The sequence below is a fragment of the Apteryx mantelli genome, chromosome 2 (assembly GCF_036417845.1).
Source record: "Apteryx mantelli isolate bAptMan1 chromosome 2, bAptMan1.hap1, whole genome shotgun sequence".
Classification (NCBI taxonomy): domain Eukaryota; kingdom Metazoa; phylum Chordata; class Aves; order Apterygiformes; family Apterygidae; genus Apteryx; species Apteryx mantelli.
In genome coordinates this window covers 130,460,850-130,587,578 of record NC_089979.1, presented here as the reverse complement: position 1 = coordinate 130,587,578, position 126,729 = coordinate 130,460,850, and the positions used below count along the sequence as shown (strand labels likewise).

The 126,729-nt window shown below is 40.6% G+C and overlaps 4 protein-coding genes across 11 annotated transcripts; 2 read left to right on the top strand and 2 right to left on the bottom strand.

The window, feature by feature from the left end:
* The first annotated feature begins 10,703 nt into the window (after positions 1-10,703).
* Positions 10,704-31,334, top strand: WIPF3 (WAS/WASL interacting protein family member 3). 2 transcript variants are annotated; one of them, XM_013941403.2, is made up of 7 exons: positions 10,704-10,783; positions 24,241-24,373; positions 25,621-25,752; positions 27,314-28,045; positions 29,321-29,467; positions 30,150-30,251; positions 31,250-31,334. In XM_013941403.2, the coding sequence occupies exons 1-7, from the start codon at positions 10,706-10,708 to the stop codon at positions 31,288-31,290; spliced, it is 1,365 nt and encodes a 454-aa protein (XP_013796857.2). In that variant the 5' UTR covers positions 10,704-10,705; the 3' UTR covers positions 31,291-31,334. The 2 variants fall into 2 exon arrangements, with proteins under 2 accessions (XP_013796857.2, XP_013796858.2); XM_013941404.2 differs by lacking the exons at positions 29,321-29,467; positions 30,150-30,251; positions 31,250-31,334 and adding an exon at positions 28,528-28,724.
* Positions 31,335-35,735: 4,401 nt separating this feature from the next.
* On the bottom strand, positions 35,736-73,390 carry SCRN1 (secernin 1). 2 transcript variants are annotated; one of them, XM_067291559.1, is made up of 9 exons: positions 73,317-73,390; positions 67,326-67,485; positions 55,489-55,670; positions 48,235-48,437; positions 44,926-45,120; positions 43,142-43,307; positions 38,818-38,998; positions 36,083-36,242; positions 35,736-35,807 (listed from the first exon to the last, which is right to left on the bottom strand). In XM_067291559.1, the coding sequence occupies exons 2-8, from the start codon at positions 67,482-67,484 to the stop codon at positions 36,084-36,086; spliced, it is 1,245 nt and encodes a 414-aa protein (XP_067147660.1). In that variant the 5' UTR covers position 67,485; positions 73,317-73,390; the 3' UTR covers positions 35,736-35,807; position 36,083. The 2 variants fall into 2 exon arrangements, with proteins under 2 accessions (XP_067147660.1, XP_067147661.1); XM_067291560.1 differs by lacking the exon at positions 67,326-67,485 and having other exon boundaries at positions 73,317-73,368.
* A 10,652-nt stretch (positions 73,391-84,042) lies between these two features.
* FKBP14 (FKBP prolyl isomerase 14) lies at positions 84,043-90,170 on the bottom strand. Its single transcript, XM_013941406.2, has 4 exons — positions 89,794-90,170; positions 87,816-87,967; positions 85,109-85,236; positions 84,043-84,406 (listed from the first exon to the last, which is right to left on the bottom strand). The coding sequence occupies exons 1-4, from the start codon at positions 89,985-89,987 to the stop codon at positions 84,248-84,250; spliced, it is 633 nt and encodes a 210-aa protein (XP_013796860.2). The 5' UTR covers positions 89,988-90,170; the 3' UTR covers positions 84,043-84,247.
* A 631-nt stretch (positions 90,171-90,801) lies between these two features.
* On the top strand, positions 90,802-120,717 carry PLEKHA8 (pleckstrin homology domain containing A8). 6 transcript variants are annotated; one of them, XM_067291553.1, is made up of 16 exons: positions 99,683-99,969; positions 101,070-101,179; positions 101,548-101,664; positions 102,385-102,540; positions 104,653-104,777; positions 106,313-106,471; positions 107,363-107,403; positions 108,108-108,271; positions 109,409-109,571; positions 110,165-110,250; positions 110,886-110,944; positions 111,980-112,110; positions 112,666-112,736; positions 112,834-112,900; positions 113,594-113,655; positions 114,609-120,717. In XM_067291553.1, exons 3-16 carry the CDS (start codon positions 101,643-101,645, stop codon positions 114,800-114,802), a joined length of 1,500 nt encoding a protein of 499 aa, XP_067147654.1. In that variant the 5' UTR covers positions 99,683-99,969; positions 101,070-101,179; positions 101,548-101,642; the 3' UTR covers positions 114,803-120,717. The 6 variants fall into 6 exon arrangements, with proteins under 6 accessions (XP_067147652.1, XP_067147655.1, XP_067147653.1 ...); XM_067291551.1 differs by lacking the exons at positions 99,683-99,969; positions 101,070-101,179 and adding an exon at positions 90,802-90,842; XM_067291554.1 differs by lacking the exons at positions 99,683-99,969; positions 101,070-101,179 and adding an exon at positions 90,802-90,842 and having other exon boundaries at positions 114,605-114,686.
* The last annotated feature ends 6,012 nt before the right edge of the window (positions 120,718-126,729 follow it).

The window sequence follows — 126,729 nt, the reverse complement described above, 5'->3', positions numbered from 1 at the left end:
ATTGTGTAGTTACTTTGCTGCTTTCCTCTGCCCAGACTGATTTACCTGTTATTTTTTAATATTGCAGTCTTGGACCCAGTCTGTCAGATGCGGCATTGCACATGGCACTAATACTTACCTCCCCTAGTGAGGATATGTTTCCTGGTACCTCCTAGAATCACATTTTCTTTTTTTCGCAGACGTATCAGCCTGGTTCTGCATTTCTTCTGTTTTTCTCAGTCTAGCCACTTGTGCTAGCAATCTCTTGGTATTGTCATGCGGAGTCATATACTTTGGCCCCATGTGCAGTGTGTTTTTCCACCGCAGATGACCCTAGCTTTTTTAATGAGTTGTCTCTGTTTGTCTTGCCTTGCATCATCAACAGGCACCCGGTGAGGTGAATGATGAAAAGAACAGAGGGAAAAACATAGGAAGAAAATGGGGAGGGAGAATGAAGAAGCTGGTAAATCAGCAGAAAAGGGGAGACATTTTACAGAGGGAAATGAAGAAAGAGGGGGCCAAATCCAGACTGAGGAAAAGTGAAAGCTTGAGACCAAAACAAACATAAAACTTGACACCAGAGTTAATCTTAGTATGAATGAGTTCTCTCCTTTCCCCCTGCTTGATCTGACAGTAGGAAATACTGCCTGCATTGGGAATATGCTTGGGAGTTTGTTCTGGCATTGTGATAGTGCTATGTAAACTAACCTACTTGTTCAAAAAATGAAAACTGAAGAGAAACACTTTGCTCCTTTGTGTCTCCAATGATGAAAGTTCAAATGATCTTCTATTGCCGGTTAATCCCTAGAATTATTTTCTTCTCCAGCAAGCAGCAAAATAAGTTGAATATTTTTGGTTTCCTAGTGTTTATTGGTTATAGAGGTTACCTGCTCCCTGTTTTTTATAACATTTCCATGTGTATGTGTAGATATCAGTCACATTAACCACTCTGAGTATAGTGACTTTCATGAAGAATTACGACTGGTGTCTAACTTAAAGGGCTGAATCTTCAATTTAATAAAACTCACATTGTTTCCTCTGAGCTCTTTGTTTTACTAGGAAGTCAGAACTGGGCCTACAACTCAAAACATTCTTTGTCTGGGTGTTTTTAGGGAATTAATAGTTGCGAGTGTCTTTGCAATTTGTTGTTCTTTGTACAAACTGAAATCATTGTCCTGAGTAAATGGGTGAAAGCTGTGAGATAGATATTTTGCCCGTTGTCTTTAAAATAGCCAATAATTTTCTGTTCAGGAGAGAATATTTATGCTTTTATGCACATAGGGAGTTTTATGAATTTCTCAGCCATGGCACTTTAGGAGCAATGAAAACATAACTTAGCATTTTATTTATTTCAGAACACTGAATTAGGTAAAATAAAAATGCAACATTATGGTAGTATATCTAGTCTTCTTTAATAATATAGGTTATGTAGCTGTCTTTTACCTATAAGAACGGAAGCCTTACCCTGCTGTAAAGAGCAACTAAGATGAAATGATGAATTATGCCATTGAAATGGAGCAACAGTTTCAACAAGACTGATGGATCAGAGCAGGAAAGTAAGCATGTATGAGGATGCTGACAAGTTCCATTTTAATTTGTCAGAACATTAGGGCTAGCATTCTTACTTCTGGAAGTAGGTTTGGGAGGGAAATGAAGTAGCCCCAGCTTCACTGAAAACCAGGATAAAAACTTCCTGTTATTTTTTGGGGGTGAGGATTTCCCTGGCGCTTTATTCCTAGAGGTGACCAGACCATTACATTTTACATCCCTTATGAAAGATAATTATCTTTACAGCATAAAGTGACCACAGCCCCATGCTGGGGCATAATACTGATACTGTGGTAGGGAAGGGTGACTCGTATTGAATTGCCAAGATTATTTTCCATTGCATTGAGAGTTTCAGACTGTTCTTTAGACTGGTAGATCTCAGCCTGATGTGGCATGGATGGAGGTTTCTATAAACTTATATTTCCAAGATGGAAAGTTGAGAATGTTTAAAATAGGAACTTCAATGAAACATTGTATGGTTGAAAGTGAAAACTGTGGAATGGCTTGAGACAAGGATGTTGTGAGTCCTGTAGGTATCTGATGTCCACGTTTGCAAATTCTTTCCTCTTGATTGGCATTTGAACTCAGACGTTTGTTGAGCTGTGTATAGTAAGTACAAAAAAAGAAATATTTTGAATACTACCTTGTTTGGTATTTTTTGTTTTGTTACTGTTTAATGCTAGCTACTTAATTGGAAAGCAAAGTTTTCGTCTGTTAGGGGAACTGATCAAGCAACTTGTTAGGAACTTTTTCTGGGGAAACCATTCTATGTACAAGTATACTTTTCAAATACCACTTTTTATATTATAGGAATTTTTGAAAACATGCAATTTGCTTCTCTGCAGAGACTGCAAAACTTTAAAGTGTAACTTGAAACATCAGATTGCCTCTACTAAGAGAGCTCAAGTGCTGTCCACACTGCAACACTTGAAGAGTTAGAAAATAAACTGTCATCTTCAGAAAGTGGCAGTGACCTTGAACTTCAGCTGCGTTACCCTTTCTTCATTTAGCTCAGGCCAATGATTAACTTTGCTAATGACTATATATCACATTCACTGTTGTTTATATGTCTGGCGGTGAAATAAGCCATGTCTGAGTGTGTGTGCACAATGTAGTGTGTTTAAAGGAAACGCTTTGTATAAATTGTTACCTTTTGCAAAGTTACATCTTTGTTCAAACAGCAGTTGCTTCTAATATACCTCAGTTCTCTTCAGACTCTTCAACTTCAGGTTAATACTATAGTGGACATAAGGCATTTCTTCTTTTTACGTGCAGTTATTTTCTTTTACTCGTTATTTAAAAGAGGCTGACAAATTCTTTTATTCTTTTGCCTTACAGCAATTAATCTTCTACAGTAGCTCCTCACAGAACACAGGAAGCTACACCCTGAAATAATCCTGTGCAGGGAATATGAAGTCATCTGTGCAGCTTTGTCTTTGAAGGAAGCTTTGTCAGGAGATAACACTTTAATTTTGTAGCCTCAGCACTATGGGGAGCCCAGTCAAGAAGTCTGTCCATGCACACATGGAAGCAAGACATCTTCAGATTCCCATACTGTACACCAGCTTAGCCCTGGCCCATTGGCTACAGTGTTATCGGGCTCCTGATAACAGGAACAGGAGTTGTAGTGGTTCTTGAGGCAGAAAGGGATGCAGCCCTCAGCTGGATCAAGCCTAGTGGAAATATTTCAAGTTGAGGAGAATTTACGTTCCTTGGCTTAAATGCAGAAAGCAGTTATGTACTGTGAGGCAATGCTACAAACCCTGTGTAGACAAAGGCTTCATAAGAGTGCTTCATATACAGTCTTAAGTGTATTAAATGCAAGAAGAGCTTCTGAGTTTTGCACATTTCAGTGGAAATGAAAAGGCCAGGTTTTGCTTTTAGTTGCACCAATGTAAATTGGGACTGAAACCATAATTTCTCTCATGTTCTGTACAATCCAAGGTGTTAGGAAATGGTATTATCTAGTGAAAGGCTAGACTTTGTTAGTCAGCTATAGGAATATACCTGTGGATATCTTAAAATATATATGGTAAGAGCTATATGCTAGTGTTTTAAATTTGCATTTCTGGTGAGCTATAAAAGAAGGTTTCATGCTTTTACACTGCTCTTAAATCTGGATGAGCTCAAACACAGCAGAAATCATCATTACTTTGTGGTCTGGGCCATTTTCACAAAGGAGAGAGGACGCTGTGAGGACACTCAGAGGCTCTGCTTTGTTTCTTTCTTCTTTTGTTCTCTAAACAGAAAAAGCCATCCATGCTGAAAGTACTAATTCTCAGTTTGTGTAAAAAGAAATCTAGTATTTAAAATTTACATGGTTTGATTTCTGTTAGAATTAAAATGGTTTGTTCCTAATGGAAGCTTTTTCAAAGTCATTTTCAGTTGTGTGATAGTGATAGAGAAATTAATCTGTGTAACATATGTATACTTTTCTCTGAGTTTTTCTCTTTTCTGTCTCCACAGCTGTGATAGTGTCTTTAAAACATTTGCAGGGTGTTTGTACCGGTGATTTCAGCTGTTCTTCAGCGATGTTTGACAGGAACAAGTGTGGGCACAATTAATCTTATTGTCTACTTTTCAGATCATGAAAGTTGAGCAGATGTTTATTAATGCTGTTTCTCCTATGTACGTTAAAAATTCTTCTAGTTTTCTGTTAAAATGCAAAGACTTAAAAAGTAGAACTCAGAACAGTATATTTAAAGGAGAAGTTATATTTGATCATCTAAAAGCTGTTGAAAAGTTAGAAATGGATTTAATGGTCTGCTTTTTTTCTTCAAATTTTAATCAACAAAATAAGCTCAATATTTTAGGTAAGCCTTCCTGCATGCCTGCAAAATAACTGATTATGAAGCAAAAATCTGCAAATTTCCTCAAAACTGAATTACCTAGCTCAGAGTGAAGGGGTTGTGATGATTGTTAAGCTGGTAATAACAAATAAGTTATTTTGCAGTCTTTTCTCCAAATTGATTAAAGCAGTTGAATTTTCAATTCCAACTGTGTTGTTATATTTTAGTGACATGCAACCTAAAGACCTAATGGCTGTAGCCATTTAAAAAAAAAAGAAATGCTATTTGTTAAGAAATAATTTTGTACTACATACTATGTGCATTTAAATAATTGTGACTTTTTCCTTCTGTCCTTCCCCCTTCTAGACATTATTCCAACCTGAAGGTACAGCTGTTACTTGCCTTTTCATGATGGGTGAAGGTATTTTAGCCTAGCCTTTGCAGACAGACCTGTGGTGGTTCTGCTGGGCTTCAGGGTACCAGGAGACAGGCCAGCTGCTATTGTTGCTTAGGGTGGCTCTGTGCTCCCGATAGGACTTTGTCTTAGCCCAGCACTGTGACAGTGACCCTTCAGAAGCAGAGCTTTTGGAAGATTTTGGATCAGAGCTTGTGTACATCTGGGTGGTTGGGTGAGAGCAAGGTGAGCCCAAATCTAGATAAAAGCCTAGGCAGACATTCCCAGTTTACCACAGGTGAATGAATATACCAGAGGACTGAGGGAGCAGTCAGCAAAGAAGAAATATCTGCATCTAATCTGCATTGTCTGGCATTTCAAAATGTAAATTGGGATGAAGACTTTATTTGAGTATTCAGATATTTGATGCCTGATTTCTATACTCAGAACTGCACTGCAGCTCCTGTCTAAGCTCAGCTGTTATTCAGGCAAACACAGTCAGCAGAAGGAAGGAAGGAACAGTCTGTATGGTGACACCTCAAATTACCATTCAGTTTTAGAATTGCCATTATCAGGAGGACAAAGTAAGACAAGTTGTATTGATAGGACAATAACAATGTTCAGTGAGTGGTGGGATGACTTGTGAGAAATTAAAACAGCTCAAAAAGTGTAATTGGTGCTTTAGAATTGTAATTCTACAGATATCTCACAAAGCTTATAGTGAGGGGTGGGAGGAGGAACTATTTTGCTTGGCACAAGGCAGTCATCTGCACTGGAGCGCAAGTGGGATCAAATTAAGAAAAGGAGAAATTAGGCTGAATGTCAGGCAATTTGAACAATGGGAGCTATTTGACTGTGAAAGAGCTTCCCAAGGGAAATAATACAAGCCACATTATTTGGGACACCTAAAATTAGATGTTAGAAAGCACTAAAAAAATGTACAACCTTGCTTTGGTAGGGTAGTGGACTAGAAAAGGCAGGCTTTGGGATTTTCCCTTTTTTTTCAATAAATTTTGCAGTTGCTGGGTCTGATTCTGTTCTGTGGCATGGAAATCAATGGAAATTTAACATTAGTTTTTGCCTGAGAAATCCTAGCTGAACACACGTGGCTTCTCCCCTCCACTTATTGCCAACTTTTCTATGTCAAATACCTTTATCTTTTTGTTTTTGTGGCCCAAGGATTGTTCAGACCTCTCCCTTCCAATTACAAATATGTATATTTAAGACAAGCTTTCCTGACACTCCAAATTGGAGTGGCAATGTGGTAGTAAAGAAGGGGGTGCACTCATGCAGCATATTTACCTTAATCTGTTAATTTTTATTACTTTGAATAAATTTTTTAGTAGGGAGAGGAGGGTTTTACAAGTGCAAAGTAATGCTACTAAAACAGAAATAGAAGCTGCTTGGAGTTGAGGGGAGAAAGGGCACATATGCCTTAAGGATACTTTGTGGAGTTCCTCTCTTGTTTGGCTCTTAGCAGACTTTAGAACTAATCAACATTGTTTTTCTTCAGAATTCATTCAGTAATAAATTCAGAATTTATCTGTCTCATAATATGCAAGTCCATAACCCAAGCATGTTCTGAAACTATTGTCTGAAAATATCATCCATATTTTAACTAGAAACCTGGGCAGGGGGAAGAGGTAAATGAAATACAGCCTTTAACCAAGGAATAGAGCCCTCCAAGTATATATCTCAATATATGGAAGTGTTGAAGTCTTCTGAGTAATTTTCTTTAAATACAAACAAGTACAAGTAAGATAAGTACAGTAATACAAGTTGTAATACACAACAATCCTACCTGTTAACATGTGTAGATCATACAGTTTTGACTAAATTTTAAGAGCCTGGTTTTTATTGTAGGTTTTTATTGTTTATTTTGCTGTTTGAAGCTGCCTGCCTTTATCTGCATATGATCTTTCTTTACCACCAGTATCTTCTTGCATGAATAAGTAGGCTTCTTCTTCCAAAGCCCACTTGAACAGACAGAACTGTTCTGTGCAAAAAGCTTCTTCACTATGTAGATACGAGATATTATCACCTTCAGAGTGTAGTAGTACCAGTACCAAAAAAGTGTGAATCTGTCTGTGCGCACAAAAGCTTGCAAAGGTCAGGATGTCAAGGTGCATAGGCAGAATTTTCTGAAAGGGTGGATGCTTCATTTGAAAAGGATTTGGAACAGCATGGGAGGACAGCTATAGGAGATCTCCAATATTTCATCCAAGGGTGGGGGGCTATAGCCCCCCAAATGCATCCTGTGTCTCTGGACAAGAGCATTCAGGTCGGGTGAATGGGATACATCATGAAGTGAATAATAACACATTCTATGCGCTGTTAGGTTGTAGATGGCCGTACAATTTCTGCTCCTGGGATTTAGGCTGCTTTTGCTTGGAGGAGTTGGTACTGGGGTTTGGACTGATGAGACAGACAGCTAGAAAAGTCATCTGATTGCATTTCAAGTTATGACTTCTAAATACCAAGCTCTGATTCCCATTTCCTTTCTCCCACTGCTGCGCGCCTCCAATGTGCTTTACCTCCTGCTGCCATGCACATGGTCTGCCACCGAAGCGTGGGTTGTAATTTTTTTTAATTTGACGAAGAGAATATTTCCCAGTCTAAATCCTTAATGAAGACAAAAGGCTTGTATTGCAGGGTAGGAAGAAACTATCCCAAAAGATATTATTAGCAGGGAAGACTCACTCTCCTTATGTCCATGTTTTTGAATGACTTAATTGAGGAAAAGAGATGTCTTCTGATAATAGCTTTTTGCATAGGACAACAGTGGGGGTGGAATGGTGGAGACTTCCTTGGAAAGCTTCATTAAACCATTATTAAAGTGACTGTAACCAATTCTATTGCAGATCTGGAGTGCTTTGGTACACTAGTCTTTTGCATGGCATTCTCTCAAGGGTGAAAGCAAATGTTGCAGATGCTCTGCAGATTTAATTTTTGATTGGTCTCCAGTAAAGTATTGTACAAGATATAGCAGGAGGAAAATATTCAGATATTGCCTGGATGTTGTTCAGCTACACTTGCTGGGAAGTGGAAAAGGCTGCGCATACCTTGTAACTTCATTGCCTCTTCTCATCTATCCCTTTTCAACAAAACAGCTCATTGTTCGCCTAAAGTCTTGCTGCATTTCTGTCTTGTCCTCTCTCCCGAAGTTCTCCAGATTTAACCGTCTCATGCCTTCTGCTTATACAGATGATTCTTAAAGTACTTGACCAATAGGTTTTGGACAGTTGGAAAAGGGTAAATAGCACGTCTGCTTTTAAAAATGAAGGTGAACAGGGCCTGGGGATTTTAGTCCTTTCAACATAACATCAATTTCTAGAAAAATACAAAAATGATGAAAATATTTCTAATATTTGGAGGAATCAGGAGAACAAATGATGATCAACACAGACATATAAAGAACAGATGTGTCAAATCATTGTAATTTCCTGGTAAGATCAGTCAAAAAGCCTACAGACAGGGAAGAAACAGTAGATGTCATATTTTGCTGTGTTGTAGGGCTTTTCACAGCCTCACATGACATTGTGAAGAGTCTAAGGAGAGAGTCATGACACGATGGATGTAAAACTAGATGTAAAATCATGTTTGGAGCATTTGTCCAAGAGTCACTATCAAAATAAAAATAGTTATCAAGTATGGCTTGCAGAGGGCTGTCTTGGGCACTATCCAATATTTCATTTGCAGTTTTACTGATGAAATAGAGGGGTTGCTTGTTAACTTTGCAGATGACTTCAAGCTGCAAGGGGATGCAACATTTCAGGATTAGAGATGAAAATGAGTGAGTGCTGCACTGTCATTTTGTGGGAGATAAAAAGGCATGTAACTTAGGAGACACATGAAGTAACCCATCTGTTTTACTTGGCATTTTTAAGATGTTAGCTGGAGTTGTGTGTCTCATTTGGCTCTTTTATCTCAACAAAAGCAATTTGAAGGCATTCAGAGGAGGGCAACAGGAATGATCAGAGGTCTGGAAAATATCACCTGTAAATAAAGTTTAAAAAATTGGGGCTACTTAGCATAAAGAAGAGATGACTCAAGGGAGAGGTATAAGCCTTCAATATTACAGACCACTGCAAAGAAAAAGGAGATAACCTGTTCTATATATAAATTCTTGTTTCTGTCCAAAATGAATCAGAGATTCATGTTCAACTACGCAGAAAACTTTTCCAACAGTAGGGGTAGGTGGAATAGGCAGGCTGGGACGTGGCATCTCCTTCACTAGAGGATTTTAAGAACAGGATGGACAAGCGTAGGTGAAATGCCCTACATAGAGTTGAAAGGGCTGGACTGGTGGCTTTCTGAAGCTTATTCCACCATATTTTATGTGATTCTTTTGTGGCTGTTGCAGGCTGTTGCTACATGCAGCTTGCATCCTTGCTCAGACTTTTCTGTTTCTGGTCTTTCACCCTGACTTACTTACCACAACTTACAGAACTGCTGCCTAATGCATTTTATCAAAGTCCAGTCTGGTTGCTTTTTTTTCTCATTTCACTTCAGCACCCTTAGTGCTGAAATTAGTTTCCTTTCTTTTTTAATATATGGGCTGCTTGCTTTCCAACTCTTGCCAAAAGGAGATGGAACCAGCAATGTCATTAAGCTCTCGTGTATTAAAAAGAGATTGTGGAATATACCTTGTGCTTCTTAATGAAATAAAAAAAGAAGTGTGTGCGTGTTGGTGGGAGGGAGAGGGCAGGGACTAGATTCTTTGACCTGACATTTAGGATTTATCATAATGTGTGTGTTAGTCTGTCATCGATTCCTGCAGTTCCATTTTGAATTATTGTTAATGGTGCTTATTTTCTTTTAGTAATCGCATGGCTTCCAATGTGGGATGGAAAGAAAGAGTCTTGGATGACATCAGTGTTGCTTTACAGCTTGAATAGCTATGCATATTTAAATATGTCCAGTTTAGAGCTTCTATAATTATCCTAAGCCTAAATATAATGCTAAAACTGAGTAAAATTGAATCTTTCTTGAAACAATGCAGTTCGGCTAAATTCACTTAGAATCCAATCCTCTGAATAGATTGTAGGAAAAAAAGTCTGGCTGACCATCCTTAATGTTCCTGGAATACAGCTAGTAGGAGCCTCATATTCAAAAAGCGAACTGCAGTCAACCAAAATCTCTGTGGGTTTGGGTTCGTAATGCGATGTGATGTGATAATAATATGATTTAGTTGTTAATATTCTTTTAGATGCATTTCCACAAGTTCTGAATATTGATATCCACTGGTCCCTATTTGTAAACTATTAATTACCTTCACCTTTTGTTGGAAGACATGTCTCTTTTTAGTCAGTGTACTACTAAAGAATTGTGAAAAGTTAACATTTAAAAATGGCTGTAAAAATGGCACATCTGCCTCAAATACTTGAAATGTCTGGTCCTTACGTACTGTCTTTTGATAATAGTACTATACTTGATGAAACTTTAATCTGTAGAATTACTTCTTCATTTATTATTCAATAATGTCTTTTTTTTTCTACATTGGAGCAAGTCCAGTGATCCTTACAAAGTTCCCTGCTCTGTCCTTAGAGCAGCAAAGCTCTGGTTGAAAGTCGATGGAGTTTTTGTCCCAGCAGGAGCATCTATATTTGGTTTATTGTGATTTGTTCTCTGCAGAATAGCATTTCAGGGCTATGGGCTAGGTTAATGCAAGGCATAATAGTTAAAGCTGGACAGGTTGGCATCTATGCATTTGGTATTCATGGAACTTGTCCAGATATGTGAGTTTGCTCTTTAGATGAATGTTGTCATCAGATAACTATAATGAGGCTGTTCATACTGTAGTTTTAGAAGCAGTGTGCTACAAAAGTCTTCAGTCTGCCGAGAGCTAGCAATTTGGCTGGTCTTCAGCTTACACTGTATAAACACATTCTTCTTTTTTTTCCCCCCCCTTTTCTTTCTCCTCCCTTCCTTCCCCTCAAAGTCATAGAGTTTGGCTATATTTTTTCATAACTGCGTGGAGCTATAAATCTAACGAATGCCTGTGCCACCGCCACCACCTCCTCCTCCACCACCTCCACCACCTTCTGGAGGGCCCCCTCCACCACCACCTCTGGTAAGACTGACTTTTCATCTTCAGTAGCAAAAGCTTTGCTGTAGTAGCCAGCTCTGTGCCCCCAGAACTTCGGGGTGCATATTCACAGCAAATGTCTGGGTCTGATACTTGTTTTGCTGCCTTTTCTTCTTCTATTAATGAGAGTGCATGTGGGTGGGAATTCAGCATTTGTGAAAACCTCTTGAGTCACAGGGCACTTGTTTTTGTACTGGTAACGTGCAGGTGGTAAGTGTTAATTTCTCCATTCTCTTTCCTCCAGCTTTTATTGAGACTCACAGTTTTTCAGCTGTAGGTGTTTCTCTTTCTAGCACATGCCATCTTCCTGGGGTTACAGCACAATATGCTTTTATACATGTGCTGGAACAATTACTGCTGTAACAGGTCATTAATCTGTGTGTCATCAAGTAGAACATGTGACATTCCAGCACATTTGCAACAAGAGGAGGATGCTCAGAGTGGAATTTCGGGGTATTACATTTTCATACCTTCACAGTTAATTGTTGTATCCTTGATGAAAAGTTTAAGTCCTTCCTTCTATACAGCAATCATTTGTTCATAGCCTGTTTCTACATTGCAGTTCTTGGACCGTTTTTGAAATAGTGAAACTTGACATGGTTATATTCAAGACCCAGAATTTCTCCTGACTTTTTTTCATATATTTTTCTGGCGCTGCTCTAATTATTTGTGGTGTATGTTATACCTCTGGCAAAACAGTACCTGGTACTTCAGAAGTACTTCAAAAGTTGGGTTTTGGTTTTTTTTTTTTGAAAAATCTTTATTTCTCTATTGCATGCTCTGGCATCTGTGCCTGTTTTGTTCCCGTGAAGGTCTGTTGATTTTATTTGATAATGTCCTTACATTATCTTCTTCCAGAAAGAGATCTCCTTGCATGTGTCTCTCTGCTACTTTGCAGATTGAACCATTTTGTAAAATTCTCCATGCGCTGTGGAGATGAAGAGGAAGAAGGCAAGGACAATACATGAAATCAGCAGTGCTCAGTTCTTTTTATCATTTTGTTTCAACTTTGGGCACCATGAGCAGTATTTTCAAATAGCTGCTCTTCTGGGTTGGTATACAACTTTTAGTTAGATACTGAAATAAGTGGGCTGATTTCCGTGAGCAACTTAATGCCCACAACTGCAATTAAAGTCAACAGAAGCTGCAAGGGTTCTTATCCTAATAAATTCAGGTCAGTAAATATCTAGAGACATTTTTAGACTCCTCTAACATACACTGGTTGTAAATGACTTCAGAAAGCTAAGAAGACCCCTAAGGACCAGTACAAACAAGTTTGGGGTTTTGTCCCTCCCCCCCCCCCCCTTTTCTGATAACTAAAAACACTAGACTGACAGGGTTTTAATGCAAGTCTTATATTGTATTTCCGTATTTTAGTTAGGTCATTCATTTATTAATGTGATCTTCTGCAGGTAAGAATTTAGGGTCAGTTAGAATTTAGGGTCAGGGGTTAGAATACAAACCAAATGTGTTTCTAAATAATGTCTGGTATTAAGGCCTGCCTTTTAATGAAAGTGTTGACACTGGAAAGAGCAAATGAGACAACATAAAGACTTAGTAGAATAATGTGACAGAACATTGTTTTCCAGTAACAGTGAAAGGACTTTTCCCTGTCAAAATTGAATCAGAGAGGGACCTAACTTTAAGAGGATCTGTAATCTGCCTGATGAGTTCAGCAAAAGCACAGTGTAGCTTTGAGACAGATCTCCAGTTGGTGCTAAGTTGCAGCATAAAATCTTCTAATTGGGAATCCATGACGACTTGCTACAGACCCTAGATTCTTTTGCTAGGGAGCTATTTTCTAGAACTTGGCATCTGTCTTTTACAGCTGCTGAACTGTCCAGCTGTTGTTGCAGCTGCTAAATTTACAATTGGAGGATGGAAGAATAAAAATTAAAGCAGAGGTGTGGCTTTGAGCAAACCTTCAAAACAAACAAGTTTTACTTAATCAACACCCAAAGATGTTCCAATGTAAAGAGCACTGTGATTTTTATTCTTTTATACTGACATAATTAAACCAGAGAAACATTTAAATGTTAGCAAATAAAAGCTAGGTTATAATTGCTGTGTTGAAACGCAGTCAGTCCACTAGTTTAACTGATTTGGCTTATATTAAAAAAGAAATGTTTGTGTGTAGGGTGAAGTTTTAGAATCCTGTTGTTTTGTATGGCATCATTGATGGGTACCATAGACTTGTCTTGCTTTTCTAATTACGTGGATAATAGCTGTGCTGTCCTCTTGCTTTCATTATAGGAAGTTTGTTAGCAGACATAGTCACTACATTGCTTGTTTTTTTCTGCACATTTTTTCAGTGAATATTATGAGCCAAGGTCCCAAATGATTTTGCAATTCTTACTTCATTGAAATCCTAAGCACTGTTGGCACTTGACTTTTTTGCACTGTTAACTCCCTCTTAAGGCAGAAAAAAGTTAGATTCTTTCCTGTTATTTTCAAACATTTTGAACTTGAAGATATTCTGTAAGTATTTGTACTGAATTGTACTCACTTCTTGCAAAAGTTGTTGCAAGGCAATACTAAAACGATTTGTAGATGGTATTCAAGACACTCTAGGAGCCACCTGTGCCCAACAGCTGAAAAGCTACTGGTTGTTAGAGCATATTTAAAAGAAAATCGTATGGATTTTGCTGCAGGGAATGGTAGGGTATTTGCAATAGCAGATGTAGGTAGCTGAGTCAAAATGTAAATATAACTAATTGGATTAATTGAGCATGTCTTCAAACACCTGCCATTGGGTGGTCATAGACAGAGATGAGAGGGATGAGTAGACAGAATAAAACTATGCCCCAGCATATTTTCTGGCACTGGCTTTTAGAATTAACATGTTTTCGCTACCCCTCTTCCCCTCTGCCCCCAACAGAGGAAATTCAGAAAGGAGGTGTTCTGATTTTTGTCCTAAAGCTCTTTCAATATTATGGACATATGTGCATCACATAGGTGGGTTTTTTTGTTTTTTTTTTTTAAACTCTCTATTCCTGAGAAACTCCCTTTTATTCCACCTCTATTTCTTTTACCCCTTTTGCTTTTAGTCTGATGCATGAGACATTGCAGCTAGTTTTGGTTGTCATATTTCCAGAAGCAGATAGCACCACTGAGACTGATTGGAAAGTTTCTCTGGTAAAGTTCCCAAGAGAGGAGCAAGGGAGAATTTTGTGTTAGGTAAATCATGTTCACTTTTTAAGTGCAGTGAATGCTGCCCACTACTATGCTGCCTTTGTCTATAGGTATGAATTCCTAATGGTATTTTCGGTCATCATATATTTAAATGTTAATATTGAAGGCAGTGTGTACGTGTAGCAGGCCTGCTGGGCTGTGTCTGTTTCAAAGATGTTTGTTTAATGATTCATATGTTTGTGGAGTTTAAGAAAATATTTCTATTCTCCTTAGGGCTGTTATTGTTAATAAACTCTTAGGATAGAAATTAACCCCAAAGCATACAATGGATCAAATGATTAAAGCCAGTAGAGTAGCACCAGGAGTTGATTTGCCTTATTGGCATCCTGAAACCTGGGAGAGCTGGAGAAGAAAGGAATGTGTATACTTCAGTGAGAGAAATGTGAAACTTGAAATGATGCTGAACACTAAACTAGCACATAGATTAATCTTAATGGTTTATTGTGTTCTTACGTTAAAAAAAAAGGAAATTTCTGTTGTAGATGAACATATGTTAGTGTTTACTGAGTTTGTTACTCTTTTTTTTATACATACAATAAAAACTCAGAGGAACAATTCCTCACTGTATAACACTGATAAATGCATAATTTTAAAAGAGATAGGCTTTCCAGTGTTAAGGAAAACATCAACTGATGATTTTCCTTGAAGGAATTTTTTTTTTTCTCCTTCATGGAGTTTCAGAGTATAACCTTTGTTGAGCTGTTTCCCCCATCCTTTCCAAGACATTCAGAGAACTACCACACTTATCTGAAATTGTGGGGGAGCTGGTTTTGCTCCTATGATATTTAGTATTACTGTTGTTTGGAAAGAGAAATAATGATGTATGTAAAACAGCTTGGCTGAAAAGAATAATGATTTATGTTAATTTGATTTGGTCCTACCAAATATAATCAGAAAAAGAATGTGTGTATATATGTATGTGTATACATAAATGTGTGTGCATACTTGCTAATGATTTTTTGTAAAAACGAAGGTCTTCTCTCCCATTTTCATTCAGACCACTAGATGTACAATCATAACACTGAAAGCTTAACAGAACAGTGCATAGTGCCAATTCCAAAATATTTAGGAATGTGTTTATTAAAATTTTATACGAGCTGTGAGTAAGATGATATTTAATACTTTGTCGTGAAGTCTTTCGTTCAGGAGATATTAAATCATAATATTTATTGCTGCTTGGTGGAAACATACCAGAGCGAGAGGGAAGATGGGCTTGGTGATCTTGTTGGTGACGGGCCATCATACAGACTGCGAAGTGCTGGACAAGGTATATTTGAAATTCATGAGAATGCTTTGTTTCAGGCAAAATAAAGGAAATGGATTTGTAGAGTTTTAATAATGTATCACATTTCACATCAGTCTGTTTTCATGAAAAAGTGAGGAGCAATTAGGTAGAAAAAATGTGTCTTAATGTGGTTTATTGTCTTTATTTTCAAATAGTGGAAAATGTGGGCTTGCATAGTTATGGCATCTTGAGGCATTGCTGCTGCAGCCTTCTGCATTTGTAATCAACAAATACAAAAGGATATACATGAGCTGTGAAAGGTGGGGAAGAAATAGCATAAAGAAGACGTAAGTACTGGGGTGGCATTGCTGAGTGTATTTCAGTTGGACAGGTACAGGGACATGTACTGCATGTATTTGCATGTGCTAATTCTCCTAAATGCTTTACTTACCTGGCATCCCTTAAGTCACTACTTTTAATGTATTTAGGCAGTGAGTTCTGTTTCACAGGTTTTTTTCATAATTGCCTGATGTTGTATTTGATGTGAATGGAATAGAAAGCATTCAAATTTATTTTTCTTATTCTGTCTGTCTACTTGTTCATCTGCATGATTCATGTATCACTTTTCTATATCTAATGGATAAAAGTATGGAAATTGCAGTGTGTTCACAGAGGTACGATAGCTAGCTGTAAATGATCAAGGCCAGACACTAGAAGCAGTGTAGCTGCAGAGAGCTGGCTGACAGGTTGGGTTGCCGTTCTTCCCACAAGGCATCGTTGCCCTGAAATATCACTAGCCCTTCTGCAGTATATGCAGTGGCTACATGTTGAATGCCTTTTGTCAGTTAATATTACACTTGCAGCCTTTTAATTAAAAGAAAACTCAGAATTACAGCAATGCTTGAGTTAGTCCTGTCTTTACGTGGCTGGAATGTGACATTGTAAGAAATTTTAGTTTCTGTCTTAACCTGACCATAACTTTGCATTGATGCTAAAAGGCATTTCAGAACTATGCATAACTGCTACGCAGGTTACTAACTTACTGGGTAGGGTAGATGACATACTATTCTTAGAATAGAGTTAGCTTAAATTGTGATATACATAGGTGGTCCCAAGTTGTTGAATATTTTGTTATCACTACTTGTAATAGCTCTTGTAATGCCAGGGACTCTGCTATAGTAGAGAGACAATAAACAGAGGTAGTATCACCACTCTGTTAATAAGCCGGTTATTGTGTTTGTAGCAGAACTAATCTAACCTTTAAATATGCAAGATTTTACATTGATCGAGTAATGCTAACATAAAGCGAGGAGGGTTTTTATTGGGTGCAGTAATGCTCATTGCTGGTGGTGATTAAATGAATATTGGAATAAAGTTGTAGAAGAGAAAAATTCCTGCTATGGTATTTTTTATGTTTTGTTCTCTGCCATTGCCTCTCCTGATACTTTTCAAACAGGTAGAATTCTAGTGCAGAAAAGGCACTGATATCTACTACCATTAAGACACCTCATGATTTAGACCTGCTAATGCCAAGATTAGGCAGTGGCAGAAATGCTAGGAACAGATCTGTAACGACGTTCACCCAACAGTTCACTTGGTAGCATTTGAGGAATGAGTTGAGTGTCAACACAGCCTATCTAACTACACACATTGCTAGCTGACCTTTTAAACCCAGTAGATTCAGATTATGGAGCTTTGTGCGACAAATGCTGAGATCACACCTAATAATTTAGCTGAGTGTAGATGAAATCATAAAATGTTGGTGCTCTCATTATCCTGAAACAATGCACTAATTAGCTGCCAGGAAGCAATTTGGCAGGTCCCCTTATTTGGGTTCCCTCAGAAAAAATGTTGGCTGGGTGGTGGCCTCTTGCATGGGGAGTGTTTGAAGCTCAGCTTTTCTAGAAGGCTGTGAGATTGCGGTGTTTACCCAGGTCGACCAAGTGCCAGGAATTAATTAGTCTCCTCCTATGCTACAGAGCAGAAATACAAGAAGCCGCTCTGATCTTGTGATTGATGTGCAGGTGGAGTCTTGCACAGCGGTGAGGTTTCCCATCATTGAAAGCTTTAAATCAGAAGTCGGGGCTCTATCATGAATAGATGAACTGGAATTCACCCATACTAGATCTTACAAACTTCTTTATAAGCAAAGAGTTTAAAATATTTTTCTTCCTCAGGAAGTTGTAGGCTTTGGCTGTTGAGACTTGTTGGATTTTTCCTTAAGCTGGAAGTGGTTTTGCTTTGATTATTTTATTTTATTTTTGACAGTGCATGAGTGAAACCACACCTGATACATACTTAAAGCAAATACAAGAAGGATGACTTAATGTTTTTCTCTATTTTGCCTCTGTTTTTTGCTTGCTGGAAACTGGGTTTATTTTATTTTTTAAATAAACTCTTTTTTTGTTGCAATTGCATTTTTCAGCACATTCACAGGAGACACTCAAGCTGCAGTTTGAGAATTCTCTGTAAAAACAATGCTCTTGCCTGCTGGGCAAACTGCTTCTGCTGCAAATTTAAAATGATGAATTCCTAGCATAATTGTAATCTAGTAATAGTGGATTGATCTTGAAAACAAGTTCCTCCGGTGTTTCAGGTTTCATGTTGGACTACTAAACCCTAAGTGACTTCTGTAATCCTATGCTATATCATGGAGACATACTGGCTGGGCTTACACTGAGACTCCTGGTCATCTTTGATCTTCTACCTTGTTCCTAAACAACCTCATTCTTTGAATTAAAATTATGATATTGTAGTTTGTTTTAATGTTTTGGCATCTTGCCATCAATATTTTTTTTTCTGTCAGTTCTGTTTTTTAAAAAGGATACAGTCTTTTAAAAGTTGAATTCATTTAAATGCATCAGTGCTGATACTTACAGGGATCTCCTTATGGAACATTTAATTAAATATATATTTAGTGGCCAGCAGCTTGTGGTTCAGTGGAAGGAAGTTATGGAGTAAGTTGCTCATTTTCTCCCTTGTTCCTGGTCAACTGTCTTTCCTCATTAGTGTTCCCAGAAGGTTGTTTTAGCATGTTGTTGCACCTTTCCTGTAAGGTGATCCCTCAGTCGAATATCTCTGCCGTTTAAGACTGTTGTGAGCCCCTGTCCTGTGCCTGCCTTTCCTCCAAGGGAGCAGTAGTTGTATGGCTGGATGGGACCCAGTCATCGCCTCTCCCACACTACGGGAAGCTTGCTGTGCCATATGGGCAGTGACAACACTGATCATCCTTCCTCAGAATGATCTACCGACCCCCCAAAAGTTGTGTTTTCCTCTTGATACTCATTCTCTGACATGCTGCACATACAGTGTTACACAGCCAGCTTTACCTTTATTGTCATCTTCCCTGAACAGACCATATTTGTCTGCACCAGGATTCCAGTCGTTGTTAATACAGGAATAATATTTGGGTTTGTGTCCTATTGCAGTTGTTGAAGCTCTTCCTTTATGCTATGCAGGTTCCTGGAGTTTCAGTTGTTTCTCACTGTTCTTGCACCATTTTCTCAGCCAGACTTTTCACTCTCATGGCACTGACTGCATTGCCTACCCAGCTATTGCTCTTTTCATCGTGCCTGTTGTTTTATACACTGATATTAGTTATCCATTGCTGTTTGTAGACTTACTTTTTCTTTTAGGAGTAGGGATTTCACTGATTTCCCCCAAAGTTGTTGTTGCATTTCTTAGTTTAAGTTTGGTCTGTGAGTCAGGTCAGGTTGGGTGCCAGGGAAGACCACTGCTGGCCCAGGAAGTCCCTTTCCAGGAATGTCTGTCGCAGTGATCAAACACTCCCAATCCTCGGCCTTTCTGCTGGTCGTTCATTATCTTGCTCCAACTTCCTTCCCCTTTCTTACCTGCTAGAAAAAGGGTAAAAACTGAGGTGCTGTAGGCTGCATTGATGAAGATTCTCCCCCTCAGCCCATGTCTGTGCAGGTTTTGCTGAGAATGGCACCAAAAAAAAGGAGGGGGGGGAGCGGGGAGCAAGGGTTTTTTAGAGTGCCATTAAACTCTTCTTTTACTAAAATGTTCACTGGATATGCCAGTATCTGTGCTTGACCTCTGCATCAAATTCCTCTTTTGTCTACGGGAAAAAATTAGGGATGGGAGAGAGGAAGGAGGATTGACTCCAGATTCACAGAAATAAATGAAACTGCCAGCAGAAGACAACTCTCCCCAGCATATCTCAGTGTTTGGGGTTCAAATTCCCTCTTGTAAAGGAGGAAATTGAACTAGGGATGCACCTATCCTTGTGTTGACTTTTACATACCTTCTGGCAGGTACCATCTTCCTTAATTGTATGCAGTGAATCTTTTATTTCCACTGATTTTCGTACATGCCCATAATAAAATACCACTTGTCAAATTAAATGATTGATTTATTTTTAATTCTGTCATTATACATCTGACCAAATAGATATTGTTGGGCATGAGCCAAATATATTTTAACTATTTCAAATTAACTAACTAGTTCAAATAAATAAGTAAATTTTCTACACAGCTCTACTTACATTATTAACTATAAAATGTGACCAGGAAAAGGAATCCACAATGATGATATTTGTTACACATTAGGAGTATAAAGTGATCAAGTAAAAGAGAATATATAGAGTGTCTTTGGATGGAATCATGTCTTATTTAATGTTATTTATTGCTTCTACCTGTTATAGTGATAGAGTACCGGATCCTTTTTTCCCATCGGCTGATGAGTTTGTTCTGAAACAAAGGTCCATGACTGCCTAGATACTGGATTGTCCAGAAGGCTGGGGGTACATTTTTTGCTACAGCTGTCATGTTTATGAAAATCTACACTACCCTGAATTACCCAGCAGATTTAATAAAGAACTTATTTAAAAATCACAGTAGATCAGCAGTAGACATATCCGTCCCATTTATGGGACTATTTAGGCATCCATTGTGACCTGAACTACCTACATGGAATATGGAGAATTTCCCCTTTTGTGTGTACAGGACTGCTCTTTAAAATTGGAAAGATAATAATGTAGTTCTTCTCTGTAATTAGTATTGCCATGGACTTTTTCAAATACATGTTGCCTTTTGCACTTGCATCATTTTAGAATCTGAGCACGTGTACTTCTTAAATATTTTAAGTATCAGAGTAGTCCAGAGGGTAGATCAGTGCTCGTATCCATTCTGCAAGATGTAAAGTGACTTTCCCAAGGTTATGCAAATATCACAGCAGTAACGTCCCCAGAAATAGAGCTCTCTGTCATGGACCTTACTCCATTTTCTTTAACAAAGCCTCTCGGCTCTGAATTTCTGTCAGATATAGCCCAGTTTAGGGTACTAAGATTGAGATTAGTTGGGGCATAAGCCTAGCATAGTCTGTATACATCATGTAAACTGAGTTGTGTGCTTCACAGAAAGCATCTCTTTCAGAAGGGATCCAGCCTTCATCTGAAAACCAGGAAATAGGTAATCTGATGCTGTCCTCAGTGTTTGCTCCAAGGGATAATCACCTTTGCTGCTTACTTATTTACCTGCTTTCTGACTGGAACTTGCCTGGCTGCATTTTACATTAATTTACAAAATGTCTTTCTGCTCAGTTAACAGACTCTTAGTACTTACCATGCCCCTGTAAAGGTTTGTATGTTCTGTAGTCAGATCAGCCCTCAGTCTTCTTCAGGGCTAATTGATCAGATTGAGCATCTCAAATCTGAACTGTTGGCTCATTTCAGAGGTATGGCCTGAATTTTTCATCCAGTAATTTTTAGCTTAGTGTTTGACATGTGTATCATGTATGTATCTTTTTCTTTTTCCCTCCAGTGTTGAGGGAATGTGTTTTGGTTTGTTTGTTTTTGTTTTTTAAGCGGCCTCAAGTTGCAGTGCTTCCGATCTCTCATTATCCATTATTCTGCCAGTTTTCATTATCACGTGCACATTTTGAAATGTTTATTTCCAGGTCATTGATAGTTGAAACTCCAGAGTATCACTCTAAATTTTGTGATTGGATGGTATTTTCATATTGACAGGTGCTTTGGAGATCTGTCATGTAACCAAAACATTGAGCCTATACTTTACTGAATGGCATAGCTTAGTGTGTAATTTTAGGACACTGAAGACAAAAAGAGTGAATATGAAATAGGTGATATGGAAAAGCAAGTGTTTCTCATATGTTTGGGCTATTCACATGTGTGATTTGTTCCATTCTGTTTTAAAGTATGTATTAATTATGCCATTCTTTATGTATGAAATAGTAGCAGAATAATGTAATGGTTACTTAGGAAAAGCGAACCCACTGTTCCCTTTCCAGTTCATGTAATCGGTAGGCATGGAATAAAATATGGAATTTAATTTCACTGTGTTTTACCTTAGGCAGTTCTGGCATCTGATAAAACAAATGATCTTCACATTCTTCTCTGCTTCTCTTTTGACTTTCAGTGAAAGACTGAGGTGTTTCTTTTCCTGAAAATAAATGCCACTGACTTATTGGTGGGAGGGAGAGGGAAGTTCTGCAAGAATTACATTCTTGTCTTACAGCTGTTTTTCCTCTGTGACTCAAAATATATTTGTCTTCCTTCTTAAATGCATCTTTTTCATATGATTAGGATTGAAGACTTAACCCCCATAGGAGTTCCTCTTTTTAATTTTTTCTTGATACACAACTTGGTTATTATCTGTTCTTGTGCTGTGGATTGCAAGCATAATGTGAGTGTGAATCCTAGATTAATCAAAGGAAGGAGAGTTCCTTTCTGACTGTGTATCACAAAGCAGTACGGTAAAGATGTGAATTTGCAAAGGCAGGACACCAACAGATGAGCCAGTGGGATACTTACCTGGTGAAAGGATTCTTAGCGTGAATTGTCACAGGCCCGGAAAGCGCAGGCAGTAAACGAGAAATCCGTAGGAGCAACCAGGCAACATTACACCCCAGACCATCTTGACTTTGTAATGGAAAAAGAGAATCCGTATCGAGCTACTCAGCAGCTAATCAATCACCTGAGTCCACCTGGCTGGGCACAGCAGATTGTATCTCTTACATAGGAGGAAGAAGAAAGAGCTGGGGCAGGGGATGGGGTTGTACTTGAAGTAAGGGGATCCATCTTAAGATGATGACTTACTTATTTCACTGCATTCTGGGTTTGCAGAATAGAGTGTTTCCTCTTTTTTATGTTTAAATTCATGAACAAATTAATATCTTCTTCCTGTTAGACTGATATTGAGTCAAAGGTCACTTGCAAATATAAGCTGCCACAAGTGGTCTACTTTAGTCTAAAAGCTATTTGCATATTAAGAATTTTTGTATTCCAGTATCCTACCTGCTCAGATAAATAGACTGGAGAGATGAAGTGGACAGCTGGCATAATATACAGACACTTGAACCCGGAAACAAAAACACAGCTGCTGCATCTAATTTTAAACATAGGTCTTGATCAGATCCCTCTAGATCCTGATTGTCGTGCTACGGCAAACTCACGCATGGGAATAGAGAGACGTGAGGTTCTAGATACTGGTGAAAGGCTTTTATGAGAAGGGAAGTTACCCTTGCTCCCATTATGGTATTTCCATTTTTCACAGTAAGTATTGTGAACTTAAAGAAAATGTGAATAAAAATAGTTTCTGGCTTGTACTTAGTCTAAAGTTGCTTATACCATGCAGCATTTCAGAGCTGTCGTAACAGGAATTCATATTTGCTATCTGTAAAGTACAAAGGCAGGCAGCACTGTTTCAGAAATTAGGAAACTATACAACAGTGTATTTTTTCTAATATTTTCTTAAATAACATGGTTACAGTATCAGTCACAAGATTATAATTCAGTTTTTACATCAGGTGTCAGGAATGCTGCTGGCATTAGTACAATCTGGAGTGCCATCTAGTGGGTCTGTGCAAATCGACTTTGTTTTTTTTTGTTTTCGTGGTGTTTTTGTTTAACCTAGTACAAAAATAACCACAAGCAATATCATAACAGTATAGTTTTTCTTCTAAGATTATCAGGTTAGACATTTTATTAATTCAGCAGCTGGTAAGTATTTTCAAGCTTCTGCTTTGCTTTCAGAATGCTATTACCAACTTTTCTTTCTTGCTTTAAAGTATTATAGTATTGTTCTACTTATTGTTCTACTTTATTATGACTATGATGCTAAAATTAAGCTTTATAGAAACATTTCTGCCATTTGTTCTTTTTAGGACAATTAGATAGCCTATAAGAATTTGCCATAGATATGGAAACACGCAACATCTTGTACCTCTGATGTCAAGATTCTCTGGCTGTTGTTAGACCATTCTGTTAGCCACATGATAGGTTTGGAAATAACAGCTTTGCTGTTTTTTGTCTGCTTCAAGATAAGCAAAACCATTGAAAGCAGAATATACTTCTGTTTTTTTTATAATAAGAAACCTGATAAAATAAGAGAATACTAAAGAATAAACACATATTTTGGTTTATTACAGAGCTTTAAACCTGCCTTTCCATTTATGGACCTCAGCTAGGCTAGAAAAGCTATTACAATATAATTGTATTGCTCTAAAACAGTCTACTTAGAACGGCGTAAGTCCCGAAAACAGTGAGACAGTCTAAATTACGTAATGATAACATTCAAATATAAATGCAGAATGTAGTTAACAGTCTTTTTTCCATGAGGACAAATGGGTAAAATAGAAAGATTTTTGTTCTGAGGTGGCATATAAAATCTTTGTCATAAAGCACTATGAATAGAATGGAAGGAACTAAAGAGATAGACGAGCAGAGCTAGAGTTGTAGGGGAGAGACCTAGTTGTTCAAAAAGCATAGCTGGCCAAGCAATAGGTCAGATTTCATTTAAGCATGTCTCCTAATTTCATTTAAATAATGCTAACACAACTAGTAGTAGGTTGGTGTTATTTTTAAACTTTCAGGTTTCCTGCCTCTTACACAACTGAAGCTGTTCTTGTTGACTGGTTCTAAAGGTTTTAAAACGACAGCTGCCAGGGATGGTTTATTTCAAATTTTCTATCCCAAGTTCATTTATGTGTCCTTTCTCAGTATTTATTTTCATCTGTGTCTGCTGTCTAATTCTCTTATCTTCAACAGACAAGTTCAGAACTACCAAAATTGCGAAAGGAAGACCAAAAAGCACGAAGTGCACTGTTAGCTGATATCCAGCAAGGGACTCGCTTAAGAAAAGTGACTCAAATCAATGACCGAAGTGCACCACAGATTGAAAGTAAGTGTGTAGTTCTGGGAAGGGTCTCTGGGTGAGCTTTGCTGAAGTCTCAGTTGTGGAGGTCTGGTGGACTATTTTCAACGTGAAGGGCGGGCTTGAAGTTCATCAAAGGTTAGCATCTTCATATTACTTTAGGAGTACAGAAGGAGAGTTTAGTTTTCTAATCTTACATCCCACTCTGAGATAAAAAAGTTATTAACAATTCAGAATAAGTCTATAATGGGATATCGCCTTAACCAGCGTTCCTTGTTCAAAAAAGTCCATGGATGATGAAACCCATGAGAATTTCTCAATGAAATAAATGTTTAAACAGAGAATTGTCAGCTCAGGCAGAAGAGTTGTTCTTTACTAGATAGGAAGAGCAAAAGATGCCAAATTCTAGAAGCATGAGTTTAATTCCTTTAAAACAAGAGTATTTATCTTGACATAAGTCTCTCTCAGTTAGGAATACATGTTTTATGAAATTACCCATCATTTAAAATTAGGGAGAAAATTAACTTTTAACAAATTATAGAGGTTGCTAGAGTCTTTTTTTTTAGTGTTTGTTCTCACCCAAACCCTTTTCCAGGCACCTTGCTAATGGTAGATTGCTTCCCCCCCCCCCCCCCCCCCCCCGTGTGATAATGCTAAAAGAAGTATCTTGGAGGTTAGTGGGTAGAGGGGGAAGAACATATGTGGTAATATGCATCTGATCCACAAATGAACAGAGCTTAGGTGAGCTGACCTAATAACAGAAAGATAGGGTTAGAAAGGTCTTGACAAGTTTGATCAGCTAATCATCATTCTTGACAGATGTTTTATCTAGCCTCTTCCTATCAATCTCCATTGAGGATAATGCATTTCATTGCTTTGCAATCAGTGAGGGAGATTCTCTAACAAAAACAGTAGGGGTTTTTTTTTGTTTTTTTTTTTTTTACAATTTGTGTATTTTGTCACTGCCTGCTGCTTTTTGGAATTGCATAAACACCTGAGAGATGACCATTTTCAAATGCAGTCTAACACAACTTCTTGCTGGTATTATCATTGATGTGAGATTAGAAAGCACCAGAGGGTGCTGTGCTCCAAGATGTTGGTCAAAGTAATGGTAGTTTGTTGCAGCAACAATTAACTTCTTTGCTGAGTCAGTTTGAAGAGGAAAAAGTCTGGTCTTGGCTATGTTTGCTAGTGCTATGTTGTTATATGCTAAGTCGTAGTAGTCTGAGAGCAAGGATGAAATGGCTTTCTGATATATCCTCTTTTTGTAACAGAACCCAAAGGAACTAACAGAGATGATGGAGTTAATTCAGCCATTAACAAAGGTGGTTCTCAGCAGCCTCTGGGGGGCTTATTTGCTGGTGGCTTTCCTGTTCTCAGACCAGCAGGCCAGAGAGACATGCCAGGTAAGGGCTTCTTCTGTATGAAAAAAAAGAATAGCTGGGGGGGACTGGGATTTGGAATAAAAGTACTTTTGCAATAGCTTTAGTTTTGTTTTGGTTTCTGTTTGTTTTTAACCCTTGATGCATCTTGTGACCATAGAAGGCTGAATTAATAATGTAGCTGGAAATCATCTTTATAGATCTCAGGTGCCTTCTTTCTTAAAATGTAAATAATAAGCTATCTGTTACTCTAGATAAGAAAGAAATTCAGTAGACTTTACATAGTTTTAATGGAGACTTTTTACATTAGTTTAATGTAAACTTTTAATTGTACCTCAAATATAGAGTATGGAAATCTGAGTTTATCAGCTTCAACACAAATGGCAATAAGTCACATTTCCTTCCCGTCACTAGTGTGTATTTCTATGGTGTTGCACATTTGTGTGCTACTTTAAAGATTTATATTCAGGATTCCTCCCCTCTAGATTTTATAAAGTACAGCTGTGATCCAGCAAAGTAATTTATTGACCTGAAAAATAAGGCAGCTGTCACTTGACAAGGACAAAACTAAGGCACGTGTGGGAAACCTACTGCTCCTTTCACATCAGGGAGTGCCAGCACCCTGAGGGGTGGCCTTTTTGAGTCCCAGCAATGATCTGGGGTGCTGTTGGGCAGCTGGTACCAGTTCAGGCAGCACAGAGCATAGTAGGTGTTCGCAGGGAAAGGCAGAACTTGGTTCTACCTTGTGTTCCTTTTCCGGAAGACAAGCCCGAGATGCTCAGCACTGCGTGTGATTGGGCTTGCTCACATAGCTTCATCTGCAGTGGTTACTTAGGGTTGTTCTTAAACTAGGAGCACAGTAGGACTATATGTGAATATAGAATGAGTTGCTTTTTTGACATCTTGTTTTCTGGAAAATCCTTGACATTTATATAGGCAAGTACAATATGTAAAGTCAAGAGTCTGTGTGTTTGCTGTTTAAAAGGAAATATTTGAACCTATGCCTTCTTGAAAGCCTTTTAGGCACTATTTTAGTGCCTTAGTACTTTTAAAAACTGGGCTTTTATCCATGGGACTGAGGTAATTCAGGTAATGTTTATGTGATTTTTAACCTCAAGCAAGTGCTTAATTTTAAGGATGCAAGTATCTATGTTAATGTGTGTCAATCTACTTGTATTCTTAGAGGCCTTTTCACTGGGTTTCTTGTGTCCTCCAAGCAGACCATTTTTCCCTGTTCTGCTGGCTGTACTAGTGACAGATGGGCTGATACAAAGAAAAGTACCTTCTCCTTAAAATGTTTCATGTTGCTTTTACTCGAGGGTAACTGAGGAACTGTGATGGGAGCAAGGTCTCTCCGCAGGCTGTTGTATAGTTAAGCACAGAAGCGGCTCCACAGTCCCCAGTGCCCCATCGCCTCCCGAGCCCAGTGTGCCTGTTGGACACGTGCTGTTTTGAGAGCAGACTTAGTGTGGGGAGACACTGGGGAGACAAAGATGAAGAGTTTGCTTTTTGCGCTGTTTTGTCTGATGACTCGGGATGAAATCCTGATGCCATTTTGCAATGATGTGTAATGCCTGTTTTTCAGCTGGAAGGTTTGGACAGCTTCCTGGGGTCCGAGCAACACCTCCCAAGACTGCAGCCCCACTAAACAGCATGGCAAAGGCGGGCAGTAACCCTGCGCATCTGCCTGATGGTCCAAAGGCAGCTGCCCTGCCAGAGCTGCCCAGCACCTTGCGGCCCAGCCTGGCCCGGCCCAGCCTGCCTGCCCCTCCTCCACCGCCTCCTACTGCCAGCAAACCTTCCCTCACTTTCCCTCCTCCACCACCTCTTCCCCCTCCAGTGGAAAGGCCTTCCAAGGGGATAGCACCCAGCTCTGCTCCTGCACCACCACTCCCTCCTCCTCAGGCTGACAAACCTGCGAAATTTCAAGCAGCCGCTTCGCACCCACCTCCGCCACCTCCCCCCTTGCCCCCTGTGCCCCCCTGTGGATTTCCAGGCAGGACAACTGACTTTGCTGTTCCTCCCTCTCTACCTGAAACAAGGGATTATCCACTGCCCACACCGCCCCCGCTGCCGTCCCCTCTGCCCACTGCACATTCCCAGTCCACTAACAGGCTCTCCTTCCCGCCCTCCCCGGCCTTTAACAGTGCCATGAGCAGTGGTGATGCACCCCCTCCACTGCCCCCCAAGTCTCCGCACTTGCTGTCGCACTTGCATAAGCCTAATATTCAGTCGCTCCCTCTTCCTCCTACCCCCACCCTCCCTCAGCCAGCAGTGGTGGTGGAGACCAGGAAGAAGAGACCAGGCCGAGGCGCAGGTAAGAGCAGCATTCAAAGTGAGGCTTTAATCTACCTTTGGCTAGTGGGGGGAATTGCAGTGAGAGTGGGAGAGCCTGCAAGGGTGAGGGGTGAAGAGTACATGGAGCAGCAGGGTGAAGTCCATCACGTGGGAGGAATATCTGTAAAGTGGGAGCATGAACGCACTAGACTTCAAGCTGTTCTTACTGTTTAATCTGTGTTTCTTGGAAGCAACGTGCTTCATCAGCAAAAGCAACATTTTGGAACTGCCAGGCCACAGACAGGTAATGACAAACACGGATGCAATCCTCTGCCTTTCAGCAAAGAGCAGTGGCCAGTGCCTCCTGTGATCAAGTTGATAGGGCCAAAGGCTTCTCTCATTACCCGGGAAGTGGGGATATTAGCTGATCTTTCTTTGAGCAGATGGTAAGAGGAACTTTCTTGGACTTCTCTTGTATAATGAAGATGATAAAAAATGAGTCTAGATCTGTGTGGGTTTCAGAAATACAGACAGCTACTTAATAAGGAACATCTGAAGAGTATGTTCTGTACCCTGCATCTTAGCAGCCACACGTCAAGAGAAAAATTATTGGTTCCCTTTGACAGCAATGGGAAAGGCCATGTAAGTACAGGAGATCAGGTGCTTAGAGACAGTGATTAATGATGCTCAGGAATTGCCCAATGAACTATTATTTTGTCAAAACGCCTGTTCCTGATGGCTGTTTCCATCAGATGCCTGCCTTTCTCTTGGCTATCTAGGGGGGGGAGGCAGCTTTGGGAGGGAGCTAACTTGGAGGCCTTGGGCTCCCTTGCCCTTAGGCAGTTCATGTGGTAGGGCTGCACTGAAGATGTAAACTTTGAAGGCCTGTGCAACTGCTGAGTGAAATGCATAAGAATAACTGTAATTCCACTGAGTAGCTGCCAGAGTGCCATGAAATGACTTTGTTTTAGAGACATCACCTAGTGATTTTTCTGAAAAAAATATGTTCATGTGAAAGCCGAAAAATAGTCTTCCCCTCCAGAATGGAACAAAAACAAATTTCAAGCTGTCAGGCTTTCCCCAGAACTAGAAAGAGCACACTCGAGTCAGCTCAAATGGTGACTTAAGTTTAAAAGTTGATGCTATAAATCCACGGCCAGCCTTGGCAAACAGCAGTTACCCTGCAATAGGTATCATAGGTGAGCTTGCATGAAATACTGCGTTCCTTCTACACTGTCAGTTTTTGTGCAAAGCTTACTATCGGTTTTGTTAAGTCATGATGGTCTTATGTGCTGCCCTGCTTCTTCTTTGTAAGGAACTGGTGCTGGGAAGCTAATGACCCCTCCGCAGCCACCAGCAAGATCACCAACAACCGAACTTACAAGCAAGTCTGGAGTCTCAGCCTGGGCAACAGTTCATGACCCTTATCCACCTCTTAAAAATGGAAATATGCATATCATTGGTAATATTATCTAAATAAGATCTTTTAGTCGTAGTTTAATGATTTAAGTACAAAAGCTTGTGTCTCAGACCTACCAAAAACTTTCAACTCTTTCTCATGACAAGAACAGTATAGCATAACTAGACACACAAAAACATTTTGTGCAACCCTGTACAATGAGAGAATATTAAGGTTTTTGCACAAATGTCTTGAACCATCCAATAGACAAGAAGAGTATGTACTACCTGCAAACTTCTTTAAGAACGTGAAAAGTTTCTGTAGTGTGCTTACATTACTATTCTTAAAAACAGTTCATGGACGTTTAGTAGCTTCAATCCTATAGAATGGAGACTGTTAAGAACTGCTTTGGGGTCTGATGAATTGGCTATTCATTCATGTTTGTAACTAAATTGCTCTAAAACCACCTAAGAATACATCAATCAATCAACCACAATATCATCAGTGTAGAAAAATGTAACAGTAGCCAGAAGCTTTACTTCAGTTAGTACCAGGATGGTGTGTGCAATTCGAGCCAGAAAAGTAGGATGGCTCACAAAAATACCCTTCCAGATTGCTTACATGGAGTGAGCCATATAAAATGCAGGGGAAAATTCTTCAGCATTTTGAATTTAAATTACTTGTAGCAATTTTTTAAAATAACTATTTAATAATGACTAATGTTTATTTCTCTGAAACTTCCCAGATGACTTTGAATCTAAATTTACCTTCCATTCTGTGGAAGATTTTCCCCCACCTGATGAATTCAAGCCATTTCAGAAAATTTATCCCAGCAAGATAGCTAGAGGTAAGTATGTAAACATGAAGAGCTCTGATATTTATCCAATAGCATTAAAAACAGGGAGTGAAAATAAAGAACCCAGACAAGTATTAATATGAACAACTGGTTGCTACCAGTTGCTAACATGTATACAAAGAGGAATGGGATTTGTTACAGTGGTAATGACCAAAGATTCATAATTAAGTGTTTTTCATTTTAAAATGTTAGTACCAAAAGAATAAAATGAAGTGAGTTGACATGTAGTTTAATTGTATTCTTTGCATTAAGTTACAGAGTGCCTTGAAGTTGAAAACAATGATGTAATGTAAACAGCCCGCTAGTGAGTTGGTTTATCTATTCATAAACTTGTGGAATCACAAAAGAAAGGTTGTTATACCTTATACCTATAAGAAATTTTATACTTGATCCACATGTTCCATCACATTTTGATTTAAATCCTACGCATGGTGTTTTACATACCTGAATAACAAAGGCACTCAGTACCTGAACCTCTGCAGGAAAGCAGGGAATGACAGAACCTTGCTTTGTTTGTGCTTAGCTTAGAAACTTAGTATCAGGTCCCTGTGGGAAGAGCATAAGTTCACACTTTCAGCTTTGGCATTTGAAGATGCCTAAAGATCTCATGCCTGTATTCTGCTTTTTATAAAACCCTGTATTTTCTTTATTACTAGATCAACTATTTATCACCACCTCTTCATTTAGTTCTTCCCTGTCAATGTACTTTGCACTGCTTTTCATAGCAGCTCAAGTCAGTCTAAATTGGCTGCTGTGGTTCCACCCCCTGCCCCTCCACTTGCACCTTTATGAATGCATAGCAAGATGATCTGATCAAAGACTTTTTGCTAAAGGGCTACAGAGCATGAGCAATATATATCAGTTCAAGGGCAGGAGGAGATAAATGCAGTATTCCTTGATTGTTTTAGCTGCTGTGGAACTACATCTAAAGTATGTATCCAAAATATGTATTTTTTTCCTCTGATTAAACCTGTCCTATCTATTTACAGATCCCTCTAAAAACCCTCCATTAAGAACACATGTGAGATGAGAAGAATCTTCTGATGCTCTCTGGATTGGTATTAAAAATGGAGAACATCAAGATAATATATGAAACAGAAGGGGGTCCCCTTTACAATGATAGAGATTATATTTGAATTGCAGGTGCTGCAATGTTAGCATTTCTATAAACTGGAAGAGAAGTTTAAATGACACTTTTTGAACTAGCCTATGCACCACAGGAATGTTAGCACAGGCTTTTAAATTATTGTATATATGTGGATATTTTTTAAGCAAAACATCCTAAGCTTTAAATTCTTTGCAGTGTTCAAACAACTCTCATTTTAATCATGGCTGGCAGATGATACCTCAAGTATACTTTTTGCATTAAATCGCTGTAGTTCATTTTTTCCCCCTTCATCATCATTTTTTATTTTGGAAATCCTGCAGAGTTATTTCTCAGATATTTTTCAATGAACTATCAGAAACTAATGTGATACCTTTAGTCTCTTTGTATATTTCTTTGCTTCTTGTATTCTGTCTATCCTCAAATTGCAGCAGAATGGCACCTTCAGCAACAGATGGGCCCACAATCCTTTTCTCACTGAGCACAAAGAGGAAGGAGATGATACTGGGTTGCAGCTGTTTTTGACCCTACCTCCTATTGATCACACAGCCTTATAGGATGGTGAACATGTCTGAAGAAGTCCAACTAGGCAGAGTGGTTATGGAATTGACAAAGACGACAGAACTTTTCCAAACTGGATGAAGTTCTACTGAAAGCAAAAAAGGGGAAGGGGGGTATGTGAATACACATGTCCTGAAGTATGTATATAAGGGCATGTGTCTTTTGCTGCTGGCAAGGTGGATATTAACAATGAAAGTGACAAGTTGTCTTTACCCAACAAGGAGAAAAAGGCCTCTGGAGTCTGTCTAAGAAGCCCAACACCTATATTTTAGAAAAGCAAGTGAAGCTACTATTGTTCAATAAGGATTCATTGTCTGAAACAACACATGGAACAAGCAATCCACAAAGTGGTTGTTCCTTTGAATAGAGTTTGTTGAGAAAGTAACAGCCTAGCAGGAAACAAGATTCGAGCTTCCACTTTTAATGTGCATCTCATGGTGAGGTCTTTGGATCACCAGTGTTCAGATCTGGACATCAGGTGTCTGTTTCCAGCAAAACGTTCCTTTATAGTTTTCGTGGGTAGTTCAGAGTGTGACTGGTTCACCAGCTTGAATAATGGCACTGCTCTGTCAGGATGAGCCTGATACTAAGTCAGGCTATTTAAGGTTAAGATATTATTTACATAATTTAAATTTCTCTCGTCAGCAGCTGTAATAAACATAGGCAACAGGTAAAGATCCTTCCCCATGGCCATGTCTTTGAACAGCAACATTTGGAAGAGAAAGGTAACTGCATCCTTATATCTCTGCTTTTCTCTTAGTCCTTGCAACAGCTCAGCTATGCTGTGACTCCTGCACCCATACGCATGCTCATGGTGTGGCAATGATGTAAGGGTAAAAAAGCATTTGAAGCTCTTCCACTCACAGGACTCTAAAGTGTCATTAATCTTTTTCTAGCCTATCATGATACCTTGCTGTTCATGTGAAAAGAAAAAAAAAAGTAGTGATGCTTTCACCAGTACTTTCTTCCACCAGTATTATAGTTACTTGATCAATATGCATGAAATATGGTAATAAGCAGGGGTCAGCACATATACACTGCTTCTCTTAAACAACTGCAAAAGTTTAATATTGCATTGAAGAATATTTTGTTACAGTACTATTAAAAGTGAGTTATTGCTGGTTCTTATTTGTATTTTGGACTTGTATACAGCTGTGTACTAACTACCTTTATAAGGATTTTAAAGCTATTCAGTTATCTTCTGGCAGGTGATTTGAACATTAAAGGAGGAAAAATTTTACTCCTGTTTTTATTATGATTAGAGGTATTTTAGAAGCAAACAACATCTCTTAGAGATTAAACTGGAAAGCCTGTGCACACTTGCAAATGTTAAAAATGCTTATGTAATGTTAGTAAAGTGTTATTTAATACATAATGGATCTTCAACAATGGGGATCCAGTGAAACTTCAGAAGCTGCTAGTACCTGAGTATACAGGGACTCACACTGGCTGTAACCCAGTGGGAGTTAGTCCCACTGTGTACCCAATGCACTTGCACTGCTCTGAGCCAGAGCCATGCTCAAGTTAAGACCAGAGGAAGTTTCAGGCCATGGGGGTGGCTCTGGTTTTCTCAGACTTGTAGGACTAGTGATTGCACTCAAGCATGTTGCTGTAGCCCACTGTTCATTTTTTTATGCACTATACAACTGAAGCAAAAGCAACATACTACTAGAAACTCACTGCCTGGATCACTGTGCCAAAATCAATTTTAGTTTTGTCATATGAACAGTTCCTAATAAGGACAAATTCCCACAAGCTGACTGCAGATGTTTGTTTCATTTCTTCTCTTAAGAAGCAGGCAAATAAGATATATGATGTTGTTAGCTGGAACACCCTCCTACTGCATTTTGCCTCCCTCCAGCCCCCAGAGATTGGAAGGCTGAACTGTGCAGAAGAGCAGTATGAAATGATGTATCCTAATCTCTGTCCTCTGACTGGGCCAATCATTTTATCCCTGTTCTCTCCTGTTCACAAATACCCAGCTACTCCTATGAGGATGCTGAGCTCTCAGCAAGCAACAGCTATAGAAGCAACTTTGAATTTCAACTTGCCATGTGTTAAATAAACTCTGATTAAGACTATTTTTATTCAGAGCACCTTTTCATTCCACAAGTGGATTTCATGGGAAATCCATTTACTTAATTGTGGACAGTTAGCAAAAGCACACTGCTCTTTCAGCTAACTTCATCCAGAACAATACCCTCCTAAATGGAGTGTGCTCCTTGCAGTCACTATTCTTGCTAGGAAGAGAGAAGTTAAGTTTTAGGGTTTATTTGCCTATTTTCTCCTTCCTGTGTCTCTAGTTTCAGAATACCTAGGCATAAAAGCTGAAATTAATAAGAAAGATCTGGCCCACTATAGCTGTTCCTGCAGTAGAGAGCATGGGAGGGGTACCTTGTGTGAGAAGACAATTAGGCAGGCCATCAGAAAAAAAAATCATGTTTATTTTCTGCAAGTGAACAGGCTCAATACTTTCTTTTCCAATTGTCAGTATTGTCATATAAAGCAATACTGAAATAATGAGTCTGAACAGAACAACTTCATAAAAAAAAGTATGAGAATTCAGTGTGACAATACCACAGTGCCTGTATTTCCCTAATGCACAACTCCCTCAATTTCAAGCTGAGATGCTGTTGCCTTCTAGAGGAGCTTTTACCTCCTTAAAAATCTGTGGTTTGTCACCATCCCCATTCCTGAACAATGACGGATTTGAACTCCATGTACTAATTTCTACCTATTAAAAGCATTGTCTGTTCCTCCTCCCATTAAAAAAAAGAATATGTCACAAGGCCCAGTGTTTCTCAGCTTCATTCTTAAAGTACTTGCCCATCTCACTTCTGGAAGAAGAAAACACAAAAATCAAGTCCACCTGTCAGTCTGTCAAGGAAGGGAAGCATGCTGCAGAACTGCACTTGAGATAAGGAGCGAAGACAGCCAGCCAGTTCTAAGCTTAACCAGCTGGATTGCCACATCCATCATTAACTCGCTGGCACTTAATGTACTCCTCAGCCATGTACTCTCCCCACTGAGATCACAAGGAATTGCTGAGCAGTACAAAGACAGAAATAGGGACAGTAGTCAGGTGCTGACTGACGCCCAGCATCTATTCCCTCAAAAAAGTTCCAAAGTTGTAGTTCATATATAAACGGTACCTTATTAACTGTGCCTTAAAAGTCAATTGGTTATATGTAGTTGCCTTAGCTGCCCCGGCTGGCTCTGCCTACCATACCCAGCAGTAGCCAGCTATGTTACAAACACAAGCTGCTACTTCAAGTTGGGAGCAGCTAAAGGCAAAACCTCCCCCAGGGGACCTAATTCTGGTCATTTTTACAGGCGTAATGTCAAATGCTGAGTCACTACAATCAGATATGCCAGTACAGAAGTTCAAGAACCAGGACTCACCTCCCAGCCCCTTTAAAACAGGGATTTCAACTCTCCCTTCTTGGTAATTTGTACAGAGAATGGTAACAATACAATGCATGTTAGCTTTGCTGCAGGCCTAGTCCTGAGCAGTAGAGAAGAAAGTTTGCTTTCAAAGACGATATGGCAGTTATCCTGATGAAGTTAATCTTTGCTTTAATTGGTTGCCCAACATACACATTTAAACATTCTGTACTAAGTTAGCCAGCATGCACACAGTAATTGGACCAGTCAGTGACTTTCTCCTTTCACTATACACACACACACACACACACACACAAACAGAAACACCACATGATTGGACAAAGAAAAGCAATTTGTTAACCAGATATAGCTACTAAGGAACATTTTTTCCTCTAGCAACGTTTTTTTCCTGCAAATTCACAAGTGTGAAGACTTTCTTTCAAGGCTTGAAGAACTCTGCAGTCTTCCTGTGAAAAGGCTAACAGTATCCACTGTGGCTGAAACGAGATAACATTGGTTTAAAATCGATTCCAAGCAACAGTGAAATTGAAAACAAAAAACTGCCCACAATATAACATAGGGGAAAGGGACTTTTGGGACAATCCAGTGAGATGCACTGAGGGAGAAAGGTTGCTTTGGACATGATCCTACACACCCTTAGTTTGGTGTAAAAGAGGGAGAGGATGCTCAGAATTAGATCCAACATCTTGCATTCACTGATACCTGTTGGTACCAGAAACTCAGTGTCTAAAGAATTAAAATGTTTGCTTACTTCATTTGAAGAACTTAAGTTCTGTGTCAACACAGTCATAGAAAAGATCCACTACTTCAGCAGCATCCAGAATCTCTGTACAAGTAAGGATATCTTCCATTGCTTCCAAGCCTTGTTTTTCAAGGTCTAACATAATGCTCATCAGCTTCTGGCCTTTATCCTACAGGCAGGAGATGACCAACCTGAATTAAACATTAAACTAGCCCATTAAGCATTCTTACTATTCACTTTTATTATGGGGAACCTTTCAAGTCTTTTTAAAGATGAGAAGAAAAAAAAAGCCTTTTTGAATACAGACTATTTCTGCTAATAGTTTTTTGGACAGTCAGAGGCTAAGAGCAACAGTGCTTAATATTCTATATATTAAGAGCAATAACAAAGAAGCAGTTCCCAAGTTTAAAGCAGAGAAGGAAGAAGGAGGGAAAGATGGAGAGCAGAAAAGGGTATAAGGATTATACATGTGAGAAGGAAGTAAAGCAACTCCTTAAGCTAGCAAGCCAGCAAACAAAACTATTTGTGAAGACTAGAAGCCCTGAGGATTGTACAGCTCATAGGATATACACATGTATCCCTCAGATCATCACCGTCTTTACCTGAAAGATAATGATTAGATCTGAAATGATGTGTAATGTAACAGCAGCAAAACTCCAAATACTAGGGAAGGCTTTGTGCATCATTCTGGCTTACTTCTCTTCATGTTTCTGGGTAGGAAATCTATTCCTGAAGAAGGTATCATTTTGTTTTATACAGAATTTATTTAAAGCCTTCTTAATTTCCTTGGGGGGGGGGGGTAAATGGAGAAGTACTGTTTGTTTTGTTTGCAGCTTTCAAAATTGAATTCCAGAAACAAGAGGTTTAGAATAAATGATGGCTCTGAGCTTTCCAGGATTTCACACTGGCATTCTGCAGAGAGATCAGGGCACCTAAGCTAAGCTTTAGGCTCTCAGCTAGCAAGTTTTTATAGCAGAAAGCCTGACTAAAACTACAATTCCCTTTCTAACACAACTTTTGGTGCTACATTGCGATGCTTTTTGTTTTAATAGAAAAGAGCCTACCTGCTAAAATGCCCCTTGTAGAAATTCCCTACTAGGTTTCCCTGAATCAGCATCTCATACAAACTCAGAAACGCTATGGGAGACAGTTGCACACTGACTCAATGTTACTGCAGAGGTGACAGTTTTTAAATTGAGCTATTCTAGGCAATTAAAACCACATCTAGCCAAAACTGCATTTTAATGAAGGTCTTGCTAGCAGAGGTTACCATGGTTTCCTAGATCACTAATGGACAAGTCTGAATGGTGTTATGATCTCAGCAAGTCTCTGACCTGCGCAAATATGCAGAGTCAACCCTGCTCCACAGGAATACTGCAGGAAAGCAAGTGTGCTGTGAAAGCTCAACCTGCCTGAAATACTAATACTAGCATGACTGGCTTGTCCTGCATATTCTCTCCCTCTGTTTTACTTCCTCCTTCCCATATACCTAGGCATTGTTGTACAGTACAAAAAGTATTTAGTATTTCAAATAAAAAGCTGAATAGTTTAAAAAAAAAAAAAAAGGGAGCAGAGGGGAGCATAAAACTTCTGTGATGCCATTACCTCAAACTAAGCCATCCTCACAAAATGTTTTGGATTAAATGTACACAATTCCAAGAGCACTAAAGTTAGAGTGCATGGTTAGGACACCCAGGCCTTCATCCTGCCATAGTTAGAATTAGAACATTCTAGAGACTGATAACATATTCACTTCATTTTTTCTTCTTTTTTAAGGAAAGATACTCAATTTAATAACCAGCTATCCAGTTTACTGCTGCAGTTGTAATTGCAACTGTAAAAGAACGGTTAACTGGACTACTTATGCTATGACAGCTGAAGTTACACATCAGTTGGAAAAGCTGTGCAGACAGAATAATCCACTTCCTGCTTTTATTTATTCCCATGAGTGAAGTGAATCACAAAGTGATTTTGAATCACAAAGTGCCCATAAGTGTTCACCACTGAAGAATTTTATGCTAGAAGGTTTTCAGTTCTCAGGTACTTGTTGCATGGCATTGGAAAATGTCCCTTCTTCTGTATGGCATTTAAATTTGTTAAATTCTCACAAAGTAATACAAATGCACACACTAAACCGAGACTTATAAAAACTATAATGTACAAATTATTCTATATCCCACATTAGACTAGGATCCAGCATCCAATAACCAGCTAGAAAGACTCAGTGCACAATGGGCATTGAACAATGTGCTGAACTTAGTAGGGAAGTCCTGCAGCTTCCCCATCTCTCCTCCTGCTGCCACATGTATGAACAAGTTAATCAACTTATCAATTTATGACTTTTCACTTCTTGAAAGTGATGGAGCAGAGCAACATTCACAGGATAACTGAAAAAACTATGCAGAATCATTTCCCCCTCAGAAGGCATCATTATTAAGGACGAACCCGCAAGAATTCTAAGAATATTCAGAGAACTCTTTTTGGATTCCAACAGTACGGAAAAACATTTAGCAGGTTGTATCCTTGTTTTTCAGTGAGTGACCTTAAAGTAAATTATGAAGTTAATAATCTACATTTATTTCCTTAAATTAGATCTGTAAGTGTTTTTATGGAAAATGCTACTAGAAAGAATTGAGGTCATGAAACTATTTAAAACCTTTGCTTCTTTTTGATCAAATCTTATACAGATAGGTTTAAGAAAATCTCTATAAGATTATAAAAGGTTCCAGGTCCCACAGTCTTACCTGATCATTCTCAAAGACAGATCGGGCCCATTCATGTGCCTTGTACAATTCATGCCTGCGGTCAGGTTTCTCCTGGAATCGAGGAATTTTTTTAGCAGGATCATCATCACCAAAAGAAGGAGACTGCACTTTTGGTACTAATTTGACATCATCAACAAAAATAAAGGGTTTAAATATGGATCTGAAAGAAATGAGAATTACTGCTTACAGTAATCAGAGAGATTTTCTGTACATTATCCAACTCTTCACCTAGGCTATTTTAAAACACATACAGAACAGCATAGGAAATGCTAATAAGCACGAACAAGGTTAGCAAGTTGGTACTGGCCACAAGCAAAACAAACATAAAAAGAACTAGGTCTGCCAATTATTGTATTACACTTTTTAACTATAGGCTTCTTTACTCTCTTTCAGGCCACTTCTACCACTTCTTTAGCATTGTACTTTTCAAGCTTTTTTTGTTGTGCAAGTCTCAGTGTTCAGTTCCATATCATTTTTTCTCCTCTGTTCGCACTGCCATCTCCCCTTCTCCCAACCAGATATAATTCCCATGGACTACTTTGAAAATCTTAGGATGTTTGGAAGCTCATGTACCCCCAAGCTTCCTTGTGTCCCCACAGCTGAAGTCTCTATGTCAGTTCTTTGCCAATGTAAACAAATCATTCAAAGACAGAGGAATTTAAAAATCACATACACATACAAGTGCTTGTGTGGAGCAGAGAAGATTACATAGCCTGCTCAGTATCAGAAGATTTGGTGTATGACCAGCAGCATTAAAGAGGTTCAAGGAAAAGGAGTTCAAGTTCAAGGAAAGAATAAAGACATAGCTATCAACATTGTGATGCTTCCCAAGTAACTTCAACACTGACCTTGGGTCTGAACTTGGAAGCAGAATTCCAGACTGACACTTGGTCCTAAGCTATAGGGAAGATCACATCTTCTGAGGGGCAGTGGGAATCAAGGATCTTATTCTTGAGAATCTGAGAAAGGTCTTCCCAAATGCATGGAAGAAACTGCTTTTCTTTTAGATATACATTGAAACAGCACCCTACATTCTGCAGTAAAGAAGCTGCCAGAAGTGTGAGACTTCTGCAAAGCATGATTAATAACCACTGCCTGCACACAGTCAGCAGATTCATTGCTGCTACCCTATCTGTCACTGTCAGGAAGCCTTGCTGACTAACAGTTAGTGTGTGAGTCATTATCTGCAGTTAAAATAATGCTTTTTTAATGCATTAGAGCACAAAATAAAGCAAGAAAGGCCTCTAGTAAGTTGGGGGGGTTGTGTGGGGTTTTTTTTGTTTTGTTTTGTTCTGTTGGTTTTTTTTTTAAACAACCAGGTTGTCTGTCTTAGAAAAGTACAGAAATCCCACCAGAACAGTTTGAAGCCTCATTGCTTTATTATCCAAATGGATTTGCATCAAGTCAAAGAACAGTAAGCAAGCTCAAAATTCTTAGCCCTGAAGACTTGAGTTCCCTGTACAAGGTGGGAGGGAAGTCCTTTGGCATGACTGACTGCCACAGCGCTCAGCAGCTCCTGATGCATCAAACTACTACCAGTCCCAGGAATGACTGTCAGCTGTTCAAGATCACCATGTTCTTCTCCCCATAACCTCTTTACCTCAATGCAAGTGGCAGATCTCCTTAAACTAAACCACTTGCAGTTATTAATTTCTGCGAATGCCAAGTGGATTCTGGTTAAAACACATGATAATTAATTAGTTTTTGATGATCTGGCCCATGAGTTCCCTTATCTCCTCTGCTGCTTTCAGCTGCTTTCAGAAGAAGACATCATTAAAGCAATGGAAATTGTCCTTCCATTAAAAAACATACTTGGTATATCTGGGAGTAGCAAAGGTTTTCCTCCATTAACCTTCTGATGTCATACAAGGCTACCTAGAATACCCACTCCCTCTTTGCTAGTTAGGCACTTTACTTGTTCAGATTTTATACCCACTTGTCCAAAAAAGGTAACTGAAATGGTCCACAACCCTATTACTTCAACAAGAACCCAACCAGCAAGCAACCACAGACTCTAGTACAGTAGTTCCTGGGTCCTCCCTAAACTGCATTTACCCTAAAAGCTCTGACTTTAGGCAACAGTCCAAATTTGGCCTTCAACTCCAGTGGCATCCATTTAAAATTGCAGGTCAGTAACACGGGGCTTCTCAGGGCTGTCAGATTGCACACCACTGACCACTGATCACATTTCTGGTTAGAACATGCTCTTGAAGCACTAGCATATACTATAAATACATGAACATTAGGCAGTGTGTTTGTTAGGAAGCATATGTTAACTATTAGATTTATACTGCCTTTTTAAATTCTAATGTCCTAAATATTAATCAAACTATTATGTACTTACAGCCTAGTGAGCAAAAATAAGGTGTCTTGAAAAAAAGGCCAGTACAAAATGCTATCTTGTTTTCAAATTATTACTTTTCAGATTTTAATCTGATGGCAAAAATATATCCTTTCATCGAGGCTTGACTGACTGGCCTTTAGGTCAGGTGTAAATTAAAGAATTTCCACGGACCTCCCTCTCCTCCCCCAACAAGGATCTCATCGAAGGCACAAAAAAATTTTCCTGATAAAAATAAATGAAGTGTCACATTAATCCAGGAGCACCCTGTACATTGGATTCTTGTGCTTATGTGCTTATTTTTTTGCTAACGTCTCATAATTCCAGTGTTTTCATTCTGCATGTATTACATACTGACAGAGCAAGAACATCTGGATCTAGAAAACAAGAACTGCATACTATTATCTGGCAACTAAGTGAAAGGACTAATTCAGAATTTCTATGAGCTATCTTCATTTCACTTTAAAGAATGAACCACCTTGAAGCTTACAGAAGCTGATTGTTTCTTAAACGACTGTATAAGCACAATTCAAAGTAATTTAAATGTCCTTTAATTCCTTGAGCAAAACTTAAGTTCAACAGTTTTTATTCTGTTGGGCCTGTTTTTTTAATGGAGATGTTACACTAAAAGGGCTTGCTTCCATTGCAAATCCCTTTTTGATGACCAAAGTTAGCACACTGAACAAGTTGAAATGTCAAAGCAGATACAGACTTAACTACAGACCAACTGGACAGAATGCATACTTTTTCACCAAAAATCAGCCAAAGTAGCTTTTATTTTTTTCCATGTTTACTCAAAATTTCTACTTCGTCTATATTCAGGAGAGATCTATAAATACATCCCATAATTTGAAAAACAAAATGAGAGACTCAAAGGGTAGATAGAAGATGACAGGCAGGGTATTTGAGAGGGCTGAATTCCTGGTTAGTCTGCCTTGTCAGAAGACTCTGCTAATGATTCCTAATAGCCGCTATCCACAAATCCTTAGCTAAGTTCTTTCCTCCTCCTCTCCCCTACCGCCCCAAATCCTGTACTAGAAATCTTCCAGTGTGAAATAATCCATAGATCTGTTCACAAGTAATAAATAGCTCTGAAAAAGAAACAGTTTTTATTTCAATAGAGAAAACAGCCAGAGAAGTCCCAAGCTGCAGTCTCTGGTATAAAAACAGTAGACTCCTACACTTGGTCTCTTCTTAGGGGAGGCTTTAAAGCTCAAGAGTCCTCTCAATCATACAGCAGTATGGCCTCTGTGAGCTGCAAGTTACACAATCATACCACATTTTCAACACGAAAAACCAGACTGGTGACCCTAGAAAACATTTGCTGGCCGCAATTTTGTGTTGTCTGAGCTTAATGGGATGTAATAGTAAGTGATGTCTTTCTAATCCTGTCTGCCCGGCCTGGAAGTTACACTGTTAAGCCTCTTTGTTAGAGGCTGGTGTTTCAGCCATAGCCACATCCTCTCTTGACCTCGCACCCCCTAATACATCCCTTCCTCTCTCAAGCTAAGGTGACTGGTACAAGAGGCAGCAAAGACCCCCTTCAGCAGCAGAAAGTGGTTCTAGTCAATAAGAGCTCTTAAAACAGGAGAACAAGGCACACATCCTGCCTCCCCTGTAGATCAAGGGAAAGATCCTGCCTTGGGTTTCTCAGGAAAAGGACTGTCATGCAAACAGTAGCTTCCTAGTAGCTACTAGGAAGTGACTGTAACTGTTTTTCAAACTACCTTTGTGCCACCATAATTCTAGGTTTGGCTAGTATTGGGAGCAACCCTATGGGTTCCCAGAGCTTACAGTTTTCTAGACTAGAGACAATCCTGTTGGCATGACTCAAAAGGCCTCTGGAAAAGGATGGTAGAGACACTTGTCTCTTTTGTTCAATTCTGATAACAGCATTTGTTTAATAACTTTCAACCCATAATCTACCCTGTGCCCAGGGGACCCACCAATGCTGTGGCTTACCTTGAAGGGTCTGGCGTGCCAGTGAAGTAATGAATACATGGAGAACTAGGGTCCTGAGGCAGAACAGACACTATGCTAGCTGTAGTAAGGAAAGATTCAGAGTCCACACAGACACCACTGTCCTTATCACGCAAGACATCAATCATAGTTTGTGCAGAAATGTCACCTATATGAGGAGGGGAAAAAAATAATCCTGAGTGTTCAATAGCTCAGACTCCAGGGAAAGATTTTAGCTTGAATGGGCTTTGTAGGCCTAGCAAGAACAGTGACACTCAGCATGGGCATGTCACAAATCCCAGTTAATAGTTTCTATTTAAACCGTGTAAGCCCAGAATTAATTTGACTAGCTAGTAAAAGAGAACAGTATGAAGCATTAGTTAGGCATTTCAATGGCTAAGTAGGGAGCAATCTCATTAAAAGGGTATCTTTCAGAAAGAGGAAGGCCATCATGTCTGTAATACCGCTTCAGTGATCACTGTTAACACATCACTTACATAAAACACCCATTTCTCCCTAAGAAGCTACTTCTAGCCAAGTCCAGGCAGCATGGCAGCACCTTGATCTCCCACTTCTCATCTATTACCATTAGCTCTCTCTCAAAGCTTTGAGACATTGTCTCATGTTCACATGGGCTTACAACAGCAGACTTGCACGCTGAGGGTTTTCTCCAGACTGCTATCTATGAGAATCCCCTGCTCTCATGCTATTTCCTGCATGTGTCCTATCACAACTTTCTCCCCATGCACCTCCATGTTTTCTTGCACTACCACCTTGGCAAGAAGGGCCTCTTCCCTAGCAGGTCCTTAAACTCTGAGCTGACTGACCCTTCCAAGCATGGGTGCCTCAGTCCAGCAGGGGACATGGAATACCCCAGCAGGTCTGAGAGATTTGCAACCATAATCACCTGTTTGAAGTAGTCCTCTGGAGTTTTAGTGCTATAATGCAGGTTTATTAAGACCTTTCAGCTATGGCCCTCTTCAGCGTTATTGTTACTGTCCTCAGATGCAAACTACACTCCAATTCTAACCTTAACAGGAACTCTCTATTGCAATAAACATTTCACCTTTGGACTCTCCTTGACATTTGCCAACCATCTAGTAAATACACATCTTTACTAAAAGGCTTTTAAAAAAAAAAAAAAAGACTTCAACCATTCTTCATACATGAAAGAGCAGATATATGTCAGCCATGCACTGCTGGAGGCTGCAGTCATTTCAGAGCTACTTTGGCCAGATGCCGTGCTCTTAAGTCATTAATAAACTTTGGTCTTGAAGTAAACTATTCCCTTGACTGAAGACAATTGGCCCATTATCTGCTCTGGTAACTTTGTTCTGTTTGATAATGAAAAATGAAGTCACTAGTATTTCTCTTCCTTAACCAACGATATTAACTCCTTCCAAAAAAAGCCTAAGAGAAAACCCAGAAACATGGTATCCATTCAGATCAAACTTTCATGTATGAGGCCATATTTTCTAATATGAGCCCCTATAATTACACTAAAGCACACATGCACTGGCACATCATGCATACCAGCATAACAGTAAATAAAGTTATTTAGAATTGCTGTTTTAAAACCTTGAGCTTGTCAGAGATTAATGGCTTCATCCTAAATTGGGGCAAGTTTAGGGACAGCCTTTAGCTCTGGTCTTCCTTTCCACATAGTTTACATATAGAGGTATTCCCCTCAACCGCTTGTAGTTCTGGACAGAGTGCCTGAGTTCCAGAAAGGAGAAAGTAGTCACTACGATCCCCACTGCCCATACAGAAAGATGATTCGTGCTTACCACCTTGTTTTTCTAGGCTCTCCCTGCCAGAACAGCAGGCTAAATGGTCATCAGCAAGAGAGAACACTTCAGAAAAATTGAAGTCTGTGTCTCCATTCCACCAGCCTTGACTTCTCACGTAATTCCTCAGTTCAGGATGCTCAGCATCAATTTTTGTAGTTAACGAAAGCTGATTGCAAATGCATTTCACCCCCTCTATAGAAACAGCCACATATCACAAGAGATCATTAATACAGTTTTTCTGGGAGAAGCTAGAAGGACAAAATAATTGCAATTAGGAAACATATTAAACCACTGGTTAGGATGTACATTTGGCACGACTGGGTAACTACACATATACAGAGTAATCAGTAACTGCAGGTTTTGCAGCTTGATTCTCTGTGCCACATTTAGTCATTTACACTGCCTGGTGATTAACAGTGCCATTTAGTCAATATAGCAGTTTCATGATTGCTCCATACCTCATACAGTCTGATCCTGAAGTAATAGAAATCACCAATTGCCAGAAGATACAGTTACAATATTAAGGGCACACAAGCCTAATCTTTTCTCCAATGATGTTTCCCTACGTTCATCCAATGGCACCACCACAACAAGGCTTTAAGTCTGACTTGATTTCAAAATATATTTCAACAAAGCTGCATCTATATTAATGAATATTCTTTGCCCCAAAATTGAAGATTTAATTTGGAAGATATTTTTAAAAGCTATTTAAGTTTACCAATTGAGAAACAGTTCTATCTGTAAGCAGCAAGAAATAGCCTGAAGTTCAGGAAGTTCATTTTTAATCTATTGGGGAAAAAGCATGGTTAAACTAATAATGTTTCATGTGAAATATTTAATATAGATTGAATGTTGTCCTGGTTCTATAAATGGTGAAAAATGGCATGAAGTAAAAATGAAAAATAAGCAACCTTTAATAAATTTTAAAGGTCTTTCGATATCCTTTTCCCCAAACTACTGCAGTGCTTATATACATATATCTACAGCATGACTAACACTGGCTGCTGTAGATATTCCTCAGAGAGAAGAAAGTACATGCATCAGAAGCCAGGAAAAGAGCTGATAAAGTAAATCTGCAAACTAAAATAAAACCAGATTCTGGAATTTGGCACATTTTCTTAAACAGAAACAAAAGTAGTATTTGTGAAAGTTATCAATACTGCCTTCCACAGAAATAAGCTTGCCTTTCTAGTGCCCTGTGAATGCAATTTAAATAATGAGCAGAAACCTGTAGGAAGTTCTGTGCATCAGTCTGCAAGAGTTACTGTTGTCATTCAGTTCTGACTTCTAATGGGTCACTGACAATTTCTTCTGATTCATGCTTTCAGACAGCCCGCCTCTCAGAGAATTTTCCTTACTTGAGTGATAGGAATATTTGTGTTCGTATCAAGCTAGGCAAGGTACTCCTAACAGCTTTTTAAATATTACATTCAATAACACATGCAAGATATTTCATGTTTCTGCTCCCTTCCTCCCCTCCCCTCCCCCCCCCCAAAAAAAGACAAATTTATCAAGCAAATTGATTTCTCTCTTCAGATTAGGAAGAACAATAGTAGAAGGAAGAATTTTAAAGTGTTTGTCCTTAAATTACAATTTTAAAAAAGCTGCTTGATGAACATTCACCATAAGCTTTACAGAATTACAGCAGTAATATTAAAAAAAACCCTCTGACAACAGGGTCAGGAAAAAAAAAATTGCCTTTACACTGCTGGGGAATGGCACATTTTCCTTGTTTCCCACATTTTCCCTGAATGCATTTAGGCATTCATTTGCAAGCTTAAGAGCCATGCTTATGTATGCAACAAGAACATTTTGAACATAAAGTATTAAATATAGAATTCTTACATAGCCAACAACCCATCCCCTTCCCTCCTGGCAACCTTTGCATGCTGCAGGAGATGGAAACTAGTCAATTTAATCTGCTGCTCAAAGGGGCCTCCTGAAGAGAAACACACAGGTAAAAAATGAGAACAATGCTGCAGTATCATTTCAAAAAGCTGCAAGAAGTAGATGAAGGCAACAGTTTATTTGCTGGGAAGAAGGACGTGGTTATGTATTGCTGATGTAGCTAAAAAGGTTAAGTAAAAAATGCTGTTCTTCAAATGTCAGCCAGGCAGATCAACAGAAGGCGGCTGCCATCTCATAACCCTAGGAAGCTAGAGGCCAATTACTTCCCAGAATTTGGGTTTCATCAGGACAGCATTCTTAATCTTGGATATCTATTTGTGAGGGAAGACTTCCTCCATCTTGTAGCTATCCCAAAAATGCAAGCTTTGCTTGGGAAAACACCATCCCTGCAAAAGTAAGCTGATTCGTATTTGATGGCGTGAAGTGACAATAAGCCATTTCACAACATTACAGAGCCTGGTATTATTTCCTTGCTTTGGTACAATCGAGAAAGTTAAACACCTCTCCTCCCCTCATCTGTTGTCTCCTACTTAGAATGAAGGGGAAACGAAAAGAGAATTGAATGGATGCTCAAAGTATGGATGATAAAAATCTTAAACTATTTGTATTTTTAATGCATTCAAATGTGATTAAGTTTTGAAAACAAACCCTACTCTTCTGGAAATAAAGATTCCTTGAAAACTAAAAGCAGCAACCAGATTACATTAAATATATGCCTTAATCATATTATATTAAAGCAGCACATATTTGCTGGCAAAGTTTTAAGTAAGTTCAGCTATCAAGCCAGTGAAAACTAGAAGCCGTGTATAGCTAAACAAGTTTGACAGCTCTGGCTTCATGCATACAAAAAAGAGAAACCACCTACAAGTTTTAAGAGCAGAAAAGTATTGTTTTCCACTACTGGATAAGAAATGGGGGTATGAGGGGACTACCTCTATTGCAATAAAGCACCAGCCAGTTCAATTTACCACATACACGTAAGACATTTTCTCAATATTTTCTATGCTCATCCTTCCCTCATAATATTTTAGATTTACAAGTAACAATTTGTGAATTACTTCCACTGAAAAGATGCTTGACACATTCCAAATTCCCAGTTCTACTTACCAAAGATAAAAATTTAAGTACAACGATTATTACCTAGCTTATGTATACAGGTAACATGCTGACCAACTTCACAGAAGATACTAAGTTAAACCAATGCAAATCAATGTTTAAAAAACGAGGAGCAGTACAAAAATAAAAGAAGGCTGAAACTGATGACTTACTCAGTGCTCCCCAAATAATTGCATAGGTTAGTTACTTATTTAAACTCAGTGACTTTAAGGCCAATCCAATGATTCTTTTATTATAAATAGCTGTAATTATAAAGAGGCTTGCTGAGAGTCATAAACTGACCTGTGATTTTTTCTGCTGCCCAGTACTTCCCAGAAGTCTCTAGTATCCATGCTTCTTTTCTGTCCACAATCAGAAATGCACTTTGGAAAGTATGGCATGAATTCCCATCTTCATAATAATTTCCACCTTGTCCATGCTCCTCCAACAAAGCAACAATTACATCCAATGCTTCTTTAGCTGTTGCACCTCTTTCTAGGCCAAGTCTATAAGAAAAGCGTAGAACAGAGATCCAGAGATGTAACAGTGAGGTCTTCATGGGTTATTGTTTTAAACAGCAACACTGATCTGGTTTTAAAATACCAAAGTGCCAAGTCTATCAGACATAAGAATTCTTGCTTTAATGAGTTGATAGAACTACAAGATAAGATATTAAATTATTTGATTTGTTTCAAATTTTTACTTTCTGCATTGATTTCTTCAAACTCAAGCCTATCACAGCTGGTATTTAGTTTTTAAAAAGTCCAATTACTAATGAATGACCTAGTCCATGTTCTAAGAGTGCAATGCTCTATTTATCCCCCTCAGAACAAATTTGAAGGACAATTTTCAAAGGCCTTTCTAGAATAACAGCAGTAGATAAGCTTTCCTCTTCTGTATAGAACAGCGGAAAATTAGAAATTAATATTATCAGAGAGAAGAAGGGAAGGAATATTCAGTGTTAGCATCTATCTACAACCTCTCTTTTCCAATGCTCAAGTACTTAATTGCTCATCATGCTTTGGAAGCTAAATGTGTGTTACACGCAATGCAGAGTCCAATCCAAGACACAATGCAGTGCTTATCGTGTACTGTAGACAGAGGTATTTGTGCATAGGCATGCTTCAGCGCTCCTGCAGAGGTTTCCCCCCCCCCCCAAATGTAAGGTATTTGCCAAACAGAACCTGAATAGCTTGAAACAGGACCAAAAATAAAATTGCAGATACTAGTAAGACTTCATTCAGATACAGAATCAACTCAGAATAAAAGTCTAACATCTCTTATGTGGAATATAAAAATTCACATATAACTTTTATATATACACACACACACACACACACACACACACACAAAAATAAGCATACACAAACTGCCTAGAAAATCAAGTAACCACCTACTATAAAAAAAATACTAACTGCAACAGGTAAGAGGTTTTATTTAATCTTTTCATCAAGAAAACTGACATCATTTAAATACAAATTTGGGACATGTTTATATATGAACAGCTATACATTAATGAGGGCATTCCAAATTCAACAATCCATCAAGCAATATTGACTTACGGGGTTATAAACGTCTGGTAGTTATGCTAGTTGGTGTTTATTTTCGCTTTCTAGAGAACCCCAGAGCTGGAAAAGAATGAACTGGACCACTTTTCTATGTTTCAAGAAAGCCCTATTTAGCTTCTAGCATGGAATACTTGGAGTAAGGACTCTAATTCCCAGAAGATTTCCAGGCTTTAGTAAACAATTGGATGAATGGGCTGGATCTTCAGTGCAGCTGAGGAACTACCCTTACCACTGAAGTCAAGCTTAACAACACAACCATTTATGACTAACACATCATACCGCACTGTTTTCCAACTAAACACAGGGGAAAAAAAGATGCAAGCTAAGACTCTCCCCTAAGGATTAAACACCAGCATTGTCTTTGCTATTACAAGAGGGCTCATTAGCTTACTCTCACATGTATCATCTCTGAAAAAAGGTTGGGTAGCCTCACAGGCCTACTCTGTAGCACATTTTCTGATGCTACAACTATGCTGTGGGCCTCCTTAAGCAGTGCCACCTCTTATATATGTTTCTAATGCAGGTGCAAAGGCAGTCACTGGCTTAAGACAGGCAGAGCCTTTCTTCACTCGCTGTGTTATCAGGCCACGTTTTGCAACGTATAACTTTGTTATTCTGTCAACAGGAGTCAAAGTACCATAATTGCGTTTGCTTTCAGAAGTGGACCACAAGAAGTCACTTAGTATAACCCTTTAAAAGAAATATTCATCCAATAGTCATTTGCCTAAATCTCCACCTAAAATTTCTAATGATGAGGATCCTGGTGTTCCCTATTGTATTTGTTTCAGTTACTTCAGTTAAGACTTTTCTTCCTCTGAAATTCAATCTAGTTTTCTTTACTGCCTCTGGGGAATCGACAGCATTCAATCAAATAGTCTTCCATACTACAAACATGAGACCCACATTTAGAAGAAGGGAGAAGTCAAAACAACATTCAGCTAGACGACTTAGTTCTGTTCAGAGGGACAAAGGGGGGAAAATGAGACGTGGGAACAAATAATGACATGTGGGAAATTTGAAAGTAACAGCACAGCAAAAGAGCAGCAGCTGACATGGATTTATTAGATGAATTTGATGAGACTTGTTTCTAATCTCTTGCTATAACAAAACGACAGGATATGTCGACAGAGAAGGATCCATGATTTTCTGTTTTGGCAAGCTTACTGACATCTTCCTAAGCAAGCTAGGGAAGTGTAAAATAGATCAAAATATATAGTAGGTGCAAAATTGATTGGGGGGGGAAAAAAAATACCTACATCCAAAGAGTAGAAGAAGCATCCAAAGAATATTAGTATCTGTCAAAATGGAAGGATATACCAAGCAGGACTCTTCAAGCATCTCTGGTTTGCCATTCAGTGTTTTCACTGAGTTTGTTAATAAATGACCCGAAAGATCATGCATCTGAATCTCTTCTGGAAAAGACATAGAAGTTGCCATTGATCAGAAGGTAAACCTGGGTCAGTGCCATGGCACACCATGACAGAAAACACAGACACCATATTGTCATTATACGTACATAATAACAGACAGAAGCATAACCTCCAGGACACATGAGTATTCTGATTTACTCACTGACTCAGCTGAAATCCAGTCTTGGGCACTGTACTTTACGAGATACATGACCCAATTAAAGATATTGCTTTTGTCTGAACTAGGAATGACCACACGTCTAAAAGAATGTGATTTAAAATGAAATATAAACAAAGCAGGGGTGTTTTAGGAGAAAGAAAACTGAGGTACAAGAATAGATTTGACAAAGCTATAGGGAGTGACTGGATCCTGCCTTGAAGAAACGGAATGAATTATCTCTTGAGGACCTTGCAGCCAGATCTAAGTTGATGATGCAAACACTAACCAGAAGAGTACAAATCAGACCTGTAAATCAGACCTGGGAAATGATTCCCAAAATGCAACTACTGATAATTAGGAAATGCAGTATTTCTAACAATGTCATATCATCTCATGAAAACAACTTCCCATTTCCTAAGGGAGAAAGCGCACTGAGTTGCATCACCTCTGCGCTTATCCTTAGCTGTATGTGTTTAACGATGCAAGCAGCCTGTAGAAGTCCTGAAAGCTAAGAAATTCAACAATTGCTGCATTTGTATATAGCTCCACAGAAGGAAAACTGACCTTGGTATCCCAGGAATTACAGTCTAAATGTAATTAAGACTTACACTTTGCTTTTGCTTGGGTGCTCCAGTCTCTCAGTCACAAAGGGCAGAAAAAAAAACACTCAAACAAAACGAAAAAATCACTCTACACAGCAACTACACAGCTCATCTCCATGAAATTGTAGGTCTTGTCAATTATCTTGACATCTATGTCCTGGGTAACTGCAGCACAACTTTCCCACCAACATATTTCAGAGTACTCTGCAAGGGCCACTGGAAAAAAAGTTTTAAATTGTTTCTCCCCCAGATAGGATAGCTTGAATTATTAAAAAAATTTTGGTGACTCAGTACAACCCACTACCTCAGTACCTCCAATAAGGTATCACACCATATTATAATCTTGTCAAAACAATATTCTCTTAAGCTTTCCCACTCCACATCTCAGTTACAAGTGCAGACTTTGCAAATAAAGTAACGTACATGATGACAACATTCTACATTGTTCAGTTTTGAGTTAAGGAAAGAAATTGGTAGAGTCATTTTTCAAGAGAGGATTCTCTATTTATAAGGGCATAGTGAACAGGTTTCTTCATTTATATCTTTTGTATGATAACATTGTTCTGTTCCAACTGTACCAGCATAGGCAAAACAGTACACCATCCTTTCATATGAATGTACTTCCCTAAGTAAACAGGCGCCTTAGAGAGGCACTGTGCTCCCCCCAAAACGGCAGCCAGGATGCTTTTAAAGCCCAGGTTTTGAATCAACCCCTAGAACGGAGGGGGGGAAGGGTTTCTTAGAAATTTGTTCTGGAACCTATTTTCTTTCCATTTTTTTGTCTGCTGTGACTAGCTTCATATTCTTGACTTAAACTGGGATGGGGACCAGCCTGTGTAAAGTAGAACCAACACTTCTACCTTCATTCCTTCAAGTCAATCACACAATCTTCATCCATTTCTTCCGAATCATTCTTATGTTTGGACACACTGTGCTGTGATATACTATCAAGCTAATGATCTGTAGGTACCTGTTTTACTCCTCAGATACAGCAGTATATTAGTGACTAGTAACAGTGTGTTACCTAAGTCAGCAATCAGTTACTAAATAAGCTAAGAACTTCATGAAATACACCTTTACTGGTGTCCACCACGGTCTTTAAGGAAAACAAAGTTTTGTCCATGAGTTTGCAGGATGAACTTTCAATTTCCTATTTCAGCAACAGAACTTGCTGACTTCAAAATTATATTGCCATACCGCTAGATGCCTCTGGCCTATTCAACAGAATGTGCTCTCAAAACACCCACCTACAATCTTTGCCCATGTTGGCTGGATTTTAAATCCTAACTTAAAAGCGACAATCTCAGACGAGCTGCCGACAGGCTCAAAGAGACAGGAAGTCTACCCGAATGAAAAGAAGAATCACCTTCAAGAGAATGTAGAAGCAAAGTCTCAGAGGAGCCTCTGCACTCAAGTAAAACTTTAATTCTACAATACGAATGACATTCCTGAGTTGACACTCTTATGCCTGCTCTGAAGAACATTTTTCAGAGTATGAAGTTTTAGTTTCTTTTCCAAACAGCTGAGGACATACACGCACACACAAAGTGTTACTCTTAATCCTTCAGCTAAGATCTGACATAGATGCAGAAGTCTGACAAACACACAGGTGTGAGCAAAGTTTGGCCAGCAAGGGTGTGCATTTTGAAGCAGGTTTGTGCAGGTTTGAAGCTCCTCCATTTATTTTCTTTCCAATAAATCCTGAGTGATAGAGCTATCAAGTACAAAATCAATCACATAGACTGCAACAAAGCAGCTGGCACCAGCTGTGCCTCTTCTTAGCCATCTGCAGAACAGGCTAACTCTCTCTATTTTATGAGGTCATCCAATACAGGTAAGCTTAGAGCAACTGGCCAAGTATTCACAGTGAGAGAGAGAATCACTTTGGCTGGAACTGTAGACAGATGGTACTCTGCAACACGTCTCTGTAGTCCTCCTTGCCCAAAGCACTCACCACCTTTACGCTACAAACAATCCGTTCTGCAGATAAGATGGTTGGGAGGGAGAGTAATACCCACAGGTGAGACTCAAAGGTTGTATACGTGACCAGTTTCTCCTTATTTTGGTATCTCCAGATTTGCTAGTGTGGGTGCATCTAGAGCTGCTGGATGACATATCTACTTGCATGTTAAACAGTATTTTGAGACTAAAACAGTTGTGACTAAAATAAGTAGAACGTTGCATCCAAAACAATGATTTGTTTAAATTCCAAGAGAATAGTAGTAGGAGGGGAAAAAAATTAAGGTGGGGCATGGGAAGTCACCTTATATATCCTTCTTCCTGACAAAAGCTTGTCCTACATTTTCTTAAATAAACTCCCCAATCTATTGTCTCCCTTGATACAATTAAATTCACTAGTCCTCCCATGTAGAGCTTTTCTGTAGTTACTATCAGCATATAGAGTTTAGAGAAAATACCAAAGAGAAACATAACCCCAATTCCTTCATGCTTTTCTGATGGATCAGATTCTCTAAGTCTCTGATCATACTTCCCAATTTTCACTGCATTCTCTCCAGCCGGTACACGTTCCTCTTGATTTGTGGTAGCTGGAACCAGATACTGCATCTCTGCAGGGACTTCATTACAGTCAGAGAACATTTACATTTACCATTTCAGGCAGCTATACGCCTAAGAGGAATTTCATCTACCCATGCTTCCCATCTTGCTTATGAGAATGCCTTCTAAGGTTTTAATGGCCTCTTACAAGTCAAGCTATCTATCCTATCCTCTATCCATAAAATTTGTTATCTCATTATGGGAGGAAAATAGAATGATTTGACAGGATTTTTTTTGACTAACAGTGAGGACTGCAAATAAGTTATCTCCCTGATATTTAAGTGTTTTTTTTCTTTCCCCCAGGAACTGAGGTTAAGCTCAGGTCTATAACCTCAGCTTTTTTTTCCCCCTCATCTTTCAAGGGCAGCCACCATATTTAACCTTTTCTAGTCATCCAGAGCCTCCCCCATTTTTCACTAGTTCTTAAGAAAAATGAGAATGCTTCTGAAATTGGTTCAGCCTGCTCATTAAGTACCCTACGGCAAATTTAAGCAGGCTCCCCTTGCTTGTCTGAAATTGATTTGGTTAAATAAGCACTGACTATCCTGTTATCCCTTTAAAGTAAAGTGAGTTCATTTGCTCCCTTTCCCTTTGTGATAAGTTTGCACCACATCCTCTTGTTCTTTCATTTTCAGCTTTCTTCCCCCACTCCCTTCTTTAAATTCTCTTCACTGCAAGCTCAGCATGCAGGCTGAGACTTACAATGCAGCGCAAGCCTTTCAGGCAGCCAGCCTCCACTGAGCAGGCTTCCAGGAGTTTGTTTGCCAGCAGTTAAATAAGAGCAATAGTTTGCATTGGAATGCATGGGCTGAAGTGAGGCGACTGTAGCTTGTTTATGCCTACACTTGGATAAGGGCCCAGGATGAGGTTTTAAGGTTAGAGTAGGCTGTTTTAAAGTGGGGGAGAGGAGGGCACACCAGCAATCTGTTGCTACAAATTAGTTAGCAGTTCCTTACTAGCAATGTATTGCATCATTTCTCTCATCCTGTCAAAATAGTCACTGCTAGACTGTAGGGTAGGTAGACAGGGTAGGTTTAGTGAACTCACATTAGACTGAAGCAGCACATACTGGGTAGCCAACTTCAAATTCCAAGTGCTTTAAAATGTTAACTCAGCTGTGCCTCAAGCCCTGCCTAGACAGGTCCACTGCTTACATTGTTTGAAAACCTCTTAATGCCAGCACCACGAAGCTGTTACCCAGTATCATCATCATCTAAACCTTTAGTGTTTAAAGGCTGGTCACAACTCAGCAAGCCACCAACCTGACAAGATCCATTCCAAGCAAGGCTTCAGATTCGGAAGCTGGTTCTCTGGTCACAATGGCTTCGTTAGCTACACAGACTCCATGTTCGTTAGCTCCCATTTCTGCGCCCCAAAGCCAGGAAGGCCTGCTCAGCACAACAGCATGAGTCTTCGGCACCTGCTCAATCTCAATATACGTGCACTGCATTGGGGAAGGGAGAGTAGGAAGAGAAAAAGCAGATGAATTGCAAGCACTTCATTTAATGCTGTGATTAAAGTAATGCAAGACTTCAATGTACAGACAGGACACACAAAAAATACACTTCTCGAATATGAGCTTTAGCATAATATAGTGGGGAATTTTTTTAAACAACATTTAACTGTCATGTTCTGACCTTTACGTCTTTATACTGCAGAAAGCCTGGGAGACTACTTCTATTTTGATGGTTACAGGCTTCAAAGAGTCATGGAGAACCCAAGTGCTAGAGACAGTAGAAAGTAGCAGCAGGTAGACTGTACTGTTTCCAATAAAGAAACATAGGTCGTTTTGTATATGGTAACAACACTGAACAATTCTACCATCTCACCTAGGTACAGTCTTGGGTACTTTATTAAATACATGGCATGACAACACTAACTGGATAAAGTACATTAGAAGGCCTCCCCCTCTTCCTTGCTGCCTCCCCTGCAGCTGACCAGACCTGCTGGTGGTAGAAAGAAAAATCAAGACTTGAAAGGGTTCAGTGAAATGCCTTGATAAATGCTCACAGGAAGAAAAACACTGGTATTGTTTTTGCTTAAAACTGATGTTTTTGCTATTTTAAATGGCCTACTGTAGTCAGAGGTCTGTGGATATATTCTGACAAGACAAAAATACAGAGGAAGGCTGCACAGAAGTCATTGAAAAGGCAAGGAAGAAAGAATCCATTCATTATCTTTCACATATCTTCTTTTCTCTTACCCTAGGACTCAAAAATAAGCACTGTTTTCCCAGACAGCACAGAAGAGAGCTTGATCCATCGCTAGGTCATTTGCCTGTCCAAGCCAAAGCAGCGTGCTTTACGTTTTAATCCTGAAGTCACATTAAGTTCTTCAAGGACTAAACTCCACAGAATTTTTATTTGAGGCAACCAAAACTGATGGTAGTATTTATGAGACAACTCTTAGTGGCTAGCATACCTGGTGTAACATCTTCTACACAGGAAGTAATCTGCAACATTTTTCTGGAGGAATATTTGGTCAGACCTATCAAAGTGCAGCAGGATGAGAAGTATGGACTTGTGGACTGAAAGCTGCTTGCCACAGCAATAAATGCTATGTCTATATTAAACATTAAAGCCAAAGGAATAAGTTCAAGATTACCAGCAGCAAGCAGCTCTCTGTTTTTTTCTAACCAGTGTTTCCCCTCTAAAGATTACAGAGCACAATCATCTTAAGCCTCCAGTCTTGAGCAACAATTTTAAAGTAATAGTCAGTCTATTATGCAATTAAAATGTATGATGGATCATCTTTGCTCAAAGATGACATTTTTAGAGTCCTTTACTCTCTGACCATGCAAGTACACAAAGCAATGAGTCTGTCACCTTCATAAGGAATTGCGCGTGAACAGGCCAAACTGCTGGCAATCTATAAAGCTAGACAAAATATACATGAAATAAGGGGATGATTTTTCACAGAAGATGTATGCCTCAGTTAAAGTGAGGACAACTATTTTGTTCTAATGAATTAAAAATAGGTTAGGATCATGCTTCCCTTTTTCTTTTTACTATGTACTTAACTTTGATTTTTGGCTTAAGCAATAAGACCCCAGAAGGGAATTATCTGCTGTATCTGTTGGAGAAAATCTGTAATAGTTGATCAAACTAGAAACTAAATTGCTTATATAGCAATACACTATGATTTCATAAAGGCAGAATTCCCATCTACTGAGGTACAGAAACACCTGGCACTAGCCAGGAACCGAGATCCACCTAATAAAATCATCATATACAGTAAACCCTTTGCTTCATCTTCAAACCAAACCATGCCAGAGCAGTCATCTGATATCAAAACTTCCTATTCTCCATTCAAGCTGCCAGGAAACAAAACTCATTTCTGACATTCTGTGCAAATTTTTCAGAGCTATAGGTCACTGCTGTTTGGGAAAGCACTTAATGTGCATGTGTGAATGAACAGAGATTAACTATATTCCTTGGATGCGCAAAGGAGGACACAGAACTACAGAAGCAGGGAAGGGGCTGGGCCAAGCCCCTTCCCATAGGCCATGCGAGGACATGACAGGCACACGTAACAGGAGGCAGGTCTGTAGCCAGGGAAACACCAACGCCTGCACAGCACAAGTCTTGGCTCCCCACATCTCATGTGGTCAGCAAGCAGGAGCCATCCTGCAGCGCTATACAAGAGCACATACCTTCTCAACTCTGGAACGGACAGCAAAAATCTAAAGACAGCATAGAGGAGATTTCAGTACTCCATAAACCCGCCTTTGCATGGCACTCTCCAACTCAATAGCCCACTTATAACAGCTTGCACTAGTTTTAGTTACTACACTGGAGCTCTGCTTTTCTACAAGGAAAAATGATGGAATAGCTAGACTAAAAAAGATGAATGCTTTTCCTCTGCAAAAACATCATATTCCAGCTATCCTTGCCACCAAACCAAGCATTACCAGGGCTAATATTTCTTATAAAGATTTTACTGTCAACACTAGCAATCAAGGAATATGAAATAGGAAATTGTCTGCTCAAAGGATCCAGAGCATTCTGCAAGAAGTGCCTTTGCTTTATAACTGTTTAATCAGAGACCAGAAACCATGTCAAGGCCTCCTTATGCAGCTCTTTCATTTAGGAGCACATTTCTGTCCGTAACAGAGACAATTGGCTGGGCACAGGTGGGAGCTGGTGAAGTAGCAAACTGATGGAATACAGCTGTCACCTTCTATATTGGCTCTGCATGTTCCATAACCCAACAATAAGCAAACATGGGCCATATTTTCATATTATTGTTTTCAGCTTCCATACAATAACCCATGTGCACAGACAACGTTCATGCCTTATTTATGTAAATTGTCCGAGAAGAAATAAATAACAGAAAACTATTCCAGTCTTCCAGTGAATGACACAGCATGGCAAAATTATCATAAACTTGGTATATGCTCACCTGTCCTTTGCCTTAGTTATTGAAAATAACGAAAAATCCCTGAAGATGTAAAAATATAAAGATATAAAAACTACTTACGCCAGTAAGCAGTAAAGTAGGCAATCAATATAAATGGTACCTTAAGACAGGTATCTGGTTCATATTTGTTAGTAATAGGTATGGGTTTTTCAATAAACTAGGATCCAGATGTGAACTAACAATAGTGTCCGTTTTAAACTTTAGAAACCTCACCCTTCGTAACTCCAACCCCCTTGCCTTAAAATAAAGTCAGAAAACAATTTTTCAGAGATAAGAATGTCTTAATACTATGAATAAGAGGCAGGAAATACAGAAATATGGCTATCCACCTGGATTCGAGACAAAGCAGCCCCAAAGGCGAGTTGATATTAAAGCTGGTCATTGGATTTGCAGTGCAGCAAACCATTGCTCAGATATCAGAAAACCTGCTTAACAGCTCAGACAGGGAAGGAAATAGTGAGGGAAAGACAATACACTCCACCTAAAAACTCTTTGGCCACTAGATCGCTAGAACTGGGAATTCAGATGAAGGCATGATTCCAAAAATAAGCACAAATCACAATCTCCTTGTCCCTCCTCCTGTGCCCCACCAATTTGGCAAATCCCTCCTGCGCAGTGGCATAGCAGCCTGTTCTAGTGATAGTTTTGCCAACCTAGGCGATGACAAATCAAATAGACATCAGGTACTGCTGTGATCCTGCCTGCTGCCAATTCTGTCTTTAAAATTCCTGAAGCCCTCTGCATCAGGGTCTCCTAACACTAATATTTTCATTACAGTATAAACGTTAAGAATGCAAGAATATACTACTGATACATTTGGTGGCAATGGCTGTTAGTGAGTGAAGTGTCAAATTCCACTGATTTGCTAGAACTCCAGTCCTGAAAGTGGCATAACTGGCACCATGCCCTGTGATGGTAAACTCAGATCAGAAAATACAAAAGTAAAGAGCAGAGATTTCATATGCAAGAGATGCACCCCACATCTTTAAAGAGAATTGAGCAGGCTGGAAACTAATGACATTTTTTTCACTTATGGTATCAAGAAAAGAATCTCATCAAGTCAGTTCTAAATATAGTACAAAGCACAAATGTACCTTCCCCCCTAGCTAGGGCATGCATCTATGTTGGAGGTATTCCAAAAACAGAGAAGACAGACATAACACAAGAGATTTCTTCTTTCATTAACGAAAAGCAACTATTGTGCAGCCTCTACTATATTCAGGCTACAGGAGCTTGATTCCTAGCACTGCCAGCCAGGTTATTATGAAATATCAGTGAAATCACAGGCTTCAGCCCTGTATAACAAAGGTAATAGTCAGGGAATGCTTTAGAAAGTAGTGATCTTTGAAAAAGGGCCATAAGACTATAGATTACAGAAGAGATACCCCCCTCACCACTCCCCTCATCGAAACCATGCTCTATTTCAGCATTGATTCTTTGTTTAACTACCTCAAGCACTGCAGTATCATACTGTATGTTTGAAAATAGACAAAATTTCTATATTGTCACAGTAATCAGAGAAATTGCAATTAAAGAAGTTGCGTCATGGCTGCTTTCAACCCTCTTATCCAAGAGGGGGATGGCAAAATAGAATGAGGCAGCCTTGCAGCATGCTGCCTCCATAGTCCTCAGGACAGCGAGACTGATGGCCTGGTTGGACAGGCAGTTTCTGGGATGATAAGGGCTACTTGGGCATTCCCACACTTGAAGTGAAGGATTGGAAAGTCCTTCAGGGCAATCTCCTTTGGATGACCCTGAGAAAGTGCAATTTACAGATACTTCTTTTGCTGCTTATTTACACAAAAGAACTCAACAGAGCACAAAGGAGTGGGAAATAACTGGTTGCTGAAAAAGAAGTATGCAAGCAGCAGCATGCAAGGCAAAAGATGGGGCAAACTGACACCGCTACCACTGCCTGTTTATGCACTGAGCAGCACTACAAATATGCAATGCAAGGCACATGGACTTTACAACACCCTGTTAAGCACCCTGATGAGATGACATTCCCTATTAGCAGCGATACTGTTGTGCCAGAGACACTCTGATCAAAAGTAGAGGGGACTGCTGTACACCAGGATAAATCTATCCTGGGTACATCTAAAGTAGTCAGCTCTAGTTCTAGCAGGTGCGTAGTCGAAGCAGAGTGGTGACCAGACCTCTCTCCAGAGGGGTTTTACTCAGGTTGCTACCCTTCAAAGACACGCTCCAGACTAGCACCTCTACCCTCACATGGTTGCCAGGTATAGCAACTACTACTGTTGCTGTAGTGGAAGTCTACAAATACAGAACAAAAACAACTTCTGCCACAAAAAAGTACCTCTTACCTCCTTATATTAAGAATAGTTTTTCCCTCTTTATGAAGGCCCTAGTACACTTGACATAAACTTCTGTAAGCAACAAGAGTACTGGAACAATATTGCATATTGTTCCTAACAGTTTCTATTCATTGCAACCAGTAACTGCAAAAATTGAATCTCTAGGCCTCTGATCTCTGGAAGTGTCATTTTACAACTTGTTCACTAAGGATGATAGATGGATTTTATTCTAGAAAAGAATCTGAGAGGCTAGAAAAAGCTGAACTGTTCCGCTGTCAAACAGCAGAATGACACACTCTGGCTTACTCTACCAAGCTATCAAGGACCCTCAGGCTGATGAGCCAAGCTATGGAAATGAACCCAACAACATGAAATATAGAAGTCTTTAACCAAACAAAACACCAGTGAATGCAGCAAGGCACCCAAGGCAGAGAGCACTCTCTGGAGATACTGTACACCATAAATGATTTAGTAATCAAGAATTTGTCTCTTGTTTATGTAAGTTACAAATCTATCAGTCTCCTGAGACTGAGAAAAAGTGCTGAGAAAAATTAAAACTGAAACAGAGATGAAGCTTATTAACAATATGTTTTCAAACTGATAAGAATCAGATTTGTAAGAAGCAGATTTCAAAGAAGCCACAAAAAGCCCATCTCAAAGACATCCTTGGTATTCACAAATATCCTAGGACTGACTGCTTGACCACTTTGAAATTCATGCTGCCACATATGTTCTGCCAGAAGCAAACAGCCTGGGTGAGACACAATAGCTTTTTAAAAAAAAATAAAATAAAAATAAAATACTGTTCCAGCACACTCCCTCCTCTTTCATTCTTGTCCCAGTTAAAAAAAAAAAAAGAGAGAGAGAGAGAAAAGTTAAAGAGATTAAGTAAAAATCTGTAGTTCAAGCTAAACAGTTCTGCTTTGGTAACAGAAGGGAGCAAAGCAGCAGCACTCCTACAGTAAAAACACAGGCTTTGAGAAGCCAAAAAAAGCCAAGAGACTATGGTTTCTACCTCTGAACTGCTGCCGTCTTGTGCACTGTGTTACAAGTCAAAGTCAAACAGATTAGTTTAAAGGCCAGTGGCCTGCAATGGAGCAGAACAGAGAAAAAGCTCACATTAGCCAAGCAATAGGCTCTGCTGAAGGCAGCATCCACTTTCTTTTGTTAGGTGATCTCTGCCTGCACACTGCCTCTCCTCTATCCTTGTGCGAACCCTAAAGGTTAGCTGAAACAAGGTGTGCGTGTCATGAGATGGGCAACTCACGCCAGTTATCGGGTCTCAACTGAGAGGCAAAAAAAGTAAATTCCTAAACTGTGTCGCAAATGTAAGCCTTTAGACTACAGCCTTTTGCTGGGTTAAATGAAAAGCTTCATCACGGGCCCAGACGTGCCTGTTTCAAGTGTTGCAGCCATCCAGCACTTACCCCGGGAAGTGCGCTGCACGGTACTTGGCCAGTCACGCAGGGGTGCCCAGGGCCACATTCAGGGCTGTGCTAACACAACCATGTCAGTGCAATGCTGCCAATCTAATTTGGAGGCCCCCCAAAGAGCAAGTTCTCAGTACAGTTTCAGCTGCTGCTTGACTTTTATTACCAGATTCTGAACACCTTAATCCCAGACATAATCCAGATAACCCAAACAGCTGGCATAAGAGGGAATCAAAGTGTATCAGAACTAAACTGTGGCATTCAAATGATGCCTGGTGATTATGTTACAAATTACTAGAATTAAGATATCTTCAGATAAGATGAAGCCATTTTAATTCAGCCAAAGTCTACTTTCCAAGCGTTGTATCTATATTACAACAACAGATACCCTTGAGTTAGGCTCAAGTGAGTTTGCATGTCTGCAGTGCTCAGAGCAATGCACAGCAAAAATTTTACCGTTCCTCTGAAAATTCAGAGCAAGGGAAAAAAGGATGGTATCCTTTTCAAAACAATTATTAAAAATAGACAAAACAAAAAAATCTTTAAGGTATAACTCCCATGAAGTTTTAGAGGACACAAACTCCCTCCTCCCTGACACAGGGCAGGCTTCGAGCCTAGCAGAGTATTTAATACCAAGATACTAGAAAATCTAAGCAAATTCCACAATTTGATAGAACAGTGCTGTGAGCTTTGTTGTAGACCATCCTTTCTTCTTTCCCAACTCCATTCCCCCATAAGAAGTTGCGTGTTATCAAGATAAAGAGCTTTTACAGCTCTGTCCTGTAGCAAGCAACCACAACTGTTTTCAAATAACAGATAAAAGGGTCAGATTAGAAGAAATGGAGTTTGATCTAAAAACAAAAACAAATTGGAAAATTGAACAAAGACAGTTCAGCAGCAGGTTACCAGATAACGAGAAATCTAGTCAGTAAAGCATACCTTAACAATAAGGCACAGGCCTGCATCTTAACACTCAAGATATTCCAATAGGATGAAATCTTTACTAATGTGAAAAAACACTTAAAATCCGTATCTAGGAGGAAAAAAATCCACACGTTTACTTTTAGTAGAGGAATTCAGAAAAGGAACCTATTTATGCTTAAGGGAACAATATTTCGCCTGCACACATGTGTTTATAAGAATGACCACTACATCAAGCAAGAATGTTGATCAACATCTGCCACTACAAAATTACAGTGCAAAACAAGAACTTTTGAGAAAGTTGTCACAGACACACACACGCACATACACAGAATGATCTTAATGAAAAGCCCTATTGTTCAGGGTCTTGGGAACCTGCTGACACATAGTGAAGGAATTATGTTGATGAGTTAGCTGCAGGGTTACTGTCTAGTAGATTGTGCCACAATGATCAAGCTTAAAACGACTTGCAGTATTCACCGAATGTCCCTCTTTCCTTGTTCAGTGCCCTGCCACAAACTGGCTGGTAGCTATTTTGCGTAGCCTGCCAGATTCCTTCAAGGCAATAATCTGGCTAAACTACTCCAGCATTTTCGGTTGCACTGTGCATTATCACATTTCCAGACGCAAGCAGCACAGAACACAAATAGGATACAGACTTCCTGAGGGAGTCTTATAAAACAATCCGTGTTATAAGTGTGTTCAAAACCACCACTTAATGGGACTTCAGAACATGAGAGATGGAGTCATGGAAAAGTAATCCAAATCAATACACATTGGATTACATTACCTGCGAAGAACAGAATATAATGAAAAATAAGCCCACCATCATTACCCGGTGAAGGTAAAGATCATGTATTACAGAAAAATGTCAATACAAAGCCACATTATGGAATGGAGAGAAAAGCTGTTCATTTCTTAAAAAGGAGAGGATGGATGAGAGATATAGAAAGTCTAGTTAGAGAAGCAAAGGTTTATTGACTCAGAAAAACAGTAGCATGAAACTGGTTAATTACATTTTTGGTTTTGTGAAATGTCACACATTTAATTTTCTTAGACCTACTTAGTTTCATTTTTATAAAGTGCAAGGAGAAGGAAAGCTGTGGCAAAAAAATACAAATGAATCATTGGCAATTTTCATAGATTTTATTAGAACAAGGTAATATTTCCAAATAAGTCAAAGGCTACATCTAGAAGCTTTGACATTCCTCTCCACTCCTCACATCAACTAATGAACTCTGACAGCTCAATAAGTTGTTTAAAAGGGATTTGCTTAACTTTTAGGGGTGCCATTAACAGTACACAGGGAATTAATAGGCTGTGCACAAGCTCTGCATATAGGTAGCTAGGTATGTCTTTGTGCTAAGACAGAGCAGTGTGCTAGATGGGTTCCTATAATAGGAGAAATATGCATACAGTTCAGCTAATTAACAAAAAAATCGAGACTTCATTTCTATTCTGCTGTCATGATCAGTTAGTATGCTTTAAATTGCAATACAGAAGCTATTCTCACTAATTAGTATCCTTAAGTTTATAAAACAGAGATGTTTACAAGAAAATCTAGTAGCCCGAAAATTCAGTTCTAGAAGCTGTCTTGATGTGTTGGATTATTCACAGTTCCTACAGTAAAGGGTATTATTACGATGCTTTTTGAAAGATCTTGAAGTGGCCAGTTTGAAAAGAAAAAAAGCAAGGGTTATTTCTAAAGAAAAATCCCATCTCACCAACACTGATATTTGCTAGAAATCTATGTGTGACTGAACTCTATAAATATTAAGGTGGAAAATAGCTTGAACTTTAAAGGAAAGCTGTCAAGTAAATCTATGCTTAAATCTCTCTGAAGGAGAACAAGGTGCAAGACTACCAGACAGCCTTTAGATCCAATAAAACAACCAAAATCAATAGCTTGTTTTAACCAACTTATTCTAACAGAACTTAGTGCTGAATGAAAAAGGTGAGGAAGATGCAGTGATAAGTGATTGCTTGCACTAATCCCAGAGCAACTGAAGATGTTTTTATGTTCTGCTGGGAAAAAACACAAAGAGTTTAGGTGAATACCTGAAGCCCTATGTTTTTGTACACCACTGTACATGTAAAACCTGAAGCTAGCTAATGCAGAGTTATGCAGTAGATACACTGGGCAGAGGCCAAAGTACTCACCTACTTTAAAAAAAGAAAAAGAAAAACTAAGATATTAGCCCACTCCAGTCCCCCGTAATAACGGATCTTCACCACACTGCAACAAACCTTACCTCCATTAAAAAAAACGGCATTCTAGGAGAAGGCTTGTAAATATTGATTAGCAGAATAACCTCTATAGAGCGCAGTCTGCTAGCAAAGGGATTGTATTCCCCATTTCCGAAAGGCCTGGAAAAACAGTCCAGTTTGGGACTGAATTCTGTAGAAGACTTTAAACTGGTGAATCCTGGGGTTCACAATACTTTGTATATGGTTCAGCTGCACCCTACAACAAATTATGATAATCTTATCAAAGAATGGGGCAAAGAGAAGAATCAAATACTCTAACATTAAGCTCTTACAAAGCATTCTCCTTTGAGGCTATAAAGACTCCAAAGCAGCTATTAGAAATTCTTCTTCCATATTAGCAGTATATTTTTTTCATTTTCAGTTCTGTGAAGAGAAGCTTTAAAAAACTGCTCTTAAGTTTTCTTGTCTTCTCACCGTCACAGTTGTGTTCTGCATACAAGCACAGATCTACTGCAGTGCTACCGACGCAGCACTGCAGTTAGCAGCATTTAGTGCTTTTGAACAGGGGGAGGGGATTTCTTTATATCCAAGATTAAACCATTTAATAATGCCCAGTTTGTACCACATGTCAGTAGCAATTTGAATCGAGAGAATGTTAACTGTTCAAAAGAGGAACAGCACTAAGTTCTCTGAAATTCAAAAGTGGTCACACTTGGGGGACAGTGGAAAACTGGCCTTAGGATCTCTTCCGAAAAGGATCTCTATGGAGGAATGATATCAGCCTGGTGTGGACCAGCTAGTGCCCTCAGCCTCCTGCACAGCCACAGGGAAGGGAGGAGGCTGAATATGCAGGGAATCTCAAAATCCTGCTTTGCCTGTTGCCAGAAAGAGTAAGAACCTGGGGCCTCAAAAATCTCTCTAAAACCTGACAGTGCTTGCTGGGCTCTGAATTCTCTGCTCAAACAGCTGCTCCCATCAACTCTCCTCTTTCCTTCCACAGCCTCAGTCTTCTCATTCCACTTTCACTACACACTTGCCTCTTTTCCTGTCTTCTCGCCTGACTTATCCCCTTTGTTCACCCTTCCATATCTGTTTATCCTTTCATTTCTCCTGTCACTAAAATGCAGCTGCAGTAACAGACTATAATTAACATGACTTCCAGCAGGGTCTCTATGAACTTTCATCCATGGCATCAGAGCCCAACTTCAGGACTCTGCATCCAGTTTGGGTTCAGAGAGAAGTCACAACACTCAAGGGAGCATGATGCAGGTGCCTTGGCTAGAGGCCATGTCACCATGACCAATTATACAAGAATTATATTTGGCTTACAAATCTCATGGTCTTGTTTTCCTCCTCTCCCATTTCTTTATTAGATAGCCATAAATCTCTGCCTCAAAGAGTGTGCAACCTGGTTTGCAACAGGCCTAGCACAGTCAGGCTCCATTACAACTGTCAAAGAACAACCATGAATGAAAAAACTAATACCGCAAATGATCAACTTCAAAAAAGTTGCTTCTACTTCCAGTTAAACAGTAGATTTTTCCCTTAAAAGGAAAAGGCAGTCTCTGGCCTACACTGTGCAAATATCCAAGATCTGAGCAGTTCAAGCTGCCTGCTGGAGAAAGTACAGATCACTCGCTTTGAGTCTCACTTTAAGGACTTTCAAAAACTTTGCCTCTTCCCAACTCAAGAGCAGTTTGAGTGAAGGGAACAAGGATGCCACAATCTGACAAGGAAACAAGACAGCTGTCATTTCTTACAGTGATAGTCACTTGTCACAATTTGAATGTAACAATTAACCCTTACCTCAACTTTACTTCCTGGATCGTGATTTGCAGAAGCAAAGTAGACCACCTCCTGTACTTCATCCCTAGGCCGTGCAGAGTTTTTTCCAAACACCACCAGCCCATCTTTAGAACATGGGGGAAAAGCCACAAAACAATAACTTGGGGGAGCTGCAGCCATCCTAAAAAGGAAAGGAAAAGAGTAAAAAAACAAAACCAGTGTTTGCTGAATTAGTAACTGTATGTGTTATAGAATCATTCAGTTTACCACTACTTGTTACAGCTAAAAAACAACACGTTCTCTTTATTTTTCAGCTGACTGTGCAATGACAGTGAAAAACAGTCAAACTCAGAGTAGGCTTATCTGGGTTATATAACAGGAATTATAGTGATTTTCAGACATTTTTTACTTAAGCATTGTGAAGGCATAAAGAACAGGAGAAAAGCCAAGATGACTGTCCCAATGAATAGAAAGAGGATATTCTGCACTGGAGCTGTTCAGGAACATAAGACCTAGATGTAGATGTTCTGCTGACTCAGACAAGTGCAGAGACACAGGAGAATTTTAAATAATATAGTCTTATTGTTCCCATGCAGTTTAAAATTTATAAAAAGGAAAGAGAAAACATGTTTGAGGGATCCTTGAGGGAGGATAATGGTGCAATGGGAAACAGAACAAAGATATAGCACGCTTATGGCAAAAGCTATCTGTCAGTTTATCTACTCAAATCAGAGAGAAACCAAAACACTAATTGCACCTTATCTCCTCTGTGGTTTGTCTGCATTGCTGTTCTTACCTAAAGTTAGTTGATTGTAGTTTATTTGTTTATACAGGTTAACGTGAATACTCTTTAAAATGCTTGTAGGGTAGCACAAACATTTTAAGTGCTTATAATGACAACGTATTTATAAAAAAAAAAAAAAAGTACACTGTTTCAGGCTTACAGCACCACTGTAGCATGTCTTATATATAGTGCCATATCTAACAATTTTTCTCCATTCAGGATGACTTGTCACACATATGCTTACAAAAAAAAAAAAAAGATGGGGGGATTATGGCTTATTAAAATAGCATTCAACACAGATGCCTACCGAGATCATTTCACAGATCTTACCATTGAATCAGATTCCCCCCCCAGAAATGAACAAATATGTTCCTCTTCCCTTCCAGGGTACCCTGGACAGGTAAAAACATATAAATACATTGGGACTCCTTAGAAACAACCTATACAATCAAAAGCTAGATTCAGATTGTAACCCAAACACATGGCTAATTTATGAGCAAAGCACAGACATAACCAAATCACTGTCATAGGGTGAAGTCTAAACCTCCACCACAGTTTTTCAAACACACTCCTGACTGTCCTAGATACTCCACTGTTGTTATCCCTGGTGATAAACAACATTGTGTTTCCAAGCCAATGTAGGTGCCCACAAAACAAGGGTGGGAGCTTTAACACTGATTTCATCTCAGCCTTCCACAGCAGGCTCATCAGAACAATAATTTTACTGACCAGATAGCCTAACTTTTCCACTCTCACTTCTACACTTCCTTCAAATTAAAGCTGGTCTGCAAAAGGTGCTTTAGATACCTGAAATACAGAGGCTGCTGAACTACTGGCTGATAAGCTCTGAGTGCATTCTGGTGATGACAGCTTTTTCTTTAATTTTTACATTGCAAAAGGGATTTGAGCTGCTTCTAAACTCCAAAGAGTACATTAAAGTTTTTATGAAGACATGCAACCTGTTTCTGCATATAAACGTATGACTTTTCCTCACTACATTTTGGTCTTTTACAAAGCAGAAACCCAGCTGTTTTAATGCTTCCAAATTATTTCAATAATGTTTAAAGATTTTAAACAGATCTGTTTTTATTGCTACCAGAAAGGACAAGTGACCTAATCTGCAAGAAACATTTACAGTGAAAAAGTTAGAAGCAGCATCTGAGCAAGGGTCCTCAGATTTGGATTTAGCTTATTAAGGCTGTCTCATCAGGAAAGGAAGAATATACTGAATAGGTGACGCAATATATCCTCTTAATTCTTTCATGTTTTAATGGGGTTGCAGGAGAAAGGTCAGATCAATCGTGAAAACTTTGTTTAGGGTCTAGTTGTTGGTTTTGAATGTATACTTTAACCTTCAGATTAAATTATTTCATGTGCCCAAGACCAGTGCTTATTTCCATTTACAAATCAAGCCTGGTGTCTTATACACAAATTGCAGAGAGATGTGACCACTGCATCTTGCAGCAAAGCAAAGCAATGTTTCCAAAAACAGAAATGAAAAGCAAAATTCATTCAGCTGCAGGCACAGAACAAAGACGACAATCTGAAAGACACAATAATATTATTGTTCCCATCTTAGGAGACATTGGAAGGTTATTTTTTAAATTGAAAATTAGGACAGTTTTAAAGCATGACTTACCAGGAGGGAGGGAGGTTGCATTTATTAAGAAATTAGAGAAGCGGAGTGCATTCCTGAGGATAAAGCACAGAACTGTGCCAGATCTGTGCATTCCTACAGTTTGGACATCTCATTAAGAGACCTTAGTCAAACTGTCTGACTCTTTCCCCACCTTCCACGGGGAGTGATACTTATTGACCACTTGATGGAGGTGCCACATCCTATAGAAATGCAACTCAGCTTTGACTGCCTGTCCCTCTAGCCATGCCCGAGATGAGCAGGCCAAGAGGAGACACCAGATGCTGAAACTTAGCAAGCCAAGTTCATCTCCCCTACCCATCCCCCCTTAAAGAAAGAAGGAAAGAAGAAAAAAGCCTCCAGGAAGGAAGGACTACCAGCTGACTTTCACCAGGATGGCAGTCAATGGAAACAACATGCAATCTTCCTCCAGCTTCTAAGTCCTTTCTCATTGCCATAAGCTAAAAAGGTGGACAATGCAAATGTTAAAATCAAATCTTAAAAGCTCTGTTACATTTAACTTAAGATCTCACAGCTGAAGAGATCTTTCCTTTAGTTAGAACTGCGAAAGTTCATTCTCTTTTCTATTTCATTTCCTACTTTGCTGAAAATTTCTCAGAAATTATAGCAGGATGAACTACAACATTTTGGAGAAAAGTACCAAAACCTCAAATTTCTAATCAGAGATTTGGTACAGACATTTTATCCAGTAACTTTACTTTTATTTACGATTTACAAGTAGCAGCAATTCCCTACACACACATAAAGTTTAGTTGCATTTCAAAGCCTTATTACACAGTACGCTCCCTTCAGTCATTTTAGCGAACAAATTCATGATAGGTCTGGAAAGAATAGAAAATATTTCTCTTGTTGTATGCGGAAAAATTTGAGACCTTCCTGACAACAGCTGCCAGACTTCTTAAATTTGTCTAGGAAATTAGATACTGGAGATGAAATGAGCACAGTAGAAGTCTTTCAAAATCTTATAAAATGGTAAGAATTCAGCTGTTATGAAAGTTTACAGTCTCCTAACCAACCAGTTCTATTTTAAGTGTTTTATACACCCTCAACTGTCCTTTCAAAGTAGACATCTTTCAAAAGAAAATAGAATCTTATTTTTTGCTTCAAGTAATCCAAATGATGTTAATGAAAACTAGTTCTATTTAAAAACAAATTAGGTTCAGTCATCCATAAGACAACAGATTTCAATATCATTTCCATCACAGACTGTGCATACAAGGAGAAATTCATTATTTATACAGACTTTTCACTCAGTTAGTGTCAATGTACTTAATTAAGTCTCCAGGCGGATAGAAGACCCTCTTTCTTTTGTAGCTGTTGTTCCAGCCTCCAGTCTAAGGTGCTATTTGTAACACTCTCCATACCTGTTTTCCTCTGCAAGTTTTCTGCTTCCGTCACTGATGCAGAGACCCTAGTGAGGAGCTGCCAGCATATAAAGAGGATCTTTGTACAGCATACAACCGTGTAATGACAAGTAGTCAACTGCTGCAGAGTATTCAGGAAGGTAGCTTTCCCTCTTTGTAAAGAGCCAGGGCAACCCAGTTTTGCTGTTCTCTTAGGTCCGGATCACTGCACAGGAGAGACTGTCTACCTCCACACATAACTGGCTAATGCACACTGACAGGTTAGTCATTTCAAATTAGCAGTATTTCCATCTCAGGAAGGGGTAAAATAGGAAACATCAAAGTGTCTTGTTGGAAGCCTCAGTTTATTTTATTTAAGAAACAACCCAAAACAACAGCAAGTGTTGCAATAACAGCAACAGAATTTGTAAATGTTACCATTTAGTGCAACACTTTGTGGCAGAAACCAGACATTTCAACACCTTACAGCGAGGCACAAGAGATAGCAATTCTGCACAGCTTCTGGTTCTGTTGAGCTTACAGAAAGAGAAAGCCAATACACTACAGGGACAACGTCCAGCTTCACAGATCTTCAAGTCCATATTCAAATAAGAAGTTCGTATGGGAAGCCTCTAATATAAACTAGCACGCTTTCCCACACACAATTGTGTGAAGCACATACCGCTGATTACTTCTAAGCGAGAGGGTGGATAGCCAAGTTCAGTAGCTCTTTACAAAAAATACCAAACTCAGCAAGCGCAAACAAATGGTGCCTATGATATGTCCTGTTTTACCAGTAAAAAAGTTACAAATATCTTCCAAAACAGGAAGCTACCACAGAAATCTCAAACTGTGAGCATCAGAAATACTTTTTGGGAACAAAAAACCTATTCATATCAATAGAGGTATTCCATCCACAGCTTCTACCTCAGTATAACATCTGTCTTTTCAGACTGTCTGTGTAAGTTCTGGGATCTAAACTAAAGTTCAGAATTATAACAATATGACTGGATTAAGTTAACTTCAGTCTTGATTCATCTTAAGTAAGTGGAAGTCCTACATTCATGGAGATCAAGTTCCTAAACATATATGACAGAGTTTGTTTTGAGGTTTGGTTAGCTGGTTGGAGGGTTTTGTGTAGATGTTTTGAACAAAACAGCATGCTTAGAAGTGTTTTAAGTCCCTAATTCTAAATCAGTTTTTATACCAATAGTCTAAATGGTAATAGTATACAACTAATGGAGTCAGTTACTCTGTTTCCCCCAAGTTCATGCATTTATTAACTTTGAAACTAATTGAGTGAATTTAACAGTTAGTGTACATCACAGCATTTACCAAGTCTACTGCAACACAACTACTTGCCTGAGATTACTAAATCTGAAGTCTCACATCTTACAGGCGTGGATGGCTTCACTCACAGTTAGTTCTATGGCAATTTTGTATGAGAACAGATTTATACATAGGTGCACTCGTAAGATCAGGGACCTGACAAAGCTGTCTCCTGCTTGATAAGCTGGCATAACGTGATCTTTTTCCCCCTAACTACAAATACTGGAGAAAATGCCTTAAAAAAAAAAAAAAAAGGCAGGCAAGTCATAGTCTCTAGGATAATTATAGTACCACAAATAAAGGTATCAGTTTTGCAGACTCATACGAAAGTAAGCCTGCTCATCAGCCTGCTCTCGTGAATAAAACCATCACACACCTGAGCGCGACTGCGTGCCCAGAAACGCACGCGACGGCTTCTCGATTTCAAGGTGACTATAGGAAAAGGCACCTTCAAAAAAAATAAAAATAAAAAGGGGGGGAGGGGAAAGAGCCCACGCTCCGTCCTCACGCAGCAGCCGGGCGAGGGCGGGCGGCCGCGGGGAGCCGGGCTGCCCGCCGGGGGGCTCCCGCCGCCCCCGGCCCGCGGCCGCCATGTTGCGCGGCGCGGTACCCCCCGCCGCCGCGGCAGGTGCGCGCAGCCTCCCGCCGCCGCCCGCGGAGCGCCGCGGGGGCCGCCCCGGCGCCAGGCAACCGGCTCTGCGCCGCGGCCCCCGGCGGCGCGGCTGAGGGGAAGCCGGGGCGACGCCGGGCAGCGACGCCGGGCAGCCCCGCCGCCCCTCACCGCCGCCCGGGCACCCCCGCCGCCCAGCGGAGCGCGGCCGGCCCGGCCCGGCCCGGCGGGGCAAGGGGAGAGGGGAGAAGCCGCCCCGCGCCGCAGCCCGCTCCGCTCCGCTCCGTACCGTGCCTCGCCTCGCCGCTCCGCTCCGCACCTCGCCGCAGCTCCGGCTCCGGCTCCCGCTCCCGGCGCTGCGCAGCGCTGCGCTCCCTGTGGCTGGCGGCGGCGGCGGCCCCTAGCGGTGGCAGCGGACGCGGCGCGCGCCTCCCCCCCCCCCCCCCCCGCTCGCGCACAGCCGCCGCCGAACCGCGCCGCGCCGCGCCGCGAGTCCCGGCCGGTGCCGCGGCGGAGGGCGCGGCGGTGCTACGATTTGGTCCGGGTGTCCTTCCGCGCCGGGGGGGCGTCTCGGGATGTCTCCCGAGGCGGCACGGCAACGGCAACGGCAACGGCGAGGCGAGGGCGCCGCGGCGAGGCCCTCGGGGTTTCTCTCTTCCTGGCCCGAGTTCGCGCGGCACCAGGAGTCAGGGACAAGCTTTGGCTTCGGACACTGTTCTTGTCAAACCTCACTGCACGCCAGAATTTGCAGCTTCATTCGGTGACCGACAGGGAAATTAATTTGCGGTTCTCAGTCTCACTCGCAGTGGGCAAATGTGAAACCTTGCGACGTTTTGCACCTCCTGCGGGTATGTCAGTAACCTGGAAAAGGACTAAATTAGAGGTCATTGCTCAGGCTCGACGCTTTTGATTCAAAAACGGGGCTGATCGGTAGCATCATGGAGCCCTTGGTATTCCAGGATCTTCCACTATGTATTTTAGACAAGACCTTTGATTTCCTGTGCTGTCTGTTGGCTATCAGATTTGAGTATGTTTTGCAATAGAAAGAACAGGAGAAAAAAGACTGGATATCTCCTGCTTAAGATATCTAACTGAAAGGTGACTTGAATCAACATTGAAAAGCTGGGAAGTTTATACCAATTAAATGGAAACAAGTTAAGCATAACAATCCAAACTCCTTGCTCTGGAATTACATCCGGGATGAACTGCGTCATACACAGCTTGCTTCTTAAAATCGAAAAGATAGCTGATGAAAAGAGCAGGTGCAGTTTAAAAGGGTTTTAAAATGATATCCTATAACACACTGCTTACATTACCCATATTATGCTCACTTAGATGACTAAGTCTATTCTCCTAATTACTCTAGAGATGATTATGGCTGAATATCTACCTAATCTACCTAAGAATTATTAGACTGTCTACAGAATGATTACAGACTGTTTAAACAGAAATCTCGGATGCTTACGCTCTGTGCAAGCTGCCACGAGCTGTGTAAAGCAACAAGGATGAGCGGTTAGAGCATGGTCCTGGGAATCAAGAGACCTCGGGTGTATGTTGTTTTGCCATAACCTTGCTGCTTGGCTTTGGATAAATCTTGTAACCTTATGGCAATTAAACTACCTCATAAATGAAATGGGGCGAGCATTTAGTCACAGCTGCATCTTTGAGATCTTTGAATGGGAATTTCTGTGTAAATAGAAAATACATAATTATTATAATTAGGAGAAAGCTATAACGATAACCTATTGATTATTTGTTCTTTTTCTTTAATAACATGAGAGCAGAATTTATGGATATACAAAAAATGTGGGTTTTTTTCTTGCAAAAGATGAGTTCCCAGTGGGATGTAAAGTCAGAGAAGGAAAGCAGGAAGGACACATCTCTAGAGAACAGAAAGTCAAAATACTTGATGTTTCATGTATGAAAGGAAAAGACCAAAAGCAAACATAGCAACATATAGTTTTAGTTTATATCTTTATTCTTCTTTGAAACAAGTCCTTAGTCTGAGACCAAAGCCTATTCAGCAGAACTAGTGTCCCAGATCCTCTAGATGCTGCAGCATTAATCTATTTGGTTCATCATTTCCAAAATACTTTCCTTTGTAATTTAGAGAGAGCAGCCACATAGGCATACAACCTATGGAACTAGTTTTCTCAGCAAATAGTGTTGGGAGGGAGAGGAGTCAGCTTAATGCACAGAACAAAAAAGTCAAAATGTTGAAATTAAATAAAAAAAAATCATGATAGATGTTTGTGAAATGATCGTATGGCCAAAAAATCCCTTCTGTTGGTTTTCTTTTTTAAGATTTCAAGCTGTCTTCTTAGTCCTGTTCTGCTCTCTGGTGGAACACTGATTCAGAGTACATAAAAATCAGATGAATTGGGGTTGTACAGAGCAAATTTAGCTGGTTGCTTCTAATTCAGGATTCTGAGCCTATACCCTCAAGGGCATTCCACTAAACTTAAAGGATTCCTGTTAAGTGAGTGACAGGGCGAGAATTTCTCAAATACAGAAGAGTTCACCCTGTGTAACGCTGAAAGACCCTGCAAGCCCCTAGGATAATAGTCATATCATAGATCAATAAATTCAGCTGATGATGTAGAACAAATCTAAAGAACAAAAAGTCTCAATGGTATTTTTTTCTTTTTTTGTAGTTAGGAGACTGGAGCAGAGAGTTGAAAGTACTTCTCCCATGCTGGAGATGGCTTCATCCATAACAAAGAAAGATAGAGGGTGGCAGGGGCAATATTCTGATGTGAAATAAAGATGTCACCTGCTGGGCTCAGTGAATACTCCAAATGATAAAGATAAAAGAAATCCTAGCTGCAGCCCCTTTGTCCAGTTATACCATTGAAGATTAATCTATGTAAATGCAAACGGCTGCAGCTGTACATAAGATGTCATTGTAGGCACAATGGCAGGCTTAAATGCCAGGCTCTTACTCATGTATCAAAGAAATTCATTTCTCTATTATATAAAATGACATAACAGAGCACAATGGCTTAGCCAGTGTCACAGGGATAGAGGAAAAGAGCATGCTCCAAGGACTTGGGGCACAGCGCTAGACCCTCAGTGTCTTGAAACCTATTGGACTCAGCACTGAACCACACAACCAAGCTTTTCCATCACCCATTCAAAAAGGTTGCCTTTTCCGGAGTTAATGGTAGGATTTAGCAAAGAGCATCAGTGTGTTATTTTATCTTCATCATTTTTATAGTTTTCTTTGCTGTAGTTCATAATATTATAATCTGTGACAGTATGTTTATTTTCATAACAGTAAAAGGTACTACAGGACATGTTTATTATTATTTGCTTATAAAATCTGTGGGCCTGGAGCTTTTTAATATGTTAGAAGAGCATTCGTAACAATGAGGCTAAAGTACTTGACAATAGATTAAGATTCATAATAATAATAGTGAAGATGGGTGGAAGAAGGAAATTTGTCATCCTGAGAAAATAAACCAGTAATGACAAAGAAGAATCAGAAAATACAAAGACAACAGCATTCTTCTGTTATGCAGCGATCCTATTTATCTTCATATGTATTATCATTGTTATGATGCTCCCTGTACAGAAATGCTTGTAACAGACCAATGAACTGGAAAGGGGTCTGATTTCCCTCTGCAAAAAATCAACTATAGTCTAAGTGTCATATATTTTTAAGTAATGCAATTTCTATATTGTTATTCTTATTAAAGAAGTTATATTAAAATTTAAGCATAGAGTTTTTTTCAGCTTAGTAGTCTTCATAAAATTGCACCAGCTTAAACATTAAGGCATAGAACAAAAATAGTTGTGGTGTTATGCAGGTGATACAGGCATTTGTTAAGGTGATTGCATACCTGAAGCAGCTTTATATCCTATGCTAGCATCGTGTCTGAATAATCCATGTGTAAATTGCTGCAAATTAAATCACAGCACTTAGAGATGAAAAGATTGGACAGTAATACAAGAAACAGAAAATGCCACTACGTGATTTATCGGCCATCTGGTGCAGTGTAGATAGCACTCATTCAGAGGAGGTTACAGTCTTCTGATCAGTTACCACAGCAACAGGTCTGCTGAGTACACTTAAAAGTCATGCACGTGTCAGCAACCTTTTTTACCTCTCACACATGTCATACACTGGGGACTGCTGGCAGTAGCATGTCTTTCCTAGGCTAGATATGTTTTTGCTGCAGCATTTTCTGTTATGTAATTGCTCTGCTTTTCAGGGGGCTTAAAACTTAGGCAGCTTTTTTTTTTTTTTTTTTTTTAAGATGAAAAGTTCCGACTCCAAAAAGCCCTCAATGGTTAAGTCACTTTCCTCATACACAAAAGTAGTAGATACCTACAGGTTGGAAGGGATCTCTGATAACAGAAATACTTCAAACTAAAATGAAAAATTAAAGTAAAACAAGAAAGTCCTTTTGGTTCCATCACTTCTGAAATGATAGGAAAAATATATTAAAAACAATATCCATGACTGTGTTTTTCTTTCTCATAAAAGAGCCCAAAGTTACATAAATGACCTTGTCCACAATGCATGACCAGAAAATAATAGTTAATAGGAGGTGGGGAAAAAAATAACAAAGTTCTTCAAACTATATGGAACATTTCACATTGGTTGTGTGCTATTCCTTGTATATCTGTCAATAAAGAAATAGCAACAAAAAATTACCCAGGAGTTTTCAGACTTCCTTATACCAGCTGTAGATATCGGCCAGGAAAAGCTGGATGGTGCAGAGAGCTGGCTCCCAGGCTGCCCCTTCCCCCCTGCCCACACACGCTGCCCCCAGTGCAAGGGCTCCCGAGGTTTCCTCCGAGCCTGCCCTTGCCATTGCCCCGGGCAGCATCGGGGTGACCGGAGCCTGGCTAGCGTCGCTCCAGTGCATCCAGCGGGACCGGCTCGTCTCTGCCTTGCACTCCCAGAACTGCCTGCTCAAGGAGCCACCAGAGGCTTGTTAATTCCCGTGTGACTTCGGGCCCTGCAGCCCACCTCCCCAGCTGGGCACGGCTCCGCACAGCCCCAGCGCTGTGCGAACAGCCAGTCGTGGCTGCAAAACGGTGCCACGGAGGCAGGCTTGGCCCAGGTTAGCGATAACGGGATCTGTTATGAACTGAATAGGAGCTCTGGCTGTCTCTGTTCCATAGCTGCTCGCTTTGGAGTTCGTGCCCATCTGGCAGCTGCAAGAGGAGCGCTACGCGTCCAGGAGCTTCGCTTCAGACTCAGGTCTGCAGAGGCAAAGCGACGGGATTATTTCAGAGTGCAACTCTGCATCGCAAATGTCCCTGCAGCCACCTTAGACACAGGCTTTAACCTAACTAGTAACAGCAACAACAGCAATGAGGACACGGCAGTGTGGGCTTCTGCAAGGGCTGAAATAGCATATCCAAATGTAGATTCTCACCTTCAGTTAAAAGGAACATCACTAGTCTTATCTTTCTAAGCAAGTATCAAGGTCAGAGCTGCTAAGAGCAAAATTCAGCAGATCAGTATTTTCTTTAAGCCCCTATCAGTCTGTTAGCTATAGCCATATAGCTTCCATATCCAGAGATGGATATTGGATCACTAATAACATTTTACTATGGATGTAAGGACTGAAAATTTACTCTTTAAAAATATATCCCGATGAATTAAAGAGACCAGAGCTAAGTTGCATCATTTACTCCCAGAGAGACAGCAGGCCAAACACGAAAGAAAATAGGTACTCCTTGTTCATCTTTCAGGGAAAGAGGTAGAAAAGGAATCATCAGCTGCTTTAAAGAAATTTCAGTGTCAATAAAATGTAAGAGGATGGGATTGATTTAATGCTTTCAGTCTGAATGTCAGATGAGGAATCAATTATCCTGTCATTTAATCTCCTTAAGCAGGCAGTCACACAACTAGAAACTAGAAGCATTCAATCTAATATGAAGAGCAGCTCTTAATGATAGTTAGCATCAACCTCACAAAATTTTTAAACCAGAGGAAAACATAACTGGAATTTAGGAAGCCCTGAAGAGTTAGCTGCACTGATTTTCAGCAGTCAGATCCTAAAATTTTAAAAGTTGCTTTGTTCATTATTATTTACCTAATGGACATGCATAGCAGTTACAAGCAAAGAAAAAAATAACACGTGCTGGCAGTCACGTACAATCCTTCCAATTGTGCACAGGGACAGTAAAAGCTCCAGGACACAATTTCTCCCTGTTGCCACTTATACAGCTCAGTACAGCCCCTGTAGCCGCACTGCAAGAGGTGAGACAAAGAAAGAGATAAACAATAGGGAGAACATATACCTAGAATTGCTCCCACATCCATAATGTGTCAATAACAGAATAGTTTTTAAATTTTTAGCAAGCCAAAAAGTTTGTAAAAATAAACCAAAAGAGGTTTTAGTGTTTCTCCAGTGAAGGTCCTACCCACCTGGATGACTCCTAGCCCTCCATCAGGAACACAGCCTTCAGAAACCTCACACAAAATTATCATCGGATATATTGATGTTTTAAGCTACCATGTCTCTTAGCAGTAGATTTCTCAGCTAAACTAAGCTGTAAACATTTTACATCATTCAGGGTGGCAGAAATACCACCAGCTGCCAACTGGTGGAACCTGCAGCTAAACCAGTCTGCTTTTGGGGCAAGGCCTCCCAGAAGGAAAAAGGTGAAGCTGAGGAGGCTCCTGCCTGATGCCCTTCAGGGCGTAAGAGCCGATAATGAAGGTTCCTGTCCCTGTAACAGATATAGAGCTTCCTACTGAGTTCTCAGTTAGCATTTCTTGAGTGAAACTGTTGACATAATCAAGCACAAATACAAAAATAGGAGCAGGATAGCTAAGGAAAGATTATTATTTTGTCAAGGAGCTTTTTCCTGTGTACCAGGAGAAAACTAGGGCACAAAACGGTAAGCATCATGATTAACTTTCAGGGGAGGATAAAATTATCCAGGTTTATACAAATATAAGCAGTTTTTGTCTGTTTTTTTTTTCCTGTTACCAAAAATGACTCCCTGATGAAGATATATGAAGCTTTTTTTTTCTTTTCTTCCCAGAAGCTGAGTCTGATGAGTTTGACTGCTAAAAACAAAACTTACCTATTCTGACTATTCCTTCACAGACCTCAGAAGTCCAAATTTAAACTCTAGTAATAAATGTAAAATCCACATAGAAACTGGTTGAAGTAGTGATTTCTAACCAAAGTCAGATCAATATCCAGCCTTATAATCTGCAGTACCTATGTCAGTGTTTTCCAATGGTCTCTCTGCCAAGTAAACAGATGCCAAGTTTTTGTTTCCTAGATCCTTCACATTTCTCCCATTGCTCTGTGTGCTTCCATTGTCTCTGTCTTTCCCCCAGATTTACCCCTTTACCCAGAATGTCCCGGGGCAACAAACTCTCCATCGCACTGATACTCACCTGTGTCTGAAACTGGGGTCTCTGAATCAAGGGATAGACCTCCTCATATCTAATAGCAGAGACTCTGGGTCCGGGCAGCACATGTGACAAAGACAATTGTAATTTAAAGGTAGATTTGTACCACATATTTTTATGCTGAAGCACTTGGGAAATGTGCCACAGGTCATTTTGGTTCTAAATGTCACAAACAAGGAACTATGGTAGCAGTTTGTTTGATATGTACTTAACACTGCAATTTTATGACCTTGTCGTACACAGTGCTCACCAAAACGGATCTATACTGGGAACGTTGCTGACAGCACAAGGAGAGAAGGTACTGAGAAGCAGAGAAAGACTTAACACCCAATAATGTGATTTTTTTAGTTTCAGCACTGTTTGCCTTGTCAGTTGATCTCAAAGAAAGCTTTAAAAAACATTTCAGACTATAAGCACCGTTCCTGACGCATTGCCAAAAGCTATCTTGTGTCACTGCATTGCATATCAAAAATTTTCAAATAAAATAAGCTCTGAAGGCTGTTCCTGCACCTACAGAAGGCAGTGACTCCCACTGTAATTGGTAGTTAGCAGCTCTGAATAACAGGCTGCAGTTCTAAAGAGCATCAGCATGTTTTTTCCTATATAACCACAAAACAAGGAATACTTGAAGCAGGCTATATGCTGCAAGAAGAATGATCCTCTAGATGCTCATATCACTGTTTTGAGCCATTCTCACTTTTTCAAGCGCTGCATTTTACAGACAAGCAGGTGTGGGTTTGTTTCTTCATGGGAAATGCATACATTTCACACCCAAGCTGGCAGAAGTGTTGCTGAGTGGCACAGAAGCACCAATATTCCTCCTCCTCCATGGATAGGCAGCTGCCTGCCTCTGCTCTACAGCAGGTAGACAGCTCCTGCTGACAATGCAGCTGTATCCCCTGTGGATTAACAGCAGAAGCAATCAAGAGCAAGACAGGCAGTGTGCTATTTCTACCCAAGAAATCCCATCATCTTCACAGACTTTGATGATAGCAAGTGGTAACAGAGCTGAAGTAGCTTCTCAAACCTGCTAGTGATTCTGCACTTGTGAAAACAATTTTTAGTTCAATTTCAGAAATGTAACACAGCTTCCAAGAAAAGCAGTAAGAAAAAAAACCCTGCCCACTCACCTACTCTAAATCTATGCACAGTGCACTAGATAAGCATCTTCATCCCACAGCTTTAATACACTGCTGACATTAATAAATCAACTCATACAAGTTTACTGAAAGATATTTTTAAAAAATGCTTTAAAAAAATCTAAGTAGAAATAAGATAATGCATCACTCTGTTTCACAATATCCACTAATTCCTATTTAATACAAGGGAAACAACACCCAGCTCTTACTGTACATATACAGTGGGACCCCTTATTTAAGTTTACCTATTTAAATATGCCAGGAGTTCAGGGCCAAGCTTTATTTCATGCTTTTATGCTTTCATTTCCGAGCCAGATGTTCAGACAGCATTGCTAAATACTGCAAACTGATCTAAAACCCTGACAGACCCAATCCAAGCCTCAATTCCTCTCTCCCACGCAGCACACACCCAACAGTATTTCTGTTTTGGTTGGTCACGTACCTGCCAGTTCCCACATACTAAACAAAATTACTTTGACAGCCAACTTCATATGCTAGTAGTCCTCCTTAGGCCAAGGCTATGTTAATTGTCTAGGCTCCCCATGCAGTTAACAGAGAATGACAGGCATCACTCTTTGATGAGGCATCTATCATGATATAACATGAACAATATAAATGGGATGAATCTCACTCAGGGTCCTTAGAGTGGGTCCATGCTCTGGGGACTATAGCAGAAATCAAGACACCCAACACAAAATGAATAAACAGCCTTGGAACAGCTAAAGTCAGGCAAACTCCATCTCAGCAAGTGATGGGGAAGTGGAGGAAGTAAAATCATGACTTGTAAGCAGACGTAACTAGGGAATGATTGTTCATTATTTTCATAATATAAGAGCCAAGACAGGCAACAAGCTTAAAATCAAAGGGAAGTATTTTCATACACAGTTCTACAGTGAAACTCACTGCCAGAGAATGTTATGGAAGCAAAAGTATGAACAGGTTCAAGGAAACTAGTTGTTTTAAAAAATCTAAAGGCTCTTGAAACAAAAATATGTGGCCACAACTGTCATGTCAAATAGGCTGTAAGCCCCCAAATGACAGATGCTTAAACAACCTCCCCCCTCAAAAAAAACCCCCAAACCCACACCCCAAAAGCGCACTATGCACTCAAGTTCATTTTTACTTTCTTCTCCCAAACATTTACTACTGACTGCTGTCAGAGAAGAGACAGCAATCTTTAGCCAGTTCCAAATGCTCTGCCCATATGAAGTTGAACTCTCTAATAAAGTAGTTTTCTAATACTCGCTTGCACCACTAGAGGGCATGGAGAGCAATTTGCTCATCTGTGTCGAGAACCTTGATTGTGGAGTCTCACTTGTTAATACTTCGGTATTAGTGCACTGCACTAACCCCCATTTCACACAACTGCATTTGCCCTATGTCCCTCTATAGCCTTGAGCAATGCCTTCCAGGCAAAAACACAGTATTCAGAGGCCCTTTTGTCAGAGGTGCCAAAACAGGCTATCCAATTCCTTCTGCAGAGATGCCTTGCCCCCTCGTTTAGCCATTATCCATGGGTTCCTGCCTGTTTTTTCCTTCTTCTCCAGGCACAGTTCAAACAAACACAAAATAGAGTTGAAATCTTCATACTCTCCACCCCTCCAGAAATACAGCACCATAACATTTTTATACCATGCATATTTTTCTAAAAAGTCACTTTATTACTTAAAAGTTCAAACCACATGTTTGCATACTACTTGTAAAAATACTGCAAAGAGGCAAGGACAGACAAGTTTTGCAACTTGATAACAAAGCAGGCAGGCCACTGCAAGGGTTTTTTCAGGGCCAGGTTTACCTTCCTGTCAGTACATCTCTTGCCCTTCTGCAACTGAGAACTACAGATTTGCAACATTTTGTCTTAAGATCTCACTCAAAACTTGAGAGGAGAAAGGTGTAGTCTTTCTGTATGAATGCAAGCTCCAAGTTTCAAAACAAACACTGAAAGAAAGGAACATCACCTACGCACTGCAGCCCAACTTGTTATTTTTCAGATTATGGACATTTCCTAGAATGTTACTGACATGGGGAAAAAAATAAAAACAAACAAAAAACTCTGACATTTAATTCCTACTTTGTTCACATCATTACAAAAAAAGGACACGATTATTGCCATGGTTGGTAACACTCTCCCTTTAAAAGAGCAAAATCAGCACAGAAGAGTTACTCTTTTTGTACAGCTTTGTATCAGTTGCTAAGCTGCAGAAGAGATGCTGATGCTTTCTAGTATATCGTTCCAAAATCTTCAGAAAGAAGTGAAATCAGCACACTGCTTTTCAAGCTGTGACTTACACAAGAATCAAGACCAAGTAATTAAGCCACAGCCTAGAAGTTATGCATTAAGAACTCACTGAAAATGACTTTCTCACACACACACACACACACTGAACTGGATTTTGATTTTCACAGTGTTTGATATCTGGAAAGTTTGTTCCATTTCTGAAAAATAAGTTAATACAAAAGTTAAAAAAATTGATATGCACATCTGCTGCATGAAAGGAGGTACATTTTAATACTTTAAAATAGTTTAAACATTTATACTAAATGAACAGAAATTCTCTTTAATATAAAAAAGAATGTTTCTTTGCCAACAGCAACCGTCAGCTCGAGAACAATGAATCAAGAAGATGAGAGAACCAGACATTCTCCAAGTCACTGCCATTTCTGCATCATGAGAAATCATGCCACATTTTTCTACAGCTCATCATGCTTGTATGTGAATTCCCTTGCAGATATAAATCCATCACTGTCTTCATCTTCTTTATCAAATATGTCTTCAACCAAAGCATCATGCTGGGTGTCATTTACCACTGCTCCATGCTTTTCAAATTCTTTCTTCAAATAAATTTTCACCTATTACACAAAGGTTGAACTAATATTTGGTAGGCTTATGAAAGAATTACACTATTGTAGTGTAAGAGAGGGCCACAACGTTTGGGATGGTAGTATTAGACAACAGACACCTTCCTTACTAGGTCACTTTCAAAATAATACTTGTCTGACTGATTACATAGCCCTGTTCAGTGATGAAGGACTCTTATTACTAAAGAGGCAATACAACTAGCAAATAAGTTGCCATAGCTTTAGTGTATCTGATTGAAAAATGAGCGAGGGAGAGGGAGACGGAGAAAATTGAAAGGCAGCAACTGCAACGCTCATCCCACTCCATCCCACTCTAACTGTCCAGCAAAGACTTCTTGGGCGTCTTATCATTCACAGCAAGCATTATTAATAGTTAGCCTAACAGCTCATTAGTCCCAGCTACCTATTCTGTTCATTATCCAATAAATAATTGCCTTAAGTGCTCTTAATGTAGTGCCTATTCTGCTTGCAGAATAGCTCTGTGGATAGTAAGCGTTGCCTGAACAAGAGTGACCAAGGGGCAGAGGGAATAACAACTTGCATATATTAAGACGCCACCTGACACTTCACCTAGTGCTAAAAATCTAACTCTATACATTTAGATACTTCCATAACAGGATCAAGTTTAGCTTATCTTCCCCTTTCCACTATCTCACCCTGTAGGTTTGTTAGCAAGAAAAGTAACCCACTAACCTCTTGCTTGGATAGTTTCCAGTCATCATTAAGATCCATCTCTTGGAATGACTCATGAGATCTTGGTCCATTCCTAATTTCTAAAAGGTCAATGTTGAATATCAGTGTGCTCTCAGGTGGAATTTTTCCTGCCCAAAACATTAAACATGGAGACAAGTTAAAAACAATTACACATTCAGGGCCATACAAAAGCCATATGCCAACGAGCAAAGTTCTTCTAATCCTATTTATTTTGAAACACTGCTATTTGAACTACTGAGGATAGATATCTGTAACAGTGAGCAGTGTGACTACTTCAAACTGTAGCCTGGACTTTGAGCAGCCACTACAGCACATATGCAATTTTAGATGTGACTAGTTTTGACAGAGACTACTATGGGTTGATGCAAACCTGTATTAAGCAATCATCATCACAGGTCTATGATACAAGGTTCTGGGATCCGTTTGTCACAGCGAGAGCCAGTCAGGGTCAGAGTGGAAGACACCGAAGACACCTGCACAGCCAGTAGGCCGCTACTGCATCATACAGCCACAACTGATAGAACAGTAAGGGAGAATTCAGTCCTCCTGAAACACGTCCCCTCCCAAATACCCAACTTCCTTGCCACTGCCAGTTGACCCCTTGCATCTGATACTCTGCTACTGGAAAAAACTCTTTTTGTGGAAAAGGACAAACAGGCAGGAATGCTGTCTGTATCCTGTAGCTGTCTTAGGGCTGCTTCCCCCCTCACGAAGCAATTTCAGTTCATCATGCACTGACTTTTTACAACAGTGTGGTATCCCTTCATGTTAATGACTGAAGCTACTATCAGAGACCTTTTAGCATATCACTTGGCCCACCTATATGCAGAGGCTGAATAGAAGCAAATATATTTCTGTATTGGCTGGCAGCACTCCAAAAATATTCCTGCACCTTGAAAAGATGGGCAGAAGAACTAATCCTCACATACTATTTTGGAGCTGTGGTGTTAAATATACCCTGAGCTGCAGCCAAAAAGCAGGTTTATAGATTTACAGTATGAAGAAATAAGCAGATACTTCTGGAAATATAGCCTACAGTAACCTGCTCAGGGTCTGGCATACAGGTAATATTTCTGAGGGTTGCAGAATAAGGCATCCGATTCATCATTCAGGTCAGTCAGCAATCAAGGCACCAGGATGGAGGCTAGTAAAATCATGTGTGTTCTGAGGAAGTATGGAGAAAATGAAATGTCTGTCTTCCAGGGCATCACTTGAAAATAGCAACATTCAGACAAATACTTCAAGGTTTTCCTAAAGCAAGTAATTTCTTAAGCTGCCAGCAGTGCTCACTCTTTCAACCTTTCTGCATTAAACACATGTGAGGCTTGCAAGTCTTTGAAGACTAACTGTAGTGCTTTGCACATTACTCTAGGCAACTAATTCTCTAATGTTATGCTACTAGGTGAGCACTGCAGCATTTTATACATTTTTGTGGAGAAATGTACAGCTGTGCCCCACACAGGCAACTGACTGGCCATCAAGAGCTTCCTGTTCTCTACTGGAAGCAAAATTACTTTTAATACAAAATTACTTCTAATATTATCTCTTGAACCCCAAACCAAGGCTTCTAGAAAAGGATTTTTTTTAAAGGATACTTTCAAGAAAAGAGCATATGGAGTACACTGTCACTACTTAACCTATGTTCCTTCCTACTTGCCAGAAGATAGATATTCAAACACTCCTCATCCCTAGAACGATTTCAGGTTAATGGGAGAGGACATACCAGTAAGAATTGTACATCCCGAGGCATTTATCCTTTCTGCTTTAAAACCTTGTATTACCTTAGGTCATTTGTGACCACTTTTGTCATTACAAAATATTCTTAATAATGACTCCAAAAAAAAAAAAAAGAAAGAAAGAAAGCGAACTAAAACAAATCCCATAGAGCAGTCAAAGTAACCTTCCCATGTCAATCAAATTGTCACTTGTTTGACTACTAATTCCAGATCTGACCCTCCCATTAAGAGAGGGATCTGGAAGTGTCTGAAAGGAAAAAAAAAAAAAAACTAACACTGTTAGCAGTGGACAGGTTGAGAAAACACTACTAGTAAGTATGGAATGACAAAATACAAGCCATTTTCAGTAGATGTCAGTATGACTCCCCATGTACCCCACATTATGGATTAATTATTGTGGATAACAGGCACTGCCCAAACTGAAAATAGCTAAAAGAGGGAAAGGATTAAATGCCCCTAAGGGAGAAAAAAATGGTGACTTTTCACTGTATGACTAAGGACATGAGAGGATGGGTAGCAGGGTACAGGGAGTTTCTCTGGGTTCTAAAAACCCACAAACAAGTATGAGGCTTGCTTATGCGCATTCATGAAGTCTTACCACAAACACAGATGCAACAGCCAAGAAGTCAACAGCTACCTAAAGCAGAGCACTGTTGGGTACAGCTCTAACAGAAAAGACGCTCTGAGCCTGCAGCACAGCAGCTGTCATCAGTTCTAAATTTTTTTCCTGTGTTCACCACCTAACCACTTAATGGATATTTCTGCAAAAAACAAGTTTGTGAGAAAGAGTAGCCTTTTGGTAACAGCACCTGACTCCAGCAGTTTCTCTTATTTAATGGAACTCACCTGGAAAGCTTGAAAACTTGCTAACCTCTTAGACCAAAAAGAATAACAGTAAAATACATGAATAAGAACAGATTAAAGTAAGGAGAGGACTTCAGGTGTTTTACCTTTTCCCTCTTTTCCATAAGCAAGGGATGGTGGAATAGTTAGCTTTCGCTTCTCTCCCACACACATGTCCTTCAAACCTTTGTCCCAGCCTTTGATAGCTTCCCTTATGCCCAGTGTAAACCACATAGGCTGACCATTGTTATGCTTGCGGCTGGAAAAGAATGGAAGACAACCGTCTTTGAACAGCAAGCTCCATAATAGGTTTGTGGAGCAGACAGAAGATATTCACAGCACAGAGCTATGTAATAGAAAATCTTACTTGGCATCTTGGCATTTCTTAAATGAAAGATCTAAGTCTTTAAAGCCTTTAAAACTTATGCCCTGCATGACAACATTCCTTCATAAAACAGCATATACAGGGTGTTTATGACAACACTGAGCCACCTGGATCCCACCCGCATTTCCCTGATCATTGATTTCCACATTGTAACTGATGAGACTACAAAAGCATTCCTACTTAAAGCATACATTCAAGGCTGTGTTCATTCCTTGGTAAACTGCAAATCAAAAACCAGTTTCTAAATCTTGGTCCCATTTACAGTTTACCCTGTCCCATGCTTAGAAGCATCAGTGACATCTCTTTTGAAAACAGTCATTAGGGAAAAAAAATGTCTACACAACTGACAGTTTAGAAGAATAGAAATAAATACATGCAAAACATATAAGCTTAAAATAGGCAGACCAGCCCCTTTTTCCAATTTAACCAGGTGGTACACAAGGACTACCTCCACTATACTGGCAGGCGCAGAATTTTAACTACAGTCAAAAAGCTCTATTTACCACTCATGCAAGAAAGGTGCTTAACAAGAAAACAGAGCACTTACAGAAGTTAGTCAGCAGCGAAAACTTAGAATGTCACTAGAACTCCTTTTAGAGGGGCAGGTTAGCTACAAGAAAAAATTAGTGAGATTTTAGTTTAAATTGCCTACAAAAGAGTGAACATGCAAAACACAGCCCTTTTTGTATGTTTTCCACAAAAGCAGACTTCAAACACAGTCTGCGCATACTTGAGCATTTTGCTGTCTCCCACTACTAACACCGAGTTGATGTTTTACAGGAAAGGCAACATTAGCAAGTCTTTGCAGGCTCTTAAACTCCCTTGAATTTCTGGCTCTCATTCCTACTTACATTACAGTTGTCCCGGTATGTTGATTTGTCTGGTCTGCGGCAGGTGAAGAGTATGTCGTTTCAGTAGTGAAAAGGTACCATTGTTCTATCGGCATTAGAGAGATTTTTTTTCTCAACTAGAGGCACACGTCTCCTCTAGAAGTTTTCCTTAGAAACTAGAAAGAAATTTGTGCATAGCACAAATTGTGCACCTAATAAGCCACTCAGATCATTCCAAAATCTGTATCTAAATTGCAGAAGAGGGTGTCTAACATCCCCACCTTTTAAAAAATACAATCTACTTTCTAGAGACTAACCAGAAAATAGAAGCTAAATGGAATTTGTTTTAGAGCCTCACTCTGGCAAAGGGAGAGGGATGAACTTTACTGTTGATGTTCGTCTTCAACAGTATTGCAAGTCAGTGTTTCCTAAACTCTTAAGATGTAAAGACAACCCAAACTTTCTGGTCGTAGTGTGGGGTGGTTGTAGTGTGCAAAGGGTTTCACAGATAAGCTTGTTCAGTGTTGCTAAAAGTTGTGTTAATTCACTAACAAATAAAAAAACGAGGGTAAATTTTGAACGTGTATGCATTGCTTTTATTTTCCCCGTATTCTCTGCACACATATGAACGTATTTGGGGCTTTTTTTTTTAATTTTAAAAATAAAAAACAACCGGCCCTCGACATAGCACTCCTTACAGGACAATATCACAGGCCATCGTTTGGCAGTTAGGTTGCAGGCCACAGCGTGTAGCCCAGACTGAAGAAGCACTGACGGAAGACGCCGTCCGCTTTAAAACAGATACATACGTATTTGCGGGCAAGCCCACCACCCAGCTCGAAGGCAAGGCTCCCAGAGCGAGTGACTTACGTGGAGTGAAACATGGATCCGTCGCTCTCCAGGAAGCCCTCGTAGTGCACCAGCATCATGTCCCCCCACTTGGTCCTCCTGTGGCAGAGGAACGGCTTCTGCAGCACCTCCACCTTCACGTCGGCCGCGGGGATCAGCGCCGCGGCCGCGCAGCCCAGCACCGCGCCGAGCAGGGCCGCCCGCAGCGCCGCCATCGCCGCCCCGCAGCCGGGCCCCCGCCCGCCTCACCGCCGCCGGGCCGCCATCCCGCCGCGGGAAGCCCCCCTCCCGTCCGGGTAACGGCCGTAACGGCTCTCCGCAGCGGGGGCAGGGCGCGGTGCGCAGCCCCCTCGCGCCCGCGCAGCAGACGTGGCACCGGCCCTCACAGCTGGCGGCTCCCGGCTTCAAAGGGGGCAGGACGAGCGCCCTCTGATTGGCTCGCCTCAGAGCGAGCCCAGCAGAATTAGTCGTCCATTGGGGTATGCCCTTGTCTGTCCCTCGTTCTGACCAATCGACAGCAGAGCTCCACGAGGGGCTCGGTGGTGGGCGGGCCTCGGCGCTCCGGGAAACGAACGTTAGCGAGCAGGGGAACTCTGTGGAGCCCTCGCACAATAGAGCCGGCTCCTGCCGGCCGCCGATTGGGCAGCGCCCTCAGGGAGAGAGCGTTTCTATTGGCTTTGGAAGGCCACCTGCTTTGGGTGTTCTACGGGTGTCTCCCCCTTTCTCTTGCTGATCACGTGGGTTGCGATTCTCAGAACCATTTGCGCTTCCGTAGCGCTGCGAGGCCGTTCTCCAGAGCGGGGGCGCTGCGGGTCCTGCGCCAGGAGCGTGGCGGCGGGCCGGCTCGGCGGCGGGGGCCGGGGCCCAGGAGGGCGGGTGGCGCCCCGCTATGGCCCTGGGTGCCGACGGCGCGGCGGCGGGGCCATAGTGGGGGGCGGTGGTCGGCGGCGTGACTCCGCCGCGGGGCGGCGCGGCGCGGCGCTGCCCGGGGCCCGGCCGCGCTGCATGGGGGCGGGGGCCCGCCGCCGCCATGGAGGGGGTGCTGTACAAGTGGACCAACTATCTGAGTGGTGAGTTGCCACCCGTCCTCAGCCTGCCCGCGGGGGGGGGGGGGCAGTTTCCCGTAGCGGAAGAAATAGAGTAATATTTTGCAAAGTTAAAACAGATATGCTTATGAATACATATTTCTAAATATAATATTTATGTTTTATAAATATATACATGTGTCTGTGTGTATATATGTGTATATACACATACACACACACACACTTATTGAATCCAGACCAGTGCTGGCCTGATAGAGCAATGGTACCTTTTCACTACTGAAATGCCATAACCAAGCCTCCCGGTAAGGTGGGGACTGGCTCCGGTGCTTCTTCATTTTATTTATTTACTTATTTATTTTTCTCCAGCTGCATTACAAAACTATCAAGGAACCACGATCCAGTACTCGAGAACTCCAGGACGCTTACTCCCTTTGTGGGGAGTGGCTTTTATTTGGGATTTCTTGTACATTCTCTGTGTTTGTTGGTTGGGTTTCTTTGGCTTGTTTGTGGGGTTTTTTTGGTCTTTTTTTTTTTTTTAGATGCACATAGGTCGTATTCACCAGCAAACTTCTCTTTTTGTGCATCCCTATGAAACTTAAGGTTTTGTTGCCTTTTATTGAATTGTCTCTGGAAGTGTAAATGTTAGGAGAATCCCAGACACCTCAGAACAAGAGGTATCAACATTAAGTCGCATGTGGGGGATTTGGATGAAAACACAAAAAATACAGGGGCTGTCCTACTAGCTCCAGGCCCGCACTTGAGATTTTTCAAGTGCTCCCGTGCCATGAGGTGCTTCGCTTTCGTAGCAGACTAAGAGCAGCTGTGCATGGTCGCCGTTTCCTCTGTGGGAGTTAAACGTGGGGGTGTCAAAACCTTTGCTGAGGCTGAAAAGGTCTGGCACGATGCATGTGTTACTGTGCCGTTTGATTGCTGAATGTGTGGGAGTCTGGGGTAATTCTTGTAATTGTCGGTGTGTATGGGGTATTCGTAGGGTAAATCTCTCTGTGATGTTTTGAAACAATTTGCGGACCTGATGGTCAGAAAAATAAGTATGACCTTGACGTTACCTGGTGGGAGTCTTGCTCTGTAGTACGTTTAAGAGGGGTGCCTTCCTGTCTGAATTTTTTTCTAGAGAAATTGGATCAGCTGCACTTTCCTTTTTAGTTGGGAAAGTGTTGGGTATTAAAATTAAATAAAGAAAAAGCAAAAACTAAGCTGAAGTGCAGACAGGTCATGAATTCATGTGACTGGGGGAGGGGTGTTGAGGGAAGAAGTGATGCACGAGGCTGGATTTACTGGTGCAGTAGAAGGTTGCTACAGTTTTTCCCCTTTAGACAATAGCTCTTTTGAGGGTAGGATATAAAATTGTCAGGTCTCAGGAAATAGGTGTGGATTTCTTGCAGGAGAGGCTTTATTTGTGGCCTTTGTGGGAGTGGGAGCAGCCATGCTTGGCTCTGCCATTTGGATTGCAAAACTCCAGCAGTGTTACTAGTCCTTCCCCATAATAATAATGTCCATGGTCCAGCTGATGTAAAGTTTTAGGTGTTTGTTTTTGCTTTGCGTTGCTTCGGCACTGGGACGTATTTGGAACATTTACACTTGTTTTTGTGCTATGAGATCTGGGGAATGTGTGTATGGTGGAGAAATCTAGTACTTATTTAGATTACTGAGTGGCATTTGGCACTGGGGCATTTGTGCCTGAGTGTGGATGTGCTGGGATCTGCTGAGCTTGTCCTCCGTTTTGATGGCAGAACTCAGGCTAAGAACCAGAAAACTGCTGGTGCCATCATAATTTAACTTTTTTCGTTAGTCTCCTTGAAATGCACTTTCATCCAAGTCACCCTCCATAAAGAAGGAAGACGCTTTGCAAACCTCTGTTCAAATCGATGCAGAATGAAGGAATCTCTTTTCCTGGGATGTGTGAGACATACCACAACTGAAAACCAAAATTTTTTTTTTTCTTCAGAAAAGATGCACATGCAGCGTCTTCTCTGTTCTTTACAGGATAAATTCTTTGGCTGTAGGAGCCCTGTCTGTTGTGTGTTTGAGAACAGTAAAATTCTGTAAGCTGACTATGCCTACGTGCACTTTCTTTTGGCATATAATGAAGAGGAATGTAAAGGACTTCCTGCCCTAAAGCCATTAGGTTGTACACTTGTGCAGTAATGCAGAAAAAATGAAGTGTTAGAATCTGATGTTTATGCTATCGGTAATAAAGAGTTATAGGATGAAACCAGGTGGGACTGTGGGATGAAACAGAAACCAGAGGGTGGGATAAGGGTTCAGCAGATCATCCAAAACAGCTATTTCTGTCCATATTCTGCCACCAGTACACTTCCTCTCGCACAAGGTTAATTAATTTGGTGTAAATGATATATGCAAAAAGTAGGTAAAATAGGAGTCATCTCTGTATGTCAGTGTATACTCCTATGTTAGTAATACTACGAGGATGTAAATGTGCACAACGGGTATCTTAGGGCATTTCCTCCTTATAATAAGGAACACGCCTTTGTTCCACGTAATCGGAGAGTAGATAAGGCAGCCACCAGAAGAACAGACTTAAAACTACTGAAAAGGAGAACGGATCCTCTTACTGCCTTAAGAGGAGTCAATGGAGTCCGTTGGTACTTGAGTCTTTTCTGGGGATTTTGTTTCTTATAATTCATGCTCTCATCAACATCACGAGGCAAAGTCCACACCAGAGTACTTCCCACAGCCCTGGGGCAGGGAGCTGGTTCTGCTATCTAGCTTGCAGAGTTATTGGCAGCAAGAAAGCTTCACGTGTGGGAAATGAGTTGGGTTATCCATGGGCAAAGGTCAGAAAGCTCAGCTTGATTGCAAACAACTGCAAGATAGATTAGCTTGCCTTACTGCTCAAACAAGTTACCTTGTTTAAAAATAAATATACTTGCTTGCTTTACGTAGATTAGGATAAATTGTATTAGTGTTATTTCTTTCCTTCAGATAGGAAAGGATGAGTTTACCCTTGTACTGAGATGGAGCAGGTCTCTGTTCTGTGTAGGTGGGTCCCCTTGCCCTGGTGTTGATCCTCTGCTCATGCTGTAGTTTCTGCATGCAGGTGTCCCAAAGCTGCCTTTGAAATCTCTGAATTTAGAGAAGTTAGATGAGGTTTCTTTGCTCTAATAAAATGGCCACCAGATAGCGAGTTCTCAAGTGAGTTTTTTTTTTTTTTTTTTTTTTTAAGTTCAAGTCATGTGTGCTGGCTTTGGGTCCAATATGCATGCTCAGAGGCCTAGCCTGTGAGCACCTGCCTGGGATCTTACGTTTGCAATAAATACATGTTCTGAGACTGCTCCTGTCTACCCTTTCCCCACTGAATTGGTTAAAACCATAAGGGAACAGAAACTCTGCAAGCAGGATGGACTCTAAAGTAGTAACTGTGATAGCACTTTTTTCACTTCAGTAAATACATGATGCCTCTGCAAACTTCAGTTAATGAATCCTCAGACCACCAAGAGTTGGGCATCTTAAATAGTGAAGGCATGTAAGTTAGATAGCCTCAGCTGAGCCTGCAGTCAAAGCATGTAGTTTAATCTTAAAAAGTTCCTGGGTTTCATCCTTTGCCAAAACCCTCTGTCTAACATAAGCATTGCTTGGTGAGCGGTTGTGAAGGCTGGGGATAGGTTTATAGCAAGGATAAAGGTGCTGTAGCTCTCCTTTTGGTGCTGCTTGCTGTAGTAAGCAGCCTGGGTGACCAGCACACCACCCTGGATCTTCCCTATTCCTCCGCAGCCAGTTGTGGCAGCCTGTGGTCCTCACTGAGCACAAAGTGTTCTGGCATGGGCAGTATCGAAGCTGATTGCTAACTGTAATGTTGTAATATGACCGTTTTCAAACTGGGGGGTGCTAACTGCAGACTAGAGAAAGGGAGAGAGTGGAGATGAATTGCACGCAAAGGCTGCTCTTTGCTGTTTGGGAACTGCCTCCCACATGACGTTCCTACAGAGCTTGAGCTGTTTTGTTAAATTTACTTTCCAGTTAAGAAAAAAAATCTCTAGTCTTTGGAGATTACCTTGTAAAAATAATCTGAGAGTTTGATTTCTCGCAGGCTTATAGAATGAATATATTATCACTTACCCATAGGGGAAAAAAAGAGAATGGAGTGGGGGAACACCTTCATTTGTGTCCAATAGTTAGGCACTTTCAGGGTTTGTTTGTAATTTTTCAGTTTGTTTTCTCCTCCTACTAAAATTCAGTTAAGTTTGGATCTTCAGCATAAGACTTTACCTGCGCTAACTGGCCACAGGCAGGAATCCAGCTGCACTCCGGAAGGGAGGAATGCGTCGGGTCTTGGCTTGGAGATTAGAGGCGACTTAGTCATTAGAAATGGAAAAATACCGACAGCATCCACTGATCTGCCTAGTATGCTCTATATGATCAGTGAAATGGCTTTGACTTGTCAGAAAGCTAAGCCTTTCCTGGTATTTAAATATTCCCTTTCTTAATTGCACTGAGTAACTCTAACCCTAACTTAATTCATCTTCCTTGAAGCATTACACCCTCACATTCATGCCGTCACTAGTTATACTGCATCATACCACATACCAGTGGTAGTTCTTCCCATCTTCCTTCATGAATCATTCATTGCCATGTTATTGTTCTGCTCTTGAATTCCTTTCAATTTATTTAAAATGCCAAGAGCCCACACGAAGCAGTAAATCTCAGGCTGCATATAAAGCTTTAAACTACTCTTGTCTCTAATGATTCAGAATTCCTTAACAAACTTGGAGGAGACTAAAGAAAGAACATTGGCTTTTATAGATTTATTCTGGATGCACATGCTGATACTGCTTAGAGTGACTCTATTTCAGGAGCTGAATTTAAGAAATCTGACCTTTCAGAATGGGAAACCTGTATACTTGTAGCTGATTTCAAGCTCTGAAAATAAGATCCTTTATGTTTCCAGAAAAGGAAGCTGTCATTGAAAGCTTTACACTTTGGTAAATATTTGATTCTTAAAAAGCTCTTGTTTGTCATTGTTTTCTCTTTTTAGCTCTCTGGGTCTAGTGCAGGTTCTGATGATACAAAAGAGAAGACTGGTTTTTGGGGAGCTGTAACTAGGCAGCTGAGGTTTCTGTTGCCTCCAGAGCTGTGATCTGGCCAGTATTACTGATAATAACTGCTCTGAGACTGGATGTTGGCTTAGGTGGACTGTGGAGTCTCACCCAGGCCTTGCTGTGCTTCTCACCCAGGTTGCTTCCATGACAAGTCAGTACACTCTCTTTGGATTTTGCATAATTATGTTTGTGTGGTTTGACCTTCATTCTCACCTCTCTCTCTTTTCCCTCCTCCACTATCTTTTTTTTTTTTAATGCAGCAATCATACTTTTGTCTGACCTTTTTGGACTTCAGTAACAGAGCAAGTTTGATGAGGCTGCAGGAATTGAAACAATGTCTACTTTCTCCTTGTGTAGGGGAGGGTGCTGGAGCAAAGCCGTGTAGCCTACTTAGCTGCGCAGTTTCCCACCAGCTATGCTGCAGTACCGGTACCTCTGCATTCTGTCTTTACACTCCTGTACCAAAATAAGTAAGTTGATTGCAGGGAATAGTTGAGTAGAACAGCATCAAAAGGTGTGGCAGAGCAATGGTAAAGAGATGCCATCATGTGTGTTTAAGTAAATTTGTTTCATTGACTCAGTCTAGCCTGGTAACTACACCACAGATCAGAGATGGGAGCTGCTAGTTTGCTTGGGCTCAGCACTGTAAACAAAGGAGGAAGATCCCTAGGAGCTCTCAAGAGTTGAATGTTTTGTGGCACACAGTGGCCTGAATTAGTGCATCTTGAACAGGGACCTGAATTATTGAACTCTTGCCTCCATTGCCCTCAAAAAATCACCTCTGTCCTTCTTCATCCTTCCATTGTGTCCACTTTGAAGATGTGTGTGCTGTTCTTTCCATCCCTTATGAGGACTGATACCTGGCCATTGGAATAAAATTCATTTGCAAATAAGCAAACAGGCCCAGTTGTCATGTGAAGACAGAATTATTTTTCAGCACCGCTAGCACTGAGTGAACAGCTGGATTTGGAAAGGAGGGGTGGGCTTTGTAGGACTCATTTGGGAGAGAGTCACTGTGTTATAGCAGTTCTAGCTGTTGCCTGTTTCACTTGAACCTCTAGCATTTCTTAAACAAGTGATAAATTTGCTTAAGTAGTGATAAAAATTAAGTGCTGGATTTTTTAATTTTGTTAATTTAAGGGGCTCTAGGTGAGGGGATAATAGCTCTGAGGGGATACATGAACTGTGACACTCTTATCTGCATTTGCACAGTTCTTCATGGGTAAAGATTGTGGATTTTTATACAGACAGCAGTTTTGGTGCAAATTGCTTATGTCAAGATAACCTTTTACTGTTTTAGTTCTCTTTACAATATGAGAAAAGCTTCAAGTTTGGTCTCTGCAAGATATTCTTATGCTAAACACAGCTTGTTCTCCAGTAGGAACACTGTGATGACTGACAATGTTAAATGTGCAACAAAATGAATCAAACAGTCTCACAAAAGGTACACACAACTGATTTTCAAGAACTGAATTCTAAGATAGTGTGTGGGTGTGTAACACTGGGGAGCAAACTGAGGTTTTGAAAACTACTGTTTTGTCCATTTGCAACATGGAGATTTCTGTAGCCTTGATTCCATAGGTACATCCATAGGGACATGCATTAAGCCCAACAGTGTACCTTTGGACCAGTATGAAATGTCTGTGTTATATAGATACACAGGGAAACACAGGGAGCTCAGTGTAGAAATAAGTTTTTCAGCATGACCCAGGGCAGTTCAGCAGTCTTCCTTCTAAGCTGAAAATAGGATCTCTTGGTCCTGTGTTTTAGCCATTAGAGATGTGTCCTCTAATTGGAAAATTTGACTTTCTTCATAACTGCAGGCATTTTGTGTTCAAGTGCCACGTTCCAGCAGTAAGTTATATAAGGGGAAGGCAGTGTTCTGGGCTACAGCTGCTACCTGAAAAACCAGGAGCAGGCTGGGTTTTAACAAAGATGCAAACTTCATGGTGTTCATAGACTTAAGTCAGCCCTTATAACTGGAGGAGAATGTCTGCTGGCTTTTCCCTTGCTTTTTGCAAGGTACCAACACTGCCTTGGTCTTGTTTGAACTGACTTTGCCGATCTTGGATGCAGTGCTGGGCAGAAGCTGTAATTCATCTGTCCTTCAATTCTGGGAGGTAAAGGTGGTGGTATGTTGAAGATGTAGCACAGCTTTACTTGTTCTGGGGTGACGTGAAAGGGTGGTTATTGCTTGTGCTTGCTGTGAGATGTCTGACTGTCAGAGCAGCCACTCTAGGCTTCTTGCAAAGTCTCAGGAGAAAGGTGAGGAGCTGCCCCCACCTGCTCTGCAATCATGCTGTGGGCAGCAATAAAATCCTGGGGCTGGCCAGTGGTGTTAGCAATGGGGATGCAATGGAGGCTTTAATTCCTCCTATTAGGAGGATGTTGCCATAATACAGAAGTTCCCGTGTTTTTTCATATCCACACTTAATATCTGAATTAAGGTCAAAAAAATCCAAGGATTGTCTATCACATCAGCTTTTCTGAAGATTTATGTTGAAGCTCAAGAAATTAAGAAGCACAAAGTGTTACATGGGAGACAACCAATAATAAAAACCTGGGTGTCTTGCCTTTGTGCCCTTTGGAAATGCAGCTGAAACTGGCATCTCTTAATTGCAGCTTGTTTTCCAGGTCATCAGTTTGACTACTTGAGTATGTAATTCTCCCAAATGGGTTGACTTTGTGGATGTCTGATATGATCTACATGCCTTCAAATGTTGTTGTTTTTTTGTTTGTTTTTTTTTTCCTTCAGGCTTGGCACTTTGGAACCGATGCTTTCTGGAGCCTGAGTTGTGCAACACTAAAGTTTGAATTATGTCCAAATTTCAACTGTGTTATTAAGAAATGTCAAGTTTGCTCAGAGATAACTGCATCCAGACTTCCTGAAGTGTAACAATGGAAGTAGGCAGATCTTTCTAAAGAAATGCTGAATCCTAAGCAGGCACTGACTCCTTAGATATGTCTTTCTGTGATGGACAATATCAGATCTTCCAGTTACTAAAGGTACTCATTTTAAGTTTCACACAAGGGTGCAATATCTATTAGGACCTTAACCAGTGTCTGCTGGCTTGTCTGGAATCTCTTCATTCAGTCTCTTATGATTGGGCCCTTAAGCTACTATTTGCTTTTCGTTTGTCTTGCATTTTATCAGCTTTTCCTGTCAGCAAGGTCAATTTTTACTCTGTGAGGCTCTGAGGCTGAGACAAGCTGTGGAAGTCTGAGCTATGTTTTGTCCTGCCCTGTGCACCAGCAGTGTAAATAAGCGTAGTAAATTTTCAGAAATGTGTCTTTGCTGTTATCATTAAGGCCTCGAAGGATTCAGCTTTAACTTTCTATCAGGTAAAGTCTGGATGCTTAGGCCCACACTTTGCAGTTTTCCTAGGAGAGTTAATGGGGAGAGAATAAAACTAAGCCTGAGACTTGTGTTCATAGAGTGACTTTTTGTTGCATTGAATTTTTTTTGTCTGCTCTTTGCTTGTCTGCAGATGTGAAGCTCCTGTAATTGAAGATTGCCTCCCTGTTGCAGTATCCATGATTTGTCAGCCACACATTATTTTTAGCTAGTTGTTTAGGATAACCTTCCCGTGGCTGCTGTGTCAGTGTCATTGAAGACCAGGTGGTTAGTGCATCTTCTGACAGAACCTTGCTGCTGTTCTTATGGGTTTCCTTTAAGAAAAAAATGTAGTTTTATTAGGGTAACAAATTCTGTTCTGAAAATATATGGTGTCCTAGTTAACAATTGCATATCATTGTCTTTTTAGTACTCATCTAATAAGGAAGAGTTCTGCAAAGCAAGACAGAGATAATTGCTGCGGTTTCCCCTCAAAAAACCCCTACCCCAAAACAAAAAAAGAAACTAAAAAGCCCTCAACAAACTCTATTGACTCACAGCATATTTTTATCTAGTCTCCAGCGTGTTGGAGGCAGAGTTCTTTGTGTGCTGGCTGATCAGTTGCACAGCCTTGATTGACGGGGCGTAATTTGGTAGAGGGTCAGCTGCTGCTGTGAGCCACAGGGCCATTGCTGAAACTGGTGGGGTGCAGCAGCAGGATCTCCAGGCTGAGTTAGAGGTGGGTATTGACTGTGGGGCTGTGCATTGGTTAAGGGTTGGTTCTGTGCCATTGGCTGGCTGAAGTAACTAACAGCTCCTCTCTGAGGAACAAGCACCTTCCCCCCCCCCTCTTTTTTTTTTTTTTTTGCAAGTTCCTCATATTGCTAAGGACTTTTAGGATAGTTTCTTTATTTTGGCGGGAAAACAAAGCAAAAACCAAGCTTTTCTTTTTTTTAATTTTGTTCTCATTTTTTCCTTTTTTTGAGAATACTTTGACATTTATAATGTTTTTTTTATATTCTTCGAGAAAATATTGGTGTACTCTAGAAATGTATGAAAAAGGATTTCTATTTGTTTTCCAGCCACCCCCAAGGTTCAGTAATCATTTGGAGCAGGTTGGCCCTGGTGCTGTAGTATCGCTTGCAAAGAAAAATAAACCCTACTGCTGCTATTTGCATGTGGCTTTCGAGTTTTATAAACTCGAATTGAGTTGTGCTTGGTGTCACTTAAACCACCAGTTCTTTTGGGTTTTTGCTTTTGTTTTTTTTGTTTCTTGTTTGTTTGTTCCCAAGAGTGAATTTTCCAGCACAGCACTGGAACTTGAGTATCTCAACTCTGCTGGGTCTGACCAGGGAAACTTGTTGCAGCTCAGTAACAAAAGCTGATTTCCTCCAGTGAACACTGCTGTCTTATTTCTTCTTATGTTAAAGAGCTTTTATTTTATTAGATGTAAATGCCAGCTGTCATGTCTTGTTTGTTTATATGTTTTCGTGTTGGAGAAGTGCTTCTAAAAGAAGAGAACAAGAGATGTGATTTGGTTCTGAAGTTGGGCAGCAGGGTGGGCAAAAGTGGTACCCAGCACTATTGTGACAGAGGCCAGGGCAATGTTGTGGGTCTTTTGTTGTGTGTTGGGGTTTTTTTTCTTTCTTTTTTTGTCTAACCTAATGTTTTGATTATTCTCTGGGGATGGATCCAGAAGTACAAGTTATTAAAGAATTTCTCTCTCTCCCTCTCTCTGGGCAGCATGGGAGTTTCAAGAGTTATTTAGAAGTGTTTAGTTAAAAGATGGTGTTCAGAAATAAACACATCACTTTCTGTTCCCTTTTTCCCTTGATTTAGAAAGGAGTTGCTTGACCTTTGTTTCTCAAGATAGTTTGACCAGCCTTTTGGTGGGGGAGGAAGACATGTAAGATGAGACAGCTGTGGTGACTTTTGGAAAGAGTGAAGAGGTGATTGGGGAGTGATGGAGGAATTGAGGGGTAGTGGACTGAAAAGGTGTTTTTGGAAAAAAGAGCCAGTTTTGCTAGCAAAACTACTGAACATGACATATGGCATCTCAGGAACATACCGCCGCCAAGGTTTAGCTGAGAGCCTGTGAGTCCAACTACCTACATAAGATGTGTGATTACCGGTAAGCAGGGGTTGTGGTATACAACTTCCAGGACTGTCCACAGAATATTACCTATTCAAACAGATTACTTTTCTGAGCGAGTTGCCCTTGAATCTTTGGGGATCTTATTTGTGGTGACTCTTGAATTATAGAAATGTTGGAATTTCTGGGAGAGAAGTAACTGAGAAATACTACTTTGTTTTTCAGGTTGGCAGCCTCGATGGTTTCTTCTCTGTGGTGGTATCTTGTCCTATTATGATTCTCAGGAAGATGCCTGGAAGGGTTGTAAGGGAAGCATCCAAATGGCTGTGTGTGAAATTCAAGGTAACTAAGATGTAGTAGCACTCCCTGAGCAAATTCTGTCCAATAAGTACATGTTGTATTTGAGGTGAGACTTCAGGTCACAAGAGCTATCTGGTGTCTTAATTTCTTTCTAATGTATTTGTAGTAACTCAGTAACTTGATCTATATGCAAGTTTTTATTCTATAGTATTTTGAAAATGTTACAAGAACTGCAAGTCTCTAATATAATGGATATTCTACATGGAAGTGTGTCATGATTTTTTTTTCTTCATCCATGGTGAAAGGGCACACAGCTTCAAATGACTTCCTAGGCACAATGTTAAAGCTGGAAGTGTGAGTTATGAACTTCAGTACTGGACCTGCTTACTCCTGATGGTTTACTTGCCATGACTTTGAGGTTCAGTTTTGGGCAGGGAAACAAAGAGAAGTTTGCTAAAAGAATGCCCTTTCTGTAAAGACTCACAGATGATGATGATGTACTATCCACAAAATTGCCTTTCATAGCTTTTTGTCCCACACCTGTTATGCATGTGTGTCCTGTCTATTCTCTAACTCAGTTGAAGGGTTGCAGAATGGCAGTGGGGAAGTTTGGAGCTATAGATTCCTGCTCTTCCGTTATTATTTGACTTGCCATGTACATATTTGTTGGGATATTCACTTGGACTGGGACGGACTGAGGGAAAGGAAATGTGTGCCATGCTTACTAGGAGAGGTCTGGCCTGAAATCTGTGTTGCCTCCAGTTCATCCTGCAGATAACACGCGAATGGACCTGATCATCCCAGGGGAACAGTACTTCTATCTGAAGGCAAGAAATGCAGTTGAGAGGCAAAAGTGGCTGGTTGCACTAGGAACTGCCAAAGCCTGTCTGACGGACAGCAGGACGCAGAAGGAAAAAGGCAAGAACTTGCTTTTGCTGCTCACATGCTGCTTACTTTTGTTTTCACATCCTTACTCTAGGATGTGCATACAAAGATGACAAAATCTGTACTTGAACTCTTTGTCCAACCTGTGCTACAGGTCTTCAATGACACTAAAAGCCAAGTCACATGAGGACTCTAGCTAATATTAACTCTCAGTGCAGGGATTTGAAAACTTTGGCTTTTCCTTAAAATATGCTATGTATAAATCATTTGAAAACTGTGGGCTGATAGCCTCCCTGAGTACAAGGAATGACTAGCTCCAGGTTATGGGTTCCTGGGATGCAGACTGTTTCTGTTTGTGTGGGGGGGTAAGTCCCCTCCACCCCTCTGCCTGTCTGCTGACCTACCGCCTCATACCAGTGCCTTGTTCCTCTTTAGCTTTCCAGTTTCTCAGTTTTCCTTCCGTGTTCTAACTGGGCTGTCTGTGCCCTTCAAAGACTCCTTGGCAAATAAAGTAAAGGTTTGCAATTGGTCTTAAATACTAGTCTTCAGAAAGTGAAATCTGATCATGGTCAAGCTATAAATATTAATTTATCTCTTGGCTTTTACCAACAGTCTCCACTTTCACAAAGAAAAGTCCTCTTGCTTACAAACTTGATGTTATTAATGAGTCACACTGTGAGAACTTATGCCTTAGCCAGGTACAACCTCAACGCAATGGCTACATAGAAGATGATAAAGAGAAAATGATTGTTAATAAATTGGTGATCCTAGCAAATGCTTGGGGGAAAGTCTTCCTCTTACCTTTCCCTGAGGTGAGGAATAGCTTCTTTTCTGCTAGCTGTAGCATGCATCTTCACTAGGCTGTGCAAATGCCAGCTCAAACTGACTCCCAGCAGGAGATGCTAGTGTAGGGACCTAAATAAAATGTGGGTCTGATGCACAATGCCCACATGAAATCACAAAGACACAGAACAAAATTATATCTTTGAGTTGACCTGTGCTAGTACAGGGTGAAAAACTACTGATGTGTTTACAGAACTGAATTATGTTAGTCTTGTTAAAATATACATTTATTTCATGGCATTAATAATTCTGGGGCTCTAATGTCTAAAAATTACTTCTGAAAAATCTCAGATTGACTATTAGTCATGAGGTGTCTGGAGTACTGTGTCCAGTTCTGGGCCCCCCAGCACAAGAAATATGTGGACATACTGGAACAAGGCCAGTAAAGGGCCACTAAGTTGATTAAGGGACTGGCACATCTAATATATGGAGAGAGCCTGAGAGAACTTGGGCTGTTTAGCCTGGAGAAGAGAAGGCTCTGGGGGTTATCATCAGTGTGTCCAAATATCTGATAGGAGGGTATAAAGAAGATGGAGTCGTACTCTTCTCAGTGGTATCCTGTGAACGGACAAGAGGCAATGGGCACAAACTGAAATATAAGAAATTCTGTTTAAACATGAGAGAGAAATTTTTTTTATTGTGAGGGTGGTTGGACACTGGAACACATTGCCCAGGGAGGTTGTGGAGTCTCCATCCTTGGCAATACTCAAAACCCAACTACACACAATCCTGGGGTGACCTCTTCTAGCTGACCCTGCTGTGAACAGGGAGGTTGGATGAGAGGATCTCCAGAGGTCCCTTCCAACCTCAACTATTCTGTAATTCTATTATATATATTAAATAATTTTTGTCAGAAAGAACCTGTCTTCTCCCTCCTGTATTTTCAACCAAGAACCTCAGTCCTCTAATTCATAGTGTAATTGTTGGCACCTTAGATTTAGTGAAAACAAAAAATATGATGTGTAGCGATTTAGTTCTATTAAAAAGGCTTGTTGAGGTCAAATGCACTGTACTTTTCTTTGCTCTAAGTTTCTATATTACGTTTTAACTTTTGGAAAAGCCCAGCTGGAACACGCTGTTCTGTCTGTGATAGCAAAAAAATTAAGCATGTTTTCACCTGTCACAAGTGGAATTAATGGCCAACCTAGATGAAGTCTGTATCTTTTGAGCTGATAGAAAATGTTTTGAAATGGAGAAGTACTGATTGAATTAGACTGGATAATACTGTTTCAGCAGCTCTCGAAAATCGTATACTGCAGGATGGGTAGAATAAATTTAACTCTTCTTTTGTTTCATTTTTAGAGTTCACTGAAAATACGGAAGCCTTGAAAACTAAAATGTCTGAGCTTAGACTGTACTGTAACCTCCTTGTTCAGCAAGTGCATAAAACGAAGGAAGCCAGCATTTCTGGTGTATCAGAACCAGAGGTACAGCTCCATTTTTCATGTAGACCAGTTCTGCGAAGTCTTGAGTATTCTGAACTCCTGATTAGCCAATGCAATACTCATTCATAGCTACTTAGTATTGTGCTGTCTTTCAGTTGAGGTTGTGTGGGAAATAGCATACCTACACAACAGTTCTTCTTAAATGAAATAATACTGTATTGTTATAAAGAAAGGTAGCAAATAACTTTTTCTGTGTTGGGTAGTAAGCAGTGATATGACCCTAGGGTCTTGGAGATCTAGATAGTAACCTATTGATGTCTTCTATTTTAGTGTAGATCAGGTGTATATAGTGGATCAAAAAGGCAAAAATTTTTTTGTAAAAAGATAACTTGCAAGAAGTGAATGTTTGCCTGCCCCTAATTAGATCACTGTTCAGAATCATTAAAATCCTGTTTCTGGGAAAAAAAAAAAAAATCTTGTTCTCAACTAAAATCCTTAAAAGGTCAAGAGATAATACAGACCTCAAAGAAGCAAAATTGAGAGGAAGAACTGCTTTGTTAGCATCTGCAATAACAGTTACAGTTTCAAACCTTAAGAGAAAACAAATTTGTTTTACAAATTTTTCTGAGCAAAGAAGCCTCATTTAAGAAGGGTCTCCTAGTGTTAATGATCTGCGCCTTGATTTGGGAGTAAGTGTGTGAAGAGGGAGGCCTGTAGCTTCCTAGAGAAGCCTGTGGGAAAGAAGGTGTGGGAGGTCCAGGATGTCTTCAGGAAGAGACACCTGTCCTCAAGTGCAGAACAGGTAGGCAGAACACCTGAAGGTTACTCGTCTGTGTGTCCAAACCATCTCCCTAAAAGTACCTTACAAACTCTTTACAGTGCATTAGTGTGGTAGTGTAGACTGTGGTAGTGTCCACAATGTCGTGTATAAATGACTAAAAGGCTTTGTTAGAACTTGCAGCTTATAGATATCAGCAACAAATCTGTAATGTGTTGTTTATTGAGCTCCTACTTCACTGATATGGGGGAAAACTCACTTTCTCTTATCCTGCAGCTATTTAACTATGAGGGTTTATTGCTAAAAGCATTTCGGCATCAATAACTGCACTTTGCAGAGATGAAGAGTTTTGTGACAAGTGACACTTTATTCTGCTTGTTCAGTTGCAGTAATTTTTTGCTTACGAGATTTTTTGAAATTACTGTATCTTCGGATCACTGTGTGTTCATTTCACTTGCTTACTCTTCATTTCTCTTCTCAGCAGTGTCTTCTGGAATGCCACTGTTGAATACACCAAGACTTGTATTTAACATACTTTTAACGCCAGAGATAAGTGACGTGAGCAGACATTGCTGTTAAAATGCAAGCAGACTGAGCTTGTTGTAGTGAGAGGCTAGCAAGAGCAGTAATGCTGTGAGGGGGCATAGTCCCAGTAGTACATGATGCCAGTTCTCTGACACTTTGCATTTTAATTCAAGTGAAACAGGAATCATGACTGCAGCAATAGTGGGCTTTGATGGATGCTCCAGGCTGATCTTTTGTGATGAGTCAATGTCTTCTAATTGGTTTCTTCCCACAGAGCGGGATTGATATGGGAGCTCTGTTGAAATCAACCTGTGACACCTTCCTGAAGACTCTTGAAGAATGTATGCAGATTGCAAATACTGCCTTTACTTCTGAGTTATTACATCGGACTCCGCCTGGATCCCCACCTTTGGCAGTTTTCAGATCAAACAAGGCCTGTATCCTCTTCTCTAAGTCTTGGCATGGAATGTAAGAAGCCTTCTTGTAGAGTAGCATTTGTGGAAGTAGAGAATGAAGTTTTTACCCATGCAGTAGCTAGTAGTCTTCCACTAGGCATGCTCTGGCTTGCAAGTGATGTAGGGCTTTTCTTGTTTTTGTTTTTTGGCTTTTTGATAAACAGTGACTAATCTCTGACTTCTAATTCTACATAAAAGTTATTAGACAGTAACTTTTAGGGCCTGATCCAGCCGCAGACATCAGTGTTTCAAAATAGCCTGGCTGTATGGCAAGCTGATCCATTGTGGGAGCTCATAGCAGTTATCTTCTTAAGTTATTGCTGTATCATATCTATGATAATATGCCAACAGGAGCTGGTGAGCTTATCTTTTCAGTGGCAAGGGCACTTCCTTGGGACCTGGAACCACAGCTGCAGATGCAACTCTAGCAGATTAAGGTGTATGCAGGAAGGTAGATGCTTCACTGTATCTAGGAAGTGAGTTTACTTCACCTTACCTGGAATCTGGCCTCGTATTTCTTGGCAAAGTTGTCTTATTTACTCATTTTCCCCCTCTGAAATAAAAGTTGTTGTGTATTTGGTGCTTCCCACCATCATTGCCTTAGTTTTGTTCACATGCTGTATGGAGTCTCTCTTGGCGCTTGCTTGCTAGCTAGCTTCTGAAAGAAGTATCTTGTAACAATACTTTAATGCTGTAACCATGCAGCACTTTTTTTATTTATCTGTGTACAGGCTGCAGTTCAGACAAGTAGTGAGCATATGCTTAGCTCTTTCACTGACTCTAGTTTGGATTTTACAAAATGTGAAGTTTAAGAAACCTGATAGACTGCTCTTGGTTTAAAGAATATTTTTTTTCTCCTTACCTTACAGATAAAACACTCAGTCTTGTCCAGTCACACCACAACAGAAAGGTATAATAAAAATCTTTATTGTCAATCTCTTTAATTTGCTTTTGGTAGTGTCTGTTCCTTCCATATTTTTCTCTGATATTACCAATACTGGCTACAGGCAAAATTGTATTGCTCTGAGCTGCAGACTTGGAAGAAGACACAGCAAAAGGGAGCTGGCTCACCCCTGCCTCATGTTTTTCCTTTCTCCACCATTTCCCTTTTATTTTCCTCCTCCCCCACCATTGCTTTGGTGACCTCCTGGTCACTCACCAGTCATCTCTCTCCCACTTCAGTGCTCTCTCCTGTATCTTTGGTTCCACTCCATATGCCCATAAAATAATTGCTAGAGAGCAAGCTGTGATTTGTGGAGGAGAGATGGCAAGGGTGTGTATATATAAAAGCACTCCTGAGGGGCTCTTGTTTTAGCTACAGCACCCGCTTTAACTTCCTTTTTTGTAATTGGTTGTATTTTTTGACTCTGTCTTTTTTTAAATCATTGTGAATATATTCAATAATCCATGAACGGGGGTTGAATCATTGATATATCCTATTTGTTAAACCTATGGGTTCCTTTTATTATTTTAGATAAGTTAGTTTGCTCAGCTGCCTGTGAGAGCCTAGAATTCTGGTAACTATTTTTCTCATTGTTGTTTGTGTGTTTTCACAGGATAATCTTACCAAGCAATGCTTTTGTACACTAATCGTTATTCCTTGCCTTCCTTCAGGCAGATGGAATTGAACCCCTTTGAAAATGGCTCTGTAAAAGCAGAATTTAACCAGCAAGAGCAAACCCTTATTAAAAGCCTGGTGCATTTAAACCTGGAAACAAATGAGGGGAGCAGTGATGTTCTGGTTGAAGACCACATAGAAGAGGATTTGGCAGGTGAATGTATGTACTCTATTTTACTCAGGACTGTTACTCTTTAAGAATAATTGGAGGAAGCCTGTGAGTGCTGATACCTTTCCTCCCAGGAGAGGGAATGTTAGTACAAGACTAATGCAATTTAGTCTAATATCTGCCCCTTGTCAAGTCGTCTTAGCATAGCTCCTGCCCTTGTTGATAGCTAACACAGTTCTGAATGGAGAGGGAGATTAAAGCTCACTCTTGAACAAGAGGAGACTCTTCTGGATGCTGATTGACGTAAGTGGCAATGCAGTTTGGCAGAGCTTGGGCTATTCTTGCCCTGTGGACAGACACTTCATTCCCAGAGGCTTTCCATTAACACCTCTGCTAGAACATACAGCTGCATTGTCAGAAAGGAAGCAGGGAAGTTTTGTGTTGCTGTCTGAGAGGACTTGACCTTGTAGTTGCTCATAATTGCTCTGGCAAATCTCTATGGAAAACTAACCCTTTTCCCCACAATTAAGAGCACATTAGAAAGTACCTTATTTCTTCCCATTACTTCAGCAAAACATTAAACTTGGATTTGTGTGTGGCTTCAGTAAAATTCTATTGAATTAATTTGGTATAAAATTCCATCCAACATGATTACATTGTTAAGGGCTGCTAAAATTAAAATCAAGTCTTTACAAGTAACACGATTTCTATTCTTCCTTCTATTGAATGGACTATATAGTTTTCAGTGCCTTCCTTTGCCTGGCCATTATTCCAGAACTCAACACTGGGGAAGTTTTAACCATGCAACAACAAGTCCTTTTTTCAGGGAGATGAGTCTGCTTCCCTGTCTGTACCTAACCACTTCCCCTTTGAAGCTCTTCTCTCATAAGGCCGTCCTTGCTGAGGATGTGCAGCCTCCACCCGCATTGGAGGCTGGTAGTTGATTTGTCTGATGGAGAGAGAGGAGAAAAAAAAAAAAGGCTGCTGAGACAATATTTAAACAAGTTTCCTCCTCTCTCTCTAACATCAGAGGAAGTGTGGTGAGTGTCATGGTGCTGGCAGGAAAAGCTTTTGAACTTGCATGTTCCAAGTATGCCTTCCTTCATATAGATGCACAAAACAGTAATAACAATATGAGTATATGGTTGTGCTTTTTTTGTTTTTTTTCCTGTTTCCTGTAAATGTAAGGTATTAAAGAAGATGGGGAGAGCAAGCTGCAAGCTGTAGAAGGCTTTGGTACCCACAAGTTGCTGCAGTCAGAAACGGATTCTGTATGTGGATCGACTTTATCGTGTGAGGAAGACAGAAATGAAAAAGATTTTCCTACCTTCTTCAGTGTCATGAGCAATAGGTAGTACATGTTGCAGATTTAAATTACAAGGATATTCAGACTTCATGTTAAGCTGTTTAATTGATTCAGAGTTAAATCTGTTCTGCCTGCAAAGCTATATCTGCTGGGATTATTTAACAGGACTCGTTACAGCACAGTAATGGAAGAAGATACACTTTGTAAAATTAATTGTGCAGAGTGGTTTGAGAGCAGTGTCAATCATCTAAACACAACTTTGAATGACTTCCCTACACACCTCCCATTTTGGGATTGAAGCAATTGTTTCTCTACAAGTGTAATTGCAGACAATGTGAAGTTCTGAAAGCATGACTGTTAGTGAGTTTGTGTTTGAGCTATTCTAAAATATCTCTATATTGGGAGTTGTTTTTCATGGTTTGTGATGCCAATCCTTGCTTCCACACCACCAAATAAATAAATGTTTACTTTCTGTAGTTGTTTAATGTACTGAAATAAAAGCTGTGTTGGTGGCTCCATGTCTGTAAACTTTACCTCTGTTCAAATGAAATGGATGTGAAATGCACTTTTATCTTTAGAAGCTGAATAAAAGGAGTTCTTGCAGTAAAAATATCTTTTCTGTTTGTCCTGGATCCCAGGTTCAGTGATATTGAACTCCGTGAGGAAGAGGGCATACCAACAGAGGAGTTTCTGGAGTCATGTTATGCAATTGTGCCTGTTCTGGGTAAGCAACTCCTTCTTTTTATGGTGTGCATGAATCTGATTCCTTTTGACTGCCACCAGCTAGGAGAAATGGTGGAACGGTTAGTTTGGAGAATTCATTTCTTCGCTGAAGTGGTATAGTGTAAAAGTAGTTTCTATCAGCAGAATCAATATGACTGGTACCAGAAGATGTTTCTTATTCCTGCATTCTATAGTCTTGTTTAGCTGGGACCCCTGTATAAGCTGTCTGGAAATCTGTGAGCGTATCTGGAACAGTAATTTCCTTCCCTCAAGAGAACAGTGTAGAATGCCTTATGTATAGTACAGCTGACAGTAGCATCAGCTATACTGTCTATTGTTGCTTTTTTCCAAAGACTTTCGTCTCCAGCTAGTGCAATCCTCTGTCTGCTTGGCCTCTGAATCTGACAGTGGATGTCACGGGTCCCTTTAAAGACTCCCCAAATTAGTATATTTTAACTCTTGTACCAGATGGAGGGTTTTGGTTCTATAACTGAAGGAAGACTTAAGTTTATGTTGTCCTTTAATATTCTCCTACTATTCAGAAAGATTGGTTAGAGTAAATGAAATGAGTTCTTACTAAGACACAAGAAGTGGGAAAAGGTGTGATTTTAAAATGTAGCCTTTCTTTCTTTCCAGACAAGCTGGGACCAACTGTTTTTGCTCCCGTTAAAATGGATTTTGTAGGTAACATCAAGGTAATAGCTAATTTCTAACACTGACTTTAAACAAACAGGACTCCATTTAGCCAGCATGAGTCTGAACAGATGATCATCATCTTGTTGGAATATCTAGCTTAGATACCAGAACTCAAGAATTATTGTTTCAGGAGTCAATACCAGAAGGCCTTTTTAATATCTGTTAATGTTGCTCTCTGTCAGATCCAAATGCTGAGATGTCCCTAATTCTGCTCTTAGAGCACGTGCTGCGTTTAATAAATCCAACCATTTTTCACAATGAAACTTTTAAAATCAAATTTGATTGACTGCCAAGTAGGAAGTCTGTTACAGCTAATGAATATGACTTTGATTCTGATCTGAGAGGATTGTAAGTCATGATGCGATGGTATCAGTATTGACTTTGGACTGGAGAACAACAAGAGGAAAGTGCCCTTCCTCAACCAAGTCAGAGCAAATAAGTTCACTAAGAACCAGCTCCTCAGGAGCTGTAAATTGGAGCGAATCCTGTAGCTGAGGTTCTCATTCTGAAACTTTTTCCAGCTCTAAGTCTGCAAAGGCTTGAAGCGCTACTTGTGCGATTAGGAGTTGTATATAACAAACTTTGGAATAAATTAAGAAACATAAACATGCTGATGCCTGCGAACTATAATTGAGAGTTTGCGGTTTAGCTGTTGTCAGAAGGTGATCTTGTTCATATTTGGAGCTCTGGGATGATGGGTCTATGCTCTGTGTAGGCTGAGTTAACACCTTTCCGCCTGTACGTAGGATGACGCATGAACTACCTAAAGCACATTGTCAGACATAAATGGCAGGTTCTGTGCAAACTGTGGACTGAGCCACTTTCTTATGATTGCGTTACATGGTGGTAATGTGGCAGGCACATTGTAGGAGCTAAGTCTTGGGGTTTGTTTGGTGGCTCTGTGCTCTCTCACTCACACTGCATGCCCAGTCCAGGCTAGCAAGGAAGAATCCTGGTAAATAGCTGGTTTGTATGGTACAGGGCACTGTCTGATCTTAAAAGTATAAAGCCTTTCCTCTTAATTTTTTTTCCAGAAAATAAACCAGAAATTTATAACCAACAAAGAAGAGTTTGATACCCTTCAGAAAATAGTGCTCCACGAAGTGAATGCGGGCGTAGCACAAGTTAGAAACTCTGCTACGGAGGCTCTCTTGTGGCTGAAAAGGTAACAACCTCCTATCTATTTAGGCTATAAATAGTTAAGATGTGATGAAGGCTCTTTCACCAAGGCAGATTGTGTTTATAGAGCAAACTAGTTACTTTCACAGGTTCCATCAGTCCAAACTGACTAGGGACAAGTTTGATGTAGTCTGTAGTTCTATCACTGCCACTTTGCCAAAAGGCCTGAACAAGCAATCACAGACAACCTTTCTTTCCCCGTTGCCCATGAAAGTGAAGAACAGGTCACACTAAGTGACTGTTCCTGCTGGACTGGTGCATCAGGCAGAAGGTTTCAGGTTGCAGCACAACTCTCCTAGCAAAGCCTTTTTCCTTAGGCTAGGAGAGAGGCTGAAGGAGGTGGCTGCATTTCTTTATACAGATGGAGAACGTCTATTTAATTCTGAGTCTTATAAGCAGTGGGAGTTAAGCTGGGTTGGTTGGCTCCAGAATGTCCCTCTAACATACTGAAATTGAGGTGCCCAAAACTGCATTGCAAACTGAGGGGTTTATCTGGTTATAAACATGGTTTCTTTTTTACTTTGTGGGCTCGTCCTGACAGAGGCTTAAAGTTCTTGAAAGGATTTTTAACAGAAGTGAAGAATGGAGAAAAAAATATCCAAACAGCTCTGAGTAAGTTCCAGTAGCTTTATTCTTCATGTGTCTCTGAATTTACATACTCAGCTATTTTCCTCCTTATTTAGAACCTGGGTTTTCTTTTCTCCTGTAGTTATTGATGCAGCTAGCCCCCAGAATGCAACTTTTTTGAAAATCATGGTCTTCAGGCAGATTACTAGGTAACTGGTCAATCTTGATTTAATGCTGGATGAAAATTCATCTAACTGTCATGCTTTTGGCATGAAGAAAATGCTATATAGGTGGCAAGCTTATTGGGACTGTTTGAGAATGTAACAAGGGCTATGTTCAGGAGCACTCACAAGAGACATATTGAGGATTGTTTTAATAAGGGTCCAATACTTTCTGTTCTAAGGGGCTAAAACTTTACCCTCATGTGTAAAGAGACCTTGTTTAATGTCTGAGCTAACTGTCTGGATTGAGACTGGCTAACTGTCAGCTTGCAGGACAGTTTCACCCTCTGTAATATTTTTCCAGACTTGTACTGAGAACTAGAGAGTGGAAGAAAAATCAGCCATGAGGCAAAGCTAGTCAAATACTAGTTACATTTCCCTCCTGTCTGTTCAAACAGCTTATTTGCCATGGATGACTTGTTTGAGATTTGACAGCAGAGCTGAGACCCGCCCCCCCAACCCAGAAATCCCAATTCTGTCATCTCCTTTTCTCCTTCCTTTCAGTCATATGAATGATGCTCAGAAAGAGCCATTATTTGTGTCCAACAACAAGAAAATATCCTTAACTAGTAGTTTCTAAGCTCTGACTTTTCATTGTGATGCAAACTTAAAACTGCCATACGTGTATCCCTTTTTCTTTTTTTTTTCTTTTTTTCTTTTTTTTCCTCCCCTTCCTTTAAGACAATGCTTATGGGAAGACGTTACGGCAACACCATGGCTGGGTTGTACGCGGGGTCTTTGCGGTAAGTAATTCTCTTGGCTGCTAGGGGTCTTGTTAATGTGATGATATGTCGTATTTACCTAATAAACTGTATTAAAATTGTAAGCCTTGAAATGAAGAGATTCCTTTTGTCAGACCTTATCTTGAGGGTGAGGACTGTGGCTACTGTTAGGTTTAGGATTGGACTTCAAGGGTGAAACCTGTTTTTTTTGGAGCCAAAACACATGGGTTGCTTTTTTGTGCATAAAGTTTTCATTATTTCTTTTGCAATAGTGTTGCAACTCTTTTGTAAGAATTTAAAATACTGTCATATTCAAAGAGAGCTATTAAATGAAGATGTGGAGTTTTTGGGTTGCTTTTTTGAGAATGAGTTCCTCTTTGGATGACAGAATTCGAGAAAAACTAGTATGAAGGAGGCTAGTGTGACCCAGAATATATTGGCCAGAGGAAATGGTTTATTTTTTGTCCAAGCTAGCAGCTCCCCCTTGTGTCTGTCCCTGGAAATTATCTCTGAAACTGTATGAAAAGCCTTGGCCAAGTGATCGTGACAGACTGTCACTGGGAGAAGCAGGAATGTTAGGGAGAGCTTTCTAAAAGGGGTTTGAGCATGGGACTTGAACACTGAAGTGTGTGAGACTAGGTTGGGAGCTCCCATAAATTTTACTTTATTTGGGTTTTGCATTTAATACTTTTTTTAATGTTTGCTGTTTGTACAAAATATGCTGTACAGACACTTTCTAAAAATCAGGGCTAAGTGGATCTTAAACTGGGCATCTACATAGAGATGATAAACTGTTGCCGCCTTATCAGTTAAGACTTATGTGCACACGCACAAAAAAATGACTTAAAGCATTAACATTTGTGTAATCAAAGTGCAAAGAGGGCTGTCTAGAAGTTTTGTCATGGCTCTGGCTGGGTTTCTCTTCCTGTTCTGTTTTTTCCAAATCTAAAGACTTTGGTTCCTCTCCCAGTTAGCTTTAAGGGCAGCTCCAACATATGAAGACTTTGTGGCAGCACTGTCTGTAGAGGAGTGTGACGCTCAGGAAGAAACGTTTTATAGAGGGATGCAGAGGGACCTCAACATTTACTTACCAGCCATGGAAAAGCAGCTAAATATCTTGGACACTCTCTATGAAGTACATGGTTTGGAGTCGGATGAGGTGGTATGACAGCAAGACAGCATTTAAAACTTCAGGGACTGTCTGTTAACAAAGTGTTTTTGGGTTTTTTTTGTTTGTTTTTGAACATTGTTTCTGTTCATTGTATCTCTTCCGTTGGGAAGGGTATGAGTGCTTTTTGGGGAAGGGTATGTATGAATATATGTGTGTGTGTGTGTGGTTTTTTATGCTTGTTTTGTGTTAAAATGCAGAGGTGCTGTTTCTCTTAGAGTCATAGCTGTGTCCATGATGAATGCTTTTGATTGAATAGCTCTGCCTCTCTCCTGCCTCGCTCCCTCTCTTCTCTTCCCTTCATAAATGTAACGGAGCAGAACTTGGCCTTTGCTCCCACACTTCATGTGGGAGCTGCGCATGCAGCAGCGCGGTCCACACTAGGAGGCTGTGCCGTGCCATGTGCTGGCTTGTGCAGTGACACTAGCCTCCCTGCCACTGCGTATTAGCTGTGTAGGAGGACAGAAGTAATGAGAGTTACTGTCACCCTGGTAGCAGAAGAGAAGTTGCAGTTAAATGTCAGCTTATTAGGTATGCGGTGAATTTATCCCTCCTTTTTTTTTTTTTTTTTGACTTATTTTGGATGGAAGAGCTTTTGCTGTTCAATGCACCTCGCCGAACATTAGAGATCTTTACCACAAGCATGTGTGGCTGGTGCTCTAGGCTTCCCCAGGAGCCAGCCTGTGAAAGTGGATACCACACTGTTCCCTGCACAGCTGCCAGTGTGCCACGTTCTCCCTTTCAGCTCCTGCCACCGGGACAATCCTACACAAAACTTCCCCTGTGCCCTCCATGGCAGCAGGATGCTCCTACCCATGTAGCTTGTGTGGCAGCGCAAGGGAACCTGCTGTGCTCTGTTACCCATGGCAGAGGAAGGGGAAGCCCCTGCACGGTCGTGGGAGGAAGGCTGTGAGCAGTGAGCGGTGTTTCCTCTGCGCTGGCACTGCTGTGGCTTCCTCTGCCCCATGTCATCCCAGTGCTGGGATGGGCAAGCCAGAGCCTCACTGCTGCAGACCGGCAGAGTCCAGCTTATTTCAGTGGTGCTGTGCACATCTGCAGCAGCTGATGGTCTGCTCTGATGTTGATGGTGTTTGTAGGCAGGGTAATGGTTTCAAAGGTTTCTAAGTCTCGATAGCAGTCAGCACACCATGGTGCAATAGAAAATCATGTCCATCGTCCTTGGTTTTGGGAGGGGTGGGGGGGTTGGTTTTGGGTTTAGGACTTTTTAAATCAAATTCACATGAAAACATAATATTTGCCTTTAAATTGAATACAGCTAGCAGTTTATAAAGCAGTTTTTCTTGAAATCCTTCCTAGGCTGGCATTATAGGCAGAGACTTCATGAAAGCAGATAGGAAATGAATAAAGCCTGAGGGAAGTTATAATTCATCACTGAGCCATTATGCATTTGGCCAATTACAAGCCTTTAAACACAAAATTGTGTAGAAGTGACAGGGTTTTAGGAAAGTAAGACTTCTGCTCTTTTGCACAAAGCCGTCCAGAGCCCTATGTCACTACTGAAAGACTCACTTATGCCTTGAACTGGCAGTAAATAATTCACAGACCTTGTACTAGCCTTCAACACAAGTTAGGAATTTTGTCCTTCACCATGTCACTAGCTGAAAGGACTCTTAATTATTATTTTTAATAGCAGCAGTGCTAAGGGTTGAGTTTAAGTCATGTACAGAAGGAGAGAAGACTGCTAGTTAAGTACTTGGAAGGGAGCAAATCTTCATAAATGCAAAAGAGAAGTTTCAGTGTTGCCTTCCACAAAGAAATACTGGCTTTTGCTAGACTAAAACCCATGTAGATCCAAAGTAAAATGAATGTGCTGCAGGACTGCTTTCCTGCTGATGCAGTGTCAGGAGCCTCTGCGTACTTAATACTTGATCCTTTCTATAGCGTCTACCATTGCTAGCTTTAAGAAGAGCATGTGATGAGGGAAGAAAAGACCAAACATCTCACTTGGTGAATAAAGCAAGATACCAGAACGGTAATTAACTGTGATTAAATAGTGTGACTCTTCTCTCCCCCCCCCCCCCAACATCTCCTCTTAGAGCTGCTGGCTGCCTATAGTTCCTACATACTCCAACAGTAATCACAAGGATGTAGGATCTGTTTGTTTTATAGTAAATAAAATAGTAGTATTTATGTCTAAACATGAAGTCAAGAGTTTTGGCCAAACTCTGTTCAATTATTTCACCTGTTGCAGTGCTAAAAAGGAAGTAGCCTTTGGGATTTGTCTGTCTGCCTCTCTCGAGCATGAATGCTGAGAAACTGCACTTACAGTAGAACAACCAACTCTCCACCCAGTGTGGTTTCCTCGGGGTTTTCAGCTAATATGTGGTAAACTAGAATAGTTCTTAGCTGGATACTCTGAGAAAATAATGGAGACCACATTTCCGCATAAATATCAGTTGTGGTAAGGGGAGGACAGGAAGAGATCCCTCTTCTGTAGAAATTAATTGTGAGAACATGATGAATATCGACATCTCTTTTACTCTAAGCTTTGGCAGTAGCAGGAAAGAGTATCCAGCACTTATGGACTTGGAGGGTGTGAGTTTGTTTTGCATGGGTGTGGGTTTTTTGTGTGTGTGTGTGTGTGTGTGTGTGTGTGGTTGTTTTTTTAACTAGCGAGAGAACCACTAGTTTGGTAGTAGTGTATCAAACCCAAAGCTTGATGCAAAAAGTAAAGAAGCTTTATTTCTTAAATAAGAAACTTAACAGCTTAATTAGGCTGTTAGCTTCAGAAATTACTAACTCCTACCATTACTCTCTTGCAACAAGTAGAGAGCACTATGTGGCGTTCTGTGTATTCTGTGAGCAGTGAGGCATCTCACCTCCGAGCAGCCTTTCTGGTCTTACTCCTCCCGCATAAAATCAGTCTTTCTGAATTTTGGAGTTGGTGCTTGAACTTTCTTATGAGACAGTGACTTCAGGAGGCCCCTGTGTGCTTGTTAAATAGGGGACTTGCAAAGCTGGAACTGAGCAAGGTCTCATTTTTAATAGCTCTTTGCTTTCAAAACTTATATTCCATTATGCACTGCTCTTGCAGCGAGCACTTAGTATTTATGAATGCTCTTTTTCCTGTCAAACTACCACTAAGGAAGAAACCTATACAGCATGTTGCAGAGCTGAACTCTGTATTATACCACTAGTAAGGATGCAATAGAGCAGATTGCCAAGCATAAACAAATATACTGCTAAGACAATTCATTAGTTTCTTTCTTTGTGGTGTCAGTTTGGCAGTCAGAGAACTGGCTTTGATTTTAATCATTATAGAGAACAACAACTGAGTACTGACCCTTAAATTCAGAATTGGAGAGGAGGTACACTTGTGGCGTGTGTGTGTGTTTTATGGCTGATGCTTAAGAACTGACCCACACACTGATAGGCATCCATATGACTCTCAGATAACAGCACCCTTGCTCTGTATGCTTTAAACAAACTGCTTTGATTTCTTAAACTGCACCCGTCTGAAGTTTTGCTTCCCTTTCCTTTATAAATGCTTTCAGCTGTTTCCTTCAATGTCTAACAGTTGCATATTCTCAGGGATTTTACTTAGCCATGGCAAAATAAGAGTAATCACAGCCTTACCCTAGGGGAGTAAGGCTGCTTTTTGTGAAATTAATATAGCTGAGTGTAGAGCTCTGGTACAGCATGTGACACTGACAAGTCTATGCAGTGTGCGTCCTTGCTGAGACATGGTAAATCCCAAAGCAATCTGATAGAAGTACTACCTAGTACTGAATAATGGCTGTCAGCATATTTTAATAAGGATCATATACATATCTTTGTAATATAGTGCCATTGGCATTAGAGCAGAGCTCCCAAATGATTTCAGTCGAGTTCTGCGTAGCAGTGGGAGGCTTTTATTTATTTTATTTATTTTAGTTGTTTTGTTTTTAAAAAACAGCTATGTTCTGGAGCCCCCTTTGCTATTTTTAAGACACCATACTCAGTTGCATATTGAAGTTTTGTGACATTACAATTGTAGAATATGAGCTGGATACTCAAGTGCTTTAGTGTAAACATAATGAGTCATTGAATCATCCTGTCTTGATCCTGTTATAATATGGGTCTCCCTTTAATAAGCGCACTTAAAGTTAAGGGCCATATACCTTCACTTACAAGATTTTGTGAAGCATCATCAGGATTTAGCTACGGGAGTTTGCTTTAAAAATCTTTCATAGTTTGAAAATTGTCACTTGCTTGGCTGGACATATAAAAAGCTTGCCCAAAATATGCTTCAGTTGTGTTGCACCGTGCTTTGACCAAGGGGTGTGGACCATTCTGGAAAACAGTGTTGCTTGTGTCCATATGCTGGATCTTCTACCCCCCCTCCCCCTTTTTTTTCTTCGTCTTCAATTCAGTTTCTGCAAAAAGCTTTAGAGGACCCTAAAATGCCTTTTAGGCACTAGAGGAGAGCATCAGCACATTCCTGTCAGGCTTTCTTTCCCTCTTCCCCCACATGTTCAGCCTGTTTGCTGCTGGAGCTGCTGCTGTCACATTGAAATCTTATGAGAGCCCCAAAGCAGGAGTTCATAAGTAATTAAAAATACAAACTTGGAAAAGCAGACTTGAGTTCTGTGGCAGGCAACCAAACATACAGCCACATGGAGAATGTGCTGCTTTTCCCTAGTTTGACATATTTGCCAAAAAACCTACTCTTTGAAGTTTTAATTTCACCAATAAAATTTAATTGGGATACTTAACCCCGTGCTTTCACTAGTAAGAAGAAGAACTGCCAAGTCTTTTCTTTCTTAATGGTCTTATTTCTCTTCTCTTGCCCGTAGAGTACTAATAAAATAGAAGAAAAATCTGAGTTTGTGCATTTTTGCCACCCTCTTGTAGCCCCTTAGTGAACAAACACTGCAAGCTTTGCCCTCCTACATGCTCCAGGTAGTATAAAATTGCTGTTGTGTAAAAGGGCTCCGAGTGAGCCATACACTAGCTGCAGTTCACACAAGCCTTTAAGCACTGCTGTGATAATAGAACATCTCCCTCCACTAACCAGGTTGGGAACTTGAGCTTTTAATTTTTCCTTTGTTGAGGAAAGCATATGGGCTTCAGTGGGTGTTTTAGCCCATATCTCGCTTCCAGCTAAGAACACATACAAGTGCAATCCTACAGTGAAAAAGTAAAGCACGTACTTATGTGCTTCCCCCAATCAGGCCCTGAAGTGGCTGTGCCCTTTTATGCATGCACATCTCACTAGCATGCGAAATGTGGCCCTTGACTAGCATTTTTTTGTATCCCTTTCTTGATATCGTATCCCCCTCGGGAATACTCCAGATGTGCTAAAGGGTTTTTATGTATGAAACTTCTTTGTTTCCATATCCTGATTTCTGTACTAAGTATTAGTACTAAGCTTGCTTACTTTATTTTGCATCATAGCACTCAGGGGTCTAAAACTTACTCTTTGATTCCCTTATTTAAAACAGTCTTGAAAGTTTGAGATTTATGTCTACTTGGAATGAAGCTTAGCAAGTAAATTGCATTCCAGAATCTAGTGACTAAACAAAACCACAGTAGCTTGCTTTTGTTGTTTCCATTCCAATTTTTTTTTTAAGCCAATTTTGGGCATTCGTTTTATTAATGCAAAGCTGGGCTTACAGTGAGCCTTACTTAGATCCATGCATTTTGAGATAAAGAGAAGGTATATTGCCTTCCACTTTAACTTTACTTTGTTCTAAGGGCTTCTTCATGCACCCCAAATCACCTCTTGTATTTATAAGCATTGTACAAACTGCACTGTTGTAAGCAGTTCAGATTCAAAATATTTTGGAGTTTCCGATTTGCATCATCTCTCAAATTATACAGCATTTGTCTTTTTTTCTTTTATTTTTGGAGTATTGTTAAGACCTTTGTCAGACTTTTATATTATTTCATTATAATAAACTTATTTAAAATAAGCATGTTTTATAATCTCACTTTCTCCTTGCATGGGTTTTGTTTCTTTTACTGAAATAGAGGGCCTAAAGCTCTCTTCAGGACTGATGGCTGTTCTAGGTACTGTGTGAGCAGTCAGAAACAGTATGTTTCTGGTTAATGGAAACTACATGTATGTATCTTTGTATGAAGAATGTTTGAGCACATGGAGTCTGTTTTGATTATGAGAATAAAAGCTGCATCTGGCACATAGTTGTGGGTCCTTGGCCAATCCAAGTATGTGAAGACTCTAGTTACAAAAGCCAATCTGGGAGTGAGAGAAATTGGAATTTAAAAATTACATGTATTATGTGGGATTTTTTTTTTGGTTGGTTGGGTTGGTTTGGTTTGGTTCGGCTGGACTTGCATATCTTCCATGCCTCTGGCCCCTGTAGGAGTTTCTCAAGTCTTCCACATCGCTTCATGGTCATCTTGAGATGCAGATGAAGACTGTTAAGACTAGAGCCACTTACTAATTGTGGGCATTCTGCCTCAGCAGGAAGGCAGATCTGGGGTACCTGATTGCCTCCCCAAAGCAATGGTAAGACCCTCTGGTAAATGGCAGCATCCAGTTGGAGATCTCTAAAGTTTCTGAGACATTTGCTGAGCTGGAGAAGAGAAGATGAGACTGAATCACAGCTGAGACCTACCCAGCCCCATGGCACAGGGAGGGGAGGGTGTATGTGTCCTGCCACAGCAGCGTTGCTCAGCTGGAGCAAGTGCTGTCTCCTGTGGGTTGCTGTCAGTGTTGGGATGGGTCTAACTTCTGGTTGTAAGAGGCACCAGAGCATCAGCTCTGCAAAGGCCAAGAGTTGCTTCTGCTTTGGCAAGGACTGAGCACTGCACTGCCAGGCATCCTAAATTCAACCTGCCAGGGCTGAGCTGTGGATAGCTGCTAATCTGGCGAGGGAGGGTTTGGAGGGCCTCTCTGGGGCAGGGGAGGACGGGGATTGTTTCCTTCTTTTGCCACCCAGGGGTTTTGTTCATCTTCTCCCCTTCCTAAGGGAAGGTGCTAGGTATCAGTCTCCTAGCTGTCAGCTCTAGGAGGCTCTCCTTGCAAGGGGGCTTCCCTAGGGGAAGCATTTAAATAGAAGTGGGCAGTTATGGGCCTGTAGAAGGAGAAAGGCAAAGCAAAGCCATGCTGGTGAGGTGGCAGCTGGCCAGGCGCAAGGTTGTTTCATCACTGCTACCTGTCACAGTTGGATGGGGCTGCTACTACTGCTACTATGCGCAGTCAGCACTTACGATGTTCACGAGTGTTGGCATCTATGCTATTTTATACTGTACTAGACTGCCCTAGCTCTTCATGCCAAAATCAAGAGGATGTATAAAGAGACGGATGCTGAAAATGGTACCAGGTCTATCAAAACTTCACTCCACATGAGGCATTTAAACAGTTTCCATTTCTCGTTTGAGATCACAAGATGCTGTTCTAGCAGAAGAATGAGTTTTCAGTTCAGGCAATGAGTTTCAGACATGCAATAAACACACTGAATGAAGAAGCAAGTGTCCATTTTTGCCTGAGAAACAGCAATTTGCTCCACTTCTCTCCTCCTCCAGGAAACCCCAGTGCACACTGCAACTCCATGAACAGCTGCTTTCCATCACCATTGTGCGACTGGAGGAGGAGAAGGGAATGTGACTGGGGTCCATCACATCCCAGTGTCCATGGATCTGCCCCGTATCTGTCAGGACTTTGGCTAATGCCTCAAAGCCCAGCTTCTAACCCTGAGCTGCAGCATTTATTTACCACCGAGTTCTGCAGTGTCCTATTTTTAAAATCAAAACATCTGAGCCTGCCCGTGAGCAAAGGAAAGCAGGGCGCAGACACAAGATGTGGCAAGGAGGTCTTCATCCATGCTGAGGTGCTGGCTGCTGGCATGAGTCATTTTAGTCACCTTCATGAAATGTTCTGCTATCATAAATAGCCTGACCCAGGCCAGCAGCACTGCACTAATAAAAATCACGTGCACAAAAGGATATCTGCAAGGCAAATAGCTCCTCACTGCAACTTCCACTGATTTAAAAAAAGCAGATCTGTTACCTTTGCAGGATCTCAGATGAATGGCAGAAAGAGCAGGAGGAAGAGCTAAAGCTGGTGGAGTTTGGGCTGGTTGTTAGTCAAGGTCACGGGCTTCGGTGGTGGCCTGCTAAATTCCTGTCCCTCATCCCAATCCCTAGAGGAAAACACCAATTTAATGTGCTTGCACTAAACTCTTCCCTGTATCAGAGCCACGAGGAGAGAAGTTTTTGTGTCATTTGGAGGACTGGTAGGGTAAGTGGCGAGCACAAGTATTAGGTCTGAGAAAAGGAGGTGCAGGAAAAGCCGCAATACATCAGATGCTTTCAGACATTAGTGCAACCAAGTTACACGTCTGTGTCCATCCGGATGTCCAAGAGGTTTTGTACCTTTTTCCTAATATTTCAGTACATTGACCCAAATATATTTCTTAATTATCAGATACTTATTTCTTCCTTCTCCAGCGCAGATTTGGGGTTTGTTTTTTTGTGTGTTATGATTAAAAAAATACAGTGGCCTTAGAAAGCTTCCCATTTTCCTTTTTTACCCCATCACGGGACAGTTCCTAGAGCTTCGGCAGTAATTGGCAGTGTAGGCATAAGTTTGCAGATTAGGGAAAAAGGCTTTTCCAGTTTCCTTTGGTTTCTTACATGCCCCTAACCTTTTACCAGCCCATATTACTTCGCTGTTGTTCTGGCTTGCAAAACCAGGTAAAAGTTTCTCCAGGTTCATTCACCGTCTCCCCCGTGCTGTAGCAAGGAGTTGCCACTGAGGCAGGAGTTTCTGCTGCAGTGGGAGGAGCTGAAACTGGGGATACTCCTGTCCCTCCAGAGGCTTTGAGTCCCCGATGTGCTGCTTCCCTCTTGGGGCGCCTGGCAGATCCTGTGCCAACCAGCAGCGTTTGAGCATGTACCTCGCCACTTTCAGAAAGACGCACTTGCGTGGGGCCTGGGCAGCTTCCTGCAGCTCTGCCACAGGGAGAACAGGTCACTGTCTTCTCAAAATCAGACGTATCTGAGACTTATAAATGTGTTTTGCATCGTTTTGTCTTTATGCCAGAGCTTCTGCTCCGGCTGTGGCTTTCCGCCAAAATAATTTCCAATTAATTTAGCATCTGTTTCCAGTGTTGGTATTGTCAGCTCATCTGTAGTCTTCAGAGACCAGACGTGCCTCACATAGTTTCCTATAGGTCATCGTTTTCCACTTGCTTTTTGGCTTAGCAGCTGGTATGTGGGTGCGTGGGGGCCAGGGGCTGTGCAGCCGCCCCGCTTCGCCCCAGCACCCTCACCGGCCCTTCGCCACCGCTCAGCATCTGAGCCGCCAGCTCAGGTGTTTGACACTGCTCGGCCTGATGCGCCATGTCCCGCACGCCACGTAGCAATCCAGTTGCCCAAAAGCCGTGCGAAAAAAGCGTTTTGCTCTGCTAGAAGGACACACATGTGCGTACAGCGGGGCAACACGGATATCTGTGCAAAAACTGCACTGTGCCGATCGCGGTGGCGCTGGGAGAGTTTTCGTGCCAAAACCACTGCAGGAGAGTCTCGTCGAGTACAAAAAGCAAGTTATCCCGCACAATAAACAGCCACCACTAGTTTTATCCACTTCACGCTTTATCGGTCATCTTGAGCAAGCTGCATCCCCTGATGGTTCAGTAGAGACCTTGGGTGGAGGCTGGGGAAAAAAGCCCTGGGCTACTGCTAAGAAGGTGGGACAGCTTCGCGTCAGCAAACCTGAAGGCTGCTCCTGCACGTGGTGCTCCTCACGCTGGTCCTTTATCTGTGTGGAGAGTTCATACAGTCAGGCTACTGCTCCTCCTTGGATACGACTCTCCTCTGCCAAAGCTCTTCTGCTTTGCATAAAGTAATTAGATATTAATTAACATTTTCTTAAGCCGTCATCATTTTCTTATATTCTCTAAGCGGCCTGTGAGTATGCAGCTGTTCCCAGGACAGGAGGAAGATCCATCTAGCCACATTAGTAATTTTTGTCCACAGACCATCTCAAAAGGAGTTTGGCTTCCTACTCTGAGAAGAATGAGACTTTTTGGTGCAGACAGTCAAAAACATATATAAGCAGGATATTCCTGCATGAATATAACTTTTCAAAAATAACTATTTATTACTGCCCTTTTTATTAAAAAAGAAAGAAGCAAGCAAATAACCCTCTAATTAGGGCGGCTGAGGTGTCCAGCGGCAAACCCCCAAACCCAAACCACTGATGGCCATTGCAAGAGCAGGCTGGCAGGTGAAATAAGCTCAAAGCACGTTTTGTTATCGACAGCAAAATGGCCTGTCTGTTACCAGAAACAGATCAAACCACTTCCCAGCGATTTGTTAAGAAAAATAATTCAATACTCAGTGGCGGTAACGCTGCCGCAATGTCCTTTTTGTGACACATGCCATTGCAGTCCTGCATTAAATGACTTTTCTTGCGGGCTTCAAAGTTTGGTGAAACCCGGAGAGGGTCTGGAAAGCTGCCATCGCATATATCCCTAAGTAAACTGCGGACATGTCTGATCACCTCTGTAAATCAGCGTTGTCAAGCCCATGTCCTTCTGCCTTAGCGGCGACATTTCGTTGAGCCGTGTGGTGAGTGTTTGGAGGGGAATTCCCTCCTCCTCTGAAATGCTGATACAGTATGCTGGCCACTCAGCTAATAGAAATTATGAAGTCTTAAATCTTCACATATTGACTTGCTTTGTAAAACAGACCATCACACCATGAAATCTGGGCATGGTTGCTCCAGGCAAGGAAAAAACCCTGAGCCTACCGACCTCACCAGCTGCTGTGCTCAACAGCCTTGCAGAAACCCAACAGCTGATAAATCACTAACAGCCTTTTGGTACCTGGGACCAGTTGACCTTTCGGGTTCTCTAATTCAAGACTGAACAGTGCCACTGCAAAATAGGCAGCATTTATGCCAGGTTTCTGCTCCGGGGTACTTGCCACATGGTACCTATTTCCTGTGGTAGCTCAGGTGCCCCCTGCGGTACTGTCAGCTGGGTGTTGCTTTACAGACGGTGACCCCATTGGTGATGAGGCTGCAACATGCTGCTAAGCAGCTGTTTATGTAAGTGAAAGGCTGTAAAAAGCGATAAACCTGTCATAATGCAGGGCCAGCAAACTACGTCCCCAGTTATTGCTGTTGATTCTTATTTATTCTGTTTTTTTCTGGCAGGATGGGCCCCAGCAGCGCCCGGGCAGATCCAGCATACCTCCTTCCCAGAGGGCCTCTGCAGACAAGGCACAGCAAGGGGCTGCGGAGGGAGAAGGAAACCTCCATGCAGGGGTTTCCAGAGGTGGTCTGCCACTCTGCCCTGGTCTTTCAGGAACAATTAATGAAGGAGCTTTGGGCAGTACAGCTAAATACAGCATGGATTTCCCCTTCCAAATGCCCTAAAAGACACTTGACTGTTGAATGCAGGAGGAATAATCATGCTATTTGTGCCTCCTTAAGGCGCAGTTCTTCCTTGCCTGCATCCAGTACAAACTCCCCTATAGCAGCCTATTTGCCGCAGGTGCCAGTCACAGCGGTTTGGTCCTCCTTGCCGTGTGGTTACGCCCTGGCAAATCTCCAGAACATCATTTCTCATCAAAGAATGGGACAGTGTGGGGAGGAGAACAAATATTTAATGTATTTAGATTAGTGTAACAGCTTGGTGTCAGGCAGCTTAAAGCAAAGCCTGCAGCCCCCTGGCAGCAACAGGTATGGCCCTCTGGCTTTATTTAGAAGCTATAATCAACCCTGCAGCCTTTGGCACCAGATGCTGCCCAGCCCCAAACGCCCTGGCCCTGAAAAAGTGTTTCTCCCCTTTGCCACACTTACTAAGAACAGCATGACAATCAGCTTCACCATGCTGGTCCCACACTGCTGCTTCGGGGGGTTGTTTTTTAAACTGATCTCTGGTGAAATGACAGCAGAGCAGTAACTTAAACACCACTGCTGCCACCAGATGGTTTATGGTTCTTCATCTGAA

Bases quoted from the DNA above. Each gene is read 5' to 3' on its own strand.
- WIPF3 (XM_013941403.2), top strand. From the start codon at position 10,706: ATGCCTGTGCCACCGCCACCACCTCCTCCTCCACCACCTCCACCACCT. The intron at 25,753-27,313 runs GTAAGGGCTTCT...CCTGTTTTTCAG, and splicing joins AGGCCAGAGAGACATGCCAG to CTGGAAGGTTTGGACAGCTT. The intron at 29,468-30,149 runs GTAATATTATCT...GAAACTTCCCAG, and splicing joins TGGAAATATGCATATCATTG to ATGACTTTGAATCTAAATTT.
- SCRN1 (XM_067291559.1), bottom strand. From the start codon at position 67,484: ATGGCTGCAGCTCCCCCAAGTTATTGTTTTGTGGCTTTTCCCCCATGT. The intron at 48,438-55,488 runs GTTGGTGGCTTG...CTTTTCTTATAG, and splicing joins CTTGGAATGGATCTTGTCAG to ACTTGGCCTAGAAAGAGGTG. The intron at 36,243-38,817 runs GTAAGACTGTGG...TCCTGCCTGTAG, and splicing joins CTGTCTTTGAGAATGATCAG to GATAAAGGCCAGAAGCTGAT.
- FKBP14 (XM_013941406.2), bottom strand. From the start codon at position 89,987: ATGGCGGCGCTGCGGGCGGCCCTGCTCGGCGCGGTGCTGGGCTGCGCG. The intron at 85,237-87,815 runs GTAAAACACCTG...TGTTTTGGGCAG, and splicing joins TTATGGAAAAGAGGGAAAAG to GAAAAATTCCACCTGAGAGC. The intron at 84,407-85,108 runs GTTAGTGGGTTA...TTTGTGTAATAG, and splicing joins GGAAACTATCCAAGCAAGAG to GTGAAAATTTATTTGAAGAA.
- PLEKHA8 (XM_067291551.1), top strand. From the start codon at position 90,803: ATGGAGGGGGTGCTGTACAAGTGGACCAACTATCTGAGTG. The intron at 106,472-107,362 runs GCCTGTATCCTC...CTTACCTTACAG, and splicing joins CAGTTTTCAGATCAAACAAG to ATAAAACACTCAGTCTTGTC. The intron at 108,272-109,408 runs GTATGTACTCTA...TGTAAATGTAAG, and splicing joins AGAGGATTTGGCAGGTGAAT to GTATTAAAGAAGATGGGGAG.